This window comes from Leptinotarsa decemlineata, unplaced genomic scaffold (assembly GCF_025532065.1).
Source record: "Leptinotarsa decemlineata unplaced genomic scaffold, Ldec_3_MD MMD2_tig00078340_RagTag_RagTag, whole genome shotgun sequence".
Classification (NCBI taxonomy): domain Eukaryota; kingdom Metazoa; phylum Arthropoda; class Insecta; order Coleoptera; family Chrysomelidae; genus Leptinotarsa; species Leptinotarsa decemlineata.
The window spans coordinates 208,980-353,158 of NW_027412723.1; the positions used below are offsets into that span (position 1 = coordinate 208,980).

The following is a 144,179-nucleotide window of genomic DNA, read 5'->3' on the forward strand; positions in this document are numbered from 1 at the left end:
TCGGTTGATTGGTCAAACCACCCACACTGACATAAAAACTTGAAAAGTTGACTTGGGTGTCACACCACTTATGTTTCGCTTGCGTTTACGCAGCTATTTTTATCAAGTACTTTTTTGGTTTTTTCTCACTTTGTCTTCAATTGATGACCGCCTGCCCGGTACTGACGATGCCCATTAGGCTGAAACAGCTGTCTACCGATGACTCTTGAATTGAAATCAATATGGGAATGATCAAAGAGTACTTATCTATTTATTTTTTGATTTTCATGGAATTATTTTTCAGCAGCTTGACTGTATTAAACTTCCTATAATAATGTAAGTAACAAAAAAGATTTGAAGTTCTATAACTTCTGTTTAATTATCTGCGTGCGCCTTCGAGAGCTGGTCGTGCTGTCATCCTCTAGGCCCTTACTCTATCTGAACGTGTCATCCTGTTGTGTGTCCTTTTATACGGTCCGAACGCCTCAATATAGGTATTTCAGTTACTTTAGGAAAACTTGCCTGCATCTGGATTACATCAGGTACTATTCTTTGAGTTGGATCTTCTCTAGGCTTATTGTTTCTAGGAGTGTGTCTTGATTTCTTTAATATATTGAATATTAGGTCTTGTTGTGTTTTGATTTGTACTTGTTCCTCGATGAGTGAATTATAACTGTTAAATTTATGGATGTTCAAGTTTTCCCAAATGTTCGATCGGGAGTGGGGGGAACGTCGTCGACGCAGGATGGAATGAATATCGGAGAGGTTCAAAGAGCGTGGACTTTCTTGCCCTCGCACCCCTTAGTACTCCACATCACGCTCAGGCCCTCTTGAGACTCTGCATCACCCTTCGGCCCCCTGGTCACGTTTCAGTCACATGTTCCTAATTGAAAAAAGTTCATAGTTATGAGAATCGAACCCAGGACGTCCGCGTGATAGACATTGTCCTTAGCCTCTACACCAACGTAAGACATTGAAAGTAACTGCGAACGTTGGGTATTTATAGCGTTAGTATTTTCAGGACCGAAATTGACTCATTCATTATACATGATAGCATTCGATACATTTGATATGAGATTGGAAAGAAAACGATGTTCCATACGTTGTTGGTGAACAAAAATTAGTATTATAATGGCATTCGGAGAATACAGACGAAAAGTAGAGGAATTTGAGAGACGTGTCCAACAAATAGGTAATGATATTCAATTATATGAGGAAAAAAAAAGGTTCTCAAGCAGTTGAATAATATACACATTCAAGATAAAGTGTTCCAGCCTCAGAGTGAAGGATATGTCGTCAACGATGCTGAAAAACAAATTTTGTACTTCAGACTCCAATAATTTTTGTTCAATATGTAAACGTACCGAATGTGGGTGAAATTTCAAGGAAATATGCGTGAAGGCTAATGTTTATAGATGTGAACAATGGGAATAGATTCGTTCAATTCGAATAGATTCAGTCAATAAGGGTCAGTTAGCAGTATTTGCGCAGGCGCAATTCCAAAAAATATACCATTCAAATGTGAATTGAAATTGATATTTCAAGATCTTCGTCATTTAAAAACAAGAAACTGTTAAATTTGTTCCAGAACACGCAACGAAGCAAGAGAAAAAGAAGTCACAAATGGAATTTGACGTTTATAAAGTTATCATAGAATCTATGATGTCAGCATGTATTTTGATTAGAGTTGTACAACAATTATGAAACTCAATAAGAAAATGAATATTTTGATTGGAACAGTAATTTTTTTGTTTTATATCAAGTTGGTAAGAATATATAACATAGGTATGTAGAATTATCTCTGTCACTTATCGATAAAGCCAGACACGTGGCTCAAAGCGACGAAACATGATTTGTCATCACTTATTTTCCTATATACCTCCTGCGAGGTGAAATGATGAGTTAGTTGTATCAGTTGAAGGCGATATCAGTGACGAGTGCAACGATTTCATCTGAGAGTAAGTGTTTCTCGTGCTCACTTCATGAATTTTCATTGCAAGATTTTTTATACGTTCTTGACTTTTTCTCAAATGAATTCATTCAAATTTAATTTAATTCAAAGGTGGTGAGAGTTGTTGTTGAATTATCATAAAATTCTCAAAATTTTTCTCAGAATAATTTACTTGAGTGTTTTTTTGTATATACTTTTAGAGGGTTGAAATTTTTTTCAATTATTTTGTAATACAAAACGGTTCAGAAGTATTCACGTATTCCTCAAGCCAACCCTGGACTACTATTTTTATCCTACATACATCAGAAGATAAGAAATGACAATTGCTAATATTTCTCAAGCTTTAATAATGAATAAAAGATAAGGACCGGTAATTGCTTACATCCATTTTTCTCGAATACTTTCTCTTACGGTAATTATTGTATCGCACAATTTGTTTTGACGTTTTATCAGAGGGCAGCCTCATATAACCGGGAAACGTGATTATGAATTTCACTCGAGGATCTTCCAAGCTGAATAAGATTTTTTTTCATATTTTATCTATTTGCCTTTGACAATGCTATAGCTCGTCTATATACACATTTATGTTGTGGAATTGGCTGGGGTGGTAGTGCGCGCGACTTACGATCGGAAGATCGTGGGTTCGATTCCCGCCTCGACCAGCTGGAATTATTTTCCAGCAGCTTGACTGCATCAACCTTTCTCGATTATATACACAGTGTCACCATTAAAGTGCGCACCTAATGGGAAACTTTTTTTTCGAAAAGTTTCAATGAAGTTTAACTTCGGCACTTGTCTGTGCTTTGAATTTAACTTAAAATGATGCGGCCAACTGCGACCCACTGACGTTCAGTGTTTGTCAAATTCAACTTTTTTTTTGAAAAAAATTGAAAAAGTGCATTTCTAGACCGAATTTAACGAAAAGTTACTCAAAAATGTTGTGTCTACGGCAATTTCATATCCATATGCCAAATTTTATGCAACTAGGTTGAAGTTAACGTTTTGCTTATTTTTGACAAATATTCCCTTTATTTTAAAAAACAAGTTGGGTTAATTGTCATCAATTCATCTATACATAACGAACTCATCATGGAGTTTAACTTTTCTGATACATTTTTACTCATAAGGACATTTTTAGAGAGGAATTAAAAATTTGCTATAAAAATTTCAACATGACTGGTGCAAAGTTTCAATCACTTGGCTATTTTCTTAAACAAACGTCAGTACCTTCAATTTTGAAAAAGCAGACACAACTCAAAAACTGCAATAAGTATTAATAAAATCACTAGAGTTGAAATTACATTGAAATTTCAATATTTAGTATTTACAGATTATTTATAAACACTAACTAGGGCGGTAAGTATACTGGTCCGTATTTAAAAATTCAAATATAGGGGTGGCCCAAGTCAGATGACACCCTGTATGAAAGATTCATGGATATATTTTGAGAGCCCACATCAAGTGCCAATGGCAAAATGTGGACAGATTTTCAATATGTCTGCGAATAAAGAAGATATAGCCAAAAAAATAATTTGGGATTTTTTGGTTTTTCCTGTATATCTCCAGAATCAAAAGAGCTTTATTCGATTTCTTTACATCATTGAATAGGTCTCTAAAATACGCAACTCTGCCATGATTTAACCGACACTCTATTCCTTATCGTTTACGAGATCCCCATGTACAGACACGATTTTGAATAGCCCTATTTGAGTATGTTCTTGAATCCTGTTTGGTATATTTATTTCATAGTTCTTTGGTTTTGGATTCTCTTGGAAAATGGAAAGTTTTTTTTCTTCAATTGTTTATTTGAAAACTTTGTTATACATTAGACATTTGACTGGTTTCCTGAAATAGAATACAATTTTTATTAATTTCTATTGCCTACTCTATTTCTATTACCGTTCAACAAACGTACCTACTCAAAGAAAAGGCAATAGAAATAAAAATTGTATTCTTTTTCAGAAAACCAGTCAAATGTCCAATGTGTTATAACAAAGTTTTCAAATGAACAATTGAAAAAGCCCCTAACCAGGGGCGAAACGTCTTGAACATGTATAGAATGTTTTTGGTTTAACAAATGAAATACCTTCACATAAATGTAATTTTTCAATGGGTATAATGATTTGATGATCTCTCTCTCTAAAGAGAGAGTTATTAATTGATACAATTTTGATTATTATTATGTTTTTGGTGTAGTTCTAGTGAGTTATTGTATAGACTGCTGAGATTATTAATGTCAGTTTTCCTATTCATACAATCAGAAAACTTATTAATTCCAACCATTTCAAGAGAAAGGCGTTTGGAAATACTTTTTTCTGTATGTAAAACTTTGATATCAGAAGTATAGATTCATAAGAAAAATTGCTAGGTGAACTATCACTACATAAATTTTCGTTGATTACATTAAAATTTGTATAACTGTCAATAATGAGAATAATAATTCTCATAATAAAATATTATTGAGAAGTTTTTGAGATGAGAATTTTCGATCAATATGTCTCCAAGAAGTCTGAGATTTTTTCGCTTGAGAGCAGGGTGTTCTAATATTTTTATTTTGTTTTTTTTTCGAAGAGAGTATTGAATTGATTTTAACTTATTTTTTATGAAGAGAATAGTAATTGATATATCTTCCTGAAATAGTAGGTTTGACATACCAATTACTAATCAAGGACTTATCAGTTTTACGGATGACTTTTGTATCAAGGAATGGAAGGGTATGATTATTCTCTATTTTAATAGTGAAATACTATTTTTATCATATATATTGACAACATCAAGAATTTCATGAGATTTGTCATAAGGTATTGCACAAATGACATCGTCAACGTATTTTTTTAAAAAACGAATTTCAAAACTCAGTTTGGGAAGGATGAGCTATGATTGAAGAAAAAATAGCTCCCAATAGTGTACCAAGAATTTGTTTGAAGTATTGACGGAAAAACAGATTTTTTTAAACAGATTTACCTTCGAAAGAAAAATAACTTGAGTTGAGATCAAATCAATTATTCCAATAATTTCTTTTGGTTCATTGAATATTTTCTGTTTATATCATTCCATCTTGCTTAAAAGTGAAATCATATCAAGACTGATCAGAATATAATATGGACGTAATGATTTTTCATTTATACAATTGGAAAAATCGAAAGAATCCTCAATAAAGATTTCATTTTCATAATTATAAGCATCAGTGAGTATTTTAGTGACCATTTGAGCAATTTTTTCATTTGGAGCATCAATGGAAGAAGTAATGGGCCTCAGTTTCATATCAGGTTCATGTATTTTGGGGAGTCCATAATATTTTGATATAGAACTACAAATCATGTACATTTCTGCTTCATCTTTTGATATCATTTTAGATTATTTCAAATCTGTAATGATTTCATTTGCCTTTTGTTGTATTGTTGAAACAGGATCTCTAATACGGGTGTTGTCAATTGATAAGTTGAAAAAAACTAATCAATACAGTTCATTGTATGATTTTCACTATAAAAAAGTTTTACAAAAACCGCGACACGTGTTTCGCTATACAATAGCTTCTTCAAACATAAACTGCCAGTTTATGCTGAAGAAATTATTGTATACTCAATGGTTGGAACCGCATATCGATATCTGTCATCATTTCTGGATTACAGCATGTTTTTCGGAAATTTTCATTTTCGAAAACTTGCTGTTACTTTTTTTGTCTGAAATTTATGGTTTCTATGAAGACATTTTCTATGCACTTTTTTACGTATATCCCAATCGTGTAAAAAAACTTATTTTTCCAATTGAGATATCAATAGTTATTGATGAAAAACTATTTTTCTTAATGTATAATTCAATAGAGCTTGAAATAACCTTTTCAAAAATGTAATACACTCGATGTTTTGCCAAAGTCATCTTGAAACGCACATTTTGATCAAGTAGGCCATGGACGATGCGGCTTTTAATAGAATTCAAATCTTTACTGGTAACTATCAAATTTTAATTCAAGTAGTAAATACGCTCTTCGATTAGTGGTATTTCTTCAATTTTCAAACATACTTGTAATTTGAGTATCAGAATTCTGAAAAATTGGATACGTAGCCTGATTTATACGAACCGGGGAAATACAGAAGCAGCAAATAACAAGAGGTATCGGGAGAGAAGGCAACCTCTTAGAGACATTTACGGCAGATTGCGATATAACCTATTTGATGGTGGCCAAATTCAAAAGAAGAGACCAACATTATTTGAATCAAATAGTGATGAGAAGTTGAAAGAAATAATTGTTTCAGGAGCTGTTGCCATACAGGACCAGAAAGAATCATCAACTAAGACCAGGAAATTTTGATTTTCCGATAAATTGTATTTGGACAGACGAAGCTTATGTGGGCAGTGCCGGCATTTTTAACTGCTACAATTCTCATACTTGGGTACAACAAAATAATCATTCTATTGTGGAGCAGAGAAGTCAAGAAAGATTTGGATTCAGTCTGTGGGCAGGTGTTTTTAGGGGTACAATTATCGGCCCGTTCATTTATAATGGCAGTCTCACATCTCACAGGTATTCAGGAAATTTTAACCCCTTGATACGAATTGGAAGCAGCAATGATGCGAAGTTCTGCATTTCTCACTCCTAGTGAACTAATCGATTCGGCAAAAAACTTTCAGAAAAGGTGTCGCCTGTGTGTGGGAGAAGCTGGTAGTTATTTCGAACACCTTTTCTGAAGACATATATTTTTCATTGTTTCTCCTTCATCATCATTATTATTATCGTTGAAGTTTTATTTATCATCAGTGAATATAGTATACATTTTTGGCTGTTTTATTGAAACTATGCCTAAGCCTACTTAATTGAAGTGTGCGTTTCAAATTCTACATGAAAAAACTATGTATTTCAAAGATGACTCCAGCAAAACATAAAGTCTCCTACATTTTTGAAAAGGTTATTTTGAGCTCTATTGAAACATTCAGGAATAGACAGGGCGTCTCATTGGAAAAATAGTTTTTCATCAATATTTATTGATATCTCATTTGAAAAAATACGTTTTTTACACCATTGCATTCTATGTAGAAAAGTGTTTCGTAAATGTTTCTTAGAAACAAGAAATTTTTGAAAGGAAAAAATTTACAGCAACTTTCCGAAAATTCACATTTTCGAAAAACATGCTGTAACTCAGAAACGATGATACATATTGGTAAACAGTTTTCACCAGTAATTGGATTTGGTTGTGTATGACATTCAGACACAACCGTCAGTTTCCATTTGTCTAGTTTGAAAACAGGAGTTTTCCTTCAGAAGTGTCCTATTTGGTCCCCTCTGTACAAGTACGTTTTCAAAAACTTAAAATGAATATCTTTTTACAATTCGGTTACTTATCTCTGGAAGTTCATTTTCTGTTTTTTTTTTTGATGTCACCTACGTTCATGCCATTCTGGAAACCAATTTTAATAGACAAGATTCTCTGGACTAGTTGGTTTGTCTTTGAAACTAATCGTCTTGGGAAGCATCGTTTATCTCTGGTATTCGAGACTGTGATTCATCCAAACGCTAGTGATGAGACCTGGTGGGTCGACACAGTGGGTCTGGTGTTGAATCGCAATTCCATCTATCTGCGTTGCAATGAAATCTATAGTGAAAGACAAAGACGATCGATGTCATTGCTTGGCTTCGTAACTAATCGCCTTGAGGAAACTCATTTATCTTCGATACTCGAAGATTGAGTCTTCTGACGATCTCATAAATGACATCTTTGTGAAGAGAAATATCATCGCCTTCACTTTCAGGCCTGTTATTTTCAGAACAGTTCAGTGGTTCAGCCTAGCATCACTGATGGGACCGGATGAGTCGGAACAGGTCTTGTGTTGGATCACAAGTTCATCTAGCTGCCTTTCAGTGAAAGACAAAGGAGGATTATCTTTCGATAATCGATGTCAAAGCCTGGCTTCCCAACTGATCGCATCGGGGAGTTTCGTTTATTTTTGATATACGAGAATTGAGTCTTCTGTTGATCCCATAAATGACATCTTCATGGGGGAAAATGTCATCGCCTTTACTTTCAGGCATGTCCTTTTCAAAACAGTTCAGTGGCTCAGTTCAGCTGATGAGATCTGATAGATCGAAAGAACGCTGCTTGGTGATGTATTACAAGTACATCTATACTCCAGGAATATTAGTCAAATGAAGGCATGTATCTCGGAATTAGAGATAGTCAATTAAATACGTGTATAAACCTTTATTTCCGCGACTACAGATCATCCAAGGTCAAACTTCAAAAAAAACTTTAAAATCGTTATTGAAAATATATCGTTTCCCATGGGTTTTATCTGTTTAAAATCTGTTTTTCCGTTAATCAGCTGTCGCACTCCTATGAACGACAACCCTCAGAAGTCTGAACTGGTGCGAGATAAGGATTAACGAGGTATTACCTTTTAACATGTGATTCCCAACACGGGTTGGACGATAGCAAGTGAAAATCTATCGTTCAGACTACGGCTGGAACCACTGTCCAAGGGTTTTATGCTATTAATTTTATTCATAAATATTGTAAAGGAGTGAATTCTTTACAAATTTTGTTTGAACAAACATTTTTTCATATCTTGATTCATTTTCGTGATAAAGGGCAAAGCGCGCGCAGTGTCTAACTATTCAGAGTATCATACGAGATCAAGCTGAAGTCCCGATTAAAAACTTGTCGTATGTTGTTAATAAATTATTGTTAAATATATATTTCTGAATAATACACATTTTTTATTGATCTAAAAGGTTATACACAGTGTTTCAGTTCAATGAATTGATGAATTTTAACAAACACTGTTAAATTATTTCAGACCGGGTTATGAAATGTATTTATCATCGAAAAAAGAAAAGGACTTGGAATTGAATAAGAATGCTATTTGGGATATTTCAAACTATACAATGAAGAAAAAAAAATGTTATAGATACCAGTAAATAATGAATACATATACTGAAAATTATCTCTCTGATGTAGGGGGTTAGAGAATCTAGGAAATTCCAACCTATCAAGAGAAATATAAAAAATATAGATAGTAAAAATTGTAAAAAGTAATTGAATAGGACTGGCAGATAATTGACGAAAATCCATATTCAAAATAATTATTATAGTTTTTTGTATGATTTTCACTTTAAAGGGTTTTACAAAAACCGTTTACGCTTGAAAAAGCTATTGTATAGCAAAACACGTGTCGCGGTTTCTGTAAAAACCCTCTATAATGAAAATCATACAATGAACTGTATTAATCAGTTTTTTCATTGTAAAAAGTGTTATAAAAATACTCAGTGAATAATTTGACGGAATACCAATGGAAACAATTTTTGAGATTCATCTGCTGAATTTTCTATAGAGAAAATAGTGATATCAGGAGAAATCTTGGGGTTGAATAATGCTCAAAAATATGGTATTCATGTATTGCTTTAGGATTTTCAGGTTCATTAATAGCTAATGTAGACCATCAAACAGTGACATCAATGATAATATTAATAATATAAATATAAAAGTTCATCAAACAATGAATAGTACAAGTCATCCAGACCTTGGCTATATACCCACAAGATCAAGGAAGCTCCAGAAAAGTTTCTGAGCACATGGGACCTTCATATATGGAGCTTTCAACTAGAGCTACAGATGTATCATGTAATGTATCTGTTGATAACGGATTTCAAACACCGTTGATATATATTTATTTACATGAATAATATGTCGACTCATCAATGAATGTGAACGTTCAGGGCCGGAGAAGCTATTTTTTTAGTTTTTTGGCCGTGCTCTGTAGGTTTCAATGTCCAATGCCCATTGGGTCTACTACTGCGGTAGACATCATCAAAAGCGATAAGGTGACGATCAAAGTGCTCGGGTTTTTTCTCAACACAAATTTCTTCTCACTCTTAGCACTATTTGAAACAAATCACTGGTAGTAGTCAAGAGTAACATTCAACACTGCTTCTTGTTACCTATTTTTTTTTTAATGAGACTAGAAGGTCTTTTTCTCTCACATAAATATTTAGGGACTAGAAAACAACTTTTTTTCTGTAAAATACTCTGAAATTTAATTTTTTTAACGTTCTGCATACAATTTGTAATCTTGTTCAATTGAATCTTGTTCAGGAGGCACATTCCTCAGCCCATGTATCCGAATTAATGAGGACATCACTTAGTTGGTTTTTCAAATTATTTAGGTTGCAATCGAACTGAAAACATCCTCGCGGTGTTATTTTTTGGATAACATCCTTTTGTTTGTAGTAGATGTTGACATGGTAAACCCCAAAATTAGCTTGTCTCAATTCAAAATAGATGCTGCTTGCGTAGTATGGAGCGTGAGGCTCATATGCCCCGAGAGCTGAGAGTATTTGGACGATATTGTTATCGTGAGCGCTATACATTCTGAAAAATTGACCACTGGAAGGATTTTCTCTCATTTTTTCGAAGTGGTCTATCACTTCATTAAGGAATGTTCCAGCTCCTAAAAAATATTGTTTTGTTATGATGATACGAATGAAACAAATGGATACAAATGAAGTGATATGAAAATATTGTTATCATATTTCTAATCCACGTTTGTACGTTTGTTTGTGTGTGCTTGATAATGTTTCATCGTGAACTTTATCAGTTCGGACTTCCATTATATGATATGATAATACGATTCGAAATTCCTGGAAGAACAAATGAAATTGAAAATTCAAATGAATAGCTGAGAACAACAATTATATCTAGCAAAAAACCCTGAAATGAAAATACTATGAAGTGAAAATTAGGCAATATACTGGAAATGAAACAATTGGAAAAAACTAAAAATTGAAAGATTTCAAGCCAAGTTACTTCACAACGTTTCGATTGTTAGTATCCACAATCGTCTTCGAGTGCTGACTGGACTATTCATCCGAGAGATGACTTTTTATAGATCATTCGGGTGCTTTCACCTATAATCTTTCTCTATCTCCGCTTCACCGGTTCAGCGGGGGATGAACGTTTGGCTGGAGTTCAACGTTTTCCGCTTGATTATGGGTTTCCATATGTTTCATATTTCTACGCTAGCTTGGCTGACTGCGTAATTGGACAACGTATGTGGAGTATCTTTGAATTCCCTCCTCAGAGTTCCTTCTTGAGAATGATCTCAATTTGAGATCATTTGATGTTATGTCAATGAATCCAAACATGCTCTGCTCTTTCCGATTTGCTGTTTCCTCCTTATTGTGTGTTTTTCTTCTGCTCAGCAATGCGGACTTTGAATAGTCTCTTAGTTTAATCGATATAGGATTTGCCACACTCTCAGTGTGGCAAATCCTATATCGATTTTTGGAATCGCAGTCCGCGTTTGGTGGCCTGGTCTTCGTGAGACTGCTACGTATGGTGTTTCCAGATCTGAAGTAGGTTCTGATGTTGTACTCGCACCCAATTCTTTTTATCCTTTTCGACAATCCTCTGATGTAGGAAAGGCAAGCACTGGTCATGACGGCTTCTCTTTCTCTTCTAATCAAAGTCTGTTCTACCATCAATCTATAGTTACTATTCCATTGAAGATCGTTTTTGATTATGTCTAATTCCCTTTTGAGACCTTTATTCGTATTACAAAGTCAAGAAGCACGGTCTACTACAGTCTATTCCAGATTCCAGTTTTCAGCGTGTAACAGGCAAAACAATTGGCAGAGAGTAAAGAAGTTTATGCAGTTATCACTCATTTTTTAGGTGTACTCAGTAATAGTTGACTACTCTCAATCCTGAGAAGTATTCAATTACATGTTTGTTTGAAAACTTGCGAAGAGTGATGTTTGCACATTGATAAATAATGAAATACATATGTATTGATCTACTGAACATGCTGACTCCTGAATGAAACCGATGATTTTTGGCAATTTGAAATTCAAGGGTGTGGTGATTGTCGCTACTGATGAAAAACTAGAATCGATAAACATTAATTTTATTGTAAACGGAAATATACTTGAAATTCAAAACTTTAGCAAAACATTGGCAGTATGTTTTTTTCATTGTTTTCTACAAAAATACTTCATTAACAAAAAAATGTTTTTTATATATAACCTCATATGGTTTTCATCAATTCACCAATGTTTTTATTCCCTGTTGCTGATATACTCATTTCTCACATAGAAATTGTCTTACTACTACAATATTGTCTTAGTTGGGACGAAAACATGTTATAACCTCACTCTTAGGCTCTTAGTCTTATTGAAGTTGTTGAAATGAGTTTGGGTTTTGTTTCATAACAAAAATTCGGTGTCCACTTTGGAAATGGATTTTATCCCGTCTTCAAAAAGAGGTATATAGGAAGAAAAGTTGGAATTTATGTTGATCAAATTAGATTGACCACAAAACACATTCTTGTGAATTGTTGAGACGTCTGGATGACAAAATACTTTTAGACGCCTCCCAAAATTAAATTAAATGAAATGAAATTTAAGGAAAGTTAAAAAGGTTCAAATCCAAACAGTCTAATGTCCACTCTCTTAGGTAATAATCATGAGTACCAACCTGGAATATACAAGGTATCATGACAAGTGGACATTACCATAAGCAATTATAAATTAAAACAATGAACTGTACTACTAACGCATTCAATAACCCCCATTACCAAAAATAATGGTTGATTCAGTTGCATATGAAATTATGTAAATCAGTTTTGAGGTATCAGTTTCATTCATCTTCTGGTGATACTAACCTAGCAAAACGTGCTTTCTAGTTTTGGAAAATATATGGAGTGTCTTAATTTTGAACAGTTCATAAGATGAAAAGGTATATCCCATATGTTTTATTTTTAAAACTCCTTATTCACAACTTGAGAAAATTTTTTGTGTAGGTAAAAAACTAACTAGGAAGAATAAATCGAATTTTTTGTCACTCAGAAAGGGTGTAACCTGATATTCACTAAAATGGGTGAATTTTTCTATTGTTTGAATGATGATTTGAAAATTTTCTCTGAGTGTACTTAGGTGAATTCTATTCGAATCCATAATTTTAAACCTCGTGGAACCTGGAAGCTAAATCTATCTCTATGAACTCACTATTTCGAGAGATTTGTCGAATCGGTATTTCTTTTAGAAAACGTTCCGCTATTATCATCATCAACAATGAACAAGTTGAAAAATTCAGATTTTTTTTTCAAAATCTGTTTTATGTTAACCAGCTGTATCCTATTTACGAACAATAAATCTCAAGAGTTTAAACTTGTGCGAGATGAATATTAAAGAGGTCTAACCTTTCAACGTGCTATTCATAGCACTTGATAATTTCATAATTTCAGGCTGTAATTAACTTAAGGTACTATGTTTAGGAAATCTCACCAAGACGAGCCAAAGTTGTACTATATCCTAAACTCTGGAATAAATATCCACCTAGTGTGGTCAAAGGTTCCGGAAAAACTGCTTCTGTCCAAGGAGGTAGATCATACTCAAATTCATTTTCAATAAAAAGGGTATCGAAAATGTCGCCAATGTCACTCAGTGAGGTGATATTATCGCCACTGTATTGGGTAAGGTATTTGTACGTTTCTGCGTATGTCTTATCAATATCCTTATAATATGGTTCATTTTCCAGAACTCTTTGCATCAACGCTACGTAACATCGGAAAACATATTGATTCAAAACATAATGAGGTGCAAATAATCATTGACAAAAATGCACTCATCACTTCTGCATTAGCTGATCAATTGAATAATGTGGAAAAGCGAACTGACGTAATAGCTAAGTTGGTTGATACTTTTACTGAGCGAGTCATTGAAGTTTAATAGTCAATCGTTACACTTGCACCTGAACAGTAGAAAAGTGATTCCTCAATTTTATCATCTTGAAGAAGTCTTAGAGCAGTAATATGAGTAATGCAAAATGGCAGGTTGTGAAAGAAATACACAAGCCGGCGCGTCGAAATTTCCCCCGTCGGAAGACAATAATAAAGGGTTTTTCTGACTTGTGGCAGATGGATTTGATGGAAATGCAACCATATTCTAAAGAAAATGAGGGATGTAGGTACATCCTTATAGTTATCAACTGTTATTCAAAGTTTGTATGGTCAAGGCCGTTGAAGAATAAAACTGGTGATTCAGTTACTGCAGCTATGGCAAGCGTGTTGAAAGATGCTAAATATACTCCAAAAAATTTACAATCTGATCATGGTACTGAGTTCTATAATTCGAAATTCTCATCGTTAATGAAGAAACACAACATCAATCATTACTCAACATTCAGCACAAAAAAAGCTGCAATTGCAGAACGAGTAATCAGAACATTGAAGAGTTGGCTTTATAAGGAGTTTTCACTTCAAGGTCATTACAAGTGGTTGAACATTCTTCCTAGAATTACTCGTCAGTATAACAACAAAGTTCATCGTACGATTGGTATGAAACCTGCAGATGTGAAACAGTCTACTAAATTGTCAATGTATGCCGAATCTAAGAGTCCACATGTGAAACGTAAAAAAAGTACGTTTAACATTGGGGATAGTGTTCGAATCAGCAAATATAAAAATGCATTCGATAAAGGTTATACAGCAAATTTTACAGCTGAAATATTCAAAGTTGTGAAAGTTAATAATACAGAACCTATAACTTATGCATTAGAAGATGTGAATGGGCAACCAATCAAAGGCTGTTTTTATGGGCTGGAGTTGAATAAAACGAAAGATCCCAATACGTATTTGGTGGAGCGAGTTTTAAAAAGAAAAGGACATCGCCTCTATGTAAAGTGGCTGGGATTCTCTGAAGATCACAACTCATGGATCGATGAAAATTCTTTAGTGTAATGACATTATCATGATTGTACTCAAGTCAAGTTGCCAAGTTTTTATGTCAGTGTTGGTGTTTTGTTGACTTGGGTGTCACACCAATAGGTGGTTCCACTTATGTTTCGCTTGCGTTTACGCAGCTATTTTTATCAAGTACTTTCTTGGTTTTTTCTCATTTTGTCTTCAATCGAGGACCGCCTGCCCGGTACTGACGATGCCCAATAGGCTGAAACAGCTGTATACCGGTGGCTCAATTGAAATCAATATGGGAATGATCAAAGAGTACTTATCTATTTATTTTTTTGATTTTCATGGAATTATTTTCCAGCAGCTTGACTGCATTAACCTTTCTAGATTTCATATATATATATATATATATATATATATATATATATATATATATATATATATATATATATATATTGGTGATGCAACTACTTTTCCTTTATTTTCAGTATTTTACTGTTAATGTAAGTTACAAAAAAGATTTGAAATTCTATAACTTCTGTTTAATTATCTGCGATCGCTTTCGACATCTGGTCGTGCTGTCATCCCCCTACTCTATCTGAACGTGTCATCCTGTTGTGTGTACGTGTGTGCGTACGCAGGACACCAAACCAAAAACTAACAAACATCTTCAAGCCATTGAACATCAACATCACATACAACCCAAACACGAAAATTACACAAAAAATAAATAGCTATGAAGAAGAAGAAGGCAAAAACCAAAACGGAATATACAGTATACAATGGTCGGACTGCAACAAATTCTATATCGGGCAAACCAAGAAAAAACTGATCCAAAAAAGGTACGATGAGCACAAAAAGGCATACATTAACCCCAATAGTATATAAATCAAACCTCTCTTGAGACTCCGCATCACCCTTTGGCCCCCTTGTCACGTTTCAGTCACGTGTTCCTAATTAAAAAAGTTCATAGTTACGAGAATCGAACCCAGGACGTCCGCGTGGTAGACATTGTCCTTAGCCTCCACACCAATGTAAGACATTGAAAGTAACTGCGAAAGATGGGTATTTACAGCGTAAGTTTTGTCGGGACCGAAATTGAATCATTTTATATACTAGACCGCAATTTTTTGATTTCCGTAGAATGTTAGGGAAGTTGTAATCGTCATTATCATGTTGAAGATAGCAAAATATACTTAGATTTGGGGAAGAATTAATATTTCATATAAAGATGTATAAGAGCGAGAGACGCGTCTGACGTAATCGAGGCAAAGAGAGATGGAGATGGTATCGAGATTTCACGTTGCTGGTGCAAGCAGGTGCTGTCGATTTCAAAATTAAGCGTGAACGACTCGATGAAAATTGGAACGAAAGTGATATATTAATAATAATGAATCAGATTTAAGAAAAAATATAACAACCCAATAGTTCAACTTGCGATCCCTCAATGTATACGGGATGTCTCAAAATACATCATTGGAAGAAAAAAACATGGCGTCGAAGTGTACAAGGTGCGTCAAAATTATATCATTTAAGAAGAATAATGTCGGTTTAACAGCGTTCCAACATGCCAGAAGGGCACTGAGTCTCGTATGTTTGTTAACCAAGTTAGCATCATCAGGAGAAAGAGAAGACCCAAAAGTGTCGAGGGTTTACGCGTTGTGGAGTTATCATTCGAAAATTGGGGAGCGAAGTATTCGACAATGACATTTTGCATAAGTTTCGACCGTGTTTCCGTGTGTTTCAGACCGTTTCTCAAGCGTTTTCAACCGTTTTCGATCGTTTTTCGTGCGACCGTTTTGCGTGCGATCGTTTTTCGTGTGTTCTCGATCAATTTTCCTGCGTTTTCTATCGTTTTTCGTGAGTATTCGATTGTTTTTCATGCGTTTTCGATCGTTTTTCGTGCGTTTTCGACCGTTTTGCATAATTTTTCAATTTTTTGTTAAGGGTATAAGGCGGTGAGGTTGGATAAAAAAGAAGAAATGATTTTGAATAAAAATTCATTATACATTTTTATTTTGGTAATATATCACAAAGCCATTTGTATAAAATATCTACGTTTCGGAGACTGTAATTGTAGTTGGTTCGGTTGCGAATGTGATGCATACAGGGTAAGACATCTTCGTTGTTGTCGAATGTGGGAACCATCCATCTTGTATTGTCATAGCCCTCCAAATTCACAACGCGTGTAGGTATATTCAACTCGTGGAATTTTTTCAGTTAGAAAGTCATGTTTTTTTTTCCCCGCACATAAATGATCGACACTTTGTAGATTTTCCGTGAGGATGGTATCCAATTAATTATATTCCACAAAGCCAGAAGAATACCTCAATCCGTGAATGTTTCGTTCCCAGTAACAGGAGGTACGGCGATCTTCTTTACTCAAACAGGAAAATGGTGTGTTTGGCAGCAGTAAAAAGTAACTAAACTGAATTCCAATCCTAATGGCTATTACTTTAGGATGGACTTTTTGCTCGACGGTGAAGCCTTGAATATCTACAACAGCTATTCTCATGTTGACTCTTTGATTGATACTGAAGCAAAATCACATGTTCAGTTCCATTTTTTAAAAATTTTGCTGAGTGGGAGGTGTTCTATGACAGTGTCGTGCACAATGATGAGATAGGCTCTAATATTTTGAGAAAATTCCTCGGATTCTTCGATTTCAAGTTTTACATCAACACTGGAACTTTTGATGCTCTCATCCCTTCTGGAACAATCGATGACAAAGAGAGCTCTGTCCGTAAAGACGGTGGAAATGAGAAGAGGATTATGTTGATTAGTTGCACTCGTTACTGGTATCACCTTCAACTGATACAACTAACTCATTATTTCGCCTCGCAGGAGGCGAAATAAGAGTCAATGCTGATTCAGCATTAAATGCTGATTCAGCATTGACAGTGATCAATGACACCTTGAGTGAGAATAGGAAAATAGGTGATGACATATTATGCAATCAAAAAATAAGCCTTTGTTTCGTCGCTTTGAGCCACGTGTCTGGCTTTATCGATAAGCGACAGCGATAATTACATATTGAATAAAAATTATTGTAGTCGGAAGTACAAAATTTGTTTTTCAGCATCGTTGACGACATATTCTACACTCTGAGGCTGGAACACTTTGTCTTGAATGTGTAAATTATTCAACTGCTTGAGACCCTTTTTCTTTTCCTCATATAATTGAATATCATTACTTATATGTTGAACACGTCTCTCAAATTCCTCTACTTCACGTCTGCATTCTCTGAATGCCATTATAATTCTAATGTTTGTCCACCAACGACGTAGGGAACATCGTTTTCTTTCCAATCCCATATCAAATGTATCAAATGCTATCAAGTATAATGAATGAGTCAATTTCGGTCCTGACAAAACCAACGCTATAAATACCCAACATTCGCAGTTACTTTCAATCTCTTACGTTGGTGTAGAGGCTGAGGACAATGTCTACCACGCGAACGTCCGGGGTTCGATTCTCATAACTATGAATTTTTTTTAATTAGAAATACGTGACTGAAACGTGTCAAGGGGGCCGAAGGGTGATTTGAAGTCTCGAAAGGGCCTGAGTGGTGATGTGGAGTACTAAGGGGTGCGAGGCAAGGGGGTCCACGCTCTTTGAACCTCTCCGATATTCATTCCATCCTGCGTCGAAGACGTTTCCCCCACTCACGTTGGCAGCCGTATCGGCCTTGTTCATCTACTGAGTTTTATGTTCTCTGGTGGGGGGAAATTATGTTTGTTTTGTATGGCGTGTGTTGCGAGGTTTCATTTATATACTATTGGGTTTATGTATGCCTTCTTGTGCTCATAGTACCTGATGTAATCCAGATACAGGCAAGTTCAGCAAAAGTACCTGAAGTACCTGTATTGAGGCGTTCGGACCGTATAAAAGGACACACAACAGGATGACACGTTTAGATAGAGTAGGATCTAGAGGATAACAGCACGACTAGCTATCGAGAGCGCTCGTAGATAATTGAACAGTAGCTATTGAACTTCAAATACTTTTTGTAACTTACATTAATAGTGATATATATATATATATATATATATATATATATATATATATATATATATATATATATATATATATATATATATATATATATATAAAAGATCTAGAAAGCTTAATGCAGTCATGCTGCTGGAAAATAATTCCATGAAAATCAAAAAATAAATAGATAAGTACTCTTTGATCATCCCCATATTGATTTCAATTTAAGAGCCACCGGTAGACAGCTGTTTCAGCCTATTAGGCATCGTCAGTACCATTCAGGCGGTCCTCGGTTGAAGACAAAATGAGAAAAAACCAAGAAAGTACTTGATAAAAATAGCTGCATAAACGCAAGCGCAGTTGTCGGTTGATTAGTCAAACCACCAACACTGACATAAAAACTTGGCAAGTTGACCTGGGTGTCACACCAATAATAGCTGGTTCCACTTATGTCTCGCTTGCGTTTACGCAGTCATTTTTATTGAGTACTTTTCTTGTTTTTTCACATTTTGTCTTCAATCGAAGACTCCCTGCTCGATACTAACGATGGCCAATAGGCTGAAACAGCTGTCTACCGGTGGCCCTTAAATTGAAATCAATATGGGAATTATCAGAATGATAATGCTACTAATTATAAATATACTCTTACACTCTTTCAGCTAGATCTCGGGTTGTCTTAATTTTAATAAAATCTCATCTTGAAATGCCATCGGAAAACGAATCCACATGTTTCTAGAAATGATATAAAATCTAGAAAGGTTAATACAGTCAAGCTGCTGGAAAATAATTCCAAATTCTTCCCAAATTTCTGCTACCGCAGTTGTCGGTTGATTGGTCAAACCACCCACACTGACATAAAAACTTGAAAAGTTGACTTGGGTGTCACACCACTTATGTTTCGCTTGCGTTTACGCAGCTATTTTTATCAAGTACTTTTTTGGTTTTTTCTCACTTTGTCTTCAATTGATGACCGCCTGCCCGGTACTGACGATGCCCATTAGGCTGAAACAGCTGTCTACCGATGACTCTTGAATTGAAATCAATATGGGAATGATCAAAGAGTACTTATCTATTTATTTTTTGATTTTCATGGAATTATTTTTCAGCAGCTTGACTGTATTAAACTTCCTATAATAATGTAAGTAACAAAAAAGATTTGAAGTTCTATAACTTCTGTTTAATTATCTGCGTGCGCCTTCGAGAGCTGGTCGTGCTGTCATCCTCTAGGCCCTTACTCTATCTGAACGTGTCATCCTGTTGTGTGTCCTTTTATACGGTCCGAACGCCTCAATATAGGTATTTCAGTTACTTTAGGAAAACTTGCCTGCATCTGGATTACATCAGGTACTATTCTTTGAGTTGGATCTTCTCTAGGCTTATTGTTTCTAGGAGTGTGTCTTGATTTCTTTAATATATTGAATATTAGGTCTTGTTGTGTTTTGATTTGTACTTGTTCCTCGATGAGTGAATTATAACTGTTAAATTTATGGATGTTCAAGTTTTCCCAAATGTTCGATCGGGAGTGGGGGGAACGTCGTCGACGCAGGATGGAATGAATATCGGAGAGGTTCAAAGAGCGTGGACTTTCTTGCCCTCGCACCCCTTAGTACTCCACATCACGCTCAGGCCCTCTTGAGACTCTGCATCACCCTTCGGCCCCCTGGTCACGTTTCAGTCACATGTTCCTAATTGAAAAAAGTTCATAGTTATGAGAATCGAACCCAGGACGTCCGCGTGATAGACATTGTCCTTAGCCTCTACACCAACGTAAGACATTGAAAGTAACTGCGAACGTTGGGTATTTATAGCGTTAGTATTTTCAGGACCGAAATTGACTCATTCATTATACATGATAGCATTCGATACATTTGATATGAGATTGGAAAGAAAACGATGTTCCATACGTTGTTGGTGAACAAAAATTAGTATTATAATGGCATTCGGAGAATACAGACGAAAAGTAGAGGAATTTGAGAGACGTGTCCAACAAATAGGTAATGATATTCAATTATATGAGGAAAAAAAAAGGTTCTCAAGCAGTTGAATAATATACACATTCAAGATAAAGTGTTCCAGCCTCAGAGTGAAGGATATGTCGTCAACGATGCTGAAAAACAAATTTTGTACTTCAGACTCCAATAATTTTTGTTCAATATGTAAACGTACCGAATGTGGGTGAAATTTCAAGGAAATATGCGTGAAGGCTAATGTTTATAGATGTGAACAATGGGAATAGATTCGTTCAATTCGAATAGATTCAGTCAATAAGGGTCAGTTAGCAGTATTTGCGCAGGCGCAATTCCAAAAAATATACCATTCAAATGTGAATTGAAATTGATATTTCAAGATCTTCGTCATTTAAAAACAAGAAACTGTTAAATTTGTTCCAGAACACGCAACGAAGCAAGAGAAAAAGAAGTCACAAATGGAATTTGACGTTTATAAAGTTATCATAGAATCTATGATGTCAGCATGTATTTTGATTAGAGTTGTACAACAATTATGAAACTCAATAAGAAAATGAATATTTTGATTGGAACAGTAATTTTTTTGTTTTATATCAAGTTGGTAAGAATATATAACATAGGTATGTAGAATTATCTCTGTCACTTATCGATAAAGCCAGACACGTGGCTCAAAGCGACGAAACATGATTTGTCATCACTTATTTTCCTATATACCTCCTGCGAGGTGAAATGATGAGTTAGTTGTATCAGTTGAAGGCGATATCAGTGACGAGTGCAACGATTTCATCTGAGAGTAAGTGTTTCTCGTGCTCACTTCATGAATTTTCATTGCAAGATTTTTTATACGTTCTTGACTTTTTCTCAAATGAATTCATTCAAATTTAATTTAATTCAAAGGTGGTGAGAGTTGTTGTTGAATTATCATAAAATTCTCAAAATTTTTCTCAGAATAATTTACTTGAGTGTTTTTTTGTATATACTTTTAGAGGGTTGAAATTTTTTTCAATTATTTTGTAATACAAAACGGTTCAGAAGTATTCACGTATTCCTCAAGCCAACCCTGGACTACTATTTTTATCCTACATACATCAGAAGATAAGAAATGACAATTGCTAATATTTCTCAAGCTTTAATAATGAATAAAAGATAAGGACCGGTAATTGCTTACATCCATTTTTCTCGAATACTTTCTCTTACGGTAATTATTGTATCGCACAATTTGTTTTGACGTTTTATCAGAGGGCAGCCTCATATAACCGGGAAACGTGATTATGAATTTCACTCGAGGATCTTCCAAGCTGAATAAGATTTTTTTTCATATTTTATCTATTTGCCTTTGACAATGCTATAGCTCGTCTATATACACATTTATGTTGTGGAATTGGCTGGGGTGGTAGTGCGCGCGACTTACGATCGGAAGATCGTGGGTTCGATTCCCGCCTCGACCAGCTGGAATTATTTTCCAGCAGCTTGACTGCATCAACCTTTCTCGATTATATACACAGTGTCACCATTAAAGTGCGCACCTAATGGGAAACTTTTTTTTCGAAAAGTTTCAATGAAGTTTAACTTCGGCACTTGTCTGTGCTTTGAATTTAACTTAAAATGATGCGGCCAACTGCGACCCACTGACGTTCAGTGTTTGTCAAATTCAACTTTTTTTTTGAAAAAAATTGAAAAAGTGCATTTCTAGACCGAATTTAACGAAAAGTTACTCAAAAATGTTGTGTCTACGGCAATTTCATATCCATATGCCAAATTTTATGCAACTAGGTTGAAGTTAACGTTTTGCTTATTTTTGACAAATATTCCCTTTATTTTAAAAAACAAGTTGGGTTAATTGTCATCAATTCATCTATACATAACGAACTCATCATGGAGTTTAACTTTTCTGATACATTTTTACTCATAAGGACATTTTTAGAGAGGAATTAAAAATTTGCTATAAAAATTTCAACATGACTGGTGCAAAGTTTCAATCACTTGGCTATTTTCTTAAACAAACGTCAGTACCTTCAATTTTGAAAAAGCAGACACAACTCAAAAACTGCAATAAGTATTAATAAAATCACTAGAGTTGAAATTACATTGAAATTTCAATATTTAGTATTTACAGATTATTTATAAACACTAACTAGGGCGGTAAGTATACTGGTCCGTATTTAAAAATTCAAATATAGGGGTGGCCCAAGTCAGATGACACCCTGTATGAAAGATTCATGGATATATTTTGAGAGCCCACATCAAGTGCCAATGGCAAAATGTGGACAGATTTTCAATATGTCTGCGAATAAAGAAGATATAGCCAAAAAAATAATTTGGGATTTTTTGGTTTTTCCTGTATATCTCCAGAATCAAAAGAGCTTTATTCGATTTCTTTACATCATTGAATAGGTCTCTAAAATACGCAACTCTGCCATGATTTAACCGACACTCTATTCCTTATCGTTTACGAGATCCCCATGTACAGACACGATTTTGAATAGCCCTATTTGAGTATGTTCTTGAATCCTGTTTGGTATATTTATTTCATAGTTCTTTGGTTTTGGATTCTCTTGGAAAATGGAAAGTTTTTTTTCTTCAATTGTTTATTTGAAAACTTTGTTATACATTAGACATTTGACTGGTTTCCTGAAATAGAATACAATTTTTATTAATTTCTATTGCCTACTCTATTTCTATTACCGTTCAACAAACGTACCTACTCAAAGAAAAGGCAATAGAAATAAAAATTGTATTCTTTTTCAGAAAACCAGTCAAATGTCCAATGTGTTATAACAAAGTTTTCAAATGAACAATTGAAAAAGCCCCTAACCAGGGGCGAAACGTCTTGAACATGTATAGAATGTTTTTGGTTTAACAAATGAAATACCTTCACATAAATGTAATTTTTCAATGGGTATAATGATTTGATGATCTCTCTCTCTAAAGAGAGAGTTATTAATTGATACAATTTTGATTATTATTATGTTTTTGGTGTAGTTCTAGTGAGTTATTGTATAGACTGCTGAGATTATTAATGTCAGTTTTCCTATTCATACAATCAGAAAACTTATTAATTCCAACCATTTCAAGAGAAAGGCGTTTGGAAATACTTTTTTCTGTATGTAAAACTTTGATATCAGAAGTATAGATTCATAAGAAAAATTGCTAGGTGAACTATCACTACATAAATTTTCGTTGATTACATTAAAATTTGTATAACTGTCAATAATGAGAATAATAATTCTCATAATAAAATATTATTGAGAAGTTTTTGAGATGAGAATTTTCGATCAATATGTCTCCAAGAAGTCTGAGATTTTTTCGCTTGAGAGCAGGGTGTTCTAATATTTTTATTTTGTTTTTTTTTCGAAGAGAGTATTGAATTGATTTTAACTTATTTTTTATGAAGAGAATAGTAATTGATATATCTTCCTGAAATAGTAGGTTTGACATACCAATTACTAATCAAGGACTTATCAGTTTTACGGATGACTTTTGTATCAAGGAATGGAAGGGTATGATTATTCTCTATTTTAATAGTGAAATACTATTTTTATCATATATATTGACAACATCAAGAATTTCATGAGATTTGTCATAAGGTATTGCACAAATGACATCGTCAACGTATTTTTTTAAAAAACGAATTTCAAAACTCAGTTTGGGAAGGATGAGCTATGATTGAAGAAAAAATAGCTCCCAATAGTGTACCAAGAATTTGTTTGAAGTATTGACGGAAAAACAGATTTTTTTAAACAGATTTACCTTCGAAAGAAAAATAACTTGAGTTGAGATCAAATCAATTATTCCAATAATTTCTTTTGGTTCATTGAATATTTTCTGTTTATATCATTCCATCTTGCTTAAAAGTGAAATCATATCAAGACTGATCAGAATATAATATGGACGTAATGATTTTTCATTTATACAATTGGAAAAATCGAAAGAATCCTCAATAAAGATTTCATTTTCATAATTATAAGCATCAGTGAGTATTTTAGTGACCATTTGAGCAATTTTTTCATTTGGAGCATCAATGGAAGAAGTAATGGGCCTCAGTTTCATATCAGGTTCATGTATTTTGGGGAGTCCATAATATTTTGATATAGAACTACAAATCATGTACATTTCTGCTTCATCTTTTGATATCATTTTAGATTATTTCAAATCTGTAATGATTTCATTTGCCTTTTGTTGTATTGTTGAAACAGGATCTCTAATACGGGTGTTGTCAATTGATAAGTTGAAAAAAACTAATCAATACAGTTCATTGTATGATTTTCACTATAAAAAAGTTTTACAAAAACCGCGACACGTGTTTCGCTATACAATAGCTTCTTCAAACATAAACTGCCAGTTTATGCTGAAGAAATTATTGTATACTCAATGGTTGGAACCGCATATCGATATCTGTCATCATTTCTGGATTACAGCATGTTTTTCGGAAATTTTCATTTTCGAAAACTTGCTGTTACTTTTTTTGTCTGAAATTTATGGTTTCTATGAAGACATTTTCTATGCACTTTTTTACGTATATCCCAATCGTGTAAAAAAACTTATTTTTCCAATTGAGATATCAATAGTTATTGATGAAAAACTATTTTTCTTAATGTATAATTCAATAGAGCTTGAAATAACCTTTTCAAAAATGTAATACACTCGATGTTTTGCCAAAGTCATCTTGAAACGCACATTTTGATCAAGTAGGCCATGGACGATGCGGCTTTTAATAGAATTCAAATCTTTACTGGTAACTATCAAATTTTAATTCAAGTAGTAAATACGCTCTTCGATTAGTGGTATTTCTTCAATTTTCAAACATACTTGTAATTTGAGTATCAGAATTCTGAAAAATTGGATACGTAGCCTGATTTATACGAACCGGGGAAATACAGAAGCAGCAAATAACAAGAGGTATCGGGAGAGAAGGCAACCTCTTAGAGACATTTACGGCAGATTGCGATATAACCTATTTGATGGTGGCCAAATTCAAAAGAAGAGACCAACATTATTTGAATCAAATAGTGATGAGAAGTTGAAAGAAATAATTGTTTCAGGAGCTGTTGCCATACAGGACCAGAAAGAATCATCAACTAAGACCAGGAAATTTTGATTTTCCGATAAATTGTATTTGGACAGACGAAGCTTATGTGGGCAGTGCCGGCATTTTTAACTGCTACAATTCTCATACTTGGGTACAACAAAATAATCATTCTATTGTGGAGCAGAGAAGTCAAGAAAGATTTGGATTCAGTCTGTGGGCAGGTGTTTTTAGGGGTACAATTATCGGCCCGTTCATTTATAATGGCAGTCTCACATCTCACAGGTATTCAGGAAATTTTAACCCCTTGATACGAATTGGAAGCAGCAATGATGCGAAGTTCTGCATTTCTCACTCCTAGTGAACTAATCGATTCGGCAAAAAACTTTCAGAAAAGGTGTCGCCTGTGTGTGGGAGAAGCTGGTAGTTATTTCGAACACCTTTTCTGAAGACATATATTTTTCATTGTTTCTCCTTCATCATCATTATTATTATCGTTGAAGTTTTATTTATCATCAGTGAATATAGTATACATTTTTGGCTGTTTTATTGAAACTATGCCTAAGCCTACTTAATTGAAGTGTGCGTTTCAAATTCTACATGAAAAAACTATGTATTTCAAAGATGACTCCAGCAAAACATAAAGTCTCCTACATTTTTGAAAAGGTTATTTTGAGCTCTATTGAAACATTCAGGAATAGACAGGGCGTCTCATTGGAAAAATAGTTTTTCATCAATATTTATTGATATCTCATTTGAAAAAATACGTTTTTTACACCATTGCATTCTATGTAGAAAAGTGTTTCGTAAATGTTTCTTAGAAACAAGAAATTTTTGAAAGGAAAAAATTTACAGCAACTTTCCGAAAATTCACATTTTCGAAAAACATGCTGTAACTCAGAAACGATGATACATATTGGTAAACAGTTTTCACCAGTAATTGGATTTGGTTGTGTATGACATTCAGACACAACCGTCAGTTTCCATTTGTCTAGTTTGAAAACAGGAGTTTTCCTTCAGAAGTGTCCTATTTGGTCCCCTCTGTACAAGTACGTTTTCAAAAACTTAAAATGAATATCTTTTTACAATTCGGTTACTTATCTCTGGAAGTTCATTTTCTGTTTTTTTTTTTGATGTCACCTACGTTCATGCCATTCTGGAAACCAATTTTAATAGACAAGATTCTCTGGACTAGTTGGTTTGTCTTTGAAACTAATCGTCTTGGGAAGCATCGTTTATCTCTGGTATTCGAGACTGTGATTCATCCAAACGCTAGTGATGAGACCTGGTGGGTCGACACAGTGGGTCTGGTGTTGAATCGCAATTCCATCTATCTGCGTTGCAATGAAATCTATAGTGAAAGACAAAGACGATCGATGTCATTGCTTGGCTTCGTAACTAATCGCCTTGAGGAAACTCATTTATCTTCGATACTCGAAGATTGAGTCTTCTGACGATCTCATAAATGACATCTTTGTGAAGAGAAATATCATCGCCTTCACTTTCAGGCCTGTTATTTTCAGAACAGTTCAGTGGTTCAGCCTAGCATCACTGATGGGACCGGATGAGTCGGAACAGGTCTTGTGTTGGATCACAAGTTCATCTAGCTGCCTTTCAGTGAAAGACAAAGGAGGATTATCTTTCGATAATCGATGTCAAAGCCTGGCTTCCCAACTGATCGCATCGGGGAGTTTCGTTTATTTTTGATATACGAGAATTGAGTCTTCTGTTGATCCCATAAATGACATCTTCATGGGGGAAAATGTCATCGCCTTTACTTTCAGGCATGTCCTTTTCAAAACAGTTCAGTGGCTCAGTTCAGCTGATGAGATCTGATAGATCGAAAGAACGCTGCTTGGTGATGTATTACAAGTACATCTATACTCCAGGAATATTAGTCAAATGAAGGCATGTATCTCGGAATTAGAGATAGTCAATTAAATACGTGTATAAACCTTTATTTCCGCGACTACAGATCATCCAAGGTCAAACTTCAAAAAAAACTTTAAAATCGTTATTGAAAATATATCGTTTCCCATGGGTTTTATCTGTTTAAAATCTGTTTTTCCGTTAATCAGCTGTCGCACTCCTATGAACGACAACCCTCAGAAGTCTGAACTGGTGCGAGATAAGGATTAACGAGGTATTACCTTTTAACATGTGATTCCCAACACGGGTTGGACGATAGCAAGTGAAAATCTATCGTTCAGACTACGGCTGGAACCACTGTCCAAGGGTTTTATGCTATTAATTTTATTCATAAATATTGTAAAGGAGTGAATTCTTTACAAATTTTGTTTGAACAAACATTTTTTCATATCTTGATTCATTTTCGTGATAAAGGGCAAAGCGCGCGCAGTGTCTAACTATTCAGAGTATCATACGAGATCAAGCTGAAGTCCCGATTAAAAACTTGTCGTATGTTGTTAATAAATTATTGTTAAATATATATTTCTGAATAATACACATTTTTTATTGATCTAAAAGGTTATACACAGTGTTTCAGTTCAATGAATTGATGAATTTTAACAAACACTGTTAAATTATTTCAGACCGGGTTATGAAATGTATTTATCATCGAAAAAAGAAAAGGACTTGGAATTGAATAAGAATGCTATTTGGGATATTTCAAACTATACAATGAAGAAAAAAAAATGTTATAGATACCAGTAAATAATGAATACATATACTGAAAATTATCTCTCTGATGTAGGGGGTTAGAGAATCTAGGAAATTCCAACCTATCAAGAGAAATATAAAAAATATAGATAGTAAAAATTGTAAAAAGTAATTGAATAGGACTGGCAGATAATTGACGAAAATCCATATTCAAAATAATTATTATAGTTTTTTGTATGATTTTCACTTTAAAGGGTTTTACAAAAACCGTTTACGCTTGAAAAAGCTATTGTATAGCAAAACACGTGTCGCGGTTTCTGTAAAAACCCTCTATAATGAAAATCATACAATGAACTGTATTAATCAGTTTTTTCATTGTAAAAAGTGTTATAAAAATACTCAGTGAATAATTTGACGGAATACCAATGGAAACAATTTTTGAGATTCATCTGCTGAATTTTCTATAGAGAAAATAGTGATATCAGGAGAAATCTTGGGGTTGAATAATGCTCAAAAATATGGTATTCATGTATTGCTTTAGGATTTTCAGGTTCATTAATAGCTAATGTAGACCATCAAACAGTGACATCAATGATAATATTAATAATATAAATATAAAAGTTCATCAAACAATGAATAGTACAAGTCATCCAGACCTTGGCTATATACCCACAAGATCAAGGAAGCTCCAGAAAAGTTTCTGAGCACATGGGACCTTCATATATGGAGCTTTCAACTAGAGCTACAGATGTATCATGTAATGTATCTGTTGATAACGGATTTCAAACACCGTTGATATATATTTATTTACATGAATAATATGTCGACTCATCAATGAATGTGAACGTTCAGGGCCGGAGAAGCTATTTTTTTAGTTTTTTGGCCGTGCTCTGTAGGTTTCAATGTCCAATGCCCATTGGGTCTACTACTGCGGTAGACATCATCAAAAGCGATAAGGTGACGATCAAAGTGCTCGGGTTTTTTCTCAACACAAATTTCTTCTCACTCTTAGCACTATTTGAAACAAATCACTGGTAGTAGTCAAGAGTAACATTCAACACTGCTTCTTGTTACCTATTTTTTTTTTAATGAGACTAGAAGGTCTTTTTCTCTCACATAAATATTTAGGGACTAGAAAACAACTTTTTTTCTGTAAAATACTCTGAAATTTAATTTTTTTAACGTTCTGCATACAATTTGTAATCTTGTTCAATTGAATCTTGTTCAGGAGGCACATTCCTCAGCCCATGTATCCGAATTAATGAGGACATCACTTAGTTGGTTTTTCAAATTATTTAGGTTGCAATCGAACTGAAAACATCCTCGCGGTGTTATTTTTTGGATAACATCCTTTTGTTTGTAGTAGATGTTGACATGGTAAACCCCAAAATTAGCTTGTCTCAATTCAAAATAGATGCTGCTTGCGTAGTATGGAGCGTGAGGCTCATATGCCCCGAGAGCTGAGAGTATTTGGACGATATTGTTATCGTGAGCGCTATACATTCTGAAAAATTGACCACTGGAAGGATTTTCTCTCATTTTTTCGAAGTGGTCTATCACTTCATTAAGGAATGTTCCAGCTCCTAAAAAATATTGTTTTGTTATGATGATACGAATGAAACAAATGGATACAAATGAAGTGATATGAAAATATTGTTATCATATTTCTAATCCACGTTTGTACGTTTGTTTGTGTGTGCTTGATAATGTTTCATCGTGAACTTTATCAGTTCGGACTTCCATTATATGATATGATAATACGATTCGAAATTCCTGGAAGAACAAATGAAATTGAAAATTCAAATGAATAGCTGAGAACAACAATTATATCTAGCAAAAAACCCTGAAATGAAAATACTATGAAGTGAAAATTAGGCAATATACTGGAAATGAAACAATTGGAAAAAACTAAAAATTGAAAGATTTCAAGCCAAGTTACTTCACAACGTTTCGATTGTTAGTATCCACAATCGTCTTCGAGTGCTGACTGGACTATTCATCCGAGAGATGACTTTTTATAGATCATTCGGGTGCTTTCACCTATAATCTTTCTCTATCTCCGCTTCACCGGTTCAGCGGGGGATGAACGTTTGGCTGGAGTTCAACGTTTTCCGCTTGATTATGGGTTTCCATATGTTTCATATTTCTACGCTAGCTTGGCTGACTGCGTAATTGGACAACGTATGTGGAGTATCTTTGAATTCCCTCCTCAGAGTTCCTTCTTGAGAATGATCTCAATTTGAGATCATTTGATGTTATGTCAATGAATCCAAACATGCTCTGCTCTTTCCGATTTGCTGTTTCCTCCTTATTGTGTGTTTTTCTTCTGCTCAGCAATGCGGACTTTGAATAGTCTCTTAGTTTAATCGATATAGGATTTGCCACACTCTCAGTGTGGCAAATCCTATATCGATTTTTGGAATCGCAGTCCGCGTTTGGTGGCCTGGTCTTCGTGAGACTGCTACGTATGGTGTTTCCAGATCTGAAGTAGGTTCTGATGTTGTACTCGCACCCAATTCTTTTTATCCTTTTCGACAATCCTCTGATGTAGGAAAGGCAAGCACTGGTCATGACGGCTTCTCTTTCTCTTCTAATCAAAGTCTGTTCTACCATCAATCTATAGTTACTATTCCATTGAAGATCGTTTTTGATTATGTCTAATTCCCTTTTGAGACCTTTATTCGTATTACAAAGTCAAGAAGCACGGTCTACTACAGTCTATTCCAGATTCCAGTTTTCAGCGTGTAACAGGCAAAACAATTGGCAGAGAGTAAAGAAGTTTATGCAGTTATCACTCATTTTTTAGGTGTACTCAGTAATAGTTGACTACTCTCAATCCTGAGAAGTATTCAATTACATGTTTGTTTGAAAACTTGCGAAGAGTGATGTTTGCACATTGATAAATAATGAAATACATATGTATTGATCTACTGAACATGCTGACTCCTGAATGAAACCGATGATTTTTGGCAATTTGAAATTCAAGGGTGTGGTGATTGTCGCTACTGATGAAAAACTAGAATCGATAAACATTAATTTTATTGTAAACGGAAATATACTTGAAATTCAAAACTTTAGCAAAACATTGGCAGTATGTTTTTTTCATTGTTTTCTACAAAAATACTTCATTAACAAAAAAATGTTTTTTATATATAACCTCATATGGTTTTCATCAATTCACCAATGTTTTTATTCCCTGTTGCTGATATACTCATTTCTCACATAGAAATTGTCTTACTACTACAATATTGTCTTAGTTGGGACGAAAACATGTTATAACCTCACTCTTAGGCTCTTAGTCTTATTGAAGTTGTTGAAATGAGTTTGGGTTTTGTTTCATAACAAAAATTCGGTGTCCACTTTGGAAATGGATTTTATCCCGTCTTCAAAAAGAGGTATATAGGAAGAAAAGTTGGAATTTATGTTGATCAAATTAGATTGACCACAAAACACATTCTTGTGAATTGTTGAGACGTCTGGATGACAAAATACTTTTAGACGCCTCCCAAAATTAAATTAAATGAAATGAAATTTAAGGAAAGTTAAAAAGGTTCAAATCCAAACAGTCTAATGTCCACTCTCTTAGGTAATAATCATGAGTACCAACCTGGAATATACAAGGTATCATGACAAGTGGACATTACCATAAGCAATTATAAATTAAAACAATGAACTGTACTACTAACGCATTCAATAACCCCCATTACCAAAAATAATGGTTGATTCAGTTGCATATGAAATTATGTAAATCAGTTTTGAGGTATCAGTTTCATTCATCTTCTGGTGATACTAACCTAGCAAAACGTGCTTTCTAGTTTTGGAAAATATATGGAGTGTCTTAATTTTGAACAGTTCATAAGATGAAAAGGTATATCCCATATGTTTTATTTTTAAAACTCCTTATTCACAACTTGAGAAAATTTTTTGTGTAGGTAAAAAACTAACTAGGAAGAATAAATCGAATTTTTTGTCACTCAGAAAGGGTGTAACCTGATATTCACTAAAATGGGTGAATTTTTCTATTGTTTGAATGATGATTTGAAAATTTTCTCTGAGTGTACTTAGGTGAATTCTATTCGAATCCATAATTTTAAACCTCGTGGAACCTGGAAGCTAAATCTATCTCTATGAACTCACTATTTCGAGAGATTTGTCGAATCGGTATTTCTTTTAGAAAACGTTCCGCTATTATCATCATCAACAATGAACAAGTTGAAAAATTCAGATTTTTTTTTCAAAATCTGTTTTATGTTAACCAGCTGTATCCTATTTACGAACAATAAATCTCAAGAGTTTAAACTTGTGCGAGATGAATATTAAAGAGGTCTAACCTTTCAACGTGCTATTCATAGCACTTGATAATTTCATAATTTCAGGCTGTAATTAACTTAAGGTACTATGTTTAGGAAATCTCACCAAGACGAGCCAAAGTTGTACTATATCCTAAACTCTGGAATAAATATCCACCTAGTGTGGTCAAAGGTTCCGGAAAAACTGCTTCTGTCCAAGGAGGTAGATCATACTCAAATTCATTTTCAATAAAAAGGGTATCGAAAATGTCGCCAATGTCACTCAGTGAGGTGATATTATCGCCACTGTATTGGGTAAGGTATTTGTACGTTTCTGCGTATGTCTTATCAATATCCTTATAATATGGTTCATTTTCCAGAACTCTTGATCGTTCTCTTGAATAAGCGGCACACTGGGGAAATGTATTTATAATATTTGAAGGTGAAGGGTGAATGGGAATGGGACTCCAATGTATGTCTGGATTCCAAAGTTCGGTTCTTGTAGGTGGAAATAATCCTAATACGTTGCATTGAGCAGACATATGAGTTCTATCGACATCTGTAGTTTGTGCATAAAAGAACTCACTAGCGTAAGCTAATGGTAATGATTCGTTATATCTTTGACGAGTATATTCCCCCAGTTGGAAGTGTTGAGTTTTTCCAATCTATAAAAACCAATAATGAGAATATACAAACAGCAAATTTTGTTATTAATGAAAAAATGTCTGAATTGATTCTTGAACTATTAGTTGGAGGAAAAAAATGTCACAGAAAATCATTTCTAGGATGGAAGTACTCGAACAATTGTTGAACCCATAAAGTCTGTTAGAAATTTTTGAAGATTCATTGCTCTTTCCATGATCATTTGAATTTGGGATAATAAGGAGTAGTTAGTTGATTTTTCAAGAAGTTGTGTGAAATGAAATAAGACTGTTCGACTTCTTGATTTCATCTTTCATAAAAAACATCAGTTACTGACAATTTATTGAAAGGTATAATATATATAGCACTCTCAAGCGCTTTGTATAATCCAAATGCGATACATTTATTTTATGAATGGAGTGTATTTCAAAAATTCTTTATGAGTTCTCATTTTCATATTACTCAAGATACAGACATTGAAACATTCAATGTCATTCGAGAAAATTGTGAACTTCAAGTAGACATTTCAATTTTTATGTGAACACCCGATATAGAATTGTTTTCATTTGATCATGATTGAAATTTCTGGTAAACTTTTCCTTCATGATCATCCCAAGTTGGTGATAATTCAATATTATTTTCTGATATTCAGTTTCATCAGGAAATTATCGGACGGCCTCATTCATATTATATGCCTCAATGAACATCATTGAATATGTATTTCATGATCCCCTCATGTTGAATTTCGCCTGTAGGTTTATTTTCCTGATGATTTTGATTTCCGTACACATTTTGAGACTTTTATTGTTCTGAATTCTCGAAATGATATGAATTTCGAAAATATGGTAGTTGAACTTTCATAGAGAAGTGAAAACTCGCAAAGTTATCCTCATATCAAAATTTTTATACTTACATTGGTTAGTTGTCCCGGTGATACTGGCCAATTTGAAGGATCTGAGTAAGGATCATTGGCATAATGTGATATTGGGGTCCTTTGACCATGGCGAAAAACCTTTGAAGAAGTAACACAATGAAGATGATCTATTTCAACTAGAAGTAATAAAAAAACATATTTACCTGAATTACAGATATCAAAGTTGAAGCCCAAATGGGTGAGGTGGAAGTTAGTAAAAAAATTAATAGAACTTTAATCACCATCATTCCTGATGAATTAAGATAGCAGTTTCATCAGGGTCTACAAAAATCAACGAAATTAATTTACTTTTATATTGAGTGAATTATGTACGAGCTATATAAACATACAATAACTTGGTTTAATCGTTTATAATCCACCTCCATTGATACTATGAAAGAGATAGAAAATGTGGATAGGTTGCGTAAATATTTAATCCATTTAATCTCGAAGAAATATTTGTTAGAACTTTATATACCTGAAAGATGAATTGTCGGAATAAATTTTCAAGAGACGAAAATAATAGACACTTTGCTTCCATATCAAACTAATATTTTGAGTTCTTGACATTCATCCGACATTCATTTCAAAAATACATTCAGAAAAATTGAGTAATTAGAGCTATTGCAAGCAACAACGAGATTGAAAATGGTTTCTGAGGCAAATTAGATGGAAAAATGATTTACCAACAATATTAGTGAATATGTTGCCTGATTTGATAAGTGTAGGTGCACATACTTGTAGGGACAAATCATTCTTCTATTTGTTTGAAGGTGATTCACAATGTTTCATGATGAATTTTTACTAGTTCGGACTTCCATTGTCTACTATATAAAATGATTTGAAATCCCCGAAACAACTGAAAAAGAAGAATTAAACATGAATAGCTGAAAACAACAATTATATTAAGCAAAATAAACCTGAAATGAAATAATAGTGAAATAAAATACAAGTAAAATAGAACAATTGAACAAAAATAAATAAAAATAAAGAAATGAAAAAAGAAAATGAAAATAAAAAGTTGAGAGATTCCAAGTCACGTTAGTTCACGACGTTTAAATTTTTAGTATCTACAATAGTCTTCGGGTGATGACTCAGTCATCACTTTTTTTATTTTTATTTTCTTTTTTCATTTCTTCATTTTTATTCATTTATGTTCAATTATGTTATTTAATTTCAGGTTTATTCTGAATATTACTGGAGTTTTTTCCAACACCAAATCGTTATTTTCACACCTCGACACGTGTTTCGATCACCAAGTGATCATCTTCAAGAGGAAGATGTTTTGTCTTCCTTTACTAATTTGAACATGTCAACACGAAACATGTTCACAAACTTTATCGAAGCTTATTAAAGGATTGTTTGAAGGTGGTTGACAATATTTCGTGGTGTATTTCATCAGTTCGGACTTCCATTGTCTGATATAATATAAATTGATTTGATAACCGTGAAAAAATCAAAAATAATAATCGAAAATAACAATTTTATTGAACAAAAAACTGAAATCACAAAGAAATCTTTCTGATTTTTTCAGGGTTATCGAATCAATTTATTTATATTACACAATGGAAGTCCGAACTGATGAAATACTTATTGGAGCAATTTTAACCAAATAGACATTTCATGAGTTCTGGTCTGAAATTACATGTTTGTGAAATACTAATTTATCGAAACTAGTATATTGTTATTACATATATGGACCTGTACTTTAAAAATCATCTACAAAAAATTCATCATGTTTCTCGAATACGTTTTTCCAAGTATGGGTGACATACGATAGGAGGTCGCATGTTGATCTTTGTTCCCGAAAGCCAAATTGATGATCGCTCAAGATGTTGAAGCCTTCCAAATATTTGAGAATATAGTGGTTTACTGAAAAATTCGAACTGTGTCTCTGAGATACGCGAAATATTCACAGAGATGGTAACTGTCCACCACCAACTTTTATCAGGAAGTACAATCGGGAAAAAAATTCAGCCTAAATAAATTCGGGGTTGACAAATATAATTGAATGTATAGTTACTAGAGAAGATTATGAAATGTAGCAGGTAGACAATATAAGAAACATTGCTTGCAATATGGATTATATATGCCTGATACACAGATACAATTCATAAAATATTTTTGAAAATTGGTAGTCTGAAGATTATAATATGATTTTTTGGCTACTGTTGATACATAGTTCTCGTATGGAAGTGTTTTGATTCCTGATAGATTACCATTTTCATCTTTTGAAACAATTTGGATAGAAAACTGTTTTTCGTATAATTCAGCGTTTATATGAAAGTATTTGTTTCGAAAGTAATTTTCTTTCGTGTAATTCAATGTTTATATGAAAATAACTGTTTCGACAGGACTTTTTCTTACAGTTTCTGTCGGAGGCTCACTTTTTTACGTGATCTACACATCTATGTGTAGAGATAATTCTGTGAAATTGAATGCGTTCTTTCTTTCTTTGGAAGGAACATTTTTTGTGTTGAAAATTTTCTTTCCCAAAAAGTCATCTCCATTTTCCTGTTTCGATGCAGTCCTGTTTCCTCATCTATAATGGGTTCATTTCACATAAATCGTTCTCAAATTCCTTTGCTCGTTCACATCGAGATTTCCATTGCTCGAAAGAAAACTGTTTGAAAAAATTGTCGCAATATTACATGATATCGTTGTAATTGAAAGTAATATTTCCATTTGTGAGGTTATTTCTCAGTCGAACCCAAATCAACTCATTCAGATGCAAATCCGGGTAATATGGCGGTAACCGTACAATGTTGTGATTTGCTGCTGATATATTTCATACCACTTGAATTTGGGCTTATAATTATTTTAGATAGCATATAATTCAGGTTCCAGCATATTATTCTAGATGAAATATTCCTCTCTGATAACCGTGATTGGATATCAGCTTTTTTGGTTGATGTCGTTGGCATTTTGTCGATTTGTTTATTATGTTATGGTGCATTATCGATCATCACAACACTTCTCAATGGCTTTTAAACGGAATCAACTGTTTCCACACTGATTTTTTATAATTATCAAAAGTCATCCCATTTCAATAATCACCTGTATTATAATTCGATTTCCATATAATGGCATACACATACTTTTACCACCCGCATATATATTATGATAGTGAAATATTTTCTCAGACCTTCCATGGTGTGTAGCGTGAATATATCTTTCTTTCATACGGGTCCGCATTCTCTTCAAGAACTCGATTTTAAAAAGTCGAGTAGGCAGGCGTTCCATCAATATTTTTCATTTTCATCTATCGAAATCCAAGTTAATACATTCCTATCTCTCAAAGACTTTCTGCTACCCCGATAGTCAAAGTCTTATGTGATAGTTTCATGAATTTTCCTAAGCGAAGGAACTCGTTTCTCTTCGATATGGAAATTAATTATGCATCTGTGTAAAATAGTCAATTCAGAATAATTCTTGATACATTTTTTTTGGGTTAAAAATGGTTTCAACTCACTATTTTCCAGTTTTCTCATCTCTGATTCGATTTTTCGTACAATTCTCACGCAAGCCCCTGTGGGCTCAGTTACTCGTTCTTGAACCTTCAAAGATAAGATACAATATTGGTTTTTAATTATTATTTCTTTTCAGTTCACTGAAGGCATTGTCAAAGACGACAAGCAACATCATCGATGTTGCCCCGCTCCGCTGGCTGATCTACTGCACATTATCCAATATTTGGAGGCACAGCCAGATTTGTCAAGCTGTACAAGCCTGTTGTAAGTTCTATATTAAATTTCCGAATGGACTTAAATATCATAGCCCAATAAATTTCAAAGAATCTCATGTCGTCATTATTTGTTTGATGTGATCAAACCATGCTATTTACAACGGAACATTGGTCGTATTATTTCATGAAGTTTTATGGAATAATATAAGTGAGTTCACTTATACTGCTTCAGTTCTAGGCCATTTTGGTCTCGAAGTCATCTCGTTCACTACAAGACAGACAACTTCGTGAAATCCACTAATAATAGGTGATATAGGAATAAATCAGTACCATTTTATACCTAGGGTGAGTCCACAAGTTCATCAATTCATGCATACTATGAACTAACTTGTTGCTTACGCAACTAACAATAGCTAGCAGGCTGAGTCACAATTAGCAACAGCCGCCATCGTAAAATTCCTCAGTAAGCTTGCCTGAGTAGATGACACTAAATGCTTTAGACACGCTTAAACCTTTGCTTACATGAACTCAATATAGTACAGATGTGGTCACTGACGATGATTTTATTAAAGACATTTCAAAAGACAATAATTCAAAATATTCCACTGTCAAGGAACACTGTTGTTTCAAGAATAAATAATTCATCTCAAAATTTGGTTCTTCAACAAAATTGAAACGAATCGGCTGAAAAACTTTCAGAACTACCACACCTTCTGATCTTTTTTTATTCAAACTGAACCCAAAAATACGGTTGAAAAAACGTAGGAAGAGTTATGAAACTGAAACCCCCAGACACATAGCTGTAAGAAAAAATTAACATTTTGAATATATGAAGAGAAGACAGAAAGGAGGATCAGGGATAGTGAAGCATATTCTGAAATCAACTGGTTTTCACGCAATAAAATGAAGTGAAACAAAAATTGTCATCAATAAATCCCTTGGAAGAAATGAGGAGACTCTGGAAATCCGCACATATTATTCACAACTTCAGAAAATTATGGCATAGAAGAATATAAACTCTTTTCGATGAAGTCGTATCTATTGATTTATTACATTGACATTCAGTCAAAATAAATGGTACTATCAGTATCCAAAGCAAGTAGAAGCAAAGGACTGTTCTCAGACCAATTTTTTCTGTATACATGTAAATGGACTATTTTCTATTAAGAATACTACAAGGGTTATCAGCTTTGCTGATATTACTATCATATTCTATATAGGAAATGGTTGGGATGGGGTAAAGAATACTGCAGAAAGTGATCTAGCGTTAGTAAAGGAATGGTTTGATTGCAAAGAACGCGTTTTCCACCATATGAAAGTTACTAGATATCTCTGATTTCAGCTCATTAATAATAATCAGTGAACTAAAGATAACTCAGACATATAAAATATTTTTTTAATAATAATAGCTTCATTTATACATGAATACATTGAATATTACAATAATTTGAAACAGTGACATTAAGAATTGCAGTAAAAACAAAGACAGAGATACCCACTAAAACCGAAGTTGTGCGTGGGACTCCTATTACTAAATGCATAATTAATGAGCTGACTTGAGAAACAATACAATTATTTGTAATATAGCGTACTGTATACATAAAATAGTTAGAAGTATATACTAGAACGATGTCCCTATTAATATTGAGTGCTCACTTTTGAAGATGTTTTTCAGTAGGTCAATATTATTTATTATATAAATGTAGGTCTTTGTACATGTTCAGTAAGAAGTTGAATATTTTCCTACTCTGGTATTTGTATGAGTGTTGAACAGTGGATTATTTTGTTGTGTTCACTTGCACATCACCCTTTGATTTAGTGCGGGTATTATAATCGTGTCTAATTGGTCGAAGTGTCATTTCGTTTTTGTAGATACGCAAGATCAAGTTCTATATGTATATTTATCTGATATCGAGTAGCTTTGAGTCAATGAAGATTTGATCAGAAGAATAGTAATTTTTTTGTGGTACAAGATTTCGAGTATTTTTCTTTGTAGTACTTCAGCTTTCTCAAAGTGGATATCTAAAATACGACCCCAGCTCAGTATAGCATACTGGAGTCGAGATTGTACAAAGGCGTAGTATACTATTTTAATGTGATCTCTAGATCTCAGCGATTTCGAGATCTAGATAATATGTTCATTCCACCTAAGATGAGGATGTATTATAACTCCCAGGTATTTAATTTGGTCTGCTCGTGAAATTTCCATGTTTTTTTGTGATTATTCAGTATCAGTTTTTCATAGTTTGGGTGTCATGATCGATTCTCACCAGAGATGGAATCACCATGTTGAATATGTCGTGAAGAAGTGGAGATGTGTCTTGTTTAAGTTTTACAATTGTAAAATATTATGTCTGACTCACTGAATGAATATGTTGATTGATTTTTCCAGCAAGTAACAAAGGTATTTTAAGTAGCACCCGATTGTCGCTGAAGCCAGAAGAAAAAATCTGAAATATGAATCTGAACCTAATTCACGAGTAACATCCTGTATGTGTATTCATGTAGACTATCGAATATGACATCTGGACATTTCATCATTTTGACGTATGTTGAAACAAATACAGATGTTGCCAATTGTATCTATGTAGGTACTACACATAGCTGGATAACACTATTTGTCAGATTTTTTCATGGCTCTTGCCACTCTTCTACCGCCACAATTTCCTTATGGAAGTTCTCCTATATAATTTGATTGTTCCAACGACTTTCAAAAGAGTTTTATCTGAAGATAGGTAGTCTATTCTTGACCTAATGTGAAATAATCATATATAATCAGGATATTTCAACACTGAAATAATATAACAAAATATTTCCAATGATTTGAAGGAAAAATTCTTCATTTCACCAACTTAAAAAAATTCAATTACGCAATATGTCGAAAACAAAATACTCCTGGATAAAATAATCTCCAGGTTTATAATGATTACAATCTGATTGAGCTTAAGTTAAGTACTAATAAATTTTTATTGGATTGTGACATATATTAATACGAATACTTCTTTAATCTAGAAATAAATAACTAATATCTAGTCAAATGAGTTGTTGGTTGAACTTCGATTATTGTTTTGACGGGAAGATTCAGATCATATGGTCGACGCGACGTACTGATGACTAATCTAAAATAGCTTTTTGATTTGAAATCTTTTATTTTTCATTATTAAATCAAATCTATTATTTATAATACAACATTGTGCTCAAACCATTGTGATATTCGTTTTTTTCGTAATTATGATATATAGTCATATTTCTGTAACACGTTATTTGACAACTACTTTGAAGTGTTTCTATAATTACGGTGAACTGGATGATAATACTACCGACAAAATAAAAAATAGTCTAGATTTGATAGAAGTGTTGAAAGGGTTTAAGTAGCTGAAACTTTTTTAATAGACTCATCATACAAAAATGAATGTTTTTCTTACAGATGATTTTCAATATGCCGTCAATATTTTGACGGCAAGTTTATAGTTCCATCGGTGGAAATGACTGGAAATGGCTTTTAAAGAATCATGCATTCCATGGATTGAGAATGCGTTGGCGTATAAGTTTGTGCGAACCTTTTTCCGAATGATGTTTGAAAGAATAATTTCCGGTTTTATCAAGTAGGCTTAGTTTTCCTTGATTTGTGACACGGTGCAATGTCTTGGTGAAACAGCAATTACTTTTTCTTGAATGGGGCCGTTTTCCGCGATTTCGTCCTTCAAATGCTCCAATAATGCTATGTAATAGTCGCTGATGATTATGAATATTATACCGTGTGCATGTGCACCACGTGCAGTCCACTCAGATGACGATTTTGATTCTGGTGGATAGAGCCATGTTTCATCCATAGTCACATAACGGCTCATCAATTGGGGTTATGGTGGAACAGCTTCAAACAGTGCTCAGAATCATCAATTTTTTGTTGTCATTGATCGATTGTGAGCTCGTGCGGCACCCATTTCGAACAGAGTTTTCGCATATCCAAATATTCATACACGATATGTCCAACACGTTTCATCGGTAACAGCGTCCTTGGGACTTTCACTGCGAACATCGTCCTCAGCATTGGTACTGATTTCACCTCGTTTGAACCTTGCAAACGGTTGTTTTTTCTGGTGCGAATCAATGGAGTCCGAATGATGTTGATCAGACCAAGCCTTAGGTTCAACAGAATTTTTTTGCGAAAATGCAATGCTTTCTGGCGAAATTCATTTTTATCCATTTCATCATTTTATTTTAGCAAAAGTTGCTTCACTCATACTAATAGTCCGACAGCTGTGAAAGTGACTTTCGAAACTTAGGGACAAATGAAAATCATATGAATTTAATACTAGTAACACCATCTGTATATTAACTTACGAACTTTTCAGCACATTTACCTGACTTGCTGAATAGGGTGCATTATGATACTATCATTCATCTTGCGAGTTTTTACGATTTCAAATGAAAATGTCCGGTATTCAATGGATGATTCGGTAAATACAGCTACGTCTACCCATGCTCCATGCTCTCTTCACGAAATTGGCCACAGTAAAGGTCTCATGATTATCAAATTTTTGTTGGAAAATATATACTTGAATTTTTTGAAATCCAATTATCTTAACCATTTTTTATTAGTTTGATAGATCACTTAGCTCACTTCACACACTCGACGTGAATTCCACGAATTAACAGTACCTAACTGAGTTTGTAAAATCCAATTTGGGATAATGTTAATTGGATGGTTAGAAAAAGTGAAAGTGTTTTTTCCGTACAGTTACCAAAAACTGATTTGAAAAAATGTGAAATACATTTCTGAACCTGAAATTTTTCCACTCATGGTGAAAACATATGTATAGGGGTGGACGTTCAACACCCTTGCTCCAAGCATATTCTACAATAGTATCAACTTTTTTTTTCAGAAGTACTGATGGTACTTTCAGACTGTCGATTTTTATTTCACATCGTTCAATATCAAAACGAATGACACCCGGAATCAGTGTTATAGGACAGTGTTTATGACAACATAAGGCTCACAAACAATTCCTATAGATATTCATTTAGGGAACGTACATTTACATACAGTTTTCAATGTTATTTTCTGTCCACGTTGAAAACTACTCAGTATGCCAAATTGTCAAATTGATAATACTGCCATTGAGAATTATAACGATGAATAAATTGATGCTCATATTATTGAATTCCTGACTGCTGACAACTGAATCTGAAATATTATTTAACCAACCCAGTTTTGTTCAGGCAAAATCAATTCAAATCATACCAGATATGATTAGACAGTTGCTAGCCTTCCGTACAAAACTTTCACTATCAAAAAGGAGGTTGAAAACGTTCAGACAAATCGAATTCTATACCTTGACGTGAACAATCATGATAGTCCAGTCATTATAGTAAGTTCACCTCGGAATTCGAGATACCCAGCTGTAAGTCTGTAAATACTTGTATATTGACACCCTAAAAGTTGTCTCAAAACCTACATATGGTAGAGTGTAAGCAACTATTGAATTTCAAGGTCAAAGGTAACAAAAATCGGTTTTTTGCGCTTTTTTTGGAAATATCTCATTTCCTATGGGTTTTTTGCTATTTGTATTTATTATAAATATTGCAGAATACAAAATTCTCTACAAATTTTGTTAATAAAAATTTTTTATACGGTGAACCGTTTTCGAGATAGAGGGCGGAGAGCACGCGGTCACAGCATCACTTCAGGTCAACCGGTGCCTCCGGTCGAAAACGCGCCATATATAGTTGATGAACTATGGATAAATCAATGATTATGAATATTCGTCAATTTTTATTAATTATTATATTATAATTTATCATTTTTTTCCTAACTTATCCACTTTTTATTCAGTATTAATTTATTTAACAACACTTACCTGCCCGTGTAATTGCAGAATTGTTAATGAAAATATAGGAATTATATTTGAATTTTAACCTAGATGCAGTAAGACATGCAATAGAAGAAGAACAAAAAATGTGGGATCTTGACAATATAATTGATGCGACTGTAGAGACACAACCGCTAATTATTAACCTGCAAGACGACTCGAATTCCGAAGATGATCCTGTTTATTTTGAATTTGAATAGTTTTGTGAGTTATCGTAGTTTATATCATTTAAAAATAGATATTAATTAAATAAATGTATCTTTTACAAATTACAAGTAACTTATTATTTTTGAATAAAATAAAGAAATTTTTTTAAAATAAAAATACAGTTTACAGTACCTACAGTTTAAAAATATTAATATATTTATTTATTTAAAGTAACTAATGTTTTAATCATATACTCTACGACACTGGTCACTCATTTCCACTCAAAATACCTACATAATCGGATTAAAAGTTTTATAGCTGTATTGTATTTCTTCAGATACAAGGTGGGTTAGTCGAAAACATCTTAAACTGCCAGTTTTAGTTTGGTTTTTGTTATTATATCATATTAGCTGTCCTCTCTGTATTTCAGTTCTCTAATGAGGGTCAAACTTGCAGTGAGCTATCAACAAATTATGAAGGGACTATAATTAATATTTATAACTTTTACATGATGAAAAAAAAAACAAATAGATTATGAATTAATATTTTTATAAAAAAATATCATTGAATACATTTATTTTTATTGAAAGTAGAGAGATGGAATAAAGGGTACAAAAACTACAATTTATAATTTCAATCATCTTCTTCCTCTTCATCGTCGTCTTCTGGCTGCTGGTAAGTTTCAAACTGGTCTTCATTATCGTCTTCAACGATATTTGTATAAAGTTCTTCCATGATTTCGGGGTCAAAGGTTCCATCTTCGTTAATGTCGCTCTGATATGGTAGAGCATTGAGACAAGCTTGCCCATTACATTGGCCACAAGCTAAAGAGCATTGCAAGCCCGCTTTCCTGCATCCGCATCGCGAACGACAACCGCTCTTGCAGTTGCAGAAAATTGTATTTAACAAATCTTCTGGAGCAGGTGGTAAAATTGTCACGATAGGCTCCAGAAAATCGTTTCGCATTGCCCAACCCCATACCTGGGGTTCCAAATCATGTCCTAACCAACTTTGAACTTGATAATATACACGGTTGAAGTGTTGATGAGCAGTTGCACTTGTTGGTGGAATATTTGAAAGCTGCACAGGTTTATTAAGTTTTGTAGACTTGACGTAATGCATATAACGAAGATGATCGAGACTTTTCCCAGATTTTGGAGCATTATAGACTGCCAATAAGGTTTGAGTTCCACTCTCTAATAATCTCTGGGCCGAACAATTCTCTTCCTCAAATGCTGCAGCTAGTTCATCCAAATTTGTCAGTTTCTCAAAAACTTTTAAAAATGATTTTTTTTTCCTTTTTAAAAAGCGCAGAAGTTGTGTCACAGACACTTAATGCGTGCAGAAATAAAATATGTTTTTTAGAATGAGGATAATTATCAAAACTTTTAGTCGAGTATATCTCCGTTTTTACATTACTTTTCCCAACTTATTTAAAGAAAAATTTCTCGTTCGTAAGACAGTGTACGTTCAATTAAAATGACAAGTAAATCAATATCTTGTCCTATTATAACTGCAGTTTTTTTAGACTTTGATTCTTCAATTGCAGTTTCAACAATGAGAACATCCGCATCATCTCTGGCTTGTTAAGTAGTAATATTTGCAGCTTGTAATTTTTCAAATAACATATTAATGAACTTATCTTTGTTATTTCGATTTGATAAGAATTTTTCTTGAGTAACTGGTACAACCATTGTTTCATGGAAACAAACTTCATACGTTTTTGAAAGTGCAGCAGGTCTTCTCTGCTGCTCCATAGCTTTTACGTTCTTACTGTAGTCTGAATATTCGTCAAATACAACAATTATTTTGGAACTGTAATGCCTTTGTAAATAATTCATGTATTTATCAAAAATAATAGAAAAAGTATCTTCTCTGCTCCATACAACATGATGAAGAAGAAATCCGCCATCAATAATGAACGTCACATTATTTTCATTGAGAACAAAATCAATTGGGCTCATGTTGTCATACAATGACGATTTTGTTGTTTTTCTCATGCCATCATTATCAAATAGAGCTGTTGGATACGGACCCAATTCATATTGAAGATATTCTTCAAGATTACTTTCAAATTGTTTGCTGACAGTAATTCTTTGGAAGAGAAATAATGGATCCACTGCAACTTTACAATCATTTATTTTTACAGATTTGTTAACACTGGAAACCTGCAGTGATGCTGTGACCGCGCGCTCTCCGCCCTCTATCTCGAAAACGGTTCACCGTATAAAAAATTTTTTCAAATAAAATTTGTAGAGAATTTTGTATTCTACAATATCGATGGTGAATACAAATAGCAAAAAACCCATAGGAAATGAGATATTTCCCAAAAAAAGCGCAAAAAACCGATTTTTGTGACCTTTGACCTTGAAATTTAATAGTTGCTTACACTCTATCATATGTAGGTTTTGAGACAACTTTTAGGGTGTCAATATACAAGTATTTACAGACTTACAGCTGGGTATCTCGAATTCCGAGATTCTTTCCTAATTTAAGCTTAAATGACTGGATTACTACCACCGCGGCCGATTCCACAACTTGAAACAAGATATTCATTTAAAAGCATCAGTCATCAAACTAGGATAATCACTGTTCAGGATTGAACAGCTCAGAATTGTATTAGACATTCAAGATATGACAACAATCGTTTACCCACTTACTGTAACTTATTTCCAATATGGAATAGCAGCTTGAAGTGACGCTCACAGTATTCATTTGAAGCAATAATAAAAATGGGTGACTGTAAAAAACATACCAATCCCAGTGACATTTTCCACAAACTGAGTGGTCTGATGGATATTAAATGCTAATGATTCAACATAAACACAGGAGAGAAACTGACCAGTATTCAACAGTATTACGACACTAGACATAATATAGCAAACAGACAATGACAATAAAAAATGTATTACAATAAAAAGTCACTTTTCTCGGGATCACATATTTATCGTAAGTTTTCGATAGAAATGCGAGAACTATAATTGGAAAAACACTTCAGAAGGGAACCGAAGATGTGGTTAAAAATGAACCTAGAACGAATATATTGAATATATTCATTGAAGAATAAGAAGGGTGATAATTTGATATCATCTTTGATCTGGATGTTAAATCAACTGAAATCATCCGGAATATGAAAAAATTAAAATATGTTTGGGTGTGCATGCATGTTGGTATTCATGGTGGTATGCGTGGGTGTGCATGTGTGTACATATTTATGAATTCCAAAATAAAAATAACTGTTTCGAATATAAATTTTTTTTCTGTTTGAAAAAATCTGTTTCAAATCTATTTTTTCGTTAACCAGCTGTCGCACTCCTGGTCCTAGTCTTGAACCACCGACCAACACGGCAGTCAATTCGAGTGAGTGAACAAAACACCCACGTCGAACCGCCTGGCTACCGACCGACCTTCAATTTATTCCATATATTAACATGTTAGCCCACAATATAACTTTCATTCACAATCCATGAAATTCAACTTGAATGATATCTCAAAACATGAGAAAAAAATAAATGCAAACTTCAATCCTTGCACTAGTCGCGTGACGTCGGTGGTTTTCTTATTAATTTATTTCCATTCCAGTTGGAATTGTTATGAAAGAATAGAAAACCATTTGTCTTCATATTTTTGCATCACTATTCATGTGTCGGTACAGTATTGCGTTTTCTACAAAATGATGATATAAATTGAAATGTAGATGACAATGACTCAAAATATTTTTCCAATATGGGTGCATCAACTGAACTGAATCTTCAATTAATCACGCTTGTATAAAATAGATCTCAAACCCGATATTTTCAAAAGTGACATAACCAGTCACTATTTATTGCTCCTGTCGATCACAAGTAATCCTGGAATTGGCAATTGCTCAGGTTGTTTCGAAATATTTGTCTACTCAAATCCCGAGTACGCAATTCTCATGCTAACAAAATTAATCGAATTGTGCTACTTTGGCGAAGGTGCACTGATTTAAATAGCGCTTACTCGATTGAATTCAATAGGTTTTCACTGAGATTTAACAGTTTGAAGTAGACTCATAAAAATGAACAGAACTTTTGAAATAACATAGTATATGTGAATCTAAAAGTACACATGAATTTTCAAATCATTACAAGTTAGAAAAATATTATAGAAATGGAACGTGGAAAACAGTAGGTACTTCAAATCAAATCACCTACATAAAACCCACGAAGTATTTTTTAATAAATCATTTGAAAACTTCCAAAAAAGAAAATGGGAGTGAATACATAAAATTGAAGAAGCGCAATATCACATGAAAAAATCTAAGAGAATATAATTGAATCAACAAACAGCGGAATTAAATGGAATTTGAATATTGTGATATTGTAGCGGATAATGAACTTGAACTTCCAACGAATACAGAAACAGCTAATTACTTCAATATGTTTTCTGTTGAAATTGCAGATGAAAATCAAAAAAATTGAGGAACCGGATAATCCAATTGTTGAAAGTGATATAAATATATGCAATTGATTATTTCTCCAACCAATAATAAGTAACCCACACAGCACCAGATCATGGAATATTTCCTCTATTTCATAAAATGAACGTATTTATTCCAAATTTTCATAGAATATTCTTGGAATATATACATACCTTCAGAATATTTATAGAGTATGCTTGAATGAATATGACACGAACGCACTGTTTGTAAAATGTCAGTTGATTATTCAGGGTTACTGTGATTCATTTGGTTTGCAAACGTTATTTCTGGATTCAAAGTTTGATTTGATTGTCCTGTTATTTTATTTCTGGACAATTGCTTTTATATATGCATATATTTTATTTGAAGTGAAATCGTTAATACCTGGTTTTTCTCTGATGTAGGTGGGTGGTGTGTTTTCTAAACTTCGAAGCTGGATCTGGGAAATCGAATTAGAACTCGATTTATCAGGTTGGTTTTCACTGAATTTACTTTTACTTATTAATATTCAATACAATAATATACAATGTCTTCTCCAATTTTTCATAAAAGATATCGATTTGATTTCATCCGACATTTATTTATAAACTATATCGGTTATCTGTTTTTCGAAATTTATTGGAATTTACTACACGAATCTTGAAATTTGAATTACCCACTCTTTTGTATTTGTTTCCTGCCAAGTCCGTGAACTTCAATACATGTTCAGGGTGTCCTCGCTATACTCCTGTATATGAACTTTTCTGTGATGTTGTGAATATCTCTACACATTGTTGTTTAGGAGTCTTTTTATAACAAATACCTCAAGTATTAGATATATTTTTTTAAATAAACAAAAAATATATCTCGTACTTCCAATTATGATTAATTATTTATTTATATAAGCAATTATGTTTGCTTATATAAATAAATATCATTATTCTTAAAAATTCCTCTAATTCTTTCATCATTTGAATACTTTAATTTATAATTATTCATATTATTCTCACTTACAATTTCATATGGTCCTTCAAATATAGGAAGTAACTTTGCACATTTGTTCTTCTTAAAATCTGTTACTCTATTAGTTCCTATCAATACTAATTGACCTTTTTTAAATATTATATTTCTATGTCTTTTTTTATTATTTATTCTCTTTTAATATCTCCTACTGCTTTTATATTCGTACTTCTGTTGAAATGTTTTTAAATGATTTATTTTCTTCTTTCAGCCATTTCCTGAGAGGATGTTGTCCCATCATTAAAAAATATGGACTGATTTCTGTGACTGTGTGTGTTAAATGTTTGAGATATTTCTCTACCTCTGGTAAATTCTTTTCCCAACATTGATGATCTTCTCTTGACGATTTCTTGACAAATTTAATCACCTCTTGAATATATCTCTCAGATGGGTTTGAATCTGGATATCTTATACTGGTGAATATTAATTTTATTTCATTTTTATGACAAACATTTACAAATTTATCATTTTGAAAGTATGAAGCATTATCTAAAATACATTTTTGTGGTCAACTTATTCCATTGAAATATTGTTGAAGACAATTTGTTATCACTTGTACATTAGTTCTCTTACAAGGATATGATTTTATAAATTTTGTGACGATGTCTACAATTACAAGAATATGTTTGTTTCTATCCGTGGTTGTTATAAGTTCACTAATAAAATCCATGGCAATTCCTTCTAATTTATTCGCGGTAATTATATTTCTTGGAATATTTGTATTAACAAAATTTTAACTTTTATATAATTGGCAAATATTACAATTATTAGTCAAATCTTTGATGATTTGGATATCTTTTCTGCAAAAATAATTTTTTCTAAACAATATCCATGCTTCTCTCACTTCAGGATGACCATTATGTTCAGGTAAATACTTTAATATATCATACTATCATCTTTACTAATTACATATAGTTCCAGATCCTTAATTGTCTTCACCCAAATTCCATTGACTTTCCTACATTTCATAATATCTTTTGCTTCTGATTTATTTTGATCTTCTACTATTTCGTTTTATGAAAATATTTCTTGTTGGTCTATTGATATATTTACTCCAATTTGTATTGTTCTTTCTCTTTTTACTTTGCCATCTGATCTTGTTTATGCATCAAAACAATACTATCTTTTCCTTTTATATGTCTTATTTCAGAATCATACTCTTGCAAAAGTAATACACCCCAATGTATTCTCTTATTCAACAATTTATCATTCATCACATGTGACAGATCATGTGATCTGCCTCAATAATGAATTTTGATCCCAGTAAGTAAAATCTTAATTGAGTAATATAAAAGATTATGCTTGCAAATTCTAGTTTCGTTATATTATAGTGATTCAATAAACCAAAAAAAAATTATTGAAATAATTGGTTTCATCTTCAACTCAAGTTATTTCTCTTTCGAAGGTAAATACTATAAACAAATTCTTGGTACACCAAGTGGAGCTACTATTTCTCCTATTATAGCTTAATACGTAATGGATGATCTTTTTGAAAACATACTTCCCAAATTGAGTTTTAAAATTCCTTTTTTAAAGAAATATGTTGACGATGTCATCTGTGCAATTCCTTATGACAAATCTAATGAAATTCTTGATGTTGTCAATAGATATGATAAGAAGTTACAATTAATTTACTATCGAAATAGAAAATAACCAGATCTTTCCTTTTTTTGATACAAGAGTTATTTGTAAAACTGTTAATTCTCTGATTATAGATTGGTATGTCAAACCTACGAATTCAGGAAGATATATCAATTACTATTCCTTTCACAAAAAATCAGTTAAAATTAATTTAATACTCTGTTTGAAAAAAAGAATAGAAAAATTAGTACACCCTTCCCTCAAGCAAAAAAATCTCAGACTTCTTAGAGACATATTGATCGATAATTCTTATCCCAGAAAACTTCTTAATAAAATAATTTTCAACACTGGCAATAATACAAATTCTGATGTAATTAACAGAAATGTATGTAATGATAGTTCACCTATCAATATTTCTTATAAATCTATACCTAACCTTGGAAATTTATCTTCAAATATCATAAAACTTTTTCATAATGAACAAAATATCAAAATATGCCAAAAAAATATTGAAAGTATAAGGAATTTGAATACTAAATTGAAAGATAAAACTGATACAACAAAAAAGTCGAATGTGATTTATAACATTCCTTGTAATGATTGTAACTTGAATTATATTGGAACAACATCTAGAATAATTAATGATAGAGTAACTTCACATGAAAGTGATATAAAGCTCAATAAAAAATCATGTGCATTAGCACAACACTCTATAGAAACAGGTCATAAATCAAATTTTGATCTTCTACTATTTCGTTATATGAAAATATTTCTTGTTGGTCTATTGATATGTTTACTCCAATTTGTAATGTTCTTTCTCTTTTTACTTTGCCATCTGATCTTGTTAATGCATCGAAACAATACTATCTTTTCCTTTTATATGAATTATTTCAGAATCATACTCTTGCAAGTAATACACCTCAATGTATTCTCTTATTCAACAATTTATAATTCATCACATGTGACAGATCATGTGATCTGCCTCAATAATGAATTTTGATCCCAGTAAGTAAAATCTTAATTGAGTAATAAAAAAGATAATGCTTGCAAATTCTAGTTTCGTTATATTATAGTGTTGTTCATATGTTTTGGTCACTCTTAACACAAAACATATGGGTACCTCTCCTCCTTGCTGTACTTGCAATAATACTCCGGCAAGTTCAAACGTTGATGCATCAGTTCTTGAAATGAATGGTAACTTATAATTTGGATGATAAATTTTGAAATTAGTAGCAAATTCTAATTTGATAGTGTTAAAAGCATTTTCTTGTTCCTGTATCCATTTCCATTTGTTGTTTTTCTTTAACAATTCTACTAAATTCAAAGTTTTTTCACTAATATCTGGCATTAATTTTTTGAAGTAATTTAAAATTCCCCTTACCTATTGTTTTTTAATTTGTTGGTTTTTTATATTCCATAATGGCTCTTATCCTCTCTTCATTTATACTTATACCTTCGGTGTCTAATTTATATCCTACGAAAGTCACTTCTGTTTGATAAAATGTATATTTGTCAATATTAATTTCCAATCCTGCTTCATCCAATTCATTTATGAATAATTTAATATGTTTCAGGTGACTTTCCCATTCTGTGGAATATATTAGGATGTCAATATGATGAAGAATAAATTCATTGTATTTATCTAAAATTGTATGGATTGTCCTAACTAAAGCTGAAGAAGAACTCTGCAAACTATATGGAACTACTCTGAATCTAAACAAGACTCCATCTATTGAAAATGCTATATAAACCCTACTGTCTTTGTGAAGTGGAATTAACCAAAAACTATGTTTTGAATCTATTTTAGAAAATATTTTTGCATTTGTGATGTTTCCGAAAATCGCATCAATATTCAAAGGTGCCTTATATTGAGGTGTGTTGTATTTATCATTATTTCTAGCATCCAAACATAATCTCAATTCACCATTATTTTCGTTCAACTATGATAAGATTAATGTATTTTGAATTGAATCTTTCAATTATTTTCTGTTTTATCATTTTTGTTATTTCTTGTTGAACTTGATTTCGATATTGATAAGGAGTAGGGTTTGTTTCAGATTTGAAATTTTGTATTCCTTTAACCTCTATTTTATGAACGTATTCGTCTGTTACTCTATTCTCATTATTAATTAAATTTACTTGAATTTATTTACTTGATTTATAATATCATTATTCATTTCTGAAGTAAGTTTTTTCAATTTCTATAAATTACCTAGGATGTTGGTGAATTTCTGCATATTGTATTTTGTTAAAATTTGTTGTTGGTAGATTGCTTACTGAAAATTTCGTGGATTATTTGAAGTTTCCCCCTAATTGTGTGTCTGTTGTGTATCTGTCCTATTATCATTTTGTAAATGTAAATGTAAATTCCACTTTAAATGACAATCGATGAAGACGCCCAAATATTTGATTCTTTCTACTGATTGAATTTTGATGGGTAGACCTTGAATGTTGACCTCAAAATTGTAGAAGGGAACGTGTCTTGATTTGTTGCACGTGAATGTCATGTAATTCGTTTTTTCTAAATTTACTGTGAGGAGTTTGTTTCTAACCAGGTTTTAATACGACTAAAACCTTTTTCTGCTTTTTCCTTAAGAGAAATCCAGCTCTCGTCTTCATATAATATAACTGCCTCATCAGCAAATCTTATTAAATCCCCACCACCCTCTACCGCAAAAAAAACATTTATATATATATATATATATATATATATATATATATATATATATATATATATATATATATATATATATATATATATATATATATTATATATATATATATATATATATATATATATATATATATATACTGAAAAGAATAGGACCTAGAACGGTTCCTTGTGGTACACCATACTTGGTATTTTATTCGATTATCAGTATGTTGTCAATTCTTACTACTTGCTTTCTCTTTGAGAAATAACTTTCGAATAATTTCAGTGAATTTCCTAGGAAGCTAATGTCTTCTAGAGAATGCAAGAGTAAGGGATGGTTTACAATGTCGAAAGCTTTCGACAGATGTATGAATAGGCATAAGCATGCTTCATTCTCACTAACAGCACTGTTGATTTTTTTGGTCAGTTCATGAATTGCGTCTTCTGTGGATGTATTCTTCTTGAAGCCAAATTGGTGATTCGAGATAATACAGTATTTTTCAAGATAAGATATCAATCTGTTTTTCAATAACTTTTTGAAAAGTTAGGACAGGTGAGTTATTAATAATATAGGTCTATAGTTGTCGACCTTAGATTTATCGCCTATTTTGTGTATAGGTGTGACAACAGAGTTTCTGAAGGCGGTTGGCCATAGACCAATTTTGATACAAGTATTGAATATGTACGCGAGTGGTTCGACTATTTGGGAAATTATTGCTTTGAGTGTTTCTGATTAAATATTATCTAATCCGACAGATTTTTAATTTTTTAATTGTTTTATGAGGTATATTAATTATCTTTCATTCGTTTTTTATATGTCTGTTTTCCTCTGCACTGCTACTTCTTCTTTGTTGTCTATTTCTATAGTCCTGTCTGTCATTATTATAAGCCCTATCGTCTCTGTCACTGTCCCTATCTACATTTCTACCTCTTCGTCTGTATATATTATTATTATTGTTGTAATATCTGTTATTATTGTTATTATGTCTATTTTGTACGAATTTGTGATAACTTTTATTATTATCTCTGTTATAGTTGTTTCGTTGTGTACTATGATTATTGTTATTGTGAACATTATTCTTATTATAGCGATTGTTATCATTTTGTTGTCTATTATTACTATTGTATCTGTTATTGGCATAATCATTATTATAATTTCTATTGGTATGTTGTCTCATATATGCTTGATTATAAGAATTTCTGTTATTATAGTTGTTGTTTTCATTATTACGATAATCTTGTTGGTTATTACTATTATTCACCCCATTTTGTAAATTATCATAATTATTTCTCCGTCTTTCCTGTGTCATTGAGAATTGACAAAAACTATCCATGTCGTTGAAATTATAAAGCATCATTGTTTCCTCAAGATTATTATCAAAGTGTTGGATAATTAAATTAAAAAATATTCTTCTGTAAATTTTCAATTCAAATATTGTGAAGAGTTATATATTTGCATTGCGTATTTATGTCAGGAAGTTAAACCACAATAATGCCTCATCTTGTAGTTGACTCGTAACGAGTTCTTTCATTTCTTGGGATGTAAAACTTTCATATTTGTTTTTAATATATTCTATGAATGGTATTGGATGTTGCTTTTTTATGTTACCGTTGAAAATCAATTAATTTTCATTTGCTATTGCTATAATTGGTCTACTTCTCTATTAATTAGGTTTTTCTCCGTTTGTTTCATTTTATTGTTGATATCTATTACTTTTTCATTCATATTATTTTTTTGTTCTCTAAACTTTTCCTGGTTAATTTATTTTCCTTAATAATTTTTTTATTCAAATTCTCATTTTCTTCTCTCCTTGTATTGATTTTCTGCACCAATACTTTTTCTACAATATTTATTTTTCCATGTACCTAGTCACTTTGTCCTTCGCTTTCTTTTATATGATCTTTCATCTCCTGTGAAATTTTTTCTACCCTTTCTTCTATAGACATTATATACTCTTCTAACTCTTCTTCCAGATTAATATGATTTATTTTAATTTCTTCTTCTAATTTCTTCACATCATTTGCCTGTTCATCTATTTTTTTACATAGCTTCTTCACATCTTCATTCCTGCTTTCTGTTTCTTCTTTCCTCATTCTTTCTAATCTTTCCATATCTTCATGTCTTATTCTTTCCAGTCTTTCTGTTTCATCTTCCCTCATTCTTTCTAATCTTTCGAACAATTCATTCATGTCCATAGATGATTGTCTTGTAGGCTCTTTTATTCTGGTGTCACCTATTTGCTGCATTTCTTCTACATTTTCTTCAGTTGTCTGTTCAGGCTGTTGATTTTTCTTGTTTCTTCTTGTGTCCATATTTCTGTTATTATTTTTTCAGTGAATTTCTTTAAAATTTAGATTTTTTCTAAATTTCAATTCAACTGAATAATTGCAATCAAGCTGTGTAATCAAGTTGTACAATCAAGCTATGCAATCAAGATCAGCGTTGGGCGACAATTCATTATAAAATGTAAATATGTTTGTGTTGGTTCATTAAATAAATTTATAGTTATTATCATTTTTGTTATTTTGATAAATGAAAATTTTTATTCGACTAGACTCTAATGTTGAGTTTAAATCCTATAACTCAGTGTATTGAGATTTTTCTCAACACCTCAGGTGAATTCAGGCACAAACATAACGATTACTCACCAAAATTTGATCTTACTTGCAGATGTTCCTATGAATAAAATTTGAAAAAGACACAACTGATTTCAGAAAATGTAGAACAATTTTAATAATACATGTGAAAAATGTTACATTCAAAAATATATAAATTACCAAACGAGAAAATTACTAATTCTAAAAAAGTTCTAAACCTACACCGAACTAATTTAGTGTGGATATCGGAACGCACTCTTTGTCTGTGAAATGTGAGTTGATTATTCAGGGTCACTGTGATTTATTTGGTTTGCAAAAGAAATTTCTGGATTCAAAGTTTGATTTGATTGTCCTGTTATTTTATTTTTGGACATTTTTTTTTATATAGGCATATATTTTATTTGAAGTGGAATCGGTAAATACCTGGTTTTCCTCTAATGTTGGTGTGAGGCGTGAGTTTTCTAAACTTCGGAGCTGGATCTGGGAAATCGGATTGGAACTCGGTTTATCAGGTTGGTTTTCACTGAATTCACTTTCACTTATTGATATTCAATACAATTATATACAATTTATAACTTTTTTTCATAATATTTTTTAAATTTCTGGGGACAAAAATTTTCGTGTCGTTCACCTGCAATCCCTATCTTCTGCTAAATCGAGTTGGATTTCAAATCCCTGACTCTTTAGTTAGAACTCCGAGAGGTGCGTTGCACGGTCGAGACTAAGTTCTCGCCGCCGTGTTCTTTGTTGAACTCTGTTCAACTCGTAGCTTCCTGAGGTTACTAGCCAGTGACCTCACCTCGCGGAGATGCGAGGCCTTTTGACGCGGGAAGGTTCGTTGATATCATAATCTACCGCGACCCTGTCTAGGGGGTTTTCGTGAGTTTCCGTTATTTCGAAAACTCCTCTATTTCGAGTCTGTATACTCTCCCGAATGGTTGGGAGATTCAGATCCCGTGAAGTTTGCGTTCCGTAAATACCACGGAGCGTTTGTTGCCATCCTTAGTATTTTATTCTGGACCCGTTCCAGAATTTCGACGTGAGTTTTCGCTGTGTGTCCCCAGACTCCTAAGGCATACATAATCATTGGTTTAAACACAGTCTTATAAAGTAAGACTTTGATTTTAAGACTTAGCTTACTCTTGCAGTTGAATAGGGGATATAGCTGTGCCATCCCCGCGCTCACTTTAGTCTTCACCGATTTTATATGCTTCTCCCAGGTGAGCTTGCGGTCTATCGTTAGACCTAGGTACTTAACCTGTGGGCTCCAGGCGATTTCTTGTCCTGCCATGATAACTCTGAGATTTGGGTGGGCGCTTTGCCTGCCTAATGCTATCGCTTGCGTTTTTGCGGGGTTCACACGGATTTTCCAGTCCAGGAACCAGGTCTCGAGATCTGCAACTGCAGTCTGCATGTAGGCTACCCCGAATTCTCTCGACATGGACGAGGACATCAGGGCCGTGTCATCTGCATAGAGAGAGACCTCGACGTGGTCGGTTCTCGGGAGATCGCTGACATATAGATTGTAGAGTGTGAGTGAGAGTACTGCTCCGTGAGGCACTCCAGCTTCTATTTGTCTTACCGGCGAGCGTATGTTGTTAAGCTTCACCAAAAAAGTTCTGTCCTTCAGGTAGGACCCCATCCACTTGACTAGTCCCAGTGGTAGGTTGAAATTAATCATTTTGTGTAGAAGACCTTCGTGCCGGACGCGGTCGAAGGCCTTCGAGATATCTAATAGTAGTATTTGAACGTGTCTTTTCCTATTCATCTCTTGGATTGAATTTTCAACCAGTCTTAGGGCTTGTAGTTCGCAGGAATGATCTCTCCTGAAGCCGAACTGCTCGTCCGGTAGGAGTTGTCTGTCTTCGATCTCCTCGTCTAACCTTTGCAGGATTACTCTCTCCGCGACCTTGGCCATGGAGCCTAGCAGACTTATGGGTCTGTAGTTTTGGGGGAATTTCGGGTCTTGTCCTTTTTTTGGTAACATTATATTCACTGCGTGCTTCCAGCTCTTAGGGAAGTATCTGAGATTCAGCAAGCTGTTGATAATGTTTTTGAGCGTCGTTTTTTGGTTGTCTAGCAGCTGTTTCAATAACCTGTTGGTTATTGCGTCAGCTCCTGGGGCTTTTTTGGGCTTGGTGGCGCGAATCAGTTCGTTCAGTTCTTCTTCTGATACTGGTCTGATGACGTCTTCTTCACTGAGTAACAGTGTTTCTTCCACTGCTTCCTCGATTCGTATATCTCTATCAATACCATCGTTTGGGTCTATGTTCAGCCTAAATTGGCTTTCCATAGTATCCGCGAAGGCTAAGGCTTTGTCTTCCGTTGTGAAACAGACACCTCTTTGGCCGTGTATTAGCGTTGAGGTTTCTCTTTTGTTTTTTCTACTCTTGACTAATCGCCAGAGAGAGTTATCTCCGGGTTCGAGTCCCAAGAGGTATTCTTGCCAGCGTTCATTCCTGAAGTCTAGAATGGCGCGTTTTACCTCATTGGCTTTCGCATTCGCATTGGCTCTATCTCCTGGAAATAGAGTCCTGTGGTATCTTCTTCTGAGACGGTTTCTTTCTCTCATTAGAGTTTTGATCCGTCGAGGAAATTCATTGTATGATTTCCTTGGTTCCACGTACGTCATGGTAACCGCTGCGAGTGCATTTCTGATGTTTTCCTCAAACCGTGTTACCGTAGCATCTAAGGCTTCGGGGGTTTCCGGAGGTCGTTTTATGACAGGGATTGCTTCCAAATACGATTTGAGAACTTCCCAGTTGGTTCTGATTCCTTCGCTATTGTTTTCTATTGGGGGGCCTTTCCCTAGAATCAGTGAGCGTGATATTCCTGACAACTGCTATGTCAAGAACATCGGGTCTGTGTGGCAGTTGGCAGTGGGTAGGTTGTGGCGGTCCCATAACCTGATAACCGTGTTCGTCGGCGTGAGCGTAAAGCGCTCTGCCATTCATATTTGTAGTTCTGCTCCACTGCGTGTGTTTCGCATTGAAATCTCCTGCAGCTATTGTCGCGGTGTCTGTTTCTAGCAGGAGAGCACTGAGTGCTTCCGGCTGTATTCGATTGTTGGGGGGATTGTATACCGTTATAATTCGGTGTGGCCCTCTTTGAAGGTTTACTTCGATGCCTATAGCTTCTGAACGATTTAGCGCATCCTTGTCAAGACCAATTTGAGCGTGTCTAATCGATCTTTTTATGAGGATGGCCACTCCACCTCCGCGTCTACAGACGCTGTCTTTTTATAAAAGACATAGTTCGGAATCGATATCGTGTTTCCTTGCAAGTGCGTCTCTTGCAGGAGCATGACATCCACGTCGTTTTCTGTCAGGAAGTTCTCTACTTCGAGTTTCTTCCTGAATAGCCCGTTGGCGTTCCAGGTGGTCTAGTGTGGTTACTATGCCTTCGACTGCGTTTACATTTACACTTTGCTGACGGCTGTTTGCGCCTCGAGCTGTATTTGCATAGGAGACGCCGCTCCTGGTCGCGTTGGCCTCGATGGGCCTCCTTGGGGCTGATATTGGCTGCCTCTGGGGGGCGACCGGTTGCCTTGCGGGTGCCGTCTGTCGCCGGGGGGCTGTTGGTTCTGAGTGTCTTCTCATGTCCTGTATTCTGGGGAATGCAGGACAACCTCGATAGCTGGCGGGGTGAGCTCCTTTGCAGTTGTTTCATTTCGCAGGCAACTGCTTGTCTCGCTTGCACTCGGCCGTTAAGTGTCGTCCGGGGCATTTTATACAAATCGAAATTGCCTTGCAGTTCCGCTGTGCGTGACCGAATCTCTGGCAACGGTAGCACTGGCCTACCGTAGTTCTTGGTCGCTGTGTCTCTGCTCGGACTCTTATGTGGAGGATGTCTCCTACGTTGTATATATGTCCTTGTGTTTTGGGAACCAAAACCAGGACCAACGGTAGCTCTTTGCTGTCCGCATTTTTCATCCTGGATATAGCCAGTATGTCGAAACCTCTCGCGTAGAGCTCTGCTTTAATATCCTTGATGTCCAGGAATTCTGGGACACCGCGGAAGATCACTCTTAGTGGTTTATCCTCCGCCATACTGTACGTATGGTGAGAGATTTTCATTTTCTCTAGTAGAGCCATCATTTTCCTATAGGATTCCTGTTGGCTGTACTCTGATACCATCAACCGTGTTGGTGGCTTTAGTGAAACCGATTTTTTTCTCGGTTTGCCTGTTCTCTGAACCGAGTCCAGCTATCTTTCTGTCTGATTGTGATAGCCGGGGAGTTCGCCGTTTTCTGAGTTTCCTGTGTGTTTGCAGGTAACTCGTTGTCCTCTCTTTGTGGCCTGTTTACCTCTCTTGGGGGTGGTACAGGTACAATTATTCCTTTTGCCTTTTTGGTCACCTGAGTTGAGATACCTGGTCTAGCCTCCTCTGAGGGTGCGCTTTCTGGCTCTTGCTCAGGCTTCGCATTCACTTCTACGTGTGTGGGATTTGGCGGTATATTAATCGCCATTTCCTCACTGTCATTGTCATCGTCGTAGGTATTTTCCGAATCTGAAATTGACTCAGTTCGTATCCTCTTCTATCTCTTATTTTGTGGCTGCACCGGGGGTCCTCTTTCGACTGCCTTTTGGTTTTCATGGGTTTTCTCACTTCTTCTTCTGTTTCTTCTCTGGTTTCTAGTCCTATTCCGACTAGCTCGTAGATCTTAAGGATTTCTGCCCTACTATAGGCCAGAATCATGTTCACCAGTTCCTCCATACTGGCCATATCTATTTTTATATTGAAATTATCTCCGCGTTGAATAGTTCGCCACTGATATAAATGATAGAATCGCAACTCACCTGTCCGGTCTCACCGGGGAAATTCGACGACGGCACTTCTGCACTTCGCAGAGAATCAACTAACACGAGTTGACTGTCTTCTATGTGCATACACTTCGCTTTCACTTCACTATAACCTCAAATCACAATGTCAATCCAACTGACTCGAATGATGTGTCGTTCACCTTCGTCGCCTTGAGAAAAATCCTTTTGTTGATAAAAAAGTTGAAATAATTTTACTTTCCTCAGTTACCACCTCTCAATTTTTATAACTACAAATTTTTAACTTCAATATCAGAAAAATTATCTATTCTATGATTTTCAAATTTGTTCCTAAATTTAGATACATTTTCACTCAACAATTATGTACAAAAATAGATAACCTTACTTATGTCCAAATATAAATATTTTTCAAAAGCATCACTTGATATCCGTATCTGAGAAAGTAGTCTATAAGACTGATTTTCCTTTTCCATCATTCCTAAATATTTACAATCAAATTATGTCTTTTCCAATTTTTCATAACAGATATCAATTTGATTTCATCTGACATTTATTTATAACCTATATCGGTTATCAGTTTTTCGAAACTTAATGAAATTTGCTACACAAATCTTGAAATTTAAATTTTCCACTCTTTTGTAATTGTTTCCTGCCAAGTTCGTGAACTTCAATACATTTATTACAGGGTGTCCTCGCTGTATCTGAACTTTTCTGTGATGTTGTGATATATACATAATATATATATATATATATATATATATATATATATATATATATATATATATATATATATATATATATATATGTATATATATATATATATATATATATATATATATATATATATATATATATATATAATAATATGTAATAAATGTATTGAAGTTCACGATATATATATATATATATATATATATATATATATATATATATATATATATATATATATATATATATATATATATATATAAACATAAAGCTATTATTTTTTATTTTTCGCAGATGGATTTACAAAAGTTGAATGCAAGTTCGATCGTGAAGAGGAAGCCAAGTATCAAAGTAGCAGATTTGTCTGTGGAGATGCCGCAGAGAATTCACCGCCAAAATCGTGAGAAGTAAATTTGGTGAGACGGTCATGTTGGATTTGGGAGATAAAGTATCATTCTTGCCACATCGAGTGACGGAGGCGTATCGCCCTCATCTAGAAGAATTTTCATCAGGAAAATACGCTATTGTGTTCAATGGGTTGATGGATTTCGGGAAACAGAATTGTGTCGTTTCATTTGAAATTGTACGAAATTGAGGTTAGTACTGTTTCCAATTTTTCTCCGTTCAATAGGCAGAGAGGTTTTTGGTTGTATACAGTATTTTCCGTTCGGCTTCGAAATTTTCATTCATAGATCTGATCTGCATAAAGTAGTGTTTTCATACAATTTTTTTTTTCATTTAGTACGTGCAGAATATTCACAGATATGATCTGCATAAAGTAGTGTTTTCATAAAATATTTTCTCTTCATTTAGTATGTGCGGAATATGTGTTTTAAATTCGTTATTTTGAATGAAATTTGATTTTTCATTTTCATTATAGTTGAAGCAATCACTTCATGAAAGACATTACCTCTCTGTTGACAAAAGTTTTTTTTAGTGTATGTTTGTACTAAAAATCAAATTTATTTCAGAATGATACATCATCAACGTGTACAGTATCTGTCAGTCATCTCAACAACAACAACATTCAAAACCGTCATAGCAACCTTTCCAGAACGAGTTTCAAATCTCAGCAGTTTCCATTTTTTTCAGTCTATAGTTCAACATTATGAGGCTAGAATTCGTCGATATTCAGGAATTTGTTGGACAGACTGCTCAAATTCAATATTCACACAACCGTAGTGAATTTGGAAGACTTTGAAGATTCATGGTGGTGTATTCCAAAATTGTAGAAAAACACGCCGTTCTGTATGGGTCATTCCAAAGGAAATTCGTTCAGCTGCAGTCTCAATAACGTTGATATATTATATAAATGGCTTTATAATATACTACCAAAATGAATAAAATACATATCACACACATCTATTTTTGAAAATGAAAACTTATCGTATACAAGGAAAGTTGTCAAAAATATGCAATAACAAAAATTTATATACCAGAGTTTATAGAGATGAATAAACATGATATTGAAAGATACAAGGTTGACAAAAACAGGACATTTCAGAAGTAAAGAAAATAAGTTTGTCTGTCATTTTAATTTCTGATTTGTTGGGTCGTTATAACAAAAAGTGACATTTTATATCTTGAATTCTATTCAGGAAATAATTATAGATGATTGACATTTGACATTAAATTTCAATTGTGACATTTGGAAATTCATTTCGTATTGTAGTTTTTTCGAAATTCCCATTCAAAATAGCATCCTTTGATATAGATACCGGGCGAGACTATTATGTGTAGATAACCTGAGGTTTCATTTGTTCGGAGTTCCGAGTTCTTGGACATATAAACATAACAAAGTAACTATACAGACAAATATGAGAAATCGTCATAAAATAAATCTTTCAATTCATGTATTCACTTAAATGGATTTGAATTATTTTATGATCATCGATCATCTATAATAATGTCCTGAATGATATTCAAGATATAAAATGTAAGTTTTTGTTATAACGACCCAACAAATCAGAATTTCACTAGTTCGGACTTCCATTGTCTACTATATAAAATGATTTGAAATCCCTGAAACAAGTAAAAAGAATAATTAAAAAGAATAGTTGAAAATAACAATTATATCAAGCAACAATAAACCTGAAATGAAATGATAGTGAAATAACCTACAAGTAAAAATATAATAATTGAATAAATAAAAATTGAAGGAATGAAAAAAAAAGAAAATAATAAAAAAAATAAACAGTGTAGAGATTCCAAGTCACGTTAGTTCACGACGTTTCGATTGTTGGTATCTACAATCGTCTTCGGGTGATGACTGGACCAGTCATCACCCGACAGTCATGTTATTTTCAACTATTCTTTTTAATTATTCTTTTTACTTGTTTCAGGGATTTCAAATCATTTTATATAGTAGACAATGGAAGTCCGAACTAGTGAAATTCATCACGAAACATTGTCAATCACCTTCAAACAAATCAGAATTTAAAATGACAGACAAACTCATTTTCTTCATTTCTGAAATGTCCTGTTTTTGTCAACCTTGTATCTTTCACTATCATGTTTATTCATGTCTATAAACTCTGGTATATAATTTTTTGTTATTGCATATAATTGACAACTTTCCCTTAATAAGATAAGTTTTCATTTTCGAAAAAATGTGTATGATATGTATTTTATTTATTTTGGTAGTATATTATAAAGTCATTCATATAATATCAACATTATTGAGACTGCAGCTGAACGAATTTCCTTTTGAATGACCCTTACAGAACGGCGTGTTTTTCTCCAATTTTGGAATACACTACCATGAATCTTCAAAGTCTTCCAAATTCACTACGGTTTGTGTATATATTGAATAGGCGCAGTCTGTCCAACAAATTCCTGAATATCGACGAATTCTGGCCTCATAATGTTCAACTGTAGACTGAAAAAAATGGAAACTGCTGAGATTTGAAACTCGTTCTGGAAAGGTTGCTATGACGTTTTTGTATGTTGTTGTTGTTGTTCTAGAGATTACTCTGACTGATACTGTACACGTTGATGATGTATCATTCTGAAATAAATTCGATTTTTAGTACAAACACTAAAAAAATACTTTTGTCAACAGAGAGGTGATGGCTTTCATGAAGTGATTGTTGCTACACTTACAATGAAAATGAAAAATCAAGTTTCATTCAAAATAACGAATTTAAAACACATATTCCGCACATACTAAATGAAGAGAAAATATTTTATGAAAACACTACTTTATGCAGATCATATCTGTGAATGAGAATTTCAAAGCCGAACGAAAAATACTGTATACAATCAAAAAACTCTCTGCCTATTGAACAGAGAAAAAATTGGAAACAGTACTAACCTTAATTTCGTACAATTTCAAATGAAACGACACGATTCTGTTTCCCAATATCCATCAACCCTTTGAACACAATAGCGTATTTTTCTGATGAAAATTCTTCTAAGTGAGGGCGATACGCCTCCGTCACTCGATGTGGCAAGAATGATACTTTATCTCCCAAATCCAACAAGACCGTACCACCAAATTTACTTTTCACGATTTTGGCGGTGAATATTCTCTGCTGCATCTCCACAGGCAAATCTGCTACTTTGATACTTGGCTTCCTCTTCATGATCAAACATGCATTCAACTTTTATGAATCCATCTGCAAAAAATAAAATGTGAAAGCTTTATTTTTGATTCACAATATATGCAAATACTATCTCAAACAAACCACGACATGTAAAACATTCGACTAGAATCATCCAACATATATATATATATATATATATATATATATATATATATATATATATATATATATATATATATATATATATATATATATATATATATTTTGCATTTCTTCTCCTTTCATTTGACGTGCTGTACGTGACGATTCGACAATTATCAACGAAGATGTGGCTTAGTGCCTTCAGGCATGTTGTGCCATCTTTGTTTTTTCTCTGTCGATAAATTCTGCACTTTTTTTTCCTTTCATTTGATGTGCTGCACGTTGAGACTCGGCTATCATTAATGAAGATGTGGGTTAGTGCCCTTCTGACATGTTGCGTCATCTTTGCTTTTTCTTTGTCGATGAATTCTGCATTTCTTATCCTTTCATTTGACGTGCTGTATGCGACGATCCGATCATTATTAGTGAATATACAACTTAGTTCCCTTCTGACAGTTCCGCCTTTTTTTTCTAATAACTCATTCATTTACACAAATTATCACACACGCCACCACCTCTCACGCTGACTACGTCACTTTCAAAGTTTTAATACTTTGTTTCAATACTTTTAATACTAATACTTCAGTTCAATTACATCTAACACAATCAATCGAGTGATATTTGAATCCAACATTCTGATTGGCTGACCGATACCACTCTGTAACAGAAGTTTAGGCTGAGTGTTCCACATGATTCCGTTCGGGAGTGTGAAAATTCGCAAAACGAACCTTAATATGACAAAGTATGGATTTTAGTCATCTCCTGATGATGCTCATTTGGTTAGCGAAACGCGTTAAGTGATAAATGACGTCATATTGAAACACGAAAACGATTACGACAATAACGATGAAACCATAACGAATAAATGCATGCTAACGATCGAAAACGCATGAAAAACGGTCGAAAATGCAAGAAAAACGGTTGAAAACGCACGCAAACGTTCGAAAACGGTCGAAAACGCACGCAAAACGGTCGAAACGTTTGTAAAACGGTCGAATACTTAGCTTTCCCATTTTCGACTGTTAACTCCACAATACGTAACTTCTCGACACCTTTGGTGCCATCTCCTTCTTCTCCTGATGATGCTAACTTGGTTAACAAAGATACGAGACTAAGTGTCCTTCTAACATGTTGGAACGCTAGACTTTTGTTAAACCGACATGTTTTTTTTATGATGTATTTTAAAACGCCCTGTATACACATTGATATCATATTATAAACCGTCATGTTTTTTCCTTAAATGATATATTTTGATGCACCCTGTACACTTCGACGTCATGTTTGTTTTCAATGATGTATTTTGAGATACCTTGTACACATTTCGGGATCGCACGTTGAAAACTCACAGCCTCGTGGAAATGTTATGTTTTTTCTTTTTTAAATGATGTTTTGACGCACCCTGTACACTTCGACGCCATGTTTGTTTTCAATGATGTATTTTGAGATACCTTGTAACATTGAGGGATCGCACTTTGAAACGATACAGCCTCATTAATCTGTGATGTTTTTTTTAAATCTGATTCAATATTAATATTTCACTTCCGCGCTTCCAATTTTCATCGAGCCGTTCACGAACCGGCAACGCTACATTGCCCCATAAACAACGATAAATGTTACAACCGACAACGCCGAACCTGCCATGCTGGCATTGGCTGCGTATAACCTCAATACCATCTCCATCTCTCTTTGCCTGGATCACGTCACACGCGTCTCCCGCTCTTACACACACATACACATCTTTACATGAAATATTAATCATTTCCCAAATCTAAGTATATTTTCCTATCTTCAACATGATAATGACGATTACAACTTCCCTAATATTCTACGAAAATCAAAAAAATGCGGTCAAGTATATAAAATGAGTCAATTTCGGTCCCGACAAAACTAACGTTATAAATACCCAACATTCGAAGTTACTTTCAATGTCTTACGTTGGTGTAGAGGCTAAGGACAATGTCAACCGCGCGGACGATCTAGGTTCGAATCTCATAACTAAACTTTTTTTAATCAAAATCTTGTGAGAAGGGGGCCTGAGCGGTGATGCGGAGTCCCAAGGGGGCTGATAGGTTAGGCGAAGTACCAAGGGGGCTGATAGGTTAGGTGAAGTACCAAGGGGGCCGAGGGGCGGAGTTCCACGCTTGAATCGCTACGATTCTCATTCCATCCTGCGTCGATGACGTCACACATTTCCTCCACTCCTATTTGAACCAAAAATTGCAAGAAGTTTAGCTCAATAAGAAAATTCATGGGATTTTGCGCCAGAATCCGCCTTGTTCATCTACTTTCATGAAATTATTTCAATGAAAGTGGTTCTTTCGAAAGGGCTTTTTACCAGTTCGTGTCTGGAAATTACTTCCTTGCATGATCAACACACCTTCGTAAACAGCGTATTTTGTAATTAATTACTTTCTTTTCTTCTTTGGAAGATTTCCATTTTTTTTTCATTCAATCTTCAGATTTTTTTGTTTCAAATTGTTGTGTCGGATTTGATTTGAAATCAAGTGAAGTTGTGATGATAAAATTGTCTGTTATGTCTACTTCTGATACAAATGACTTACAGTTGAGATTACTCTTTTTCTACCAACATGTTATCAATACCTACACGATTTTGGCCCGTTTCTCATCTTTGTATATGCATTTTTAAGTGCTGTAAACCTTCTTCACATTGAATATTGGAATATTCCTGGCTAACATACTTGTTTGACTTCATGTCGATATTTGCCGGAAATCACACATTTTCCTTTTGCTCGGTTATTGTTTTCAATAATAATTTTAGATTATATCAATGAAATCAACAGGGCATGTGGGCTATAAAGCGCATTCATCAACATTATTTGTCCTCGTGTTTGAAAAGAAAGTCTCATTAATTTGATATCATCTTATTCTCGTCTGAAAGTTTTTGTATTGATATCTTTTATGTAAAATATAACACTGTAATTTTGCTTAAAGTCACCTTTCTTATATTATAATGTATATCCGTACATATCGAAAATACATTCCACATGTATTTGCCAAGTTTCAGTGGAAACAATGAAATCAAATCTGATATTTTTCCCATTGGGGTCTTTCATACATCATAGTTTTTTTCCAAATACATCAACATCATCAATATTCAGTGATTTGTCTACATCAAAATCCCTAGTACCTACATTGATTCATAGTGAAATATACCTAAATGAATATTCATTCCATTTCAATTGACCAATGAAGCACAGAATGTGAATAGGATTATTTGTAGTATACCTAAGGAATGTGTAAAACGATCTAAAATAATAGATATAAATTATTGAGCAAACAATTTTTTTTTGTAGTTTCTTAGTTTTTTCCCAGTAGTATGTGCGCCGGACTCCACATCTTTCGGTTTCTTGTTTCTGGCGTCTTTATTTGGATCTGTTGAAGTTTTGGTATATATTGATTGTTCTGTTCACATATTTCAAGGGTACTTCTGTTCCAGATGACCATGACCATTACCTTAGTTGGGCCTGCAGTGAATATGGGCTTGTACTTTTTTGTGATGTTCAGCTTCTGTTAGGTCTTCATATGAATAGCATTCACTATCAAAGAACAGCTTGTTAACGAAAATATTGGCTTCATGATTGTTTTCTTTAGCGAGCTTCGAATAAATATCTGAAAGTTACAAGTTTTCAAATTCCAAAGGTAGGAGCTCCAATAGCTGATACGATGGGGCGCATTGATTTTCCCGGTTAGTTGATTTTTGGGAGGCAATATAGTTTCGACGCCATTGGGATGGAAACTTGTAACTTCCGTTTCAGTTGAGGGGTAAGTATGCTGTCGCATTTTTTAATGGGACAATCATTTTGGTAACGGGTTCCTGGACAATTTCGCATACGGTCCGTTAGTAATGAGAGTATTGACCATTTCGTAGTAGTCCGATTTATCCAGAATTACTACTTTGTTACCTTTGTCGGCTTTCAAATGAAAAACGTCCTTTTCTCTCAATCGTTTGATAAGTTTCTTTTGGTTTTTATTGTTGTTCATTGAATCCTTCCGTTTATCTGTTATTTTGTTCTTGGAGAATTGATTCCTGAACTTTTCTCGAACTAGTCTCTTCGAGAAATGGGGCATATATTGAATCGAACTTTCAACACTAGCAACGATATCCTCAAGAATTTTCTCGGAAGGCGGGATGCCAAATTTCAAACCCTTGTTCAAAAGGTTGATCTCTTCCTTATCAAACGATTGTGGTGAATGATTTTAACAATATTTATGACTTTCGGAGTGGTTTCTGTCGATTTATGCTTAAATATGAGGATTTTGAGTTTCTTATTGAGCGTACACATTTTTCTGATATATTTTGATTCAATCATCAGGAACATTCCTCTCTGAAAGTCATTCCATTGTACGTAATCATTTTCGTCTAATCTATATGTTTTTTATATAGACTATAACTATCTAATTCTAAGAAACTACGGTTGGTGTACAGATGATCGATTTCTAAATCAAGCCATTTTTCTTTGGCAAATTTTTGGACTTTATCAGCAACTGAAGACTTGAAAGAAATATTTACGGTAACAAATTTGGAAAAATTGAATATCTTTCACAGCTCTTTAGAAACCAAATATCTGCTTGTATTGCGCCCCATCGTGTCAGCTATTGGAGCTCCTACCTACCAAATAGCAAAGTGGCTCACTAAGGAATTTGAAACCTTGTTTATCGTGGAACCAAGTTACAGTATAAAAAACTCTTTACAGTTCATACAACATACAAAAAACGTGGTTCTCAAGAAGTTGAGATTTTGGTTTCTTTTGATGTTAGTTCCTTATTTCCTAGCGTCCCAATTCCATATACCTTGCAATACCTCAAGGAATTACTAAAGAAAAATAATTTCAATAATAACGAAATCGATGAATTCGCTTCTCTTACTAATTTGTGTATGAAACAAAATCGGTTTCAGGTAGAAGGTTGCTTTTATGAACAACAGGAAGGAACGGCCATGGGAAACCTCTTGTCCCCCTACCTGGCAGACCTGTTCATGAGCAGATTCGAAGTGGAAACCAAAGAAAAGTCAAAGTATTTTCCTAGTATTTGGCTAATGTTTGTGGATATTTTCGCGACATTCGATACCAAAAAATCGAATATTGACGACTTTGTTTCTATTTTAAATAATAGATATACATCAATAAAATTCACGTATGAGTTAGAAAATAAGGGACAACTACCATTTCTTAACGTTTTGGTAATGAGGAGCCAATATAGAAAAGAAACAAGCACGTACAGGTATATTCCTGACAGTTCACATCACTGTGGACAGCACAAACGTGCTGGGTTGAATTGTTTAGTGCATAGTCTTTTGACTTTCCCTCTAACACATGATAGGTTCACAAAAGAAAGACGTACAATACAGGAAATAGCAGCCACTAACGGTTTCTCGAAGGGTATTGTAGATGACATAATGAGGAAAAAGAAGTTTAGGTTGATAATGAACGAAATCTCGACTTTCAGAAAGGACAAAAATCAAGATGTATACATCTCAGTTCAAGGTGGTTTTTGAAACAAGTCATACACTACAGAGACTTTTGGGAAGTCCAAAAGACAAAGTCGAGAATTCGGAAAAGTCTGGAATTCACGAAATTGAATGTAAGGACTGCGATGCAAAATATTATGGACAGACAAAAAGATTTATTGAAGAAAGATATAAGGAACACATAGCACACTTAAAATATGGAAGACCTGAAAAATCAGCAGTCGCCCATCATATTTTGCAACAAAACCATTCCATAGACTTCAGTTCATTAAGATTAGTTAGACAAGTTAACAACAATAGGCAACTAGTCGCCTATGAGAGTGTAGAAATTAGTAAACACAATAATATTATGAATAACGATGACGGACCTATATCAAAAAGCATACTATATAGCTTGTTAAAATAAAATAAAATAATGTTGTTGGGTTTACTGATCACTACATAAGGACACATTGCAAAAATAAATTTGGATAGGCAATATTGTGAAATTAATTTTTATATAGCTGAAAATTGTTTTATATGAACATATATTGTAAAATAATAAATAAGACCAAATTGTAAAATTAATTCAGGTTGGTATATCTGTATGGTTGGTACGCCTGGATGGTTTACCTGTATGGGTTACCTATATAGCTCGCATTAGTTTCTAGTTTTGATTTTCCTCTTTGAGGTGTTAAAAATAACGTGTCGAGGTGTTAAAAATAACGATTTAGTTTTGGGAAAAAACTCCAGTAATATTCAAAGTATTTTTCACAATGAAAACTGTACTATTTATCAGTAACTTGTCGTATTTATCAATTTTGCCTATCAAAAAATTGCTTAGAAATAATACAATACTTATCTTAACGTTCCAGAGGCCAAAATCTGTCTCCGTCTTCAGAAATGGTCGAAAAATTCAAAGATTCCTTTTCTGATTATTTATATCTCAACTTCTTCGACAGATGTCGAAATGTGCATATCAGAACTGCTTCGAAGATTGAGAAAAATCCGGCACGAGTGTATTATATTTCCAGAGAACAAAATTGAAAAGGATGAATGAATAAATATTTTTTGAGAAAAATCAAAATACATTAAAGGACCTCGTACGTCCAGATGAAGTGAAAACTACTAATTTTAGCCAAGCTGAGTAGTCTAAAAACGTAATTTGAAGTTCATGTTATTATTACATGATAATTTTCATTCATTAGAGTTGGTTGAAGATGAGTTGACTAAATGTATAGCCATAAATGTTTTTTTTTGATAAATATTAGAGAAGAGGGCATGAGGGCTATGATTTTGAATTATCACAGTTAATTTCGAGAAGATTGTGTATTGTAATTATTACATTCTTAGTTTTCATCAATTAGGCAGTACACAGCTTGTATATTCAGTACAGATTTCAGTGAAATTGGTAGTTATAATTCTGGAGAGAACTAGTTGAAATTCGAAATTAAAACTTCATTTCTCTCAAAAATAAAAGGTGCTGCTAGACACTTTGGTTGACAAATCAGTATGACAATTCTACACGCTACACCAGTTCACCTCTAAGACAATAAATTTGCACTTTCCTCAGTAAATAATAAAACATTGTACAACTAATCAAAAATTTGTTAGATAAGTTAAAATAAAAGTAATCACATGTCGAAAAAGCTACATCTTTCTAAATTCATTCATTGCTCATGAATAATTTGGTTACAGATGATATCAATTCGACATACCACCAATTAACACAGAGTTGCTAAATCATTATTTTTTCTTCTCCCCTGGAAAATTTCGAGTTGGTCCTTTTTGCAGTCAGTTAATTAAATATCTTCACATAATATTGAAACTCAATCCGATAATTGTTGGTGTTTCATATTTTCTGCAACGTAGCTGAGATATTTTTTTGAGTGAATTTGAATTACAGACATTCAAAATTCATTTCTGGTTTATAATCACCAACTTCCAGAGATATGATAAGGACTAACAAAATTGATATTATTCAATCTTGTTCTATATCAATATCGATCGCTCAAAAAAGAAATATAGAATGAAAAGGGAAAACATATGCTTTCAAATATTTTTTTATTCGATAACACTAGTTGCGCCTATTCAATCAACCTACACATTCATTCTTCAAGGTGTCGGTATCAATAAGAATATCTGACAAAGTATTTTTAAGTTTACTCAAACTACAATCGAACTGCCAACAACCTTCTGGAGTTATTTTCTCAATGGTATCCTTATCTTTATAGTAGATGTTGACATGATATCTCCCAAGAAACTCCCACAGCTCAAAATATATAGTACTGGCAAAATATGGTGCCCGAGGAGGATTGAATCTACCCAGACTTGATAGTACTTGAGCAATATTGAAGTCATGGGCACTATACATCCTGTAAAATTCAGCAGTCGAAGAATTCTTTCTCATTTTTTCGAAATGTCCGATGACTTCATTAAGGAATGGTCCAGCACCTACGATGAAGTTTAGAAATCAATGATAATGTAACGGTTACCAAAGAATTATACAATATCCATAATACTCACTGAGCCGCATTAATTTTCTGTTATAAACGTAACTCTGGAACCGTAAACCTTCAAGTGTTGCGAGGGGTTCTGGAAAAATTGCCTGTGTCCAAGAAGGCAGCGTGTAGCCTAACTCATTTTCAATGAAAAGCGAATCAAAAACGGTACCAATTCCTTGCAATGTAGTAATATTTGATCCACTGTAGTTGCTGATATACTCGTAAGTATCTCGGTACTGCTCATCAATTTTCTGAAAATACGGTTCTTCAACCGTAACTCTTTGTTGTTCAGCATCATAAGCTGGACAATTTGGATATGAATTAATAACATTCGGATCCGATGGATGAACGGGAATCGGACTCCAATCTATGTCTGGATTCCAGCGTTCCGTTTCTGTGGGTGGAAACAGTCCCAGGAGGTTGCACTGAGCTGACATGTGAGTTCTATCCACATCTGTCGTTTGGGCGTAGAAAAAGTTGTTAGAGTAAGCTGCTGGTAAGTTATTGATATATCTCTGTCGAGTGTATTCGCCAAGGTGAAAATGTTGCGTTTTACCAACCTGAAAACAAATTATATTCATTCGTATGTACTACGGGTTCATGAAATGAAACTATTGGGTCATTGATATATTCAGTGGAAAAGATTGAGTAAATTATGCAATTTAATTTTTTATTTCCTTCTTTGAACATTCTCGCTAGTAACTGAGTGTGGTAAAAAATGTAAACTTTCACGGCTGGAGATAACTGTGTGGAGGCTGAAAAAATTTTTATCACCAGCCGAAATAGAAAAGAGGGGTAATAAACCAGGTAAATAAACTCGGGAACTGCTTCCATTACCATATCACCTTTGATAATGTGTACTACAGTAGTAGACGAAACGTCAGGCATAAAAACCTGCAGACCACGGCCAAAAAACCGAAAAATAGTTTTTACATTGGTGTAACCAACTTCACAGAGCCAACTCTTTCAGTTTTTGACCTATTTTTCGGGGATTTGTTGGTGATGATTTCTGTTTTATTTAATATTTCCGCGTAGTTACCTAATAATTTTGAAATATGCTCCTCCATTCTCATTCCTGTTTTCAATTTTTTTTCATTCACGATTAGCGACTTCGTAGAAGGAACGCCAGGAAACGTCTTTCATAGAATAATTATGTTACCTTTATAGAAGAATGTTTGATACCTTCTGTTTCATTTTTGCAATTTTCGTAGAGATCTCCATTTTTTATTCAATATATTGAAATCCTGTCCCACAGAGTTTATGGTTGCACTCTTCCGAAACGGCTCAATCAATTTTTTATAAATTAAATTGTTAGAATTTTATCTAACAAATATAGTTGTTTGGTGTATTATTGTGTTTCCAGAAAATGGAAACATGGTAAATTTCGAGAAGGATTGTTGTAAGATCTACAACTGTGACAATGTGTTGCTGGCTGAAGCTATAATGACAAATGATGTGTACAAAATTGAATTTTTAAAAAATGCTAATTTTGCTGACAGGCAAAAGCTGGATCTGGTGACGTTTGGCACAAAAGAATGGGCCATATTAACTCAACCTACTTAAACAAAATGAGAGATCGATTAGTAGATGGTGTGAACTACAGTGGCCAGGTAAACATTGAAAAAACTAACTGTGAAGTGTGTTATGAGAGGAAACAGACTCGTCAACCGTTCAATCACAGTGGAACCAGAGCATTTGGTCTAAATACTTGGATGATTTTAGCAGAATGTACTTTGTTTATTTTTTGAAGTCTAAGGATGAAACCTTCCAAAAATTCAAGGAATTCAAAAGTATGGTGTAAAATCAGCTCAACAGAAAATCAAAGTTTTTCGTACCGATAATGGCAAGGAATATGTGAATGCTGAGTTCCAGCAGTACCTGAAAAAAAAATGCATTATTCATCAGACTACAAACACCTGCACTCCACAGTAGAATGGACTTTCTGAAAGACTCAACAGAACGTTGGTTGAAAAAGTCAGAAACTTTATGAAACTGGCTTGGAGAAATTTTTTGTGCAGGAGCGGTAAATACAGCCTGTTATCTACGACACAGGTCTGTAGTAAGCAGCTTGCAAAAAACTCCATATGAAATTTTTCACGGTGGAAATCCTGATTTGAGTCAAATCAGAATTTTTAGAAGTCCAGTCATGACGCATGTACCCAAAGAGAAAAGACCGAAATGGGATAACAAGTCCAAAAACCCAATCCTAGTTGGTTTTTCGGAAACTACGAAGGGCTACAGGTTGTATGATCCAGAAACCAGACAGGTATCCACAAGCAGAGATGTTCATATTTCTGAAAATGATGTGAAGTCTGAGATTAGTTTTCCGGTAGAAGGGGAGAAAACTAAGTTTGAATCAAGCCAGAGTCAAGAGTTTGAGTGGGAGACGGATTAATGTAGTCAAACTGATGGAAGTGAAGTAGTGGATGACAAAGACTCAGACAGGATTGAAGAAGATAGTACTTCAGTGGTCAGGCGATCCCAAAGAACGAAGAAACCAAAGCAGTTTGATGATTATGTGATATACTTCACTGCAAAGGCAGCTGCGTCATCAATTGGAGTGGGAGATTCAGAATCTGTGACAGAGGCTCTCTTGGGTACAAATCGTGATCAGTGAAAATGCGCTATGGAAAAAGAAATGGAGAGTTTTAGTGAAAATAGTGCGTGGGATATTATCGAATTACCAGAAGAGTGTAAACCTGTAAAGTGTAAGTGGGTTCTCGAAAAAACCCAAAAATCATATTATCTTGGTAATATAATCCATAGGGCGAGATTCGTGGCTAAGGGGTTCAGTCAGCGTCCAGGCATTGATTTTGACGAAACTTTTCCTCCAGTTGCCCGTCATTCAAGTTTAAGATTGTTGTTAGCTTTATCTGTTCACTTGAACTTAGAGACCTGTCATTTAGATATTGAAACAGCCTTTTTGAATGGGAAATTGAAGGAAAAGGTTTTTATGGACATGCCAGAAGTTTTTGCTACTAATACAGATAACAGTGATAATGTTGTATCAAAATTAAATAGAGCTGTATATGGTCTAAAACAATCCTCACGTATTTGGTACAAAAGGGTTGAGAATGTACTTACTAGTTTGGGGTATAAGAAATGTGATAGTGAACCTTGCGCTTTTGTAAAATACGACAATGGTTTCCTTACTATCATAGCACTTTATGTTGATGACTTCTTTATTTTATCTAATTCAACCCAGAAAACACAGATTTTGAAAGAGCACTTAACTAATAAATTTGAAATAAAAGATTTAGGTGAAATTCAACAGTGTTTGGGGATGAGAGTTAGAAAAAGTAAAGATGGAAAAGAGATTTTACTGGATCAAGAACAGTATGTAAATCAAGTTTTGGAAAAATTTCAAATGAGTGATTGTAACAGTAACAGTGAGCACACCCATGAAAAAATGTGTTCTCTTTGATGAGGAGGATAATTTTAGTTTGTGTTCGAAAGAATTACCTTATCAGCAGCTTATTGGTAGCCTTATGTATCTGTCAGCATTAACTAGACCAGATATCACTTTCGTAGTCAATTTTTTGAGCCAGTTCAACAATTGCTATACTGAGCAGCATTGGAAGTATGCAAAAATAATTTTAAAATATTTGCAGGGCACTAAGAATTATTGTTTGAGGTATAAAAAGGGTGACGATGATCTGATAGGTTTTGTGGATGCAGATTTTGCTAATCATCTGGCTTCATTTTCACATTGTCAGGAGGTGCAATCTCATGGGAATGTAATAAACAGCGAACTGTAGCTTCGAGCAGTACTGAAGCTGAATACAGGTTTTTTCGACGAAATTTTTCATTTTGTTCTATTTTGTATGAAAAATTTCACGTTAATCTCAAATTTTCACTCTGCTAAGTCACATTCTAATTTCTAAAAACGTTTCGCTGTTACCGTAGCTTCGTCTACCGAGGAAGCTACGGTGGTAGCGAAACACGTATAAGAATTGAAATGTTTGTAGAAATTATGTGATCATTATCATGGATTATATAGATATCATGAACAGCAATATGTGCATTTGTTGAGACATGAAAATTCTAGAATATCTCCGAAATGTCAATATTTTGTCATACAGCCGAACAATACTAGAGACTCTGAAGAGATTCACTTGCGAGTTCAAAATAAGTTGTAGTTACAAAGTCTCCCTAGACCATCTAGTTATTCTTGTGAAGATTTGTGAAGATAGCCCTAGCACCCTGTTTTATCACGAAGTAGCCCCAAAGAAAAATGTCTTAGCTATCAAAATCAGTTTTGCAAATAGCAAAGATAAGGGTTATGTATAAAAGATAATAAAGGTTTCAGGGTTGAGACGTAAGAAAGACTCACGTCCAGCTACAATATACAGTATATTCCAAAAATGTTTTCACTTTTTGATGTTTCTATTTACTGAAATATTTCATTCTGATTCATTCAACACAAGCTCATTTGTCTCAAACAACAATTCATATATTTCAATTGTCTAAACCAAAGCACAGAAACAGAGCAGAAGAAGCCATTGTATAATTGTGAAAATTGTATTGATGTTTTGTAAACAATACAAAAACAAAGCATTCGCAATGCAAAAATGGGCAGCGATATCCTTAAAGACTGAGAAAAAGTTGGCATGGTCACTATCTACGGTACAGACAAAAAACTCAAATATTACTCGTCGGAAATGAACAACTGGTTATCACGACGGTATGTGTAAAAACAAGTTTTGACATCGTCCACCGAATGAAAGCCTTAGGCTTTCTCTGCAACTTCAATCGCAAGGAACTGAATGGATTTGCAAGAGTCCGTCATGGATTTTTTTCCTGAAAAATATTATCCAACAATGTATTTGTTTTTCAGTCTAGTATCACAGTTCAAATCTACAGCAGGTCTGAAGAGCATTGTCTGATGTTAAATAATTATTGCTTTGGAAATTGAATCGAACAATTTTGTATAGAAGTGTATAATTGTAAAATATTATTGCAAAGCGCTTTCGATTTTAGTCATCATCAGTGCTCACTGGTCAGGCAACAGAGAGTATCGAAGTATGAAGACATAGTACATTTGTAAAATTTGGTATATATAAAATTGATCAACTTCATAATCAACAAAATACCTAGCCACATGGGTTCAATCTCCAACATGTATTTCGTTGGTTATTGGGTTGAGTAGTTTTATACAAATTAAATTTTACAAATGTTCTATGTGTTCATACTTCGTTACTTTCTGTTGCCTGACGAATGAGCACTGAGGATGACGGAAGTCGAAAGAGCTTTGCAATAAGATTTTGCACTCCTATACAAAATTCTTCGATTCATCCATCACAATGTGTACTCAGTTTCCCACTCATTCATTCAATGGGTGCTTTGTTCTTCAGGATCTACAAGGTTGAAACCATCGGAACATATGAAAACACCAAGAGTCGAAATGGAGGTTGGACATACAGATCAGAGATTTAATTGAACCTTTGAAAGTTGGAAAAAATGTTGGCTTCATCTTTATATAGAAAATGTGAAAAATTGAAGATCATATTTTGAGATATGGAAGTGATAACATTAAAAAATGATTATTGAAAGATGACATAGAAACCTCTGTGGTAGCAACATATTATTGAATTACCATTCGTATCATACCAGTAAAATCAAAATTAACACAAGAATTGATTCCTTGATTAATCAATCTGACAAAAAGCAGAAAAGTGAAGTGAGTATTATATGTGATGTATTAATTTCAAGTACAGACTTATTTTTTCATTTCTATAAATCTAACACATATCTTGAAATCTGTAAAAAGTGATAATATTAGAGAGAAATATTGAAAGATGACATAAAATCCTCTGGGGTGGCAACAGACTCTTGAATTATTATTCACATCACAACAGTAAAATCAAAATTAACACAAGAGTTGATACTTTGTTCAATTATTCTTACAAAAAACAAAAAAGTGTCTTGTAATTTGTGAAAAGTCTTGACAAGAAAATACAAATTTTTAAAGCTCGACTACTTTATGTATAGGCTCAATGTTTAAAGTATTCCAATCCAATTATTAAAACTCTTACCTAGTTCTTCTCAGTGGAATTGAAATTTTTCAGACATTAAAATGAATCAATTTGATATCCAATACTTTTTGTGAATGTAATTTTCTGAAAGAATATGGAAGGAAGAGGTTTTTGAAAAATTCAATATTGACAATATTGAAATTTCTAGAAATATACTAATTAGGATTAACGTTTTCACTTACATTTGTTAGTTGTCCTGGTCCTACTGGCCAATAGGCTACATCTTTGTATGGATCATTGGGGTAGTGGTTGATGGGCGCTCTTTCGCCATGTCGAAAAACCTTTGGAAACAAAAATATTGAACAGATGCTAACAATATACATCGGTTATTTGCAATTTCCAATAAGATTATCGACCATAGAAGACTTCAAACTAACATCGCTTCCCCTAATGACATCTTTTGAAAAAATAATTGAAGTGACTTGATATTTGAGATGAATTTGATCTACGACTAGGTACATATCGATCATTATGAATGTTCCTACTCTAATACTGCAAAATGTAATTCGACAAAAATTTAATCTGTTGTGAAAAATTCAAGGCATTTTGTTAAAATACTGAAGGCGATAGAAGTCACAGAGCAAGATCAATCAATCAGTTTCGACGTGGAAAGGCTTCACACCAACGTTTCTGTCGAAGGAGCAATTTGAATCACACAGAGGACGAGAATCTGAAAGAAAGAACGAATTCAACTATAGAAATAGTCATGCAATTACTGGGATTGTCTTAACGAAACTGCTATTTTCAACTGGAGCAAGAATTTTCTGGCCAAGATGAGGGACTGCCACTTTTACCAGTTATAGCCAACATATATACGGAGTGGTTTGAAACTCTGGGTACAAGTACACCAGAATCTGCTACAGATCCGAAAACACCATCAATAGCAGCCACACGAAAACCAGGCCACAAAACTCGAACTGCGATTCCAAGAATTGCATGACGAAAGATGCAATTCTTGTAATTGCATTGCCGAGCACACGAGAAACACACAGCAAGGAGAAACCAGCAAATATGGAATAACAGAAAATGGTTGGACTCATCAACATATTATGAAGTAGTCCCAAGCAGAGATCATTCAAAGGGAGAAATATTGGTTCAAGGGGAAGTTCAAAGAAGCCTCATAGTGTCACCCAACGACACATTCAGCTAAGATTGGAGATATGCAACATATGAAAATCTGTAATCAACCGAAAAAACTGATCAACTCCCACTGAAAAATCGGTGAAGCGGCGAGAGGGATGAAAGGATGAGAGAAAGCGCTCGAATGATCTATAAATAGTTATCTCTAGGAAGAATAGTCCAGTCATCACTCGAAGACTATTGTGGATACTAACAATCGGAACGTCGTGAAGTCATTCGGTTTGAAATCATTCCATTTGTTTTTTTTTTTATTTTTTGCTTGTTCTCATTTTCATTTCCGACGGTAGCTCGTCGGTTCGACGTGGGGGCTTTTTTCACTCTCTCGAATAGATCGCCCTGTTGGTTGCTGGTTCAAGCCCCAGGCTAAACATTCTATTTTCACTTGCTATCCTTCAACCCGTTTTAGGAATCACACATAAAAAGGTAAGACCCCGTTAATCCTTAGCTCGTAAAGTTTCAACTTCTGAGGGTTGTCGTTCATAGGGATGCGACAACTGGTTAACGGAAAAACAGATTTTTTTAATTTTTTTTTTAGTTTCATTCTGTGGTCATTTTTATCTTGATTATTCTATACGTTTAACTATATTTACATTTCACGTATTATTGCTGTATTCAATGTATTTACATTTCACGTTTTATTGCTTGATATAACCGATATTTCAGCTATCTCTTTTAATTTTATCTGTTCTTTCATAGATTTCGAATCATATTAGAATCATATCAGACAATGGAAGTCGGAACTGGTGAAATTCATGATATATTTGGACTATAACAAATATGAAGACTAGACGAGAAAAAGGTAACCATCGTGTAGAACAGTACAATGGTCAACGAAAATTGGTCTTTCGAGAAGGATATTTTTAAAATTGATTAAAAATATTCATAATAATTTTCAAGTTTTTACTTGAAACTGTAAGTGAACAGTAAACATCGTAATATCGACATCAGTGTGATCTTGCACAACTCGTTCAAAATTACGTTTCAAACCTTGTAAGAGTACAATAAGAATTAAATCTTGTCTTGTCTACAGTACATCTAGCTAGTTATTTTTCTCATCCTATCTTTTCACAAGGGTTATTGTAATTCTTGTGTGCATTGAGCATTCATACTCACGATAAAACAATCGTGGGCCAAAACAGGGACAGGGTCATTTGCTCATTTCGAATCATACTAAGAAAACTGAAATTGCTGTTTTTGTTTTGAACGTTTACAATAAATTCTAAATTTGATGGCCCCTTTTTCGAATACACGCTTTTGTGGCACTTTTCTAGCATAATGGGTATAATGCTAATACATGCATCGCTTGTTTTCAGTTTGAGATGATCGATTTCTGTAGCAGGCATTATTAAAACTTCATTCTCTATGTATACCCAAAAAGAAACCTTGAGAAGTAAGATATGGGGATCGAAATGGCCCAGGTGAGTGGTCCCTTACCAGTATGACTCTTTCAAAAATTCCCAACCAAACAATAATTCCGAAATTTTCTTGACAATGGGTTACTTTATGTGAATACTCATCTGTTTTATTAGACCTATAATGGGTGTTTCTATCAAACCAACCATTGTTGGTAGGTGAATTTTGATTCGTTCGTTCATATTATTTTTTTTAATATTTTCATTCCACGTCTCAACCACTTCGCAAATCATACTCTCTTTCTGTAATCCTTTCCATTAAGGTAATTAACATTGCGTATCCTGTAGCATTTTTTTTTCAAAATATTTCTGGTAGAATTTACAGAAATCCCTAATTCATGAGCAGTTTCTCGAGAAAAACAATCTTGATTTGAAATACTTTGGTAACTGATCCATCCTAATTCGAAAGTTTGCTCACTTTTGATCATCTTCTTTGGGTGATATGTGCTTACCGTTGCATTCATTTGTTTTCTCATATTTGAAACATGTCAATAAAATAAAACAAGTCACCACATTGAAAAAGTTTGACCCCTCACTGATATCAGGAAGAGTACTTAACTTTGAATAATAAAATCGTTATCTGATTTGAAATGATAAAATACTGGCAAAAGCCATATGGTTGCAGACCACAGAGGGAAAGAGAAAGGTTGTCTCTCTCTCTGTGGTTCAAAAAAAATTATGATACATAACGAAAATTTACGTTCAAAACATACCTGTACAACAGAAATCAAAGTTGCTCTCGCCCAAATCGGTGAAGTCAGAGATACAATAATTATGAAAGACCTTACTAGCATGGTTATTGTTGAATTCTCATCACCCCAACTGAAACTATTTTTGTTGCATTATGCACTTCCTTTTATACTCGAAATCATGGAATAATATAATTTTACAATTCAATAAACTAGTTATTCCGTTAATATTTCATCAGAAAGTATATTGAGCCAGATTAAAAGTTTGAAAATAAATTATCAAAATGCACCTTGTTATCTTTATGATATTTTCATAGGCAATGTCACAGAAATAACAAATATTACCCCGGAAATCAATGAATAACATTTGAATTCTGTAAGTAATTATTTCCCGTATCAATTTTCGGTTGTTATACTTTTTTTGAAATGTTTGGTACAGTTCTGTTCCGTTCACGGAAAAATACTGAAAGAAATTACCTACTAATTAGTTGATCAAATGTTCAGGTTTCAATTAAGATTTTTGTCGGTTAAGAAATAGTAAAGAAATTAAAAAAATAGTTGAATGAGTTGAACAAAGAAATTAGCGCCAGCTAATATAATATATTTGTTGAAATCGCAAAAGTCATTTCACTGCAAAATTAACCTGAAGTGTCTGATTCGTGCTATGAAAATAACGCCTCTGTGGCAGTACAGAAGCCTTCTTTGAAATTTCAAAAGGGTTATATTTTTAGGAGTGACTATTTACGACTGAATTGAATTCTTCATTGTCCATTTATTTCGGAATCTCGGAATGGTTCTCAATTCATCTGACTCAAATTTTTGAGGAATTTTTCAATGAACTCGTATATTATTCATGAACAAATTACAGCTCTCAACAATATACACTGTGTCCAAGATAAGAATAAATAGCATGAGGGATATCGAAAACGGTATAAGATACGGGGTCGATTGAATTAGAGAAAAGTAGTGCAATTATGTGCTTAACAATATGCCATTGAGAAAGTTTCAATATTTCGAAAAGTTTTGGAGATATCCGAGAAAAACCAAAATTTCAGAATTTCGTTTTTATTTTCTCCTAGCTTTATTTTCGAAAAAAATGTAAAATAAATAGCACTTTGCCATGCCTACTTTTCAAGGACTACAAGATAACGTAAGCAGAATTTTTCTGCGACGTTTCATCTTTTAGAAAACATCATCAACTTTGTATTTTCATATGGGCCGAAACTAAAGTATACATTGGATACGACTCCATTTTTCATTGTTGATACAGCAACGTATCACACAATGTGATTTCATTACCATTTCTCGCGCAAAATGAAAAGTGATTACCTACTTATCCTACTTTTTTTCAATTTTAGATAGTACGCGCTGGAAAAATGTCATATTGACTAGTCTTATTCATTAAAAATTTTTAACTTACCACTTGCTGGAATTTTTGCGTTTTTGAATACAAAGATGAGTCGTAATATCAAAAGTTCAGTTTATAAAATGTAACTTTAATTTAATAACAAGAAGCTAATATGTATCATAGGAAATAAACAGAAACTAATAACAAGTGTTCAATTAACCCGCCGTTATTTTCTAAGCACAAGTACGCTCATCTGAGAGACGAATTTCAAACCTGAGTTAACATATTCGGTACAATATTGTTAAAGGATGCAGTATCCAATCTTAGCAAATCTTCCTCATTTTGAAAATTATGAGAGTACACTTGATTCTTGATATATCCCCAAAAGGGAAAGTCTAGTGGAGTTAAGTCGGGTGGACCTTGCAGGCCAGGATGTATCACTATGAGTACCAATCCACTGTCCTGGGAAGCGACGGTTCCAATAATCACAAACAATTCTAGCGGTATATGTTTAAAAATCTGTTTTTTCGTTAACCAGCTGTTGAACCCCTACGAAAGATAATCCCCAGAAGTCAAAACTTGTGCGAGCTAAAGATTAACGAGGTCTCACCTTCTAACGTGTGATTTCTAACACGAGTTGGACGATAGCAAGTGAAAATCTATCGTTTTAACTAGGGCTTGAATCACCGACCAACACGGCAGTCAATTTGAGTGAGTGAACAAAGCACCCACGTCGAACTGCCTGGCTACCGACCGAACCATGTGCTGGATCATAATCTTGTTGGAACCAGCAGCTGTGAGTAACCGCTAAAGGCAAATTATCTAGAGCGTTTTCCAAATCATTTACTAATAAGTTTATGTACCGCTCCATTGTTAAATTATTTTGATAGATAAAAGGCCCAATTACATTCGCACCGAGAATCCCAACCCACATGTTGAAATTGAAACGATGTTGATGTCTGGACACTTTGTGTACACGCAGATTTTGTTGTGACCAATAATGAACATTCTGTCTATTGAAATTACCATTGTTGATGATCTTAGTTTCATCAGACCAAATTATTTTGAAGGGGAAATTTTCATCGTCTTGGCATTTTCTAGTGTACACAAAAGGTTGTTCGCCTTGCATCGGCACCTGGTCAGAGTCCATGACAAATCCTAAATTTATATGAATGATATTTATTTTTTCTCGAAATGAAGTGAGCGGTGGATTTGGCTACTCATGTATTATGTTCAATAGTGCGAGTGGATGTCTCAGGATTTTCAACAACGGCCTGACACACATCACGCTGACTTTCTTCATTACATTGCTTTTGTCAAGAAATCACTGGTTTTTTAAATGAGCCGTATTCTTTTAGATTAGGAACTGAATATTGATTTACCAGGTTGTCGTCTCTCTGGATACTTATTAGAGTACAGACGTTCAACCTCAACTCAGTTTGGAATAAAATGTAACATGACAACATATCAAATTTTCCAGTTTCTAAAAGGTGCCGTTTTCCATTTTTAACACAAATTAGGTAGGTTAAGAGATGTAGAAGTAGGAAGGGTAATTTGTCAAAAATTCTACCAAACAACAACATTTTTATGACATCAGAACATTGTGTCATTTTTTCCAGCGCGTAGTATCTAAAATTGAAGAAAAGCAGGTTAAGTAATCACTTTTCATTTTACGCGAGAAATGGTTACGAAATCATATTGTGTGATACGTTGCTGTATTCACAATGGGAAATGGCGTCGTATATAAGGTATACTTTAGTTTCGGCCCATATAAAAATACAAAGTTGATGATGTTTTATAAAAGGCGAAACGCCGCAGAAAAATTCTGCTCACGTTATCTTGTAGTCCTTGAAAAGTGGTCATGACAAAGTGCTATTTGTTTTACATTTCCTTTGAAAATAAAGCTAGGAGAAAATAATAGCGAAATTCTCAAATTTCGGTTTTTCTCGTAAATCTCCGAAACTATTCGGAATATGAAAACTTTCTGAATGGCATATTATTAGGCACATAAATGCGCCACGTTTCTCTAATTCAATCAACCCCGAATCACTAACCGTTTTCGATATCCCCATGCTGTTCATTCTTATCTTGGACACAGTGTATATTTCATTTCAATTGGACTGGTACTTCACACTACCCTAACATGCAATTCATACAAATTATTGACCTCAATTAATGAAGACTACCGATTGATGAACAGGAAGTTTTAAGAACAAGTACCCAACACGTACAAAACAGGCTAATTAGTGTTAGCAATGATATGATCAATTCTAGTGAATTTTTTCTGAAAATAAATTCAAAAGGGGTGAGAAATTAACTTCTTCTTGGTCATTCGATAGGAAACCGGCCAGTCGGTACCCGGTCGGTTCGTCGTGAGTGCTTTGTTCACTCACTCAAATCGGCTGCCGTGTTGGTCGGTGGTTCAAGCCTCAGGCTAAACAATCGATTTTCACTTGCTATCGTTCAACCCGTGTTAGGAATCACACGTTAAAAGGTAAGACCTCGTCAGTCCCCAGCTCGCACAAGTTTCAACTTCTGAGGATTGTCATTCGTGAGGGTGCAACAACTGGTTAACGAAAAAACATATTTTTTTCAAACCTTAATTCACTTCCAGAGATTCCAGCGGCTATTTTTCTTCTTTATTTTTGTATGTAGTAGCTACGTCATAGTTTATGTTGAAGTCGTGTTCTTTTTCAACAAACGTCCTGCATAAGTTGAATTGGTTTTGTCTAATTGAAAACTTCTTTTGTGTTCGGAAATACTTGTTTTGGAATTTCTAGATGTTATTCCGATATAAATATTTTGGTGAGTCACATTCCAGCTTGTAGATACCTGATTTGTGATCCTTGTTGTTGATGTTGTATTTGTTATTTTTTATATGTCTATGTCTAAGGTGTTAGCAGTTTAGTATGTTATGTTGATGTTATGTTCAGTTAGTAGTCTATATATCTTCTATGATACCTTTTCATTATTACTATTGTCTCTGATATGAGGGTATACGTTTCCAATGGCTTGTTTGAATAGTTTTTTATCAAGGATGTGATGAATCATGTTCCCAATGAATTTGTAAATTAATTTTTTGAAGTTTGAGCTGCTTTGTTGACTAGTTTCTTTGAAGTTGTATATAGAAATTTCAGCAAGTAGGGTGCTTAGCAGATTAACCATCATGAGGTCGTCTTTGTTGTTATACATGATGCTATTGAGTTCAATGACATTGAATTTCTCAACCCAAAAAATTTGAATGAAGCATTAGATGATGAAGAATTAAATGAATTTCATTTTGCGATAGACTGCAAACAGATAAAAATTGTGAAACGATCTCAATATGGAGGTGAATATTTCCACAGAAGGGTGTATTGCAGCATAAATATATAAGCTTTCTGTGATCCAAGAGAAAAATTCATATCTTTGGATACTCATATGTTAGGGTCAATGCACGACATTCGTATACCAATGAGGTCTAAAATATTATAATCAAATGAACAATATGTGGTGGAAGGATTGTCTGCTATTGGGTGATTTTTGTTGTAGATGATAAATTCATACAAGAATTGTATAATTTTCACCAGTTCATGTAACGAGTCAGTGAATTCATAACTACCAAGTCGATGGGAGAAATAAAAGACAATGAAATGAGAATTATTGGGACACAATCATATTGTGCAAATCGATTCCGAATAAGATTTCTATAAGAAGGATCATTTTTGGTCTAGACAAAATCATTATTGCCATGGTAAACACCGGGGTATATCGGAAATGGAAGTTATCTGCCATCTTTCTGCTCTATATTGAAAGTCTATAATGGTCAAAATTTTTCAACATTACCAAAATTTTCGGCAACACCATGAACATTATCAGGAGACTTCATCAACATAGATTAGTTTTTTCAAATCAGAAAAGGACCATTCAACAAAATTTGGTCTTCATCCCTATGTTTTAAGACGGTTGCGCCTATAACGATCGCCCTCAAAGATAGCACATGGATTTCGTGGTCGGAGTTTAGTCCAAAAGGGAGGTTTATTCTGGAATGAAATTTATTTCGGATAAATATTGAAGTTAAAGACGTATTGAGAGGACTGGCGCCCTCCTACGCCAGTAAACGGGCTAGTTGTCGACGTGGTCGTCGGTCCGATAATGTGTATTCTTCATCCGAATGCCTCTCGAGAAGGAGGCGCCACTGAAAAATTGAGGTGTTTTTTTTAAGAAAATGTGAATGAAAAAACTCAGGGCGGCAGCATTGCTTCGAGCAAGACAACTGCTCCCACGGACGAAGCTTCTGTTCTCTATGAACAGAAGAAACCTGACCAAATGCGCTCGAATGACAAGCAACGTTCATTGAAATTAGAGGGAGAGAAAAGTAGTTTTTCTCCCCGGTTTCATACGATAGCTCTTTCAACTCTGGTGTGCCTGTGCAAAATTTTTCTGAGAGCCACCTACGGTTGCTTTCAGAGAGATTAATGGGACTATTTTCGCACTGACTACTTCGTAACTGGGGAAAATGTATTTAGTTATATCTGATTCACAGTACGTTTGAACATTATGATCACTATTTGCCAAATTTAGATTTGTGGCATTATTATGATCTTCATCATTGATAAATATTACTCCCGGTTTACAAGTTTTTCTGACATATTCGATTTCTTGTAGTTGCAATGGATCTCGTTATCTCAGGATTCTTCAGGGTTGTAGGAGCAAATGAAACTGCTGTGGATCCGGTTGACTTGGCCAATTTATTTGAGTGGTCAAAGGTGCTTATTAGATATGATACCAATGAGAGTACCAGAATTTAACAGAACTAAAACTATATAAATTGTTAATATCCAGAAATAAATTTTGGAAATGAAGTAATATTTCCCTGTACCAACTAATTCAAACCTACCCGTCAAAATGCAGGGACATTATAAGAAATATAAGTTATCTTATATTTCTGTATTACTCCCAAAGACATTCAAAATAACTTCAGCTGTTACGAAATGTAATAGTTGGAAAAGTGTCGATTGGCAACGACTTGTTTCCCACTTCAAAGCTGAGTTTTATTTCGCGTAAAATAAACGATATTACAAAAAAGGGAAGATGGTGTTTTTATGGTCCTTTCAGATAAATGCTCCGGATCCACGTCAAACGTAGTTTCTTGGCCTTCTGAGTATGCAGCCAACAATACCACACGGACTAAATGCAAATTGCCTATTGCTTATTAGTGGTAGCACAAAATAAAATATTGAATGAAAAACAACAATGGCGCTCCAACTGAAAAAAGGACATTTACACCACAACAAATGATTCCCGTGAATCCAAATGACGTGCAAGGAAAAGAGAATGGTTTTGTTTCATCTTTTACCCCCTATCAGTTGATTTACTGTGAAGAGAAAAACTTAAACAAAAATTCAAGCAATTACCGGAATAGGTAAGTGATATCTTCTCAAATGAGTAGCATCTTCTCGCAACAGAACATACGAGTCTGCACTGAGTCTCTTTTTGATCCTGAAGAGCCCTTCAAATACTAATAACATTTTTTTGCCCATTTCCAATGCTGACCGTAACAAAAAGTATGTAAGAGTCTTCACATTTCTCTCATACAACGCTCAGATGAGTCCGGTAAAATTGATATTTTTGTCTTCTGGCACAAGTCACGCTGCATTTTTGGACAAAATACTTCATTTCTCAATGCCATCCATACTTTGTAGGTCCCAGAATGCCCTAGGGACTTAAATAGGTATTTTACCTTCAGCCTTGCCATATTTATACAGAATATACCGGTGCATAATAAAATATTTTCTGATTTGGTCATCTGAATTGATCTTATTTCGTATTTCTAGCAACTTGGCGTCCTCTAGTTGGTTTATTTTATATTTTTCAGATAGGATCTGAAATCTAGCGGAAGGCAAAGCGTTGCCATATTATGGAAACAATGGTCTGAAGAGTTTGGCAGCCTGGCACAAGCATGTCTGTAAAGTGTATCGGGTATTATTTTTTCCTTCCCCTTGCGATGGACGAACTTTACTTGGTATTTTCGAAGAGCTAGAGCCCAGCGGGTCATTCTTGGCGATAAAAACCGACAGGAATTGAGATATGTTAAAGCGCTGCTGTCAGTAATCAGGGTGAATTCATTTCCTAAAAGAAAGGTACGCCAATAAGCAGGGATGGCCACTAACACCCTTGGCCTTTGGTGAGTTGCGACACCACTTACCCGAGCAACTGGTGCAAAACCGGACCGGCAGCCCAGGCGCACCCGGGAAGGAGAACTCTATTCTCCCTCCGGTGCCGGCCGTGGGTCCACAGGGCTAACCACCCGGTGGACTCAACACTTGGTTCTCAACAATCAAGGAGGAGGCCCCCACAATCGACCCGCTCGGAGGGGTCAGAGGCAAGGTGGTGGGGCCCATAACGATGATTTGCCTACCGACGACAACCCTGGCAACGACAACGGACGCTTTGAGTGGACGCATGAGCTGAGAGATAGCCTTATGCATTGCTACGAGAGTAGTGAGCCCGCGCGAAGAGGGTACATGGCGAGATTGCATGCTCTGTGGTGTGAAACACATCCGGAGCATGCCGCCTTTTCCGCCCAAAATCTTAGGGATTACGTATCCTATCTTCGGCGGCAGGGCTATATAGCTCCTCCCCAGTCTGCTAACGAAGTGGTAGAAGTGGCAGTTCTACCACCCGTTGGCACGGCTGGAGAGGAGACTCGCACCATACCACCAATGGAGACGACAATCAGAACACGCAGGGCCCTCCACAGAATTAGGCCCCTGAAGCCACAAGAACTGGCTTGTTTGGATGGGGAGGTTCATAGTGTTCTAACAGAAGAGGCTGACATCTGGCAAATCAACGCCGCCATGTATAACGTCGTCCAATCGCTTTCCGAATCGGAAGGACGAAATCCCGGCCTTGCGGTTCGGAAGATTGAACGGCGTGTACACAAGATGGAGGCTAAGATCACGTCGGCGAGACAACACGCGTCTCGTATCCAATGTGTGATGGACTACAGGGCGTCCAATAGGCCTTTCACGCCCGCAGTGCGGCGAATAGCCGCCAGTTTACGACGTATCCATCACACTCTAAGCCAAGGCGTGCTGTTGACCACCAAACAGCATTGCCTTGATAGTATACGAATGCTAGTGGCTGCTAAGAAGTCACTAGTGAGGCGAGCGAGAAGTATCGCGGAAAATCTTAGGTTCCGCGAGAAACCTTCTCGCTTATCCCAAGAGCCTCCACGTGTTGTGGATAATCCGCCGACTGCTGATCAGGTGGAATCCTTCTGGAAGGATATCTATGAACACCCGCAGCCACTCAACTTAGACACTCCAGCCCTAGCGCAGTTCGAAGCTTTCAACAGAGAGCTTCGACAGCCTGAGCTCAATGAACTGCGTAACCCGATAACCCCGGATGACGTTCGAAGAGCCCTTGTTGGTTCCAAGAACTTTGCTGCTCCAGGCCCAGATTGGCTGAACACTTATTGATGGAAAAAACTACCAAGTACCCACCACCATCTGGCCAGAGTTTTCAACTTATGGCTGGACGGAGAGCAGCCGATTCCGGATTGGTTTGTCGAGAGGCGGACCGTTCTCATCCCCAAAAGCGGAGATTTGTCGATTCCTAAGAATTACAGACCGCAAACATGCTTGAATTCTTGTTATAAGTTGTTTACAAGCATCTTATACACACGAATACTCACCGCAGTTGACCGAGTGTTCGAACGGATATATGAGCAGAGAGGGTCGAAGAGAGGAGTCGCTGGATGTGAAGAGAACCTGCTCATCGATAGATGTGTAACGCAGGACTCGATACAATATAAGCGTAACCTCTCTATTGCCTGGATCGATTACCGTAAGGCATTTGATACAATTTCGCATGAGCTCATCTTGCATTTGCTCAGATGCCTTGCGGTACCCGACAACATTGTGAGATGCATTGAACAACTGATACCACTTTGGCGAACTCGCTTCACCATAACATCTGGTCAAGCAAGAGTCCAATCAGGGTAGGTCATTTTCAGAAGGGGTGTATTTCAGGGTGATTCCTTCAGTCCCCTTCTATTCTGCATCTCACTATTGCCATTATCCGTTGCGCTCAGAAACACTCGAGGGTATAACTGTGGCACCCCCGGAAACCGGAGGCACAAGGTCACCCATCTCTTTTATATGGATGATCTTAAACTTTATGCCTCTGGAGAGAAGGATCTCCATCAGTCCTTGAGGGTGGTGGAAGAGTACACGCATGCTATCGGTATGAAATTCGGGATAGACAAATGTGCAATGGTTCATCTCAAAAGAGGACGATGCGGGAACTACGGAGAGGATGTGCAGCTCGTAGATGGAAGCATCCTACACCATCTGGATGCCGGAGAGACGTATACTTACCTCGGGGTGGAACAACGCCACTCACAAGAGGTAACCGCAGTGAAAAACTCTCTCCGCGGCAAGTATCAGCACAAACTTCGACAGATCTGGTCATCGGAGCTGTCGGGGAAGAACAAAGTTGCTGCAACAAATATGCTTGCCGTTCCAATCTTACTCTACTCGTTTGGAGTAGTGAAGTGGACTCGGGAGGAGCTGTATCAACTCGACGTACGGACCCGAAAAATGATGCATCTCTATAGGAGTTTGCATCCCAAATCGTCCGTTCCAAGGTTGTACTTCCCCCGACAACAGGGAGGTCGTGGACTTTTGAGTTTGGAGTGTCTACATGACAGAATGGTACTGGATACAGCCTGTAAAGTCGTCAGGAGTTCGGATCCCCTTCTCTGCATGGTCCGTGACCATGAGAGAGCAGAAATTGGAGCATTTCTCCTTAGGGCAGCTGCTCGAGCAGCTGATGAACTCGGTATAGTTTTCGACTCTGAACGAGGTGACTACAACTCTGTCACCGAGTTGGAACCCGTTCAGCAAAAAGCTCAGATAAAAGCCGCAGAGATCACCTTACTTCTGCGGAAACACAGGGATAAGCCAATGCATGGGATCTTCTTCAATAATATTGAAGACCTTGGCTTATCAAAGCGCCTGACGTTCGCTTTTCTCAGGTCGAGTGGGCTGAAGTCGGAAACTGAGGGGTTCATCATGGCTTGCCAGGATGGTGTCTTCAACACCTTAGTCTACCGCAGTTGCGTGATGGGTATAGAGGTTCCTGACACAAGGTGCAGGGCCTGCGGCGAGGCGCCCGAGACCCTAATGCACTTGCTATCAGCATGTCCAGCATATGCGGTCTCGGCCTATATCCATCGACATAACGCGGCCCTAAGAGTGCTATATTACCATCTACGGCACTCTTACGGTATTGACGAGACACCGGTGTTGCCCTACGCTCCGGGGGATATTGAATCCGTTGTGGGGAACGAGAAGTGCCGAATTTATTGGAACTATTCGTTCCCCACCCTGAGGCTCATACAAGCTTGTTACGTTTCAATTTAGCACTAGATCAAACTGCTCTTATGTGACCTTTCAAAACACTACCTTACCTTTCAAGATCTTTATTCAAAGGATATTAACAAAGTAATTAAGTTACAAGTAGATTTTATTCATTTAACATCATAGTAATGGGAATCTTCCGTTCCATAGAAAACCATACCTGAAATGTACAAGAATAAATGTATGCTCCCTGACTAACTGCTTGACCAGTACTTACGCATTCTCCTATTGCCAATCGACGTTGGAGATCCGAAATTCCTCGCTAGGTTGAAATAGTTGTTATTGTTTGTTTCTCAGTTTTCTTCACCTATCATTTTTTTTCAGCCGTTGCCTGCCTTATTCTCTATACCTTTCCGAGAATATTTCTTGCATAGATTGTTATTCATCACTTCCAGAAGGATTACTACATATTAGAGCCATATCGCCTGAAAAACAATATTAGTTAGCTCTGGGTTTCTGAATACTGTTTGATATTTTCGGTAAATATTCTGCATAATACGAATGCTTAAATATTTGTACTGAAAGGGAAGGATGTGGCGACTTACCTTATATGTTTCTATTCCATCGCATGAATAAGGATTGGTAAATAGTTGAAAATAGGTTGGAGTGCATACTTTTGTAAACATTCTATTTATTACAAGGTTAAGAGACAGCTGTTGGTTGACATCCGCCGAACTTTCGTAGTGTCGTTCCGTCGACTTACACCGAACTAGTTCTACAGTTGTTCACGGGTGAGGGATTGATCGGTTACTCAAGTTGTCAAGGGTTGTTTAAGGGTTGCATTGCTTTGAGAAGGAGTTTTGATGGGTCATGGACTTGTTGATGATGTATCAAGTGGCTGTGGAGGAATTGTTAGATTTATGATGTTGTGCACAGCGCCCCCTTGGTGCTTGTAGTGTAGATTGGACGCACTGTGGCAACAACTGGTTAGCTGTCAGATGTGGCAGTCTCCTTAGTATTCGAAAGTTGGCTTTCGTTGAGCTTGGTTCGGAGTTCAAAGAGTACCATCAGACTGATTGTAGGATATATTTGGTTTTATTTGTGCCATCCTTCACAGGGATTAATTCTACATGTCTGGATTGTATAGTGGAAGACTGATTGGTCATTTTGGTGTGGATATTTGCAGTCTGAAACTTAAGCTCTTTTGAGGATTTGTGGTGGTTACCGAACTCGTGCCAGGTGGAAGGATTTCCGAAATTAGGTATGTCTGAATCACTGTCGCATCTCTCATGTGGTCTTAGCTATGATATCACCTCTTCAATTCTACAACCTTCGTTTCTCGTCTCTAGATTCGTAAGAAACAGAAGGCCCTCAGTCACTCATCAAGTCCCAGCAGGACTTCCGTGCAGAGCACCGCACACGAAGAATCGTATAGAAAACCCCTTGGCCAGGGTAAGAATTTTACCATTAAATGTGTTTTAAATGATTTTAGTAATTTCTGATTCCATCGTTGTCATTCAAGTGAATATTAGTTTTGAAGAGAGGTTTCAACACTCATTCAATTGTCTTGATTTTTACGGATCATATGGTTATACAGGGCACCCAAAAATATACTCTTGGTATCTTGCTTCTTTGCTTAATGAAAATATACCAGGGGTATTGATTAGTCAAATAGTCCTATTGAATGGGGGTTGAATCTCACCTTGTTGCTATCTGATTCTGATTGAAAATTTTCTTCCGTAGGGTTTTTTTTCCTTCTTTCTTTTTTTTTCCTGTTTTCCGGTTTTCCTTTTTTTTCTTCTATCCCTTTTTTATTTATCTTTCTGGATCTTATTTGGTGATCCATTACTGGTCCAGCTTGTCGTGCCCTACAGGGTGATCTATCGTGGTGGTGCTACAGGGTGATCCATCTCCACCGGTGCTACAGGGTGATCCATCTCCGCCGTACTACAGGGTGATCCACCTCCGTCGAACTACGGGGTAGCCTAACACCATATACCGGGTGGCCCAAAAGGAGCACGCAAGTTATAATTGATTTATTTGAAAATTTGTGCTATACTGAGATATTTAAATAATTGTTTGCCCTTATGTTTATTGATACCTGTTGATATAGTGTTGTTTATCGTTTATTGATTAAGAGTTGTTTATTGATACCTGATTGATATAGATATTTGTGAAACGGAAATTGAGGTATATTCTTCCTTTCACGATTGCTGATTGACACCGATGCGCCTACGCCTGAGCTCACGCGACGCAAACGAGTTTGTCTTACCATCCGATACTAGTATTTACGATTTCGCCTACTCAATTTTCGTGGTAGTTTTACTCGACGTATTGTAGTTTTTTTGAGCGTCGTTACTACCGTAATTTATGGCTGATTGAATTCGTGGTATATACACCGCACTCTTGTATTGACATTTGAACATCGCGTAGTAGTGTGAATATTGCATTGTTGTCTTAGAAGCGTTGTTGGTTAATCCATGTAAGTTAGGATTACTGAATAAATCATATTGGGGATCTTTATCTTTTATTTCCAATATTAATTGGTAAGTTATTGATATTGTGAGTTACTTAGGGTATCTGGAGGATTAAATTTACCTGGCGCCCATTAAGATCTATTTGAAATTTGCTAAGTTGTTTAACCCACTCCCGTCTCCACTGTTTAGCTTAGCCGCGGATACCCATCTGTCTTATTTGTTACCGACAGATGATTTAGTCTCCTCTTGTGGTTTGTGAGGTGACAAGCTAATAAGCCTGATGTAGTCCTTCTCGACCACCAGACCAAAACGATATTTGTCGTGGAGTTTTCAGCTCCTGGCGAGATGAATATCGTCAGAAAAGAGGAGGAAAAACGGATAAAATATCGAGATTTTCTCTTCGAACTCCGCAGACTCTATCCAGATCACTCTGTCAAGATGGTCGTTCTGATTATTGGAGTCCTTGGTGGAATGATGTCTTCTCTACTCTCGAATCTCAAAATCATAATAATAATATTTATTCACCATTTGTGATACATAGCGTATATATGGTAGGTCAAGAAAACTTCTTTTATTTAAAATCACTTTGTTACGTTGACACCAAGTAATGAATTCGTCAATGAGTAAATTAATTTTCATTGATAATTCATCATCCAGAAACCGTGATTGTAGTATCGTCAGCGTACATAGTTATGTAACAATCTGATATGAATTTAGGCAAGTCATTGATAAAAATCAAGAATAACAATGGGCCCAGAACATGTCCTTGTGGAACACCTAGTTTCACATCATAAGGAACTGATGTAATTCCATTACATTCAACCACCAAACTACGGTTTTCCATGTACGATTCTATCCAACACAACACATTATTGGGAAAGCCCATCACAAGTAATTTTTTCAATAGAAATTTGGAAGAAACGGTATCGAATGCTTTTGATAGGTCTAAAAGAAGTGAATAAACCAGGTTAATTTTATCCACTTTTGCATAAATATAGTTCAATAGTTGGTAAGATGCAGATTCAATTGATTTACTCTCCCTAAAACTATGTTGTTCATTGCAGAAAAGATAATTTTTTCAATATACATCAAAATTCTCTTACATCATATTTTCTCAAAGAGTTTTGAAAAGGAGAAAATCAAGGAAATCTGCCTATATCTGTCAATTTCTGTTATCTGACCTTTTTTGTGCAGTGCAAAAACAAGAGCCCTCTTCAATTCATCTGGGAAGAAACCCGTATAAAAGGACTGGTTCAGCAAAAATACCAATATGATTCAATAATTATATCTATGATTTGCTTTACAGTAATAATAGACATATCATCAATACCAGCTGAATTTTTGGTCCTCATATTATCTAAAGTTTTTAAAACTTCAAGAGGTGAAATTTCTGAGAGATCTATTTCATTTTGAACGACAATATTCTTGGCAAAAGTGCATGGTAGAATTAAGTTACATCCAAAATGATCCGAAATTGCTATTGCAACCGCTGGAGAGAAATGCCTAGTAAACAAATCTGCAACCGTAAGTTGATCTTCAATTTCTTGATTGTTATATTTCAAAGCTATACATGATGGATTTTTACTTTTAGTTTTTTTCACAAGTTTATTATTTATGATAGTCCATACTTGTTTGATTTCATTGTTGGAGTTATACAGCGTGACTCACGGTCGATGGCAGGTTAGACGTTTCTGGAAAACGCAAAGCATGATTTTTCTGAAAATTTCACCTCTCACATAGTTAAAAAACTATGGATTTCCATCAAGTATCGGCCAGTTCTATTCAATTATTGAAAATTCATCCTCAAAATTACCCAGAACTGACTTTGTCACTGGAATATTGAATTGGTTTCCTATTTTATAATTAGATGTATCGAACTTATTTATATTATTTTTGATAAATTCATAGAAATTGTCTGTATTTACTTTGAGAATAAGGGAGTCGGTATTAGTGTAGAGTAAGGACGCATCTTCTCCAAACTGTTGTTTGATAAATCCATAGAAAAAATCGTACATGACTGTTTTGAATAATTCTAGAATGGAAAATCTCAAATACAGTGGTTTATCATAATGAACTTTCACTCTAGCCAATTGAATGAAAACAAAATATTCTGTAAAAGTGAAGCATTTTTTGAAATTTGGTCGCGTTATGAGACAACTAGCACCTATAGTTCTCTTTATATTTTCCCAATGTGTAATGAGTTCAACATCAATTCTATTGTCACGCCAGCAACGTGGGACTTGGAGCAGTCATTTCTCAGATCCAGGATGGACAGGAGGAAGTTATTGGGTACTTCAGCAAAACACTCAGTAAACCAGAGCGCAATTATTGTGTCACCAGGCGAGAGCTGTTGGCCTTTATCAAAAGTGTAGAACATCTCTACAAATGAGTGTATTGAAGAAGATTTCAGTTGAGAACGGACCATTCAGCTCTCAAATGGCTTCTGCAGTTCAAAAATCACGAGGGCCAAGTAGCGCGCTGGACTGAGATACTACAAGAATTTGACTTCGAAATAAAAAATCGAGCTGGGACTAGCCATGAAAACGCAGATGCCCTGTCACGGAGACCATGCCCCGATGACTGCTCACATTGCCAACGAGCAGAAGAGAAGGAAGCAGCTATTTGTAGAACTACAGCTGTAGACGACAACTCGAAGGACAATAAGATCAAGGAAGACCAAGAGAAAGATCCAGATCTTGGTTTAGTCATCGGATGGAAAAAAAGTAATCAAAGACCATTGTGGCAAAAGGTAGCAGGTTATTCGCCAGCGGTCAAGTTTCACTGGGCCCAATGGAACTCCTTACCTTGGAAAACGGAGTTCTGAAGCGGGTGTTATAGTTTGAAGACGGTAGAGAAGAAAGGCGCCAGACAGTGGTACCCAGGAGCAGACGATGGGAGGTGCTCAAAGAAATCCATGATGAAGTCGCTGGAGGACATTTGGGAATAACGAAGACCCTTCAGAAAGTAAGACAACGGTTTTACTGGGTTGATTGTCAAGTCGACGTCAAGGACTGGTGCAGAAAGTGTGCTGTATGCGCTGCCAGCAACGGACCGAAAGTTCCAATGCGCCAGTATAACGTGAGTAGTCCTTTTGAGAAAATTGCCATTGTCACCTCACAAACCACAAGAGGAGACTAAATCATCTGTCGGTAACGAATGGGACAGATGGGTATCCGCGGCTAAGCTAAACAGTGGAGACGGGAGTGGGTTAACCAAATTAGCAAATTTCAAATAGATCCTAATGGGCGCCAGGTAAATTTAATCTTCCAGATACCCTGAGTAACTTATGAAATCAATAACTTACCAAATAATATTGGAAATGAAAGATAAAGATCCCCAATATGATTTATTCAGTAAACCTAACTTACACGGATTAACCGACAACACTTCTAATGCGATATTTGAGCGCGGTGTATATAACCACAATTCATCAGCCATAAATTATGGTAGTAACGACGCTTAAATGAAAACTACAATACGTCAAGTAAAACTACCACGAAAATTGAGTAGGTGTGGGCGAAATCGTAAATACTAGTATTGGAAGGTAAGACAATCTCGTTTGCGTCGCGTGAGCTCAAGCGTAGGTGCATCGGTGTCAACAAACAATTGTAAAAGGAAGAAAACACCTCAATTTGCGTTTTACGAATGAAACCAAACACGTTGCCAACTAGCGGTGAATTCAGCCAGAAAGGCAATCACTATATCAAACAGGTAACAATAAACAAAATGGCAAACAATTATTTATATAACTCAATATTACACAAATATTCAAATAAACTAATTATGATTTGCGTGCTCCTTTTGGGCCACTCGGTATATGGTGTTAGGCTACCCCCGACGGAGGTGGATCACCCTGTAGTACCACCCTGTAGGGTACCACCCTGTAGGGTACAACAAGATGGTAATGGATCACCAAATAGGACCCTAAAGGTAGCTGAACACCTTTGAATCAGATAAAAGCAAAGTTAGATTCAACCCCATTCAATAGGGATTAGTTGACTAATCGATACTCCTGGTATATTTTCATTAAGAAAAGTGGTAAGATAACAAAAGTATATTTTTGGGTGCCCTGTATAACCATATAACGCGTAAAAAAAAATCAATAAAATTGAATGAGTGTTCCAACCTCTCTTTAAAACTAATATTCAGTTGAAATTCAACGATGGAATCAAAAATTACTAAAATAATTGAAAACACATCCAATGCTATAATTCTTACCCTGGCCAAGGGGTTTTCTATACGTTCTACGTTTTCCATTGTTTTTCCATAGACTGCGTTATTCATTAGTTTATAGAAATCTTTTTTAGATTTGTTATTAGACCGATTACGCATTTCAGTATTCAAATCTATATAGGGCTTCATCCAACATGATTGCTTGAACCTCAATGCTCTATGTGTGTTCATTACTATCAAACCATGAATGACAGCTTGCTGTGAGTTTCTGTAGTGAACAATTTATTTTTTTTTAGCATTTACATTTGAATTGTGAACTTTCGATTTTGCATATGGAGGTATCAAACGTTCAACTAAGAATGGAAAATCGGAATGTTTATCGTGAAGTTCTTGGGGATCATGTATATCCACTTCCAATAAATATCCATAAGGACTACCAATATCCACATTCATTATATCAAGATTGAGAATTTCATGAGGTGTTAACCATGAAAATTCACCTGTTGGTAATGGTTGTGACATGCTGTGACCATATAGATTTGTTGCATCCAAGTATGAAATGAATGAAGATGGTTCATTTGGATTATAATTTGGTAAAAATTTATTGTTTGCTTCATGTTTCCTTTCACTACATTGACTGATTCCACCAAGAATACCTTTTTGGAAGAAGTGGAGCATATCAATGTCAGTTAGTAATTCAAATTCAATATTCGTATATTTCAACATAGCATCCCACGATAATTCGGGTGGGAAAATGTATTGTGCCGGATCCAAAGTATATTTATCAACAGATATATTTCTGAAGTTTTCAAAAATATCACATAATAGTAACACATCTGATTTTAAATATTAATCAGAGTATTCACCCAAATTCTGACATTCGAACAAATTCCATACAAGTTGGGCTCTCCCATAATCATTATCTGATATATGTTCACAATTGAGTTTATCATAAAATTGATTTTTGGTTGGAAGTCTTGGATTATTCAGTTTGTCGATGTCATCAACAAAACTATAGGAAAATACACCTTTCTTTCTCATTAAATTGAAATTTTCGATCAGTGGGAAATGTTTAACCTATCGATACTCTCATCAGATGTTGAATTTGCACCTAAATTCTCCAAAGAACTAGGCATGAATCTGAAACTATCAATGAATCTCATTTTCGAATAATTCTTCTTCACCCTACCATATTTATCCGTATAGGAGTGTGTAAAGACATGGTTTGTGAAAAATGTATATATTTCTCATCAGTTTGTGGGATGACATCCACTTTATCTTTGTTTTTATACAATTCCTTCATGAACAAGTGACAATCATATTCACTCATATTGTGGAAAATAATAGGAAAGGAATTTGGTAATTCAAAATTCAAATTACATGATGAATGAGCAGCAGGGGACATTTTTTTCCTGTGAGATGACAATGATCCCTCACTTTAACTTCACCATCATTACATTGTTTAGAACAAATGCCACAATTTGTGGCAGAAGCAAACTGTTCCTCTTCCTCAGGAGTTTGTGCATTCATAGGAATAGGGAATCTCAGATAATTTTCATGAATATTTTTCAAATCATCTTCAATTCTGCTGACAAATTTCTGGGCTGCATCCACACCCCTATACCATACAAATTTTGACAAATCATCATTGTATGAACATTTAATCAAATAAGCAAATGAATAAGGCTCATGTTTGAATGTCTTGTTCGAGTACGAGTATTCAGGATTTGGCTTAGTGGTTTGAATCGGCTCAAGTACTGATTCAAAATCGGCATACACTACAAACGGTACCTTCATTTGTTTCTCAAATTTGTCAAACGTTAGTATATTTTCAGGCACCATTTTCCCATATTTATTGTCTTTGAAATTGGTAGATGGTGATGTAGTATTCAAGTGATTACAATCATTCATCTTATGACATGATAGTATTTGCTCATTAGAAAAATATAATAAACGTCCATCACAAAAATATTTCTTATGTTCATGGGCCGATAGTTGACTTGAAACTAATCATGAAAGATCTTTGATCCAACAATAATGACTATAACCGGAATCATCTGTGATAAGTAACAAATTGACATGTCTCCTAAGTTTTCTCTGAGAGTAACGTAATGGTCCAATCATTTGATATATTATTTCACCGTTCTCGAATTCACTTTCTAAACCATACACATCAACTAAAATATCATTCTTGTCCTCAAATTTCACAATATTCTTCAAATTTACCGGAAATATCATACCTGTTACATCCATGACAGTATTGAAATATGGATATGATTAAACTTCTGACATTCTATCGATTGCAGGATGTAGTGCTGAAGTGATAGCCAATGCAAAACAATGCTGAACTCCATTACGAGTATTAACCACGGCCTTTCTACGCTAGATACATTCAGGTGGCTTTACATATCAACATCCACTGAGCGGGCTGTATTTATTGATGTTCACCTCCAGAAACATGATTTTTTCACAAGTCCAACCTTAAATACAAATCGAAATAACTGATACATCCAATTAAAACTTGGTAGAAATGCTTACCTGAATCACGTTCCTGGAATTCTGTAGTTTGAGTGATAATTCCATTTCGAAATCCATCAAATAAGGAATTCAAATCAGTCGATTGGCCAGATGTCCTATGCTGAGAGTTGAATGATTTGGTTTCCTTTAGGTCTTACGTTTGCAGAATATAACTCCCAAATACTTCCATATTCACTTTGATGATTTTGTGAACCCTGATGGCTGATTCCAATACTTCGATAACTCTCTACCTGATTTCATTAAAGAATAACATATAATCGGTAGAAACAATGGAACTCTGCATCCTGTATGTAGCAATCTGACCCACATAAGTGTTGCAGCGTCATCTAATGTCACTCGTTTCACTGATTGACCTCCTTGACAACTCTGGAGCTGATGATGACGAAGGTTATCACTACGAGTAAAAGATTTACCACAGTCATAATGATACATTTTTTATAATATGTTCTCACTAACTCACTCGATGTAAACTGATATAACCAACACTCGTCCGCTTCTTAAATACCACAGTTCTCGCCGCCTGCGTGTCACCACCAAAAGCGAGGGTAGAGCCATGCGTTACGTCATAGACGTCGCCACATCGACCAAAACAAAAAATTACCTTATTGCATCGGTTAGTCAGGCAGACAGCTCGCATTCATTTTCGCTGGCGATTATTTTGATTTTGCGATAACCCCTAAGATATCAATTTGAATTATATGATCTGAGAGGCAATTATGAAGTAAATAAATTGTTTGAGATAACTAATGGATCTGTTTTGAATTCTTGCCTTGAAATTTCTAGTTTTTCATTTCAATATCAAAATATTTTAGAATTTTTAGGTAAACCTCAATTACAATTTCAATATCCATTCATGGAAAATTGTCGGTGAGATCATTAACGGAACAAGGTTCCACACTCATTTTTGTATATATCAGTTTCACAGCATATAGAAAACCTGACTAATTCTTCAGATTTTTTGACCAGCATCTCTATGCACATGTGAGACTAGCATATTGTTCCTGACCAGAATTACATAAATAAAGATGAATTCGAGAGAATATCCATATGTTAATCCTTTTATCTTGTTCTCCTTTTTTACAAAAGAGAAACATACGGCATATGGGGGTGGTTTGATTGCTGTGATTTTGCAAAATAAATTAACGATACAATAAGGACGCCAATGACTTTTTTATAAGATCTTAACTGAAGAAGATCAGAAACCTAAGACGGAGGGTAGATAAAATATCTGAAATAGAAAAAAAGAGATACTCACTTCCATACCATTGAATGAGAAAAAGGTTTAGTCGTACAGTACTTAATCTACAATTAAAATAAAGCATACTATCATATATGTTGAACCTCCTCAAGCCCATTCGACAACTAACTTGCTGATGTCAGTATGTATATGAAGGAAAACCTGTGTACCTATGGTAAAATTCAAGAGTTTTTCGTTTTGGGGAGTACATTTTTTTTGTTTAGTTAGTAATGTTGACCTCAAAACATCTTGAATATTGATAGATATACCGAATTTTATATAAATAATTGTGAATGATTGAAAACATTGAATGTAAAACTAGGTTCGAATGGTTAAACAGTTAAATATTAAATGTCAAAACTTAAATATCAAATTAAAACTACAATACTGAAATACCTCTATCATCTATCATCTGTACATTCATCCAAAGATGATTCTAAGGAAGTGATGTTTCCTATATAAATTCACTTGCCGACACTCCGTCGTTCTCAGAATTCATCTCTGTCGAATTTTTTGAATCTTCATGGAGTTCACTCATTAGAGACTATGGAAACGAAAATAAGCCTGACAGTTTACTAAAAGAAGAGATGGATGAAAGACATAAAGGTGACTTTGTCAACACAGACTTTTATTTGCGAATTTGAGTGTTTAAGTGCTCCTTGACAATTTACTAATATACGACTGATAAAATAAACCTGGGACGAGTCAGCTCACGATTATTCGACTAACTATATGCAACATTCATTCTAATGAATACATGGGCGTGGACACTGTACAAATGTACGTGGAAGGTAGGTTAATACGTTTTTATCAGAATGGATGATTAAGAAAAACCAGTTGAGGAAGGGAGTGTTACACTTTTGAACTAGATGGTGCATGTTTCACTATCTGTTGCAGTTTCCTGAGCTAAAGCAATATACATGGCGACACATTGAATACCTTGAAACAGAAATATAATCAATTCGTTTATATATTACATTTTTAAATAAACAATGATTCCCGAATAGTGAAAGTTTTTTAGTGAGTGGAAATGAAAACGTTACTCATGTACCCGGAGTGTGAAACAAAATGTAGGAATAAACCAGAAACTGAAAGATTCGCAACTGAATACTCATCAATGTAAGTGCAATTTTATAAACGAAAGGTTATAAAAACATGTTGGAATCTTAGTCCCAATCATGTTTTGTAATTTCTAGATATACTTCTGAAAATATTCAACAACACGCTTATGACGAAAACCATCTTGCTTTCAATGCAGGAGATATCAAAATACACCAGAAGTAACAGAATAAATACGCATCAGACTTTTAGAAAAATGTTCCATGAAAGTGCAAATTTGAGAGAATCTAGAAATTATTTAAATTGGTTTTTAGTGCTCAATGGAGGAGATGGACACTATCTCAAAGCGTAAAAAATATCTATAACAATTAGTGTAATAACGTTTGGTAAGAAGTGTTTGATAATGTTTCTCAGCTAATATAACAAGTTAGAACTTTTAATGTCTCGAACGTTGTTAATAACAGACTCGTATCGTCATACGTAACTGAATTTGTTATGACAGTGGCTACAAATGTCGGTAAAAAAAATAATAGTTCCGTATTTGAAAAAAAAGTTGATGATGAAATTTATTGAGAGAAACGTCACATTGCAAATCGGTTCATATCAAATTATAACAAATATGGAGCGGTATGGGCTTATCAAAGCGCCTGACGTTCCCTTTTCTCAGGTCGACTGGGCTGAAGTCTGAGGTGTTCATTATGGCTTGACAGGATGGTGTCTTTAACACCTTAGTCTACCGCAGTCGCGTGATGGGTATAGAGGTTCCTGACACAAGGTGCAAGGCCTGCCGCGAGGCGCCCGAGACTCTGATGCACTTGCTATCAGCATGTCCAGCATATGCGGTCTCGACCTATATCCATCGACATAACGCGGCCCTAAGAGTGCTATATTACCATCTACGACACTCTTACGGTATTGACGAGACACCGGTGTTGCCCTACGCTCCGGGGGATATTGAATCCGTTGTGGGGAACGAGAAGTGACGAATTTATTGTAACTATTCGTTCCCCACCGTTGAGCTCATAAAAGCTAATAAGCTTGATGTAGTCCTTCTTGACCACCAGAGCAAAACGATATTTGTTGTGTAGTTTTCAGCTCCTGGAGAGACGAATATCATCAGAAAAGAGAAGGAAAAACGGATAAATATCTAGATTTTCTCTTCCAACTCCGCAGACTCTATCCAGATCACTCTGTCAAGATGGTTGTTCTGATTATTGAAGTCCTTGGTGGAATGATGTCCTCTCTACTCTCGAACCGTAAAATCATACCGGCTTGCCGCACTTAGGCAGAAATCTTAGCCGCACAGATGTAAAAGGCTGTCATTCTTGACTCACTGCGCTTGCTCGGGGCACATGATTCTCGGACCCAATGATCACGTACCCCACGGTGTGGGGAGTGGTCATTGGTTGATAATGCTGGCGCGCCCTTCCGAATGAATCGGGGCTTCGGGGGGTAGTGCCTGACCAGTGCACACTACGATGAAAAAAATATTTATTTGACAAATCTTCTTAGAATTATTAAATTGATTTTTGAAAAGCATAATGGTATCCTAAGTACATTTATATATAGCGAACAAATGGAAACGATTGGTACTTAGGTTCACATGGAACCTGTCTGTGGAAAATGTTTTTCTTTGTTTCGTCTTATGAGAATCATGATTTTTCTACCTCATCAGTTCATCAGTTTACAGCCTATCATTGCAAAACTAATTAATTTTTGAATTCTCCAATAAGCTTATAAAAGGAAATTAAAAGTAATCGTTTTTGACAAATTGTCTAATTTGTTTAAGTATCCATTTTTTAATGCGTTTCTTCATCAGACCAATACTATTAAGTGTTTTAACTAAGACAGGAACATGATTTAGAAGTTTATCTCCAATATAGGTGAAGCATTTTTGACCAATTGTTTTATTTGCTCTTAGTATGTGCACTGCTGTAGAGTTTTGAGCTCATGTTATTCGGTTGTGGGGTAAGTTTTTCATGTAATTTCTATTTTACAGGAGAAATGTGATAATCGTTGCAGAAAACAGTTGCTTCAATCTACAATTTTTAATTCCCCATAGAGCTTTTCTGTTGGATAACGAGAGCTTTTGTAATAAATAATTTCCAAAATACGATTTTAAAGTGCATGTATAATTGTATGTCATCAGCATACGCCTGTATTTTACATTTTTTTATGGACGAGATAATGTCAGTGGTATAAATGATGAACAATAAAGGTCCCAACATGGAACCCTGTGGTACTCCTGATAAAATATCAAGAGGTGAGGAGTGATCAAAACCATAATATTTGAGTTTCATGCAAATCAGCTCATGATTGATGGTATCGAATGCTTTCGAAAAATCTAGTAGTATCAGAGTGCTAATCATTCCCTTATCAAATCTCTCAACAATGTCTTGTGTAACATTAGCAAGAGCTGTAGCCGTGCTAAAACCCTGCCTAAAACCACATTGCGATGGTGATAACAGATCATTGGTATTGAAATAAGTAGAGTAGCTGAGAGATTATGGGGCAAATGGCAACACCGCCTTATCGGAAATACCATGTAATTTGGAGAAAAAAGCCAAGCTCCAATTTGCACATTTTTGTCCCAACATTGGAATCTCCATAAGACACTCATGCCAGATTTCCCCAAATCCACAAGATTTCATACATCATTCAGATGTTGTACGATCCACTGTATTGAAAATAAAAATAAAATAACTCTGCGCGCTCGACCCGATACTATCTAGCATTAAAGATGAAATTGAGTCAGTGCCACCTTCGTGTGGGTTGAATAATTTTCCAAACTAACTGTTCCATATTGAAAAGTAGGGTGTATGTGTGTGAACGGCCGGGAGCCGTGATGTTGTAATCGATTTAAGACAGGTATTGAAGTAGTGTGAAGTGAGAAGATTAAATAACGTGCATTTGATAAAAAATATTATAAAATCTCGTACAGTATTAACCTGAAAATTAACTTGAGTTATGTCAAGGTGAGGTTAAGACGAATTGTAATTTAAGACATAGGTGTTGGAGTAGTATGAACTGAAGAGAGTAAATAACGTGCATTTGTATAGGTAATATTGTCGAATCTCGTGAAGTATCTATCTGAAAATACCAACTTGAGCTGTGCCAAGGTATGGTTAGGGCGAATTGGATAAATATAACAATTGACAGTAACTCTCCCTATTATAGCAAATTTGACCTCATATTTTCGCTTTGAAACCTCATTGAACTATTGAGACAGCGTCGAATGCAAAGTTAAAGGTTATAAAATAATTAGAGATAAGTATTGAGAAAAGTTCATTGCATGTATCTCATCGTTTAAGAAAAAAAAAACATGACATCGATGTGTGAATTACAAAAATAACGGTATAATAGTAAACACGAATGAAAAATGGGATTGAAGAAAAAACATGGCCACGGGCGTTGAAGAAAAAAACATGGCTGCCAACGTGATAGAAAAAAAACATGACTACCATCGAAATATACAGGGTGTCTCAAATTGAGTCAATCAAAAAATATGGTAGTTCAACGGGGCTCTATCATTTTACCATGTTATTCTTCAATGTGTACAGGATGTCTCATTCAAAAAAACATAACAGTTTAACGGGGCTCTATTGTTTTAGTATGCGATTCTTCAATGTCTACAAGGTGTCTCAAAATACGTCATTTGAGGAACAGGACAGTTTAACGAGGCTCTATCGTTTTGACGAGTGATTCTTTGATGTGTACAGGATGTCTCATTCAAGAAAAAACATGACAGTTTAACAAGGCTCTATTGTTTTAGCATGCGATTCTTCAATGTCTACAGGATGTCTCAAAATACGTCATTTGAGGAACAGGAGAGTTTAACGGGGCTCCATCGTTTTGCCGTGTGATTCTTCAATGTATACAGGGTGTCTTATTCAAGAAAAAACATGTCACTTCAACGGGGCTCTATTGTTTTACCGTGTGATTCTTCAGTGTGTACAGGATGTCTCAAATACGTCATTTGAGAAAACATGACGTGCGATGTGTACAGAATGTCTCAAAATACGCCATTCAATAAAAAAGCGTCGTTTCTGGCTCAAAATCCAATGCTTCTCCTCATGGAGCTTAAGTTTAGTCATTTCTAAACCTCGTAGCGGAACCTTGTGGAATACCCAACTCGAGGTAGATGTGACGTGTGTAAGAGTTATATGATGCAATATATATTCGGATCATCACGCACAGCACGCCAAATAAAGGGAGAAAGAAATTTAGAATTTATCGACAGAGAAAAAACAAATATTGTGGTCAGAAGGGCACTAAGCCACATTTTTGTTAACCCAGTTAGCATCATCAGGAAGAGTTAACCAGATAAAGGTAAACATAACAGAAAAATTCATATAGGGTGTCGTTTGAGAAAGAAATGTGGTACCTAGGATCTAGGAGGGTATAATGCGATAAAACGTTCAGTTTTGTCTCGAAAAACGCATTGAAAATTTTGCAAAATTTCTATGAAATAAAATAGCCAGTTATGTCATTTGAATCGCATCGAAAAAAAATGCATTTTTAAAACCCTCATTTCTTCTAAAAACCCATTCGATTTGCATTGTATCGCGCCACGGAAAATGAGGCAAAAACAACATGAGAATCGCTTCAAAAAAAAAGTCAAAAATTTAGTGCGATAAAACGTTCATTTATGCCGCAATTATCGCATGAAATATTTTGCAAAATTCCAATGCGTTGAAACAGCCAATTCAGGAACTCCAGTCGTTTCAAAAAAAACGTTATTTTCGCCACATATTTTCCAAACAAATAACGCATGACAGAAAGATCGAAAATCGTGTATTGTATGAACTAGAACCGATTTTTCGGTTCTAATCAATTTTCGTCTGAAAATACAGACTATCTGCCAATGAAATTCACCTCAAAATACTATGCAAATGCATTATTCGAAATATCGAAATCATTTCCTTCATATCATTATTTAGGATGTTTCGCTAATCAAATATTTTCAAAAAATAGAAATATCGTCTAACAGAAAGGCAGTAAACTGTTTGTAATAGGAAACAGAACCCCTGAAGTTCTTCAGACGTGTTATTAAGAGAAAAGGTTGTTATGATATAGAGCAAGAAATCTATGTCAAGTTCATTGTGTGAAGAAGGTATATGACAACGGTGCATATGTTTCAGAGCACTTCATGTCATGTTTTGTGAAGCAGAGCGTCTTAGATTGAGAAAATTTTCGATTGATAATTTTAACAGAAGAAACGTATACAAGGCGTATCAAAATACTTTTGTGGCAATGTCTGATAGTGAGTAAAACAATATATAATACGCGTATACAGATTGGCTTAGTGCTTCAAAATACGTCTCAAAGAAATAACGCATGACAGAAAGATCAAAAATCGTTTGTGATATGAACTAGAACCGATTTTTCTAATAGAATAGAATATAATTTATTTTTTGTTAATAAAAGATCAAATCAATGATATATTTTTTCATCAACAGTATGATATGATATTTCCGTTTTATGTTCATGTTCAAACCATCGATTGATAAACATATCATTTGTAGTTTTCACTACATCATTCGACGACTTGGAAAATTGAAATATCGAGTAGTACGTCTTTATGTGGGTTTCGTTTGAAAATTGATTGGAAATGAGATCGTTATTTAGGATGTTTCGCTAATGAAGTCCTGAAGGCCTGAAGTCACTTATCGCGAAAGAATTATTTATGACTATAACTATTTCCTGTTAACGCGTTCCCTCTGCTTCGTTCGAAAATTTCTATTGTTGAATCCCATTTATATAAAGTCGTGTTTCAATAAATTTTTCATCGTTTAGTAGGCAAAGAGTTCAATCTTTCATACAATATTTTTGTTTGTTTAACTGAAAATTGTCTAGGATGTCGAATTGAAGTGAAAAATATATAGCATGTCCTTTTGAAAAAGTTTATACAGGGTGTTTCATTAACGTTTGTTAGAAGAAAAATTATACAAGGTGTTTCAGAATACAATACAATGAAATGATAATATAAGGTGACGAGGACCTCAGTTTTCAACGTGCGATCTTTCATTGTGTACATCTATCAGGACTGATTGTACTGAATATTAACTAACGATTTGAAATGGCTTTCCCTGATGAGTTTTAAATATTTATGTTAACGTACAACGTTGATCAATGATTTTTATATCTGATTAAAAAAAGGGGTTGGTGAGTTTGCATTCACAAATGTTGAGGAAAGTAAAACGTTTTCCGCTATGCATCCTCATTATTTGAAAAGAGGTTGTTGGTAAAAAACTATGATTGGAATAAAACACATTTTAAATGAGCGATATTTAATATCTATTGAATACAAGAGGGCCTCTACATAATCTATGAGTCACGATTATTTCATTTTCTTTTTTGATACTGCTTGACTTCGAATTATCCTGTTGTTCTACGTCATCCACATAACTATGAGCTTTTATATTAGTATTCTTTATGCGCTGCTCATTGTGAGTTTTGCGTTGAGTATTCCTTCTTCTTTTTGGTGGAAACAATAATGAAATGATGTTTCGATACTTCCATGAGCGGTTGGCGTTCACTGGTCCATTGAATTTATATATTTGTTTGTGGGCATTGGTGATTATTAAAATATTTTTGTATACAATCAAGTCTTTAGCTGTATAATGTCGAAGAACACATTTCAATAATAGTTGAAGTAGTCCATGCGTAAGATTTAAATGTTCCTTTTTTATAACAAGTTCATCGTTTTCATATTGTACAGGGGTATCTCCAATGACATATCCATTTTCGAAACGGAGCCCATATATATCAGATTCGATCGTTCTTTGGTGTTCTGAAATCCCCTTTTGTTGATGAACTGGTTCCTTCACCGCACATTTATTGAATGTCGTGTTACCTGACATATTGATTGCAACTAAATTATTTTCATTGAACAAGTCTAGATATGCATAACCGCCACATACTTAACCAACTGCGCTTAGCGAAACTGACACATAGTACGCCGAACCAAACCATACTGCCCAAAGCGTAACTGCGCAATACCAAACTATACCGTGCTCGTTGAGGGTAGTCATTAGTCGTTCAAACTCGACAAAGTCGGAATATCATCATCTCCATTCATTTTTCACAAAGTGGAAAATGATCGGTTGGCGTTCACTGGTCCGTTGGATTTATATCTTTGTTTGTGGGCATTGTTGGTGATTATTAAAATATTTTTGTATACAATCAAGTCTTTAGCTGTATACTGTCGAGGAACACGTTTCAATAATAGTTGAAGTAGTCCTTGCGTAAGATTGAAATGTTCGTTTTTATAACAAGTTCATCGTTTTCATATTGTATAGGGGTATCGCTAATAACATATCCATTCTCGAAACGGAGCCTATATATATCAGATTCGATCGTTCTTTGCTGTTCTGAAATCCCCTTTTGTTGGGAAACGGGTTCCTTCACCGCACAGTTATTGAATGTCGTGTTATCTGACATATTGATTGCAACTCAATTATTTTCATTTGAACAAGTCTATATATGCGTAACCGCCACATACTTAACCAACTGCGCTTAGCGAAACTGACACATAGTACGCAGAAACAAACCATACTGCCCAAAGCGTAACTGCGCAACACCAAACTATACCGCGCTCGTTGAGGGTATTCATTGGTCGTTTAATCTCGACAAAGTCGGAATGTCATCATCTCCATTCATTTTTCACAAAGTGGAAAATGATACAACCACTCCCACCTACGAGCATTGAATTACATCACCAAACAAATTCAAATTTAATCGCAACAATGTAGCCACATCAAGTAATTTATTATATCTCATAGCAAATTTAAGAGGAAGTTACATAAAAAATGCGAAAATATTAATTTTCAATCATAATAATCATCGTTCTGCGAAGGTATTGGTTCAATGAATCTCCTTATCCACAGGTTTATATTCTTAGGGTGTAATTTCATAGAAATGATATTAATTTCTGTCAAGTTATTGAAAAAAACTTTAAATTTTTATATTTTTCATTATGGATATCTAAACATTGGAAACAGCATTATACCCCAATATATACAACCACATTTTTCAAATAACAGTTCAGATTCCTTATTACTACAAAAAGCTGTAAATTCTTCATGATTTTTAATGTGAGCGATGAGTTTTGTAGCATATCCGTTTCTGCGGTACTCCTCCAACGTATGAATATAATTGAGGATTTTCGGATTAGAATGTTTTTTCAAAGAGTCAAAATCCATGGTTGATAGTAGCGCAAATACTATTGGTTTATCGTTGACGTAAATAATGTAACAAGAGATTGTTTTATCGCAATACCACTGATAAATCAAATCACTTTCAATATTCAACTGTCTAATTTTCATAAGCAGCTTGATGACCGAAAAATAACCGTATTGCTTCCATCTTCGATAATAACTGGGAATGAACTGAGTGATGTGTGTTTTATTTATGAAATGAACCCTCAAAAATCCCCCCTCCCTACCCCCTCCCTAAACCCTTTTTATATCAAGCAATATAACATTTAGTTCAGCGACATGTATTCAGTTGCTCTGCACTTTTCATTAGTCTTCTTTAGAACGTTGAACGTTCAACACTTAACTTTTTTGTAATTACAGCATGTCAATGTTTGCTGATCTTTTGCGATATATTACCACCATCCTGGGGGTCATAACCCAAAATTATGATGATGAGATTGCTCGAAAGGGTCTTCAGGAGTGTATCAAGGGTATGAGAAGGATTCGCAAAGCGATGAAGAATGCAACTTCTGTGGGGGAGAAGCAACATTTAGAAGCGTGTTTGAGGAACATTACGACGATGCGTACTGAATTCAAAGCTTTGCAGAAAAAGGAGGCAGGGCAGACACCACGACCTGAGGGTGCTAGAGAGCGAGTTCATTGGGATGATTCCAAGTCAGCATTCAATTCTAGAATCAGATCTATTGTTATTTCCAATCTCAAACATAGGGATCCCGCAGCTTTTATGGATGACTGCAAGGCTCTTTTCAAGCGGAGAATTCAGAATGCTCTGAAGAAGGATGAATCTATCAAGGTTAATACCAACTTCTGCGGAGAATTTGAGACAGTGAAGGGAGACAAGTACTTCACTACTATGAACTCTCCCATATATAGAGACACCGCCCTCAACGATTGGTTCGATGAAAAAGTTACAACACCAATACTCAGAGAGCTAGAGGAGTTTCAAGGAAGGGACAGCGGCTGGCCGTTGAAAAAAGTGGGTAATCTAGGGGTTGACATCAACAAGTTTACTCCAACTGGGATCATCATATATTGAGTTGTCACCTCAGATTATAAAGAAGCATGCATGTATCAATGTTAAAAATGATGACCAAGCTTGCTTCGCCTGGGCTGTTGTTTCTGCTCTGTATCCTGTGCAGAAAAATGCTGATCGTACTCCATCTTATCCTCAGTATTCAACGGTATTGAAGCTGGAAGATATCCAGTTCCCTATCACTTTGAAGCAGATCCCCAACTTTGAGAAGCAGAATAACGTTTCCATCAATGTTTACATCCTACAAAAGAAATGTAAAACGTTCATTACCAATGGCAAAGAAAGATAGACATGTGAACTTACTTCTGATTCAAGACAATTTTGATGGATCTGAAACTGCAGTCCGCTATCACTACGTATGGATAAAGAACTTATCAAGGCTCTTATCGAAACAGTTGAGTGGAGCACATGGTCAAAAGTACTTTTATGATTGCTGCCTACATTACTTTCGATCCCAAGAGAAATTACAGAAACATGCTGAGGATTGTGTGAAAATGAACGAAGCAGCTATAAAGATGTCAGAGCCTGGAAAATATATTTTGAAATTTAAAAATTTCAAAAACAAATAAAGGGCTCCATTCGTCGTATACGCCGACTTGGAATCCATTCTGAAGCCTACTGATGATCCTAAAAAACTCTAACATCATATTTCGGCAGCTGTGGGTTACTACTTGAAGTGCTCATACGATGACACTCTATCCTTCTATAGGGCATATCGTGGAGAGGATTGTATGCAATGGTTTGCTGATGAGATGAGTCAACTAGCTGGAGATATGACTACAGTGTTTTGGTGTGCCTTCGACATCGATATGACTGCAGAGCAAGAAGTTGAGTTTCGAAGAGCTACACACTGCCACATCTGCGAAGAACCCTTCACTACCGAAGATAAGAAAATACGCGATCATAACCATCTCATTCCATGTGATAATTATCGTGGCCCCGCGCATGAAGGGTGTAATATAAACTATAAGGACTCTCATACTGTTCCTGTTGTTTTTCATAACTTGAGTGGATATGACGCATACTTCATCGTTAGAGACATCGCTAGAAGAATGGCTGGAAAGGTTGATCTACTCCCGATAACCAAAGAAAAGTATATTTCCTTCACAAAACACGTTGACGATACACCAATTCAATTCATCAGATTCATCGATTCGTTCCGTTTCATGGCTTCTTTATTAAATAAACTAGCATCGTATCTTCCAGAGTTGCCCAATATGAAGTCGCAGTTTGCCGATATGCTTATGGAACACTTCAAACTTTTAACGAAAAAAGAAGTTATGCCATATGATTATATAGATTCGTTTATTCGATTCGATGAACCATCTTTACCATCTCAGGGAAAGTTTTACAATAACCTGGAAAATAAGCTCTACCCCCGACGTTTTTATCAACGAGCTCAGGATGTATGGACCACGTTCAACTGCCAGAATCTAGGTGATTATGTGGACTTATATATGAAGACTGATATTCTCCTGCTAGCTGATGTCTTCGAAATGTTCAGAACCTACACGTGGGATGCTATGCTGAAGTATACTGGGATTGAGTTGGAACTTCTCACCGATGTTGATATGTTTCTCTTTGTTGAGCGTGGAATACGAGGTGGGCTCAGTCAAGTTTGCTCAAAAAGGAGATCGCATGCAAATAAAAGGTACATCAACAATTATGATCCCTCCAAACCAACAACATTCATGATATACTATGATGTCAACAATCAGTATGGGTGGACAATGAGCCAATATCTTTCATATGTAGGCTTTGAGTGGACAGATTCCAATATAGATATCACTCAAATTCCTGATGATGCCGATAAAGCATACATTCTGGAAGTAGACTTGGAATATCCCCAGCATTTGCATGACAAATATAAAGATCTACCATTTTGCCCGGAAAATATATGTCCTAAAACGAGAAAACCTCCAGTAAAAGCTAAACAGCTTTCAAAGGCGATGGCTACTTTACAATCGAAGGAGAAATATATTATACATTACAGAGCATTGAAGCAGGCTTAAGCACATGGATTGATATTGAAAAAAATCCATCGAGTGTTGAAATTCAAACAAAGTCCATGGCTGAAGTCCTATATCGATTTAAATACAGAGTTACGCGCGAAGGCATCAAATGAGTTTGAAAAAAAAAAATACAAGTTGATGAACAATTCAGTCTTCGGTAAAATTATGGAGAACGTTCAAAAAAGGGTTAACATCTGACTTCTCACCGAATGGAGTGGTAGATATGGAGCAGGAGCCTACATTGCTAAGCCTGAGTTCGAGTCTTGCACCATATTCAATGAAAACTTGGTGTCCTACATATATAGGCTTTTCCTAAACAATCCTATATATGTGGGACAGACTATTTTAGATTTGGCAAAGACAACCATCTATGACTTCCACTATGGATATATGATGGAGCGTTTCGGAGACGGCTGTACCGTTATGTATACCGACACCGATTCTCTCATATACGAGCTGCGACAAGACCCCTACGAGATAATGAAGCGAGACTGTCATCAACGCTTCGATACTTCGGATTATCCATCCAACAATCAGTTCAACGTTCGTTTGGTGAATAAAAAGGTTCTCGGGATGATGAAGGACGAGAACAATGGCGTACCGATGACAGACTATGTTGGACTTCGTTCTGAATTATATGCAACGAAGGTACTAATAACTGAGGGTGATTATGAGGAGGAAGGAAAAAAATTGCTGAATGAGGGAATGAGGGAGGAAATTGCGGTGGAATTCAAGAATTTGGGGAGCACCAAGAAAGCAAAGGAAGTTAAAACATCGGTTGTGAAAACAACAATCACGTTTGATGATTATGAAGAATGTCTCAACAATTGGAAATGTATGAGTGTCACTCAGAGACTAATTCGCTCTGATAGATATCAAGTGCACTTCATCGTCCAGGAGAAGATCACCCTTTCCCCTGACGATGATAAAAGATATCTAATACTCGATTCTGATGAAACTTTACTATGGAGGCATTATTGCATAGCCAAAGAATTGGATATATCATAACTTTGTAAATTCATTAAAATGAGATGTATGACTTAATATTGACTATTTCTGCTCACTGCCGCAATGATAAATCTTTTGAAAAATCAGAACTTCTCAAATGCTGGAAACGCCTGCATGTAAAACTGTTTTCGATCTCATTGGCTATAGTTATAATATGTAAATTCGATATTAAATATTTCTAAACACTCCTCCCCACGATGACAACATTTAAGTATTATTGCACAAACAGTAACTTCAAGGACACTTTCTTGTGGTTATGATATGCCTACTGGGGAAACTTCCACATTGAAAAAAGGATAACGCATGCGCAGTCCTACCTCCTGGGTGATGTGGAAACGGACTTTGCAAATTGTCATCTTGGAGGAAAGTACAGAATTTCTTATACTCAGTCAACTTCAACAGATGTCATATACCTTCTTCACACAATGAACTTGACATAAATTTCTTGCTCTATAACATAACAACCTTTTCTCTTAATAACACGTCTGAAGAACTTCGTGGGTTATGTTTCCTATTACAAACAGTTTACTGCCTTTCTGTTAGCAATATTCCTATTTTTTTGAAAATATGCAACTATGAAAAATGCGTTTTTGAATGCAGTTGATGTGCATAAAATTTTGATTAGCGAAACATCGTAAATAATGATATGAAGGAAATGATTTCGATATTTCGAATACTAAATTTGCATAGTATTTTGAGGTGAATTTTATTGGCTGATAGTCTGTATTTCCAGACGAAAATTGATTGGAACCGAAAAATCGGTTCTAGTTCATACCATACACGATTTTCGATCTTTCTGTCATGCGTTATTTGTTTGGAAAATGTGTGGCAAAAATAACGTTCTTTCGAAACGATTGGAATTCCTGAATTGGCTGTTTCAACGCATTGAAATTTTGCGAAATATTTTATGCGATAATCGCGGCATAAATGAACGTTTTATCGCGCTAAATTTTTGACATTTTTTTAAGCGATTCTCATGTTGTTTTTGCCTCATTTTCCGTGGCGCGATACAATGCAAATCATATGGGCTTTTAGAAGAAATGAGGGTTTTAAAAATGCATTTTTTGTTGCGATTCAAATGACAAAACTGGCTATTTCAATGCATCGAAATTTTGCAAAATTTTCAATGCGTTTTTCGAGACAAAACTGAACGTTTCATCGCATTTTATCCTCCTAGATCCTCGTTACCACATTTCTTTCTCAAACGACACCCTATATGAATTTTTCTGTTATGTTTACCTTCATCTGGTTAACTCCTCCTGATGATGCTAACTGGGTTAACGAAAATGTGGCTTAGTGCCCTTCTGACCACAATATTTGTTTTTTCTCTGTCGATAAATTCTAAATTTCTTTCTCCTTTCATTTGGCGTGCTGTGCTTGATGATCCGAATATATATTGCATCATATAACTCTTACACACGTCACATCTACCTCGAGTTGGGTATTCCACAAGGTTCCGCTACGAGGTTTAGAAATGACTAAACTTGAGCTCCATGAGGAGAAGCATTGGATTTTGAGCCAGAAACGACGCTTTTTTATTGAATGGCGTATTTTGAGACATTCTGTACACATCGCACGTCATGTTTCCTCAAATGACGTATTTGAGACATCCTTTACACACTGAAGAATCACACGGTAAAACGATGGAGCCCCGTTAAACTGTCCTGTTCCTCAAATGACGTATTTTGAGACACCCTGTAGACATTGAAGAATCGCATGCTAAAACAATAGAGCTTTGTTAAACTGTCATGTTTTTTCTTGAATGAAACATCCTGTACACATTGAAGAATCACTTGTCAAAACGATAGAGCCTCGTTAAACTGTCCTGTTCCTCAAATGACGTATTTTGAGACACCTTGTAGACATTGAAGAATCGCATACTAAAACAATAGAGCCCACTTAAACTGTTATGTTTTTTTGAATGGGACATACTATACACATTGAAGAATAACATGGTAAAATGATAGAGCCCCGTTGAACTACCATATTTTTTTAATGACTCAATTTGAGACACCCTGTATATTTCGATGGTAGTCATGTTTTTTTCTATCACGTTGGCAGCCATGTTTTTTTTTCTTTAACGCCCGTGGCCATGTTTTTTCTTCAATCCAATTTTTCGTTCGTCTTTACTATTATACCGTTATTTTTGTAATTCAGCTACGCCGACGTATTTTGAGACACCCTGTACACCTTGAAGAATCACACGTTGAAACGATAGAGCCCCGTTAAACTGTCATGTTTCTTAAATGACGTAATTTGAGACACCCTGTACACATCGATGTCATGTTTTTTTTCTTAAACGATGAGACACCCTATATATCTCGATGTCAGTCATGTTTTTTTCTTTAAAGCTGTTTTTTCTTACATGATGTATTTTGACGCACTCTGTATACTCCGCTCAATGCCTGTTACATTGTCGCCATGTTTCTTTCTTTAAATGACGCATTTTAGACGCAGACAGACACCCTGTACACACATCGATCGCGCGTTGAAATATTACAGTCCCGTTAAACTGTCACGTTGTTTTTTCTTAAATTATGTATTTTGATGCACCCCTGTATATTCCACTCAATGCCCGTTACATTGCCGTCATGTTTTTTTTTCTTTAAAGCTGGCAGTCACGTTTTTTTCTTTAAGACCCTGTATACCCATTCGTTCTCATTCCAAGCGCGCTCGAATCGTTATCACTCAAACCGCGATAACGCTGCTCGATTCTCTGCCGTACGCGTGACCTGGAAAGGAACCAAAAACGCCAGAATGGACCTTAGCCATTTTCCATGTTAATCTTCATAAGGAATGAGCCAGAACTCCTATAGCCTATTTACTGAAATATTTTAGGATTGAAAAAATCTTGGGGTTTGGTTAGAAATTAAAAATTGTCGAAAGGGACAACTATTTTGATGAGCCAACTTTGTATAGATTGTACATGTATTTCTTAGTTACATATAACAAAAAACTCGTCGATTTTGATATTTCACGTAGCTTTTGCATACCGTTACGACCTTCACAGCATATGACATCGGCGTAACTATAACTGAAAATTAGAATATACATCACTTTGATCGAAAATGAATTCATCCACCTGTCATTACCAGATTTAGACGTCAAGTTTGGTTTGACTTTGAAATAAATGCAAGCTTATAATATGTCGACGTCATGCTAGATGGATTGGTGTGAGTTACCCAAAACAGATGCGTAGACTCAACACATAACATTTTACAGGAGAACGGACTGACATTTCTCACGAATATGCATGTCCAACATGAACTACCATATATTTAATAATGATTCAAAATGCTACACTATATTTTTCTTGAAATAAAATTTCATTTCAATTTGAAGCAACATAGTAGGTGACATTTACGTAACTTCAACTGAAAAGTGTTTATCATCTCACTTTGGTCTCTTTTTCCCCACACATTGGCCAGATCTGATGGTGAAGTTTGGTTTAACCTTGAAACTGAATAGTAGGTTTTTTCGATGGTCGAGTTTTCATGTATGCCGATGACACAAGAATCATTGTGACGTCCCCAGGTCTGAATGAAATTGAAAATAAAACAAAACTATCAATTAATGAATTCGAATGTAATGAACTCGAATGTTGGTGTAGAAACAATCATTTGATGAATAATGGAGATGAAAAAACATTCAACCAGTTTTCAAGTAAGTATCAGCACCCTCTTCAAATGAATCTAGGTTTTGAAACAACAGAATATGCAAAATTCGTTGGAACACAACTTGACAATAAATTGTTTTTCAATAATCACATCGTATACTTGTGTAGTCACCACACCACAATTGCATTCAACGGATACCCTGTGAGTGCGGAGAATCCTATATTGGTGAAACTAAGAGGCCATTGAATGTTCGCATCACCGAGTACAAGAAACACACACAGCGAGGGGAAACCAGCAAATTTGGAATAGCAGACCATGTTTCGACCCATCAACACAACATCGAGTGGTCCCAAGCTGAGATCTTGCACAGAGAGGAACATTTGTTTAGGAGAAAATTCAAAAAAGCCGCATACATGTTGTCCAACAACGTATTCAGCCAAGCTAGCGTAGAAATACGCAAAAGATCTATCTAGTTTGGTGAGTAATCAACTCGACAACCATAATGGAAAATTACACAAGATGGCAATAAATATCAAAGACACATTCTAGCATCTATTGGAAAATTGTATTGAATGGTTTGCCGACGAGATAAGTCAGTTTTCTGAAGATGTTGCAACTGTGTTCCAGTGTACATTCGATATAGATATATCAGCCAGCCAGGAAACAGATTTCAGGATAGCAACTCATTGTCATATATGTGACAAACCATTCAGTATATCAGACAGAAAAGTACGCTACCATAATCATCTAATACCTAAAAATAATTATCGCCAACCATCACACAATTAGTGCAATATGAACTATCAAGATGATCAAACAATTCCCATCGTGTTTCATAACTTATCAGGGTATGATGCACATTTTATTATAAAAAATTTTGCAATGGATCTCAATGGAAGTTACGCCGTTTTGCCGAAAACAAAGGAAAAGTATATCTCCTTCACTATTTCAGGTAGCAATATCCACTCCAGATTTATTGACTCATTCAGATTCATGAGTTCTTCGCTGGATACGTTAGTATCATATCCGTCAGATTTTCCAAATCTCATATCACAGCTCTCCAACCTCTCGAATGATCAACAGCAGATTTTGACAAAAAAAAAGTGTAATGCCGTGTGACTATATCGATTCTTTCGAAAAATTCAATGAAGATTGTTTACCACCTATCGAAACCTTTTACAACAAATTGGAGAATAAACCGTGTCCTAGGAGATCTTACTCACGTGCCAAGTTGATATGAGCTACTTTGAAGATGAAGACATTGGGGGAATATAAGGATCAGTATTTGAAGACGGGTGTTATGTGACAATTATGATAAAGCCAAAGCTGACTCATACCTCATGTATTTCGATGTTAATAATCAATATGGTTGGGCAATGTCTCAATATATACCATATGGCGGGTTTGAGTGGATGGACACCAACATTGATATCACAAATGTGCCTGATGATGCCTCAGAAGATTATATACTGGAAGTGGATCTGGAGTATCCAAACAACCTTCACGATATGCATACGGATTTACCGTTCTGCCCCGATCATGTGACTTTATTGGACTCAGATCTTAATTATACTCAACTAAAACTGCAACGTCAAAAGATCAAATCACTGATCTGGAAGAAATATTGAAGCAGGAGAATTATGAAACCGATGAAATTAAACAAATTGTGGCCAACTTCGGAGTTTCCAAGAAAGCGAAGGGCGTTGAACGATATAATATAAAATAAAAAGTCGAACAAACATGTTATTATCAGCAAACCCTTTTCAATATTAGTCCTTATTGAGATTGAAATCTTTCATAATTACCAATCAACCACATCTATCCTTCCACTATTCTTCACAAATATTCTCAATTACATCAAAAGTCAAATATGAAGCTACATAATTGAAAATTGGTATGATGGAGATTGCGATCATACTGTTCGAATGAAACAATCACATTACAATTGTAGCGTATCAATTGTTTTGCTATTCGTCTGTATGTTTGATCTAAATACATAATATCGATATCTTTATGGCTACACATTGAACAATTTTCTCAAATTTGTACCAATATATTTCAAATACGCACTTGGAGTTATGGGAGTTTACTTGATTTTGAGATTTACTGGTGTTTAATTTTTCTGCGTATCAGTAGAATGGCTTTAGGGAGACTAGATCAAGTTTTTTTTTCAACCATTATTAGGTGGAAATAAAGTGCAAACATAACGCATTCATGGCTCAACACCAGACAGCCCTGTTACGACCCGCCATTGCTCTCATCAGTGGTGTTACGCTAAACCACAAATACATTGCTAGAATCAACTGTGATTGAAGAACAAGCTATAGTAAAGAAGCGGGTTTAAATCTCTGCCCACTGCGAGGGTGGAGTTTGCAGACCGGTTTCGGGCTATTTGGCCATTCGACTTTATGTTCATGATAGATACTACTTTGCACTAACGAGTAGCCAAACAGCCCGAAATCGGTCTGCAAACTCCACTGGTTATGTCAATCTGTCGTCGTGAAGTCAAAATGTTTCTTTCCTCCATGTTATGGTTTTGATTCTAAAAGATGATGGATGCCATAGAAAAAGTATGTATCTATTAAAAATAATATTTTGAACATCAATAATCATCATCAAGTTAAGTAATGATTCAAAACAACTTCTTACAAACTGGTTACCGAAAAGATATAATGAACAAGATCTTATATAATATGTAAATATTTTTTATCACTGTCTGTTTACAAAAGATATGACGGAAGAGTTGAATTTAATATTTTCAGGAAAATACATTGACTTAATAGATACTAATGAGCCCTTCAAAGGAAGACACCAAGAAATATTACCATAAAAAATGAGGACATGGGGTTGATATCATCAGGTTGTGAGTTCATCGTTAAAACAGTTTTTTTTGCTCGTTTCCATACCATCCTGGAGGTAGAGCTGCCGGACCGTTTGTTTTTTAGATTATAGAGGAAAAAAAACATCGCCAATAGCCCTATATAAAACCTCTCTCGGAAGAAAATAGGTGTATGATTCAATTTGAAATAAATGATAAAAGGCTTCATTTTTCCAACAGTTCTGCTTTGATTCACTAAAATACACCTGTGCCTCAGCAACAGGATAATATGTTAATAAAAACTTTCAATGTGATATGTGATTTTCACTCGTACATAGAACCGTCCATTTAAGACGAGAATAATCTGAAGTTGATATTGTTATCAATCAATATTCATAGATTTTGAATTGAGTAATGTCCACATGAAAGAGTATGGTAGGTTTCGGGAATTAGATAGCGTTTATCATTGTTAGAATTCAGAGCAATCTTCGTTTGTTCTGTTGAATACACCGTATGCTTATGCTTATAGGATTTTATTAATTTTTGTGTGATTGCTATTTCGGTACAATTTTCCGAACAGGTCACGTAATCTTCGAAAGCGATTTTTATTTCGACAACATTATGTTTAACGCCCTTCGCTTCCTTGGATACTTCGAAATTGGCCACAATTTGTTTAATTTCATCATTTTCATAATTCTCCTGCTTCAATATTTCTTTCAGATCAGTGATTTGATCTTCTGACGTTACAGTTTTACTTGAGTATAATTTAGATCTGAGTCCAATAAAATCGATCATAAGCTTTCCGTTGTTCTCATCCTTCATCAATCGAATCACTTTCTTATTCACTCGGGAAATATTGTAGATGTTATCTGATTGATAATCGCAGGTATTGAAATAATGATGACCATTTTTCATCATCTCATATGGATCATAATTTATAATTTCATGAATCAAACTGTTCTCCAAACCTAGGAGCCATGGAAATTATATGTGGTCAACTTTGCCAAATCCAGTACTACCATTCCAACATATATAGGTTTGTTGAAGAATATTTCGGATTTTCCCAATTCAATGGTCGCCAAGTTTGCATCGAAGACAGTCAAACTTTTGAACCGAGGATTGGAGATTCTGGCTTCGGCACCATATCGCCCATTCCAACTCGTTACGAGGGGAACATCAGAGTGCTTTCTCAGATTCTCCATAGTTTTCCCAGTAACGAATATTCATATATTTGAGACAAAAATTGAGTTTTGAATATAGTAGTACATACCAAATACAGCATTATTCATTAGTTTGAATAGGTTTGTCTCAAAATCATTCAAGGCAGCAGTTCGCAAACGTGTGTTGAAGTCTATGTAGGGCTTCAACCATGTGGACTGCTTGAACTTTAGCAGACGATGAATCTTCTTCAAAATGAGAGATATGTTTAAAGGCCTGCTTGAGATTTCTGTAATGGATCACATACTTTTTCTTCGACTGGAGAGTACCCATCAATTTAAATTGTTTCACATCCGATGTACTTTCGGCTCGAGATTTTTTTGTCTTAGGATGCACATGATCGTGGCAGAACGGTAAATCCTTAAGCATATCGTGAAGGTTGTTTGGATACTCCAGATCAACTTCTAGTATATAACCTTCTGAGGCAGCATCAGGCACATTTGTGATATTCATGTTGGTATCCATCCACTCAAACCCGTCATATGGTAGATATTGAGACACTGCCCAACCATATTGATTATTAACATCGAAATACATTAGGTATGAGTCAGCTTTGGCTTTATCATAATTGTCACCCATGTATTTGTTATTAGCTATGACTCTTCGCTTGGAGCAAACTTGACTCAATCCACCTCTTTTTCTCTTTTCGAAAAACAACAGCTGATCTACATCGGTGAGAAATTCAAGTTGATGTTTCGTTTTGAATAACATAGCATCCCATGTATAGCCAGGCAGAGTGAAATAATGGGCAGGATCCAAACCGTAAGTTTTATGACAACTTGAGCGGATCTGCTCGAAGACATCAGCCAGAAGCATAACATCCGTCTTCAAATACAGATCCATATATTACCCCAATGTGTTTATCTTGAAAGTAGCCCATATCAACTTGGTACGTGAGTAAGATCTTCTAGGACATGGTTTATCCTCTAATTTGTTGAGAAAGGTTTCGATAGAGGTAAACAATCCTCATTGAATTTTTCGAAAGAATCGATATAGTCATACGGCATTACACCTTTTGTTGTCAAAATCTGCTTTTGATCATTCGAGAGGTTGGAGAACTGTGACATGAGATTTGGAAAATCTGACAGATATCCAGCGAAAAACTCATGAATCTGAATGAGTCAATAAATCTGAAGTGGATATTGCTACCTGTATATATCTCCTTCGTTATCGGCAAAACGGCAACACTTCCATTGAGATCCAATGCAATATTTTTTATAATAAAATGTGCATCATACCCTGATAAGTTATGAAACACGATGGGAATTGTTTGATCATCTTGATAGTTTATATTGCACTCATTGTGTGACGGTTCGCGATAATTATTTTTAGGTATTAGATGATTATGGTAGCGTACTTTTCTGTCTGATATAGTGAATGGTTTGTCACATATATGACAATGAGTTGCTACCCTGAAATCTGTTACCTGCCTGGCTGATATGTCTATATCGAATGGACACTGGAAAACAGTTGCAACATCTTCAGCAAACTGACCTATCTCGTCGGCAAACCATTTCATACAATTTTCACCACGAAATGATCGATACAATGATAGCGTATCATCATAAGAGCATTTGACATAATATCCAATAGATGCTGGAATGTGTCGTTGATATTCATTGACATCTTGTGTAGATAATAATACACACTCCAGATTGGCGTATATGACGAAAGGCGATGTAATTTTATTTTTGAAATTTTCTGTCTTCGAGCAGTCTTCAAGGTGTTTATCTAACTTAGCTTGCGTGGAAAAATAGTGAAAACACCAATTGCAAAAATATTTTTTTCCATTATGGTTGTCGAGTTGATTACTCACCAAACTAGATAGATCTTTTATCCAAACAAAGTGTTTTCTGATTGGTGACGTAACATCATAGACATTTATTGAATCCTCACATATTTCATCGTATTACATGTCTTGAATCATGAGTGAATTCACATGTTTGCTTCTAGTTCCTGCTAGGCTCAATCTTGGCGGTATTACTGTATACTTGGATTCAGAAAGTTTCAACGTATAAACGTTGACTGAGATCATTTTTCTCTTCGAATCTATTTATCTGAATAATTGTCATCGGAAAGTGAATACCTTTCAACTTCAGAACTTTTGAATAGTCAGGATATGATAGAATGTGATCTGAATGGTGTCCATGGGCAACTGGATATAACGCCGAAACAATGGCCCAAGCGAAGCAGGCATTATCATGATTTTTTACATTCATGCATGATTGTTTTCGTTTGATTTGAAAAGGCAGCTCAATGTATCATGCACCTCTCTGCGGCACAAATTTATTCATGTTAACCCCCAAATTCATTACTGCTTTCAACGTGCAACCACTGTCACGTTCCTGAAACTCTTCTAACTTCATCATGATTGGCTCCGTAACATGTTCCTCAAACCACATATTCATATCATTGGTACTATGAATGGATGCGTTAGATTTTGTGAAATACTTATATTCGTTTAAGATTCGATCGCCTTTGACAACTTCAAATTCTCCACCGAATATCATATTAACCTTTAAAAATGCATAATTTTTCAATGCATTTCGTATTCGTCTCACAAAAAGGGTCTTACCGTCGATCGAGAATGAAGTAAGGTCCTTATGCTTGAGATTGATAATTACTCCAGTCCGGATACGCGAAATGAAAGCCGATACTGAATCATCCCAATGTACTCGAATGATCAACAGCAGATTTTGACAAAAAAAAAGTGTAATGCCGTGTGACTATATCGATTCTTTCGAAAAATTCAATGAAGATTGTTTACCACCTATCGAAACCTTTTACAACAAATTGGAGAATAAACCGTGTCCTAGGAGATCTTACTCACGTGCCAAGTTGATATGAGCTACTTTGAAGATGAAGACATTGGGGGAATATAAGGATCAGTATTTGAAGACGGGTGTTATGTGACAATTATGATAAAGCCAAAGCTGACTCATACCTCATGTATTTCGATGTTAATAATCAATATGGTTGGGCAATGTCTCAATATATACCATATGGCGGGTTTGAGTGGATGGACACCAACATTGATATCACAAATGTGCCTGATGATGCCTCAGAAGATTATATACTGGAAGTGGATCTGGAGTATCCAAACAACCTTCACGATATGCATACGGATTTACCGTTCTGCCCCGATCATGTGACTTTATTGGACTCAGATCTTAATTATACTCAACTAAAACTGCAACGTCAAAAGATCAAATCACTGATCTGGAAGAAATATTGAAGCAGGAGAATTATGAAACCGATGAAATTAAACAAATTGTGGCCAACTTCGGAGTTTCCAAGAAAGCGAAGGGCGTTGAACGATATGATATAAAATAAAAAGTCGAACAAACATGTTATTATCAGCAAACCCTTTTCAATATTAGTCCTTATTGAGATTGAAATCTTTCATAATTACCAATCAACCACATCTATCCTTCCACTATTCTTCACAAATATTCTCAATTACATCAAAAGTCAAATATGAAGCTACATAATTGAAAATTGGTATGATGGAGATTGCGATCATACTGTTCGAATGAAACAATCACATTACAATTGTAGCGTATCAATTGTTTTGCTATTCGTCTGTATGTTTGATCTAAATACATAATATCGATATCTTTATGGCTACACATTGAACAATTTTCTCAAATTTGTACCAATATATTTCAAATACGCACTTGGAGTTATGGGAGTTTACTTGATTTTGAGATTTACTGGTGTTTAATTTTTCTGCGTATCAGTAGAATGGCTTTAGGGAGACTAGATCAAGTTTTTTTTTCAACCATTATTAGGTGGAAATAAAGTGCAAACATAACGCATTCATGGCTCAACACCAGACAGCCCTGTTACGACCCGCCATTGCTCTCATCAGTGGTGTTACGCTAAACCACAAATACATTGCTAGAATCAACTGTGATTGAAGAACAAGCTATAGTAAAGAAGCGGGTTTAAATCTCTGCCCACTGCGAGGGTGGAGTTTGCAGACCGGTTTCGGGCTATTTGGCCATTCGACTTTATGTTCATGATAGATACTACTTTGCACTAACGAGTAGCCAAACAGCCCGAAATCGGTCTGCAAACTCCACTGGTTATGTCAATCTGTCGTCGTGAAGTCAAAATGTTTCTTTCCTCCATGTTATGGTTTTGATTCTAAAAGATGATGGATGCCATAGAAAAAGTATGTATCTATTAAAAATAATATTTTGAACATCAATAATCATCATCAAGTTAAGTAATGATTCAAAACAACTTCTTACAAACTGGTTACCGAAAAGATATAATGAACAAGATCTTATATAATATGTAAATATTTTTTATCACTGTCTGTTTACAAAAGATATGACGGAAGAGTTGAATTTAATATTTTCAGGAAAATACATTGACTTAATAGATACTAATGAGCCCTTCAAAGGAAGACACCAAGAAATATTACCATAAAAAATGAGGACATGGGGTTGATATCATCAGGTTGTGAGTTCATCGTTAAAACAGTTTTTTTTGCTCGTTTCCATACCATCCTGGAGGTAGAGCTGCCGGACCGTTTGTTTTTTAGATTATAGAGGAAAAAAAACATCGCCAATAGCCCTATATAAAACCTCTCTCGGAAGAAAATAGGTGTATGATTCAATTTGAAATAAATGATAAAAGGCTTCATTTTTCCAACAGTTCTGCTTTGATTCACTAAAATACACCTGTGCCTCAGCAACAGGATAATATGTTAATAAAAACTTTCAATGTGATATGTGATTTTCACTCGTACATAGAACCGTCCATTTAAGACGAGAATAATCTGAAGTTGATATTGTTATCAATCAATATTCATAGATTTTGAATTGAGTAATGTCCACATGAAAGAGTATGGTAGGTTTCGGGAATTAGATAGCGTTTATCATTGTTAGAATTCAGAGCAATCTTCGTTTGTTCTGTTGAATACACCGTATGCTTATGCTTATAGGATTTTATTAATTTTTGTGTGATTGCTATTTCGGTACAATTTTCCGAACAGGTCACGTAATCTTCGAAAGCGATTTTTATTTCGACAACATTATGTTTAACGCCCTTCGCTTCCTTGGATACTTCGAAATTGGCCACAATTTGTTTAATTTCATCATTTTCATAATTCTCCTGCTTCAATATTTCTTTCAGATCAGTGATTTGATCTTCTGACGTTACAGTTTTACTTGAGTATAATTTAGATCTGAGTCCAATAAAATCGATCATAAGCTTTCCGTTGTTCTCATCCTTCATCAATCGAATCACTTTCTTATTCACTCGGGAAATATTGTAGATGTTATCTGATTGATAATCGCAGGTATTGAAATAATGATGACCATTTTTCATCATCTCATATGGATCATAATTTATAATTTCATGAATCAAACTGTTCTCCAAACCTAGGAGCCATGGAAATTATATGTGGTCAACTTTGCCAAATCCAGTACTACCATTCCAACATATATAGGTTTGTTGAAGAATATTTCGGATTTTCCCAATTCAATGGTCGCCAAGTTTGCATCGAAGACAGTCAAACTTTTGAACCGAGGATTGGAGATTCTGGCTTCGGCACCATATCGCCCATTCCAACTCGTTACGAGGGGAACATCAGAGTGCTTTCTCAGATTCTCCATAGTTTTCCCAGTAACGAATATTCATATATTTGAGACAAAAATTGAGTTTTGAATATAGTAGTACATACCAAATACAGCATTATTCATTAGTTTGAATAGGTTTGTCTCAAAATCATTCAAGGCAGCAGTTCGCAAACGTGTGTTGAAGTCTATGTAGGGCTTCAACCATGTGGACTGCTTGAACTTTAGCAGACGATGAATCTTCTTCAAAATGAGAGATATGTTTAAAGGCCTGCTTGAGATTTCTGTAATGGATCACATACTTTTTCTTCGACTGGAGAGTACCCATCAATTTAAATTGTTTCACATCCGATGTACTTTCGGCTCGAGATTTTTTTGTCTTAGGATGCACATGATCGTGGCAGAACGGTAAATCCTTAAGCATATCGTGAAGGTTGTTTGGATACTCCAGATCAACTTCTAGTATATAACCTTCTGAGGCAGCATCAGGCACATTTGTGATATTCATGTTGGTATCCATCCACTCAAACCCGTCATATGGTAGATATTGAGACACTGCCCAACCATATTGATTATTAACATCGAAATACATTAGGTATGAGTCAGCTTTGGCTTTATCATAATTGTCACCCATGTATTTGTTATTAGCTATGACTCTTCGCTTGGAGCAAACTTGACTCAATCCACCTCTTTTTCTCTTTTCGAAAAACAACAGCTGATCTACATCGGTGAGAAATTCAAGTTGATGTTTCGTTTTGAATAACATAGCATCCCATGTATAGCCAGGCAGAGTGAAATAATGGGCAGGATCCAAACCGTAAGTTTTATGACAACTTGAGCGGATCTGCTCGAAGACATCAGCCAGAAGCATAACATCCGTCTTCAAATACAGATCCATATATTACCCCAATGTGTTTATCTTGAAAGTAGCCCATATCAACTTGGTACGTGAGTAAGATCTTCTAGGACATGGTTTATCCTCTAATTTGTTGAGAAAGGTTTCGATAGAGGTAAACAATCCTCATTGAATTTTTCGAAAGAATCGATATAGTCATACGGCATTACACCTTTTGTTGTCAAAATCTGCTTTTGATCATTCGAGAGGTTGGAGAACTGTGACATGAGATTTGGAAAATCTGACAGATATCCAGCGAAAAACTCATGAATCTGAATGAGTCAATAAATCTGAAGTGGATATTGCTACCTGTATATATCTCCTTCGTTATCGGCAAAACGGCAACACTTCCATTGAGATCCAATGCAATATTTTTTATAATAAAATGTGCATCATACCCTGATAAGTTATGAAACACGATGGGAATTGTTTGATCATCTTGATAGTTTATATTGCACTCATTGTGTGACGGTTCGCGATAATTATTTTTAGGTATTAGATGATTATGGTAGCGTACTTTTCTGTCTGATATAGTGAATGGTTTGTCACATATATGACAATGAGTTGCTACCCTGAAATCTGTTACCTGCCTGGCTGATATGTCTATATCGAATGGACACTGGAAAACAGTTGCAACATCTTCAGCAAACTGACCTATCTCGTCGGCAAACCATTTCATACAATTTTCACCACGAAATGATCGATACAATGATAGCGTATCATCATAAGAGCATTTGACATAATATCCAATAGATGCTGGAATGTGTCGTTGATATTCATTGACATCTTGTGTAGATAATAATACACACTCCAGATTGGCGTATATGACGAAAGGCGATGTAATTTTATTTTTGAAATTTTCTGTCTTCGAGCAGTCTTCAAGGTGTTTATCTAACTTAGCTTGCGTGGAAAAATAGTGAAAACACCAATTGCAAAAATATTTTTTTCCATTATGGTTGTCGAGTTGATTACTCACCAAACTAGATAGATCTTTTATCCAAACAAAGTGTTTTCTGATTGGTGACGTAACATCATAGACATTTATTGAATCCTCACATATTTCATCGTATTACATGTCTTGAATCATGAGTGAATTCACATGTTTGCTTCTAGTTCCTGCTAGGCTCAATCTTGGCGGTATTACTGTATACTTGGATTCAGAAAGTTTCAACGTATAAACGTTGACTGAGATCATTTTTCTCTTCGAATCTATTTATCTGAATAATTGTCATCGGAAAGTGAATACCTTTCAACTTCAGAACTTTTGAATAGTCAGGATATGATAGAATGTGATCTGAATGGTGTCCATGGGCAACTGGATATAACGCCGAAACAATGGCCCAAGCGAAGCAGGCATTATCATGATTTTTTACATTCATGCATGATTGTTTTCGTTTGATTTGAAAAGGCAGCTCAATGTATCATGCACCTCTCTGCGGCACAAATTTATTCATGTTAACCCCCAAATTCATTACTGCTTTCAACGTGCAACCACTGTCACGTTCCTGAAACTCTTCTAACTTCATCATGATTGGCTCCGTAACATGTTCCTCAAACCACATATTCATATCATTGGTACTATGAATGGATGCGTTAGATTTTGTGAAATACTTATATTCGTTTAAGATTCGATCGCCTTTGACAACTTCAAATTCTCCACCGAATATCATATTAACCTTTAAAAATGCATAATTTTTCAATGCATTTCGTATTCGTCTCACAAAAAGGGTCTTACCGTCGATCGAGAATGAAGTAAGGTCCTTATGCTTGAGATTGATAATTACTCCAGTCCGGATACGCGAAATGAAAGCCGATACTGAATCATCCCAATGTACTCGATTATAGGCTGTCTCTTTCCGAGTAATCAGGCCTGCTCCTTTCTTCATCTCAAATTTCATCTGATTACGTAGTGTTGTAATATTGGCCAAGAATGCTAGTAGATTTCGTTTCCCACCCAGAGCTTTTTTGATTCTTTCAGAAGCCTTATAACACTCTTTAAATCCATCCTTCACTGTTTTCTCCTTGTATTCATCCTCTATGAGGCTGAGGATAGATGCGATATATTTCACCATATCAGCAAACATTCTTCAAAATTGCAGAAGCAGGTTCAACAATAACTGATCGAGCGAAGTGAAGCGCTTATATATATAGCCGGGAAATATTCCTCGAACAGTGAATTAGAAACAGCACAACCTTGCGGGGAAAGCTTTGCGTTAGAAGTAATGTAATCAAATATGAATATGAATGAAATCTGCTATAGAGACACATGTCTTATGGAATCGTAGTATGTCAGAAAAATGAATTTCTATGATGATAAATATATCAGTCTGAAACACTATATTTACAGAAACAACAGTAAAAATGTGGAAAAAATTATTTATCGCGCTATTACAATACCCAATTCGATAGCGACAAATTGCATTATTGTATCTTTATCAAGCAGCAAGTAAAACTAATACATTATTGAAAGAATAGAGAAATCAATATATGAAAACTTCATATTGAATGAATTGAACTGAAAAATTCTTTGAGATACTTGTGTTCGCCTTCTTTTTCAGTTGAATACACACTTACTTCATATGGTATATTGGCTTGAATCTTGGATAATATTGGGTTTCAAGAACAATATAGTAGTAGTAGAATACAGCCGGTTCTGTGCCTCCCCACACCACTATGACGTATTAATTGCTTTTTTTATTGTTTGGTAACATCAAGGCGATGTGACCTTGAAGTGTCTGGTGCATAAATCGTTCAGAATTTTTTTTTCATATGAGATTTTGTGTGTGTATGTGAGTGTGTGTGACATAGTGACGTAATTACATTTGGTTGGTGTGTGGGAATGCACGGTACAGGGTTTACATCCTTCATTTATGTTCATGACCTTGAACATGGAATTCAACTTTGAGATTAGGGAACTAGATTGCATACATGGTAAAGTCAGGGTTTGATATTGTCCTTCATGTGTACTCTGTACCTGTTTGTACAGAATAAACACACGTCTGAATACCACGAAGATCCATCGATTGATGAGCGGTCCTTCTTCACCAGTTTGGACGGTACCCATCGTGACAGAGAGCGTACACGAAATATAACTTTCGGATGTCAAAGTCCTTTTTTAAAAATCAATTTTATTAACAAAAATTGATGTTAACAGTATGAGAGCAAAATTATAACTGAATTACAAAAGTATTCTTCCCATGAAGATAAGAATGCTTGCACATCAGTTTCCCAGAATCGCGAGATTCTGCTTCAGCATGGTCAGCGGTTCACATGGGAACGGGCGATATAATTCCTCCCCCCGAAGATTCAACGTAGGAGGGTCAGCGAGGAAGTTGAACCCTAGACATCTCGATATCTTGACTTGGTTTGGATGGTCCATTGGTTTTGCACCCTCTGAAGCCAATCTTCTTGTGCAGTAGGTACAAACAGATTGATACTAGGACCAAGTAGATAAACATCGTCCAAAAACTTGGGATATGTGCTACGTCTTTGAAAGATATAATCGGTTCGTTTTCCATTATTGCAGTTTTTATTGAATGAAGTTCGTCCAGGTTCAGGTCATCAAGTTGGATCCCTATTGATTTGGGTGGCTCTGGCTTCCCTTCTTCCAAGTCTGGTAAGATGATTGGTTCACTATTGGTAACTTGGTGATCGTTGGTGATGATTTGGTTGCCACAGGATAACTGGCATCCAATTGGAATGTCGAATAGATAACTTCCAGGTAGTAGGTTCTCGATTTCGTTCTGGTTCTGGCACTTGAGTTTGGTAGTTTGTTGAGCCGGTAGAAGGACAACCCATTTGTTGGAGTTGTCTAGTTGTCTAATGGCTGGTCTCGATAAATGTATGACAGTCTGCTTACAAGTGGAGGTGTTCTGGACATTGAGTAGCTGGATTTCGCATGGATTGTCTTCTGTCAGCTCTCTGATGTTGGTGGATGGGCAGATATAGGTTCGATGGGAGATCTCCAAACAAGGATCGCTCAAGAATGCATACAATTTTTCGTTTTTTGTCAAATATTTGTTTTGAGGTATAACAGCCTTAAACTGACCCTTAGTTAATATCGGAATAGAAAATAGGTGATAGTAATCGAAATTTGATGGATGGGTAATTGGAATATGCAAGATATAGGTTATTCTGAAATTTGATATATAGCTTTTGAGGCTAATAATTTTTTCATAAAGCAAAGTATTCTCGAAACTTATTTCAATTGGTAGTTGGTCTTTCTCAACAATTTTATTCAATTTTTGCAGTTCTTTGAACAAATCTTTTGTTTTTATAATACTAGGATGAAGAATGTTCAGTCTAGAAAATTGTATTGAGTTTTCAACATCTTGCAAAATTGAATTTATGATTTCAAATGTATTGATTATCTGATTCAAGATGTCTTTAATAAACATAGAGTTTTCTTTATACGTTTGATTTTCAACAATTTTTGCTATTTGATTAATTTTCGATTCCAAAAGCCTTTCGTTATGTTTCACTTGCTGAACTGTACTATTGAACTGATCAATTAATGAGATTGAGAGTGAGTTTTGCTTTTTGATATTCGTTACTAGATTATTTTGATTATCTTGTAATTCTTTGATCAGGCGGTCATATTTTTCACCATCGTTGGAATCTAAATTTCCTGTGATCGACTTGAAAATGGATCCAATTCCGTTTATAAGACCGCGCTTTGTTCTAAGTGGATGTGGTAAAATATTGTTGAGTCTATCAGTCACCTCCTTTTCCGAAAATTCTAATATTTTTAAATAGTTAGATGTGTCCCATGAGTAGTCTTTGTGACTGCCTACAAGTGTCCTTACATTTTTTGAATGGAATTTCAGTTTATTTACCTCCACGATTATTGGATTTAAATCATAATAATGAATAAGTGAATATGCGTGCGTTTCGACTTTGGCTGTTCCAAGTTTGAGAGGAATAAGTCCTGGATTGTTCTTTAGGTTTTGTTTAGATATATTTTCCTGGAGTCCGAGAGTTCCAGATAATCTGAAAAATTAATCAATTTTTAATGGGAGATGGGTATTTTTTGAGGGGACGTTTTAAATTGTCCATGTGAATTTTTTGTTGGTTTTCTGTAGAAACTGTTTTCATTGTATGATCGACCGTTTTGATTTGAGTTGGTTTTTGAAATTTATTTGCATCCTTCTGCCTAATATGTTTTTTCACGTAAACTTTTTGTTTGGTTTTGAATACAATGGGATCATCACGTTTTTTATTTTCTCGTTCTACTATCTTTTCCTTTTGCTTTATTAGATCCGAGTTTATTTTGGAATAGAGGAGTTTCGATCGTTCCTTGTGATCATTGGTGTAATCATTTAGTAATTTCCGATCAATATCAATATTGAAAGGATCATTGGTTGAAATGTGACCACTTATGATGTCAATTGGCTTGAGTTTTGTGACCGAATGCATAGAGTGGTTGTATGCCAAAATTGCGTACAACATTTTCATTTTTGGAGGGGTTTTCAAAAATCCTTTAGTGTTGAGTAAACGAATGTGTTCTAGAATGGTAGAATGGAACCGTTCTATCATTCCATTGGATTGAGGATGGTGTGGTGATGTGAAATGAACTTCGACTTTGTGTAAAGCCAGGAGTTCCGAAATGAGAAAGTTATTGAATTCCGTACCGTTGTCAACGATAATTCGTTTGGGGATACCATGATGAGAAAAAAATTGAATGAGGTTGTCGGCTATTTCCGTACCTGTCAAGGAGTTGACTAGGTATGCCTGTGCGTACTTTGAAAAACTGTCTATGATTGTGAGGAATTTTCTACTTTCGATAGTGAATGTATCCATATGTACGATTTCGAAAGGTTTGATTGCTGTAGGGGTGATGTTGAGCTTCATTTTGATGGGGTTTCGCTCATATTTGCTTTGTTGGCAAATAAGGCATTGATTAATATATGTTTGAATGGTTTCTTCTATGTTCGGCCAGTAATGTTTTTCCTTAATTCTTGCGAAAGTTTCGTCAACACCGCGGTGGTTTGACTTACCTTCATGGTGGTTTTTGATAATTTCTTGAACGTCTTCTTTTTTGTAACGTCCAGAAGCTTTTTGGTACACCTTTTGAATTTTATAGAGGGCCACTTGAAATATTTTTGAATTGTTGCCGAAAATGGTTCATAAAGTTCGGGGTTTTCAAAATAGACATGGTACTGCACTCCTGGGGCGACATATTCTTTGATAAAATTCAAAATATCGTTTTCTGTATTATTTTGCGATATTTGTACATGAATTCTCATCTTTTTCTCGAACAGAATGATAGTTTTAGGTTTGGCCGGAGAATGGAGAACTGAGCTTATAATCAACTGATTGAGCCCTAGGTTCACGGCACACTGCGCTATTGGAATTGTTACAACAGGGTTCTGTTCAGCATTTGAGTGAATGGTGTCATCTTCTATTTGTTCGATATTAGGTTGCAATGGTGAAGAAATGTCATTTCTTCCATTACCTGTGGAAGGTAATTCATTGTCTTCGTGTATTCTGAGTTCTGGTAGGGGTTCATCTCCTGTACGTTCGGTATCAGGTTGAACTTGTAAAGAAAGATTGTCATTTTCTGTGTGACTTTTCGGAGGTAACTCGTTGTCCGTATTATTTACATGCATTTCGTTAGGAGGAATCATGATGGGGGAATATTCAGTGTCCACATTGGGTTCTCCAATAATCAAAATATCGGAAGAGGGTTGATAATCCGGGGTTTCAAGGCAACGACTTACTATGTTTCCTTGACCACTGAAAGTGACACCTTGATTTGTTAGACGTTGTGATTCGTCTAGTATGTCATCCAATTCCTCCCAAAAGGTTTTGGTGTCCTTAGTGTGGATTTCGACACGGGATAAAGCATCGGCGTTGGTGTTTAACTTGCCTTTTTTGTAGATTATGGTATAATCGTATTCCTCTAGTTTGATCCGCCATCTCAGCAATTTTGAGTTGGGGTCCTTCAGGGAGAATAACCACTGAAGGGGTTTGTGGTCAGTGACTATATTGAACTTTCGTCCAAAGAGATATGGGCGGAAGTATTTGGTAGCCCATACGATCGCGAGAAGCTCTTTCTCAATGACTGAGTAATTTTGCTCAGAGTCATTCAGGGTCCGAGATGCGTATGCAACTGGAAGGTCTTGACCTATAGGGCCTTGAGAAAGGACAGCTCCTAGGGCGAATTTACTTGCGTCCGTGGTGAGATTAAAAGGTTTAGAAAAGTCGGGGTACTGCAAAATCGGATCATTGATTAACAGGTTTTTGCAGGTATTGAAACATTCCAAAAACTCTGCATTATGTTCAATTTTTGCGCCTTTCTTCAGGCATTTGGTTAATGGTTTCGTTAGTCTAGCGAAATTATTGATAAAGCGTCGATAGTAACCTAACAAACCCAAGAATCCTTTGATCTGTTTGGTGGTTTTTGGGACGGGGAAATTTTTGATGGCTGTGATTTTATCTGGATTCGGCTTGACACCTTCGGGAGTCACGACGTGTCCCAGATAGGCTACTTCCTTTCGTAGGAATTCCGATTTATCCAGCTGAATTTTGAAATTTGAGCTTCTCAGCCTGTTGAAGACAGATTTAAGGCTCTCAAGGTGTTCTTGGAGGGAAGTCGAGAAGATAATAATATCGTCGAGGTATACCAAGCACTTTTCGTTCTGGATACCACGAAGGATATTATCCATTACGCGCTGAAAGGTAGCTGGCGCGTTTTTCAAACCAAATGGCATTCTCAGGTACTCATAATGGCCATGTTCCGTATTGAAAGCTGTTTTTTCAATATCGTCCTCTTCCATTTCAATTTGATGGAAGCCACTGGCCAGGTCGAGTGTTGTGAAATACTGGCATTTTCCCAGTTTGTCCAGAAGATCTGTGATGTTAGGTAAAGGGTATTTGTCATCTATCGTTTTCTCATTGAGCTTGCGATAGTCAACAACAACCCTCCATTTTTGCTTCCCAGAAGCATCGACCTTTTTGGGTACCACCCAAATTGGCGATGACCAAGGAGAATTGCTTGGCCGAATAATTTTCTGGTCGAGCATTTTTTTGATCTGATTTTCAACTTCTTGCTTGTGTATAAATGGGTACCGGTATGATTTTGTATACACCGGTATTTCATCAGATGTTCTAATTTGGTGCTTTACACGGCTCGTAAAAGTCAGCGGGGTATTTTCATAATAAAATATGTCAGAGAATTCTTTGCACAGCGAAAGTATCTTAGATCTTTCCTCGTCATTCAAATGGTCACATCGAATTTTTGAAAAATCTAGATTTTGCTTAGAGGAATCATCAAAATTATGAAAATCGATTTTTTGAATTTCGTTCTTATCAAATTTTTCAACAGCGATTGGTTCTGAAAAATTCAGGGTTACTGGTTTGGTGGTGTTGTTCAAAATTGTAGTGAGAGCTCTACCTTTATTTGCAACAGTAAGACACTCTGGCAATTCACAATTATGGAAGCGTTGGTGAGGTATTATTATTTCACCATTCTGAATTGATGTTTTGACCTGTATCACTTGCTCAGATCTTGGAGCAATCGTAATTAAATTGAGATCGCTTTTTGTTTTTTGAAACTTCAGTTTTATTTTCGCATAAGGAGTGATAAGATAGCCATTACCAAAATCTAGGTTAGCTTGTAAAAGTTTTAAATTGTCAAGACCAATTAATCCTTTGAAAATGTCATGAAATTTGAAAAGGAAAAATTTTAAATGTTTTTGTTGTGGCAAATTGAATAATTCTGAAGCGGGCATAGATGCGCTATATTTATGAGCTGATTTTTGGAAAACTGTGGAAACAATAAACGGGTCGTATTTAATTAGATTTGGAAACAGTTTTTGAGCAATTTCTGGATCTATAAAAGATTTCGTGGAGCCTGAATCAATGAGAAATTTTGCGTCATATTCCGGAAATGTTATATATGATAATTCGCTAGAACTAGAATTATTGAAAGAAATGATTTGCGGAACTAGGTTTGATTGTTCGTGGTTGGCATTTCCTGAAAATTTACTTCGGAATTGTCAAAGTTACTTTCCTGATTTTCATTTTCGCAGTATAGAAATTCGTCATAATGTTCGTTATAATCTTCTTCAGCGTAATATTCGTGTTCGCTATAATTTGGTTCATTTTGAGTGTCACTAACTACCGTATTAAATAATTCCTCTGATATAAAATTTCTTTGGGGTTGGTTTTGAAATGAGTTTGAGGGACCTGATCGATAATTAGGGGCGTTTCTTGTCGAAACACTCATTGGTACTGGTTTATTTGTTTGATATGTATTTCTGGTGGATACACTCATGGGTGTAGGTTTTGTGAAGTTCTGATTCTGATTGGGCCTGAAAACATTTCTGTTTTGAAATGGTTGTCTAAAAACTTGCGCGTTGGTAAAGAATTTTTGGGGTTGGCTTGGTGCTCGTGGCTGAATTGGTATTGGTTGTGAAGGAAATTGATTTTGCTGTCTGAAAAAGTTATTTGGTGTACTATAATTATTGACAGGAGAAGAATTTGGCTGTCTTATCTGAATTGGTGTTCTAGAAGGTTGAAAGTTTGGTCTAAATGTATTCTTATTTGAGAAATTTTGGAAGTAATGTACATTGTCTTCCTGTAAAACAAACTGCAATGCTTCACTGAGAGATTTGGGTTGCATACAACGTATTGTAGTACCCAAGGGTTCCTTGAGCCCAGAAAGAAAGGTTTTCAATGCCAAATTGCTATATAAATCTCTTTTACACCTTTTAGATTCTTGTGTGATTTCGTGAACGTCGATATAATTGCACAATAGGTTCAATATATTTAAACACCTATCATAGAACTGTTGAGGCTTTTCATTAGGGAATTGCCTAAGCATAACCATGTCTCTGTTTAGGCAAGTTTCATCCCTTTGATCGGCAAAGTTTCTGGTTAATGTATCTTTGAGTTCTCTCCAATTTGAAACATTCTGTATATTGGCTACTACTTTAGCATTGCCTGATAATTTTGAAATGAGACAGTTCAGCAAATAAACATTTTGAAAACTTGTCGGCTCAGCCACATTATAAAAAGTATTAATTATTGAATCACAAACTGCTAGGTATCTATTTAAATCATTAGGGTTGCCGTCGAATTCAGGCACACACCTAAGGTATTCTGAGTTGAATTGATTAGCCATTATTATATTTGAACTACTAGAAGAATTAGGCAAAGAAACTGAAGAGTCAGCTGAAGGGTTTTCGTTATTCAAATTAAACTTTCCAAGAATTTGAGATAAGTTATCAATAGACATTTAAAAATTACGACTTACATTAAAATTGTAAGAACTTTGAGCATCCTTTATAAGGTAGACGACTGGTTCCTCGATTTTTGATTTCCAGAAAGACTTCCTTGCAAGACTGGACGATTCTGTTCCACTCCCCGATGATCTGCCTGTTGAGGGTAGCTAAAGGTCCACGATGGATTGGGTTTCTTGAGGTTTGAAGAGCCACTCCTTCACAAACACCTCCACAAGACAAAACAACAAGTTCGATACCCGATAAATCGTTGAAACGAAAACTGCACGTTCGATACGTTCAATTTCGAGTATCCTACCGACTGCGCCAAATATAACTTTCGGATGTCAAAGTCCTTTTTTAAAAATTAATTTTATTAACAAAAATTGATGTTAACAGTATGAGAGCAAAATTATAACTGAATTACAAAAGTATTCTTCCCATGAAAATAAGAATGCTTGCACATCAGTTTCCCAGAATCGCGAGATTCTGCTTCAGCATGGTCAGCGGTTCACATGGGAACGGGCGATATAATTCACGTCTGCACTTCTTGAAGTTTCAACGACCACTGTTTGCTCGTATCGCCTTCTGTCAACACATCGAGTTGGAATTGGTGGTGGTGATGGGGGAACGCTTGTGTTCGACGCATCGAGTTGGCTTCGACCTTGGTCTACGTCACACCCTTAACGTACGTCACAAGGTAATAAGGATAAGGCGACTTTGAGGTAGTGTTTTGGGTTTGACTTTGAATGACTTTCATTCACACTTTATATTTTCACAGCTATTTCGAACAATGTTCAAAGTCGCATAGCCTTGGGGGTTGACCTTGAGATTTTAGTGTGTCTTGGGTCACATCAACATTGAAATGACCTCTATATACGTCACATGATCATATGCTTGTCTACGTACAAACATACGTCTGCATACTTCAAAGATCCTCCAAGTAATGAATGTTCCATCGGTGTGAGCCCACCAAGTTAGTAGTGGTGCGACATCACAACAGCAGCAACCGTTCAACGGTAAGAGAGCGAGATGTTCACTTCACGACGTGTGGCTGAGTAATGAGTATTCATCGGTGTGCCCTCACCTCTCTCGATGTGGAGAAGGCTGTGACGTAACGCGTCGCTCTAGTCTCGCTATCGATGGTGACACGCAGGCAGCCGAGGACTGTGTTACTCCCTCCACCACTATGACGTAATAATTGCTTTTTTTTGCGAAGATCCACTGAATAGTGCTCCTTCCTAATCAGTTGGGATGGTACCTATCATGACAGAGAGTGCACACGTCTACACTCTCTGAAGTTCCAACGACCACTGGCTCGTACCACCAGGTTTGTTCTGGTTCTGCGAAATTCAGGTTCTAGGACGACAGGATCATGCGCATTTGATATAGAGCGTTCTGGTTTATTGAGGATAATTTCAGACTGATGGATCCTCTGTTCTGGTTTGGACTGCGAAATGATCCTAAACTGTTTTGAACCGTCCCGACTCGTTCTTGCTCTCGAGGCTGAACTGTTCCCGTTGCTCATGCGCATTCATGTGGAAATTTGTTTGGGCTATTTGCTAGGATGTTTTTTATATATTTGATTTGAAAAATTGATGATTGAGGGTAGATAACATTTGAGCTGACTATAGGGATACGCTACATAACAAAATGGACATGATTAATAGTATTTTCTCGTCTTTATCTCTTCATATATACGATAGATGGCACAGTGGTTTCTTCAAAAGCGTTCTGATTTAAACAAGTGTCCGAGACTATTTCGGACTGTTTGAGATTTTTTGTTCGTACGCACCATGTCTTGCGCAGTTTCCAAACGTTTTGGGATGTTAGAACCAGAACAAATCTACCATCTGTCAACACATCGAGTTGTGATGGTGAGGAGGTCGCAAGACACTTTCAATTCTGAAATGACATCAACATACGTCACATGACTTTTGAAGAAGTATTTATATGCGGACAAGGCCACTTTGAAGTAGTGTTTTGGATTTGACATTATCGTTCATATGTACTCTGTACCAGTTTGTACAGAATAAACACACGTCCGCATAACGAGTTGTGATCGTGAACGATCAGTATGTGAGAGCGCATCGAGATGAATTCGTCTTGAGTATATATTTCTTCCAAAATTTTGTTTACATTATCATAAAACGTATGTGAAACTGATGATTACACAGAAGTGGCTAATTTGAAATTCCAAATATATTTAAACACCAGTTTAAATATATTTGATCAGAAAATACTCGACACATCATCAACCGAAAATTTATTTATACATACAGTGGCATCATTATTTTCAAAGTAAGTACAATGCAATGTGTTTTATTCATAAAGGTTCTTTAATATTTCCAACCTCACAATTGATATTTGTGACTATAATTCCGCATTACCGGGATATTATACAAGACTAATTGGGAGTGTGGAAACAATAATGAGGGAAATAACATTAATTAAATCTATGAAGTCATGCCAAAACATGTACAATATATTTATTCTCCTTTTTAGATTATGCCTGGAAGTATTCTTAATTCACAAACACAACAATTTGTGTTGAACTTGTGCGAATATTTTGAAAGGGAGAGAGCGCTTGGAGGACCTTTGTTACCATTTTCATCTATTCAAGAGGTAACCTTTAAAATTATAAAAGAAATGTCATAACTTTTCTTAACTGTATTTTAGAGAGTTGAATATGCAACATCAAACAAAGAAATAAACACAAACCCATTCCATCAACTCCAGGAAAAAGTAGACATCTTATCAAAAAGAAAACATCTGATTTACCTGAAGGGCAGGAAATGGAAGTACGATATACTCTGTACGATATGTATAAAGACAGTGAGTTCACCTTCTTAATACATGGTGAAGGAAAGACGGTACAAATTGACTGTTCAGATGTCTATATGATAAAAA

General features: G+C 35.3%; 3 protein-coding genes and 1 long non-coding RNA gene across 4 annotated transcripts; 1 reads left to right on the forward strand and 3 right to left on the reverse strand.

The window, feature by feature from the left end:
• Nucleotides 1-9,918: 9,918 nt before the first annotated feature.
• On the reverse strand, nucleotides 9,919-13,470 carry LOC141486991 (lysosomal acid phosphatase-like). The gene is made up of 2 exons (XM_074185595.1): nucleotides 13,206-13,470; nucleotides 9,919-10,372 (listed from the first exon to the last, which is right to left on the reverse strand). The coding sequence occupies exons 1-2, from the start codon at nucleotides 13,468-13,470 to the stop codon at nucleotides 10,014-10,016; spliced, it is 624 nt and encodes a 207-aa protein (XP_074041696.1). The 3' UTR covers nucleotides 9,919-10,013.
• Nucleotides 13,471-20,464: 6,994 nt separating this feature from the next.
• Nucleotides 20,465-53,493, forward strand: LOC111505546 (uncharacterized). Its single transcript, XR_002722147.2, has 4 exons — nucleotides 20,465-21,361; nucleotides 37,664-37,791; nucleotides 48,611-48,677; nucleotides 52,361-53,493. It is a non-coding gene; the product is annotated as an uncharacterized lncRNA (long non-coding RNA).
• LOC111505543 (prostatic acid phosphatase) lies at nucleotides 29,357-34,379 on the reverse strand. The gene is made up of 4 exons (XM_023160371.2): nucleotides 34,222-34,379; nucleotides 34,058-34,156; nucleotides 32,630-33,167; nucleotides 29,357-29,796 (listed from the first exon to the last, which is right to left on the reverse strand). The coding sequence occupies exons 1-4, from the start codon at nucleotides 34,303-34,305 to the stop codon at nucleotides 29,438-29,440; spliced, it is 1,080 nt and encodes a 359-aa protein (XP_023016139.1). The 5' UTR covers nucleotides 34,306-34,379; the 3' UTR covers nucleotides 29,357-29,437.
• Nucleotides 53,494-72,729: 19,236 nt separating the features above from the next.
• Nucleotides 72,730-82,639, reverse strand: LOC111505547 (prostatic acid phosphatase). Its single transcript, XM_023160372.2, has 4 exons — nucleotides 82,484-82,639; nucleotides 79,401-79,499; nucleotides 73,206-73,743; nucleotides 72,730-73,133 (listed from the first exon to the last, which is right to left on the reverse strand). The coding sequence occupies exons 1-4, from the start codon at nucleotides 82,562-82,564 to the stop codon at nucleotides 72,775-72,777; spliced, it is 1,077 nt and encodes a 358-aa protein (XP_023016140.2). The 5' UTR covers nucleotides 82,565-82,639; the 3' UTR covers nucleotides 72,730-72,774.
• Between the last annotated feature and the right edge of the window lie 61,540 nt (nucleotides 82,640-144,179).

Excerpts from the sequence above, each read along its gene's own strand:
- LOC141486991 (XM_074185595.1), bottom strand. The coding sequence starts at position 13,470 with ATGCAAAGAGTTCTGGAAAATGAACCATATTATAAGGATATTGATAAG. Across the intron at positions 10,373-13,205 it reads TACAACTTTGGCTCGTCTTG|GAGCTGGAACATTCCTTAAT; the intron begins GTGAGATTTCCT and ends AATATTTTTTAG.
- LOC111505543 (XM_023160371.2), bottom strand. The coding sequence starts at position 34,305 with ATGATGGTGATTAAAGTTCTATTAATTTTTTTACTAACTTCCACCTCA. Across the intron at positions 33,168-34,057 it reads CACCGGGACAACTAACCAAT|ATTGGAAAAACTCAACACTT; the intron begins GTAAGTATAAAA and ends TGGTTTTTATAG. Across the intron at positions 29,797-32,629 it reads TACAACTTTGGCTCGTCTTG|GAGCTGGAACATTCCTTAAT; the intron begins GTGAGATTTCCT and ends AATATTTTTTAG.
- LOC111505547 (XM_023160372.2), bottom strand. The coding sequence starts at position 82,564 with ATGCTAGTAAGGTCTTTCATAATTATTGTATCTCTGACTTCACCGATT. Across the intron at positions 79,500-82,483 it reads CTTTGATTTCTGTTGTACAG|GTTTTTCGACATGGCGAAAG; the intron begins GTATGTTTTGAA and ends TTGTTTCCAAAG. Across the intron at positions 73,744-79,400 it reads GACCAGGACAACTAACAAAT|GTTGGTAAAACGCAACATTT; the intron begins GTAAGTGAAAAC and ends ATTTGTTTTCAG.